We start from the raw sequence: 119,716 nt of genomic DNA, 5'->3' as shown, positions 1-119,716 counted from the left end.
GACTCAACCACTTCCCTGGAGAGCCTGTTCCAGTGCTTGACAACCCTTTTGGTGAAGAAACTTTTCCTAATATCCAGTCTAAACCTTCCCTGGCACAATCTGAGGCCATTTCCTCTTGTCCTATCACTTGTCATTTGGAAGTAGAGACCGACACCCACCTCACTACAGCCTCCTTTCAGGTAGCTGTAGAGAGCAATCAGGTCTCCCCTCAGCCTCCTTTTCTCCAGGTTGAACAACCCCAGTTCCTTCAGCTGCTCCTCCCAGGTTTTGTTCTCATATGGAGTCTGGGAGCTTAACATTTCTAAGTCTGTGGAAACGGTAAATCAGTCCCAGTCTTGTCAGTGGGCTGCATGTGAATAGGAGAGACTATCCAGCACTTACTTTTGTACACTTATTTTGGACCATCCGATGGCATTGCCTGGACAGTGGGATGGGCAAGAGTGCAAAATATACTATATCAGCTGGAAACTGGATGACAAAATCACAAACCTCTCGTGTTTGTTTTTTTGTGCTCTTCACGTTTCCACACTAACCCTACCCATCAGTGCCATTTCCCAGTGATGCTTTTCACTGCAGTCCTCCATCTGCTCTACCCACCCACCAACTCTGTCACAGTCTTTGCACCCATCTGTCCCTACACCACTGTGCTTTTTTTTTTTATTCCAAGGAGGAGGATACAAAAAGAAATAATGAGGTAAACAGGTTCTACTTAAAGTTAAAAAAGTATTTTTTTTTTTAAATGCTTCTTTTGAGAACTATCAGGCAGCATGGATATCATGAGGTTACTGTGGGAAAAAGAAATGAACCAACAAATCCCTCCAGATTGCCGGAAGCAAACAATGCTTAGCACTAGTGTCAGCACAGTTTCTCCCTTGTGACTTGAACAACGCTTGAAAATTATGATTAGATACAATCAAAACAGCCAGTGCACACAACAAAAAGTGGGAGAGAACATGTTGATAAGAAAAAGCCAGTTGATGAATTTTATAACAGTGAGGTAAAAGCTTTCAGAGCATATTTAAGAGTAACGTGACCTATCTTTTCCTCTAATATGCACACAAACTTCTGAGATACATTAGCTTAGTGACAGCTGTGGGAGCAGGATACGTGGAATTCTTTAACTTGTGCGGAGAGAAAAAAAATGTGTAAATTCTTTTCACTGAAGGGACCTCCTTGAATCTGGGGCCAAGGCATGGGCTGATTATAAACTTCAGACCCACTGTTTGACATTAGCCAAGGTGACTTTTGTTCCTGTTCATCCATGTGCAAGCCAGTTTAGTAGCTACTGTTGTTCCTTAGCAATGTCATCTAAGTCATGGCTTAAGCTTTTTACTATGTGGTTTCAAAATTAAATGCATGCTTATAGACATGTGGTTTGAAAGGGTAAAAAAGGAACTAGAATGTCTTCTTTCTCTTACCATATTAACCAAGAAACTATTTAGGGAAATTAATAATAAGCTAGTTAAAATGCAGACCACACATATTTTTAGTGACTGAGAAATAAATAATTGCAGTTAATGGTTTCCAAGGTATGTTTTGCTAAAAACATACAATTTTCAGTCTATGATATACTTCTTTTATTCCATATAGAACACCTACTCTTCTGCTAGTGATATGGAAAAATAGTTCCTGTTGTCAGCAGTTCTATTTATTGTCAGCTAAAATCAGGAATTAATACAGGAAATATTTCTGTTCCTTAGTGTGTGGGTTTTTTAAAAAATTACGCATACAAGAGTTTCAAACTGTATTTTCCTGAAACATGGATAATCACTGTATTAGTGATTAGTAAGATTTAATAGTTTTGCATATTCAGGTTAACAGTGTCTTAATATTATCACAGCCCTTGTGATAGTCTTTTCCATAAGGGGTTTTTGAGAACATCATCTGCCAAGAGAGACTGTATCTGAATGGCTAAGTATAAGATTTCACTCTGAATTACAACTGTGGAAATAAAACTACAAGCAAAGACAAAATACCATGGGAGGAAATCTTGATTTCTGATGGGCATCCTCTGGTTAGAGTTTTATGATTTCTGCTCCAAATTCCAAATGGAGGGAAGTCAGTCAAACAAGATTACGTTATATTTGTCCTTGCCCCTGAAGTTAGGGTATATTTTCAATAGGTTTGATTTATTTTAGATTAGTATGAACCACCAAGACTTGCAGAACAAGGTATTGTGCATTTCAGTGTAGCAGGCAGCATCTGTTCTGTCTCACAGAATGGCAGCTACCTCTGCAGACTGCCAAGTCCCATAAATTTAATGGTGCAGTCTACAGAAAACAGGATCCTAATGGTTATATATCTATAGACGGAGATTCATGATGCTAGAAAGGCCCATTCAATCATCTAGTTGGACTTTCTATATATTGAGGGGCTCTTAAATTTCACACTGTAGCCCACAATGCAGGAGTAAATACATAGCTGGTCATCTTTATCACCTGTGGCAATTTGTAATGAGCTTCAGAAACCATGCCGGCAGAGCCCACGGGGTGCACAGGGAGGGACTGCCACAGCTCTAGGACAGAAGAAGGGCATCCACCAGAACGGATGCTTCTCTCTAAACCTGTTTCTTCAAGCTCACTTTTTTTCATGTCTCTGCTGCTTTCACATAAAACTCTGGGTATCACGGGCCTGCAACCGTGGAAAGTTTCTGAAATACAGACTGGCTTCCTCTGTAGCCTAACAAGCCGTAGCGCTTGAGGCCAGAAGTATTGGGGGAAAAACAGAGTCAGGCACTGTAGGAAGAGTAAGATGGCAGGTCTGCATTTCTGAGGGTGGGTTCTTTGAGATTCTGATGGCCCTCATTAAGCCTAAACTTACCAGTGTCTGTAAAGGCCGAAATCATAGTAAATAGCGAGGTGAGTACTGTCAACACAGAAGACTTCAGGGAAAATGCCTGACTTGAAGGTGAAGAGCTTTACAGTGTAAATTGTGGTGTTATCACAGAAAGTACGCCAGGTTTAGAGTGTAACCAAGAAACCTTGAGTTTTTTGAAGCTGACTTCATGGTGGACCACAGATACATATTCCAAAAATTTGCGGTCGTGGTTTTATGTCTGTGGCTGAGGGCATAAGCAGATCTTTCCCAGAGATCTCATCATGCAGCAATTTATTAGAAATGCAGACCTGAAAACACTGAGTTGCCTTACCTTTCTACTAATCCGTGTTGCAGAAATGGGACTTATCGGAATGAAACATGGATATTTGCTTTAAAATGTTGTAGAAACACGCTTTGAAATGCCATAGCGGGATGTGTGACATCCCAGAACAAAGATTTGCTAAACTCAGCCTCCAGTGCTCAGTTTTTGATTGTCAGGCATAACTGACCCACTCTGAATTTTATGACCGTCCCTATCAGAGACAAGTATCTGTGTACTTGAACTCAGAGACGAGCTATTAATTCATAGAGGTCCCTATATTAAATACATACACTACATACAGTTTTCTGTCACTAAAATGCCTTTTTCTTCCTACGTTGCATTCATTTCCCTCTTTCATTAAGCTTGCTTTCCAGATAGTTGGTTAAGTTAATGTGTTTGCACTTGGCTCATGCATTAATCTCTGCAAACTATATGACATTTTGCATACTGCACACCTTGTCGTAAATTATTACTTACTTCATAGTATGTATCACTCTGTATTTCTAACCACTCTAAACAAGGTAAAGCAATGCATCAGCTACTGGCGACTCACAAAATAACGTTGACAGAAGGAAGCCATTCACAAATAGAGAAATAATGAAGATTTCCTTTCAATCTAATGGGCATTAGGGAAAATATTTCAAAGTTCAGCAGGTAGTTTGAATTTTAATATACAAGTTTACTAACACAACTCTTAGAGCTGGCGACGAATTCTAAGAAGGATAAGAAAATGTCACGAGATAGGGAGTCACTTAATCTTCTCTGCCTTATTCCTTCTTTTGCTCAATTTTCTTTTATTAACACAAGAACAACAGGTTTCTTTAGGTCTTGAAGTTTTCTTATTTATTTCCCTTTGCTGAAGTTCAGTTCTGTAGTGAAAAACACCAGCTGGGGGTTCACGCAGTGTCTGTCACTCCTTGCGATCGGTTACTGCGGTATGAAACAAAACGAGGAGCTCTGAATATATGCAGTGAGGAAGGTTGGACAGACTTCTCAGCTCTTCTTGGAGGAGGCACAGCGCACCAGACCCTGGATACCAATTACCCCAGCCTCACTGATCGTCCCTCCAGAGTTGTGGGATCTCACGGTTTGTCCTCACTGGGAAGATAAATTTTCTAGACTCACACTGTGGTCCCATGGGAAGAATAAATAAATCAACAGAAACCATTTTCCTGTCCGTCTGACTAATCTGACACCCTTTCATCATCAAGTAAATGGAAAATTATATTCATCCTGATAGTCTTTTACCCAGGCACACACTGGTAAAAGGCAAGAGTTGCAAGCAAAGATGTAAAGCCTTCGGGACACCAACAAAAGCCTTTTCTTCTCATCATAGTTGTAATGAGATCTGAAATATTCCTGATGTTCAAATGACTACTGTCCTGTCTGACTTCTGTTACGCTTACACCATTCTCTGAAGGTTGCTGTTTCCCGTTTTGTTGAATTCCCACAAAAACGTTGAATAATGAATAGAGAGCTCTTGCAGAAATCCGCAGTTGTGAGCCCAAATGTGCTCAGGTGGTTTCAAAGCAAATTATAAATGTTTGCTTAGGAGTGGTGCTCAATGCTTTTAATTGTGGATTTTTCCCAGTAACAGTAACAAAAACCCGCTCATGCATCAGGTAGCAAAAGAAGGTCATGTGAGACCCCCTGCTCTGCAAGTTCAGGTACAAGTTTGGTGATGTTCACATCCACTGTGTGATTTCAAGTCTTTTTTTTTTTTTTAACGTCACCAGGAATACATCCAGATGCAAGACGGGTGTATTTAGACAGATGTGGCCTGGAATGGTATCAGTAATACTACTTGAGCAGTGAAAGTTTAGTCCAGGAAAATAAGTGCGAGCCAGTCCTTCCTGAGGGCAGAAGACCTGCTGCAAAATTGGAGAATGCTACTTATCTGCTCTGCCTTCCTTGATGTCTGTTCTGTATTTTCCTGGATTCTTTCTGATACATTGATCTGATACACTGCCTAGGTGTGGGATAAATTTGGCGTGCCCTTGCTCCTCACCAGTATTGATGCAGTGGCTTTTCTTATGCTTGCTTTCCTGCAGGAGTGGCTGTCCTCAGGAAAGATCTATTTCCTCCTTAGTTCAACTTCAAAATAAAATCAAAACTTTGTTTTATTCTGTGGATTCTCCCACATAAATTTCTTTTTATCTCAGAAGTCAATTACATCAGTTAATCATAAAGAATCTGGCAACATTATGTGATGCATGTGTGGGGTAATATATAAATGTCAAATCTTGTTGCTGCAGGCTAGAAGGGAAATGCTGCTTATGAAATACGTTTTAGGAACTGAAAAGGCCAGAATATTTCTAGGCTGGAGCTTACCAGCAACTTAAGTGCCCCTATCCCTGAAAGTCAGGCAACACATAATCTGAAATCAGAGTTGTGACATTTGCAATTATTTTCAAGCAAATACATGCTCCTTCAGGGATAACATTTAAAGAAAACAAAAACTTAGATAATGGGTTTTTCTTTCCCTCTGTCTTTCAAATGTTTGGAACAGCAAAAAAATCTTCCATTGCAAAGACACCAGTGAGCCCTTAATAAACTAAATGAACAGATACATGCTTTTATCATATCATGGGGAAAAAAAATACATGAATTCCTTGTTATTGTCCAGGATGTTATTTGCTAAAGAAGCCTACATTGTAAAGGGCCAGGATAGAAGATCAGACTTGAAACTGGGCTGAAATTCATTGATAATATCAAAGTCCCCATCCCACTCTTCTTACTGGAAGTCTGTTGAGTTCCCAGGAGTGATGGTTATTGGCAAATCCCTCCCCACATTAATTTCCTTTCACTTTATATTACTGAATTTCATCTAATTCACATTGCTTCTACTCTCAAAGGAAACCATTGTTCCCCGAGTGGTGTTCTGGCCCTTGCCTATATTGAAAGCACTTCCCAGCATTGCCACGAGTAAATTTTATTAGCAGACACATCCTTTTTGTATCACATATTAATGAAAGAAGAAAGGGGATCGTCATGCAGTGGGCAAAGAGTATGGCAGGGAGATCAAAACCACTCTGTAGCCCATAAACTAAAACCAAAAGCCAATCTTTGTTTCCAGTAGCAACAGCGGTGTTGATCATGAGGGCAAAAGCATGATTTCTAATTGAGCTGAGGATCTCAAAACTAGAATAACAGCTCCTGGGGAAGAAGCAAACCCCCAGTGATCTCAATAAAGTGAACCAGATACACTTCATCCCAGAACTGCAACAAATCCAACAAATTGAGTCACAAGCTGAGTAGTAAGGATTTTTAATAAATTTTCAATAATACCTTTACGGAAGGGGTAAAAATTAATGCACCACTATTGCTGGTCCACTACTTTGACCTCAGTAAAGCACTAGAACAGATATTTGAAGGAAGGAAAATGGGCGAAAATTAGGTCTGCGCTTGCTTTAATAGGAACTAATTTTCAAGACAACAGATTAATATGACTGGACAAAACATCTGTCACAGAATAGCTTGGAAAATGTTGGAATATATTTTAAGCGCCTTGCAGGAGCCCTCCTCTCCTGCTGCAGATGCCCAGACCACCCAAAGCAGCACTGAGAAGTAATAAAGCATGAAGAGGAAGTGACCCAAAGACAATGCAGCCTCAAATGGTGTTTGCTACAAAACGGATTGCCCGGCGAGCGAAGAGTAGCAGAGAAGAATAAAGAGAAAGATAACCAGGACAGCAGAGCCGTTGTCTCCACCAGCCATTTTCCAGCCTGTGTCACTTTGGATGAGGACAAACTGGTTTTAGTTGCAAGGCAGGCTGGGCAATTGTGTTTCTATGGTCCTGTCTGAACTACTTATGTTTTATTCCATCCACACAGAAGTAAATGGGGAATCTCACCCTCTGCCTCTAAAAGAGCTTAAGTTACATCTGAAACCCACCCAGTAACTCCTTTCTATGTACTTCATGAAAACAGGATTGTTAATTCAGCCCCTGTACGTGACGTTCACACTTCTTCCAGGTGCCATTCCCACGGAAGAGAAAACTTATGATGTACTATGGATTTTTTTTGTTTGTTACCATCAACCCTTGGCCAAGTAAAATATTATCAGGGTAGGAGAGTAAAGGTACATCATCTGTGAACTAGTGATGAGAGTTAAATATCACAATCTCCGTAACTTCCTAGCCCTCAATCAGTGCTGTACAGAGTCTGCCTTTACTATCTAGAGCTACTGTATTTCTCTTCAGTATCTTTCCCTCGCTGAAATACTTCTAGCTGCTCAGGGGAAATAAATCTGCACACCAAGGAGGCCTTGCTGGGCATCCTGGGGACTTAATGCCTCAACTATAAAAATGACACTCGTACTGTCCTTCAGAAAAGATCGGCAGAAGATGCCGCAGAAGATCATCGTGCCTTTAATACAAAGTGCCAAAAGCATAATTTTTTATCCTAAGCAATAACGGAGCAACTGATAAATGTTTGGGGTTTTAGCACTTGTTTCCGACTAGAGAACTAATATTTTACTTATGTACGAGGGGAGAAAACAAGCAGAAGTCAGCAGGAATTTTTTTTTAAGATGTGTAAGTGTTTTGGAATGGATCTTAATGTCCTTCTTTCTAAATTACAAATGTTTAGCTTAGCTATTTCTCTGCACTTCACAAATGATCATCTTTTACAAAAGGGATTTATCATTTTCTTACTAGTAGTGTTTGAGTTTGTTTCTTGTCAGCTCAAGCTCAGGTTTAAAATACAACCAGAAAGATGCAGGTAAACCAAATCCCTTAGGCATACAGGGTGGTGCATTTCTTTGCCTTGTGACTGTAGGCAGCTGCGCCAAGGGCTCCTAATGAAATTAATCTGGACTCTTAATCTCCAGCAGTGTGGCCTGTAGAGCAAAGAGTGCGGAAAATCACACAAAGTAGTACAGTCCCGATGCACTGTTGACAGAGTGTTGGGCAAGTGGGGACTTGGCAGAGACTGAATAGGGAGAATTGGAAGGAAAAAAAGCACTGGCTGAAGGGGTATGGGAGCTCTCACAGCATTTCTGAGACAGGGAAGGTGTCAGGTTGGAAGGAGCTTCACCAGCCGCGCAGAGAGGCTGCTCCTGGGGTGGGTAATAGGATTGAAAGATTAGTAACTGTGTCAGCCTGCCCTGGGGAGACGGTGGCAGGTCTTCTGGCTCGTGTGCAGGGATTGAAGTGGGATCTCTACAGTTCCAGCTGCATCGCTCAAGGACGACACGTTTCGAGAAAATTCATTACCACGTCCACTTCTTCTTACTCGTTTCTCTTGTTAAAAATTACTGACAGTAGAAATAATGATCAAAAAATATGGGTTATGTTATGCACCTAAAAAGGAATTGTATGGCACTTATGTTTCCTCCCTCAATACATTTTTGAAGGCCTTGGTCTTGGTGTTTGGATGGAGGGAGGGATAGGAACTATCAAGATACCAAACTCCTGATTAGCAGTTGTGGGCAGATTTCCACTCCAGTTTTTTCCACTACCACTTAAGTTATGCCTCCTGTGAATCAGTAAAGGCGACATGAAATTGTAGGGCTCTTGACCTTCATCCCGGAAATGTACACCTAAAAAGGACTTTAGGCATTGAAAAAACCCACTTAATTTTCCTGCTCTTGTTGTATCAATTACTTCAACACATTTTGAGTGGTTTTAGCCGGCTTTTATTTACAGTAACCTTACCAGCAACATGATCCAAATACTTGTTTAATTCCTAATATTTATTTTTTGCTGGCCTGTGGGGGTATGTGTTGCTCACAAAAATCAGCTTATACCAACCAGTTTGAAAGTACTAATCTCCCAAGCATGATTCTAAGCAGTTGGTTGAGCGTGGCTTACTTGGAGTGCTTGCTCTCACACTTTGGGATTTGTTTTTTTTCATTTTAGTTTACATTTGTGTCTGGTAGAATGAGGAGAAGGGAACAAATTCAGCACGACATTGCTTGTTAGCTGAAAAAAACCTGCATTTTCCCTCTTGCACTGTAAGAAGGCATCTTGAGCCTTTGCAGCTTTGCTATTCCCCTAGGTCTCTCCCACTCAGAGAGGAAGGTACCGCTGTGGAGGGTAGTTTGGTGATACCTGCTGAGTGCATCGCTCCTGCCACCGAGATCTAGAGTTGAATCCAGACTCTTACAGCTAAAGACGATCAGAATAACCCCGCAGTGGCTGATAACATGTCTAGGCCTAAGAGGCTGAAAAACAGAAGGACAAAATCTCATTAATTTCATGTTGTGAAACGGAAATCAGCTGAGCCATGACAGAAGCATGGAGAAGGGTTTGTCTGCTGAGGCACAGAGCTCGACAAAGGCAGAGGAAAAACCAGGGAACACCATGGCTTGGGAACCAAGCTGGTGGAACTCCAACAGCACACAAAAAGCAGGACAAATATGAGAGACAACAGCCCCAGAGGCCTGAAATACTCAGCAGTCAGTGTTGTCTTTGTAATGGAAAACCTTTCCTACTTGGTCTGCCTCCAAAGGGGCCTCCTGTCAGGCTGAACAGAGAAGAAAGCCCCAGGTGGATGAACCCTTGGCTGCTCGGCTGCAGCCATCACCTGAAGGGATCAGCCAAACCTCACCGGTTACGAGGGGGTTTGTGCTGAGGGCTGTCCACAGCTGCTGAACCCCAAAACTCACCCTTACGTCTGCCTGGAACTTTTCCTGCTTTCTTCTGCAATGCCACCACTTCTTTGTAGACATTTTGGGAAGCTTATATATAGGCTAGAGATCTTTTTAACAGTGGGAGTTCAGGGCTAGCTTGTTTGAACAGTAAAGCTTTCTTTTGAGAGGGAGAAACCTTCACAGTCCCTGATTTCTCTGTGTGCGTGATGGGTAGAGGTTTTTATTACCCTAAGTGCTCCTCTAAGGCAGGTGTATTTGGTTTTATGGAATGAAACTAATTAGTCAATCTTTTCCCAATAGCAGCTACAATATGTCTGCAACCCTGAAACTGTATCAGTACCTAGGATGCATGCAAATAATACAAGAGCAGTAAGAAAGGAAAAAAAGTATTTTTCCCATACCTTACTCTCTATTTTAATAGAAACCACAATCAGTGCTACCATGTACAAGTATAATATTCCCTGGGTAAAGCAGCACTCTACTGCAACTATCTATTTATTGCTCAGTAAATGAGCACTGGCTGGGTAAGGGCCCCACGACAGTGGTTCAGGAGTGGTGCAACATTGCCACCGTGTGTCCTGCACAGAGAAGTGGCTTTACGGTGTCAATACTCTTCGTGTTACTTTAGAGAAATAAGAAAAAAATGTAAGGGTGACCAAGTAATTCTTCCCCAACAAAATATTTTCTTATTGTGGACTTAGGTACTAGGAAAAAGCATTTCAGAGCTCTTACGTGATGCTCATCAAGGCCGGCATTGATCTTCTAATCCCGTTTCCCCAAACTGAATCATGTATTTGCTTTCACCCCTTTAATCTTTCTTGTCCAAGGGAAAAAAAAAAAACTTTTCAGTCAGTGACCTTTCTTCTCTCCCTTTGTCAGCTTTCCCTTAAACCCTGCCCATCATCCATTAGTCTCTTAAGAGAGTCAGCCAGCCAGCATCACACTTGGGAGTCTCTTACTGGTCTGTTCTTCTCCTGGGGCACAACTTGAGTTAGGAATTAATGATCCCAGGCCTAAGTGGAAAGTTCAAGAACTGAAATAGATCAGGCTTTTTTTTTTTTTTTTTTTTTTCCCTAAAAATACTGTCTTTCTTTAATACTTTTGTTGAAACTGTCAAGCAGCATCTTTCCTAGGGTAACCCAATGGACACCACGATCCATTTACAGTGGGAATGATTAGCCAATTAGACATACATGATTGCCTTTATGCATCAGTGACATTTTCAATCATCTTTCACACACTCTTCCGTCTTTCAGAGGGATTAGGTCTTGGCTAACTGTGATGCTGATCCCAGCACTAATAAAGTTCCCAAACCATCTATATTTGCCTTTCAACAAGATGAAAATGTATTTTTTACCTCCTGATGACAAAGGATAAACATTAAAAATAAAACCTTAATGCAATCAAAATACAGTAGTGTGAATGCAGATTATATTTTTGTTATTTTTCACTTGGGAGAACTAAAAAAATTACATAAATGTACGGCATCTATGATGATAGGAAAGCCAAGTTTAAATAACGAAAAAAGAAAAAGGTTTTTTTGCATAATCCCTATTGATAGGAAGGTAGAGGGCTATATTGGACCATTCATGCACCAGATGCAAAAAGCAAACATGTGTTTGTACCAACAGTGTGGAAAACAAATACATTTGTTTTCTCAGACACATTTACTGACTGCACTCGGTCAATTAAGCCCGATCATCGCAGTCAAGGTCACTGAAGCTACAGTCCCAGTTAGTCCAAAAGACTGGCAACAACCAGCTGGGAGCAGGGAGGGGCAGGTGCTGAGTCAGCCCTTTCACCGTACTGGCTCCCTCAGTGAGCCACGAGCAGATTTGGAATCCATCCCTCAGAAAGTCAGTCTTTACTGAATTAAGTCACACCTCCCTGCCTAATGCCAGGCAATGTCACGCAGCCATTCTGGTTACTGACTTTGCCATTCTGGTCAATACTAAATATTTTTACTGGTACACAAGCCTAGAGAGCGCCTCTGACAGTGCTTCTTGCATACTGATGTTTTCCAGCCCAATTCTGTCACAATTCGAAATGCTAGTTATTAAATCTAAGATTTCTAATTAAATTAAATCTCTAAATAATGCAGGATGCACGAGCTCAGGACATACCAGTCCTGTGGTACAGCACTCACAGTCACAATTCTGCACCTCTGAAATTCATTTCTAGCAGAGTCGCCTTCACGCTGCTGCAGGAAAGCTTCCTCTCCCACCTCGAGTCTTTCCCTAAACATAGCTACCAGCTTTCTTTTATAAACAAATCCCTCACCAGCTGGCCCTTCTCTAAGAAATCAGGAAGACCAGAGAGAATGCAATGAGAGCATTGTTCCTCACAGATTTTTATTTTTCATTGTTTATGGCCTTGGGATATTAAAAAAAAAATAATGTGTGATAATATTTTATCTGAGTTTCGACAGCTTTGAGTGAATTCGTAAGAGAGATTCTCTGGTGGTAGACTCTTCCCTTTGTTATTCAGCTCTTGGACATGTGATTCTACAACTCACCAGCAAAGACCCAGCAGACCTCAGTGTGAAAAGCACAGCGCAGGAAAATACATTCCCAACAGGCAAGATCTATCAGGGAAAGCAAAGTGACCCAGTTGTTCTGGTTTAGCAAGACAAGAAAATGTACGTTATCAAGTCAAGAAGATTCTTAACATTATTTTCTTTCAACAATATAATGTAACATCATTAATGATACAAGAACACACATTATTTGAAAAAAAAAACCGAAATAGAGTATGTTGTTTCTTGTTATATTTAGAACGTTTGAATTAAAAGTGTCATTTAAAAACCCTATTCTCAGCAAACACAGCAAATGTAATTGTTTTTGGCTAAGAGATTGAGGCAAAAATTGGTTTAAGAAGCAGCTAGTGCAGCAGCTACTGTGGATGCTGCTACAAATTTGCTATCAATAGCTCATAGCTGCACAAAAGTTTGAGGATCTTCTGTCAGAACACGACAGAGAGTCACTTCCACTCCTCATTTCAGTCCAGGACCGAGAGAAAATAGATCTGGAGCCTGAATATTCCCAAAGTAAGGGCTGTCTTAGGGTTTGGGGGTCTGGTTCAGTACCCAGGGTGGGTACAGGCTCTGAAATTTAGCTCAGATTTCTCCAAATTTCTGATGAGACATTTCAGACTCTTCACTGAAATTGTCTTTTTGTTTACTCCATTTAGCCTCTCTTCTATACAAAAGGCCCTAACAGCTTTTATGTCACATGCTCTGCAATGAACGGGATAATTGCGTCAGCCCAGCAAGAGCGTGACTCACTAAGTGAGCAATATCCATTTTCAACAGGGCAAAAATATCGGTGTAGGCCCACTTAATTGTTCCATGATACAATTTAGCACTGCTATAGTATGTATTAAATTAATTAAAAGGCTTTCCTTCCCGTCAAAGGTATAATCAAGGCAATTTGCTTCCAAACATAATCAAGAAACTATGCAAGGAAAGCTTAGCAATATGAGCTATTTTTTCATGTGGAAAGTTAATTGATTTTCTATCATTTTTCCCCTCTGGGATTGAAATGAAGCTTTACAAAAGTTGTTGTTCTTTTATGTGTAATTGGTCCACTTGAACTTTTAGAGGTTACCTGAAACTAGGCCAGCAAACTACTTTTTTTTTCCCCTTCTTCTGAGAGATTGTATCGACCATCATTAAAAAAAAAATGACCTAGAGGTCACAGAAAACTCCAGAGTGCTTAAAACAATTAACATTTAAAACAGAGAAACTTTACTGTGAGGCAGCAATCAGTTTCCTCTCCTGTTGAATACATTAGCAAACATCTTTCTGAATGTTAATAAGACGAGGGTGGTTTGAAGAAACACACATTTTTGTTTCCTCAGTGCTTGGCACCAGAAGCAAAATTCCATCTGGAAAAGAAAGGTTAGGGAAGGTGAACTGAAAAGCAAAATTGAACACTCAGTTAAACCAACAAGTGGTAATCAGTCCAGGCGTTGGTATTCTCCCCAGGCATTCCTTTGGGGAGGACAGGCTGAGGCAGGGTTACACGGAGGCATGGTTTGGAACAGAAAATAAATAAAAATTACATTCTCCTCTGGGGAGCCTCTTGGTAAGCTGCAGCTTCCTGGAAGTGTCCCAGAGAATTGGCAGCATTACCCAAGAGCCCAACTACAACAGAGGGCAGTGAGAGGTCGTGTGCTTGCTGTGTTGATTCTGAGACCTACAGTGGGATGGGAGTGTCAAGACGAATTTATAGTGACCAAAAGACAGAATATTTTGAAGCTGATTGAACTGAGTTCTGCTCTGAATTATGTCAACCAGCAGAACCTCCCTGATTTGGATAATACACATGGTTTGTAAAAAATACGGGCTTAACTCAATACACATCTATTCAAATTGACAAGTGGCCAACCAAAGGGTTTCAATGATGTCTTCAACTCCCAGTATGGAGCAGGTTCCCCTTTCCTGTCGAAAAATGCAGCATTGCCACACCCTGTTGTCTGTATATCACATTATATGATATTGCTGGCTGTATAGCGTGGCACTTGAGACCAACAAAGGCAAGGAGAAAAAATACAGTAAAAGAAACACGCCCTGCAAATACAGATTTGACAGTGGGTTTGGATTCTGGAAGGAAATTAACTTCACATATTCCAAAGTGAGATTCAATGTGATGTCATTTACTTAGGCAGACATCAAGGTTGAGCCATGAGGTCATGAGCCACAGATCTACATACAGACACAGGTTTTCTCAAAGCCCTAATGTGGTTCTGAGCCAACATTCCACTTCAAAATTCTAAATCAAGCTGCTTTTTTAAGAGGAGGGGGGGAAAAAAGCCATCTCTCCTATCTCACTGTGCAATTGTTATGCAACTAGACCGTTGAGAAAAGCAGAATATTTAAATAATATATTATTTCTCATTTTTTCATGCTTCATAAACGGGTTGGCAGCCTGTGTACAAATCAAGTGTTTGTAGAGATGCTCTGGAACTAAAACAGTCGGACTGAACCTGCACCTCCAAACTGAACCTTTTTCCATTATCAGAATAGGAATCCCGAAACAGTAACAACCTTAACAAGTAAAATTCTTCAGACTTCAACCAGTCATTCTCACGTCCTTCTCTTAGCCCTTAGAGGGAAATATTAATCAAATCCAACTCCTGGCTGATGCAGTATTTTGTTCCTATAGCATATTCTCTATTTTTTCAGATTTCTTTTAACTGACCTTAGCAAATCATCTCCACCAACTTCCCTTTGTAGTACTTGCAGAGTCTAGTATATCTGAATTTCAGCAAGTTGTTTTTCCTGAATTTAACTACTTAATTCTGTTTCATTCTTAATTTCATCACTTCTGTTCGGAGCACTCCAAGTTACGCTTTTTTAGTATTGTCTCTGAGGGATGACTTTGATCTCCTGGTTCTGGGGCAGCGAGTGAAAAGTATCAAAAGAATATACATTTCAAAAATGAAATTTTGGGAAGTATAGGATCACCAGCAGTACCAGATAAATGCTCGTTTGAACATTTGTGATCAGAGCTTAATCCTGTCAATTAGTAAATACTCTCAGTTGCAAGAACCTTGTAAAAAACACCCCATAATGAATAATACTACCCTTGGAACAGTAGCCAACTGAATTTGGATAGCTCGTTTACCAGCACATTCATATCCATGGGTTGGGGGTGGGGAGGAGTGTTATTCAACCAGCTCTTTTGGCAACCAAGATTCTCGTACAAATATTGCAAAAGAATCAAAAGCAAGACATCAATCATCACATTCAGTGCACAGGCAACATTTGGCTGCTCACCCAACCTCTCTTCCCACTAGCTTGATTCTTCCTGCTCTCAGCAGAAAGATATCCACTGGGCCATTATTTTTTGTGCAGTTTACTTTATTAACGTTCATGAATAGCAAATAAATCTGTAGAATTCAGGAAGTGTTTCACAACCTGAAACCAAGAGCCTTAAATGGATCACAATTGTGCTGCAGGAAATGCTATTCAGCTAGTGCGAGCTGTCAGTATTTTTGACAGTCTGAATTTTGAAATATGTGAGCTAACAGAACCCTTGGTGGGCAGAGGAGCTGAAGTGTAAGCAACTGACTTAAACAAAGGCAGTTTGGAATTAAATCTTCATTCAGTAAGCAGGCTGACCATTATTTGTGTTTTCCTGATTGTTTGTTTTTGAAAGTTTTGCAAATGCTAAGCTCGTGCATGAAATTCTAATGGTGCTTTGATGTTTCCTGGCCCAGACTCCAGCCTTCCATCTTTTTTACTTTAAAATTTTATCCAGCAGGAAAGTAGCTCGTCGGATTAACGTAGTGTCTTGTCAAGTTTAGGAAAGCTAGTTGCAAATCTGACAAAAACAAAAATAAGGGAAAGAGGAGGAAAAAATGCATTTCAACATTTCTCTCTCAAAGAACAAATGTGCAATCTGCAGCAAATCTAAATGGCAGAATCAACACTTCCAAGTAATCGGTAGAATCTGTCCTCCAGCTAAATTATTGTGAGGAGCATAAGCAACACAATAAATGGCACTTGCCGCTTTCTAAGAATTATGCATATCGTACTCCATATTACAAAGTTTTATACACAGGGACAGAAAACCAGATGGATTCAAGCAAACTTATTAAACTTAAAGCTTACTTGCTACAAGTACACACCTGCGCTCCAGAAACAGTGTCACCAGAGTCCTCAACCACAACAGCCACAAAAGAACAAACTCTGTTGTAACACACGATAGAATGAGGCTAAAGCCTTAATTTATGGTGTTAGCGCTGCCACAAGAAGAACGCGACACAATTCTTAATCTCATTTTAATGGCTCAAGAGATAACTCTGCTGTAAATCCACATGAATCACAAAATGATTACACTAATCTTTGAGTTGGGTATTCAAAGGTTCTCAAGAATTGTATGAAGTCAACAGAATATTTTAATATGGCTCACTCGCTAGCAAAATATCATTTGCCATTTAATTCTACTGTCTTTAGAGCCCTTTTATCCATTATCTTCCTACAGAGTGCAGTTATTCCAATCGTTACATTCCATAGGTTCTTTTTATACGGGCAGGTCCTTGACTGCTTTTTGTAGTCCAGATGGATACTAAGTGGTTGCTTGAGAAATGTTTGGATAGAGATTTTCAGAGTATCTACTTCCCCAAACTATGGGAATATTCAGATCAAAGAGGGCTTTGAATATATAGAGAGAATTTCTACAACCTGACATTCAGTGTGAAGTTAGATTTAGGGATTTTGTTCAGATCTATCTTTGCTTATTATTTTGAAATGTTTATGCAGATAAATGTACTGAACAAGAGACCACAGAGCACATAAAATTATAGATCGTTAATCAGGGGAATTTTACTATCTGTCCTTTTTGGAAGTGCTGTAAATGAGAGAAATATTTCTGCATTTTCCTAAGGCATTAAAATTGATTTCCATTTTAACTGTGGGGCACTGCAATTGCAAATAAAGTAGCCTGTCTATAAAAACGACAGTACCTTCTAACACTTGCTTTTCTTCTGGCAAACTTGTCATAAACAAGCACTAAAACGATCTCCAGTCCAACTCTGTGGCATTTCACTGCTCATACACCTGCAACGTTGGCTTATGGTACCTTGCCAGCAAAACACAAGGTGTCACCTTCAACAGCCAGCAATCACCAATTTACCAAACTCATCACCTTCTGAGATGTTCTACAACTTAATACCATTTCAGAGAAAACTGTCTGTCTTGTTTTCCCAAGGGATGGGCAGACATTTAGCAGCTGGGAGAACTGCAGGTGCCCAAGGCCGGCACAGGCAGCCAGCGAGAGGTCACATCCCTGCGAAGAGCCTGGGACACGTGTGTCACCTCGCACCCACCTGTGCTAACTGACACCTCACCACAAGAAAGCAGGCCGAGGTGGGAATGCCCTTCGCTGCGGCAGCGCTCGGCTCTGCGGTGCGGGAAGCTTGCTCCTGAGCCCGGCGAGGACCCTGAGCACCAGTTTCCTCGCTTCGCTGGGTGGCTTGAACATGACGAGGCCACGGCCCCAGAAAGGACACGGGGTCTAATGAACCTCTGCCCCAACCCTTGTCAGTCATCACTTCTCCATTGCACGTCTTCGGGAGTATCACAGTCACGACGGTTGTCACGTAAATCCCTGCTGAATGGGGATGGCCACACTCAGCTAAATTATTCAGCAGGTCGGAGTGTGCGTGGAGCCCCGGTACAAGACGGCTGGTTCAGCTTCTTTGCTCAGAGTAACTGAATTGTCTTGCAGGGCTGCAAGAATTCGTACCCGGGTAGGACCAAGCCACCGCTTAGACTCCCGAGTAAAACTGAAGGTAGAGGACATCAGGATACAAATCAGCCTGCAGACACTTTGACACCGAGTGGCTGTTTAGCCACACCATGACATACATGAAGTTGCTGAATAACTAGGAATTTGGTCCTATTTTTATTTCTGCATTTAGTGTTGCATCCCTGAGAGAGTCCATCTTTACATGAAAGTTTTTTACAAGGAATGTCAGATCTTTTTAAAACAATTCCAAGATAAAGCAAAGTCCACTTCCAATCCTTGCCCAAGACAGAGTGAAAAAATACTTTAAAGGAGGTGGGAATCTTTAGTAGTTATGTATGCAATCAAGTTTCATGGCTTGAAAATGTATGCGATATTTTTGATTAAGCAAAAAGCAATGTTCTGAGCACACATCACTACAGAAGCTCCAAAATGACCTGTGTAAAATTAGTAACTGAACAGTTAAAGATATGTTTTTTACATTTCATTTGCATTGGCTCTGCATTTAAATATTTTCCCATAATGATAATGGGTCATATACATAGCTATCTATTCAGTAAAGTTAAATGAGGAATTGATTTGGCTCCGTATGCTTTCAGCTAAGACTGTAAATACCAGGGTCCTGTCTGCTCTGGATGAATACAAATGGCCTCAGCGGAGTTCTGCCAGTTCATAGCAGCAGAAAATCAAGGCCAGAGGATCAAAGGGTCTTCTCCGTAAGAGCAGGGATTTGTTTCCATGCCATCTTCTTCAAAAGGTTCGGAATTAACTGGTGAGTACTCTCCACACTAAAATTATTCTCTTTCAGTGGCACTGTGTGTACACAAGTGTATATAATGATACCTTTGTGCATTAATAGAAATGTATTTAGAACCATAACAATGTCTGAGTCAGATTTGTCTGCATCTCTTTTCATTTCTTCAATTTTTACCTTATTCTTTCACAACTATTATTATCTCAGCAAATAATTACTCTTCCTTTTACACCCACAAAGAGTAACTCTGAGCATTAATAATATCCAAGCCTGTCAGCCAAGGAAAAAACCCTTCAGATTCCTGCCCCGGTGGAAGGGCTACTACACTCCCCATAAAACTCATGGCCTTCCTCCCCATAACTCGGGATCCGTTAAGACTGTGGAAAGAAACAGTCAGTGTCCTTCTGGTAACACCCAAGTAGGCAACAAGTTTCATACAGACGAGCTCACCGACTGATACGGATGCGTATCTCTATTGCACTTTAGACATCAACGTGGTCACGACTAGAGGGGTTACAGAGACACATCCCACAGCCTTCCCTGCCAACGGGTTCACCCAACATCAGGGATTTTGCAGTTCAAAATCCTTGTAAGTGCGGTAGGGAGAAAATCATATTCCCTACTGCAGCAGCCCCTAAGTCGACTCCAAGTAGCACTTGAAGTCTCCTGTTCCAGGCATGAGTTTTGCCTTTAATTCTTTGGGAAAACAGGAAAAATGTTTAGAAAAGACCATAAACAGAAAAAGTGAAGGTCCCTCACCAACCCCTCCCAAAACTATTAAATATTAAAGAGAATACAAGCTACAGGAGGACAAGGTATATATTATTCAGACTCCAGATCACCTCGCAAACACTGAAACAATTCCAGGTAACTAACTCCATGCACATGTATAAAATTTAACATGCACATAAAGTATGTCCTTAAAAATGACAACCTGGTAATGGAGAAGAGGAAAATATGCTTCCTCTGTGAAGGGTAATCAAATGAAAGGTACAAGCCAAAAACAACCGCGGGGCAGGCCAATAAAATGTCGTGTCCAGAAAATGTAGCCTGTGTTGCCTAATCTCCACTGTGATATTCATCTCTGTTAACAAAGAGCAAAAATCTAACTCATGAGTGGTGTAAATGTAGGTGAATTATCCCCATTTCTCTGCATAAGATGGATGTCACTAAAGAGTTCCAATTTTGCTGGATACTCTGCAGCAAAGCGTTTCTTTATATCAAACCAAACCATATAATGACTATACTGAATGACACTTATGGAGCATAATAGATACTCTGAACATTTGGTAAGAGAATCATCTGCTTATGAGAGAAGGAACTGAATGGCTGGATGTATCCCTAATGGACAGGGGAAAATTGATAATGAAATGAATAGAAGATGCACTTAGAGATTCCAGAGCTGATTTGGCCTGAAGATCATTATGAACCCCTGGACAAGTTTTCTCATCGACTCTACTGGCAATAAGATTCTGGCAGGAATGATCTACAGTTTGTGTGTCTCATGCCTTTCTAAAAAAATACCCCAAAAGAAGTGCTGAATTCACAAACCCACAAAAAGTTCACCTTTATTTACGGTTGATTCTTTATCGGCAGAATAGCAAACTCTGTACACAGAGGTCTCTTAGACTAAAGGTTCCTTCCTTTATCTTTGCTATACATACATATGTTAATGCAGCTGCCTCCCTTACTCTTCTGTTGAGGCTTTCAAAGGCTGACCTTGCTATCTTTGTACAGCAGTTCTCAATTTCTTCCTCCCAGATTTGCTCATGGAGCTCTTCCAGAACTTACTTCTTATCCCTCCCATTTATATACATTATCTGTGTCTTCCAGAAGATGAATTAATAATTAGATCTGTTCAGGAATTTTTAGCTGAATGTTTCACTAGAAAATTCCAGTTGGATCTGAAGCAATTAATTCCAAATATCTCGGGTTCAACAAAACACTCCACTGAATTCAGATGAATTCACATTTAAAAAAAAAAAAATAAATGTTTTCCAAACAGCAGAACCTGCTATACAACCAATTGCATCAAAACCTGGTTTAAGTACAGCACAGGCATCCTTTTGAGTGTACTTGTTAAAAATAAATTTCTCATTACATTCTATCAGCAAGGTCCTATACAGACCACTTTTTCTATACAACACACTTGGAGTTTTATATCATTCTCCTTAAACATCTTGTCTGAGACCACTTTCTTCTCTGTTTTTTGTTAGTCTCACTGCCAAATTATATCCCCCTAATTGAGGTAAATACCATTCCTCAAAACAAATGTTATTCAGATTTCAGTGGTGTGTGATTATGGTCTACGAAATTACTGATCCAGAAAATGTCTTTTGGAGCATCAAAGCACCTTTCTTTGCTTTTATAAATTTCTGACAATGGAGCTGCCAACCAGCCACAGGGAATTCATCCAGAGCCTTTAAACAACTTGTGGTTTGGTCTCTAGTCTGTCTGCTCAGGCGCTCTTCCCATATTCATCATGTTAATCACCCACTTCAGAAATAATGGAGATAGGCCAAGGACAAAATGTTGGTCAATAAACTTTAGCTAATGCAGTTATACCAGAAAATGACCAATAATACGATTCAGTGTTATGATGTTAAACCAAGCCTCGAGAGCAAAGCTTCTACAGTAAGCTGAGAAAAAGGAATTCTAAACACCTCCTAGCAAGAGTACACCTTGTGTCAGAGATGCACACGCTTCTCTCCCCACCCATACTACGTGACTTTTACTCAACTCCAGAGTTTGCCATATTTCGGTGATGCTGAATGTAAGCCATAAGCTGGTATTTGGAATCATCTCCTGTAATAAAATGTAATATCTGACAGCCTTTCAATGCCAATTCCTTTAATGGATGAGATCACTATTTTTCCCTCTGTGTGGAAGACTTACCGTAGCAGTTCATGTTTTAATTGTTAGGAATTGCACCACGTGAAATTTGATCAACTCAAAAAGTTTACTGGAAACAGGAATATTTACTTCTTTGCAGAACTAAAGTAACTCAAGAGACAGAAAAAACCACAATATTCCCAGATTTATTCACTCATATAACTCTGCATATTTAAGTCTTGTAAATATAGGGGAAGAGTTTATAGACTCATTTGTCAGCTGTAAAAAGCTCTTATTTGCATTACTGCAAGAATCAGGTAAAAGGCAGCTTAGGACTAGCTTTGCACTAGTCAGAAACTGAGTCAATACCAAATACAAGCAAGAGTAGCCATAGCGCCGTTCTGAATTCCACCAGCATGTTTTGGTCCTAGGGAGCAATTACCCCAGCACACCTAGTCTGAGCCAATACAGGATTCACTCTGCTCCAGAATTTTTCTACAAAAGGGAATTTACGGCTGCCATTTGAGACAGCCTTCCAGCTGCCTTGTACCACCTGGAAAACACAAAGTAGCCAATGGCTGGGGTCTAAGAATATCAAAGGTCACTGATCTCATTGGGTTTAGGTTCAAATACAGACCTCCTCAGTCAACCTGAAGCCTAAGCAGACCGGTGTACAGACATATAAAAGGGATGGAAATACTTCCTCTCTGGCTAACGGGCTCCTATACAAGCAACTCTGGCCAAGCACTATCCTCCTATTCTGTGTTTTCAGGAGGACTAGGAGGAGGTACAGCAAAAGGCAACCTCAGGCTCCAAGGCACCTTGGTAGAACAAACAAAAAAATCTCAAGAATGTCATTTACTGGCCACACAGATGAAAACTCTAAATAAGGGTACAGTGAAGATTTACCCCTTAAAAATGCTATTTCAAGAGCACTGCACAGAATGCCTTTGACTCAGTCTTGTGCTGACTTGACATCTGTCCCCGTTTTCTTCTCTTCAGACAATTCTACAATGGCCTTCAGCTCAGCTTCAGAGAACTTAGGGGTCAGCGCCACATTGTCATAATCAAATTCTTCATCAAGCGAGAATGGTTGAACATCATCTCCTAGTAGCTGTAATGAGGAAAAACAGATACATAAATAATACGCCTGCAAGTGATGATAAGGGAGCTCAAAATACAAACTTCTAATTAATATTTAATTAAACTATTTTTTCTGACTCCAGCTCTCTCAGCTGATTAAGCTCTTTTTAAGTAAAAGAATAAATTCAATTATTCAATTTGACCTAATTTAAGCCATTTAATGTGCCACATTTGTACTGTACTGTATCTGAATGAATATCATTAGCTAATTTTGCTCAAGGCAAGGAATCTAAAAACCTCCCTTGCACACATCTGTTACACTCCTGCAACTTGTAGAGGCAGGGCTGTGGGGATACGGACAAGTTATATACAGCTATCTTAAATTTCAAAGACAGATTCCATATCCTGAAAATTTGGGCTAGTATCAAAAAAAGCTTCAGTGTACATGCATCTGATACTAATGTAACATGCTTCCCAGAAGACAGTTTCAGCAAAGGAAATGCTTGGAATGAGCAAAATGACACATAATCAATTTTCAGACTCTAAAAATTTCTTTTGACCATCTCAGAGATATGCAATTGGCTGGTCTGGATTTCCTGCATGATCAACACAGAGTCTTACTGCATTTGCCAATATTTGCTTTGCTGACGCAGCCTATAGCATTTCTGTATCGCTTCTCATTGCAATGTCTTCGAATAAATGCTGTGCCTATGAAATAAAATACTGAAAACAAATAACTATGGCAGGCTGCATGATGATAAGAAACTGCAGGGGGCCATGACACAAAAGGTTTATGGTAAGCAGTTACATAAAATTAATTCCAGAGCTACACAGGAGACACATCCTCACTGCCCAATCTGTACAGGAATGCTCCCTATCCTTTGAGAAGTTAATATAAAATGTCTAGAAATTTCAACATGACAAATAGCACATCTCCTCAAGGGCTCTGTGCTTCAAAGATTTAAGTACTTTAGTACTAAATCAGCAAAACATTTAAACACATGCTTATTTTTTCAAACTTCTGATGAATCCTCAGTGAAGCCAATGACTACTGGTGTATTTGAAGAATACACTTATTTGTTTTGCTGAAAGGGAGGAAGAACACTGAGCATCGACGGTCACTGCTCAGCTGAGAAGGCACAGTATCCCACACAGTTTCTGGTAACATTTTGTAAGAAGCTGCACTGACACAGTTAATGGCATCCAGTAAGTCAGAGAAGTGGTGGCTGGATTCCTCCCTAGTGGCACCTGACAGACGTGGCAGCAAGCATCTTGCAAGCATCTACATCCTTTATCAATAAACTGTAATACTGCCTGATTGATCAGGAAATTTTGTTTCTGGTTTTGTATAATTTTATTAATCATCCATATTGATGATTGTTCTAGGAACCTGGCTTACATTGCCTTCAACAGATGCTGAAGCATATAAATCATCCCAGATGCAGACCGGGCGTTTATAAATGAGAAAAAGAAACTTTGTAGATATAGTTGGTCTAGAAAACAATACTCATTCCACATGCAAAGACTATCTTGCTTACATACATAGACTATCCAGGTAAACCATCATTAACTTTCATAAATAGCACATTCAGGAAATGTTTACATGAGACGAAGCCTGCACACAAGCTCTCTTTCCCATTAAGGCTAAGGTCATTAAGGCTCCTTTCATCTCTTCCACAGACAAAGTCTTCTAAAATTCCATGCAAGTAAGGGTACCAGTAACTGGGTAACAACTGGTACCAGTCATCAGGGTTCATTACTACCTGTCTTTTGCAGACATCCAAAACACTCTTCTAAAATACAATGCAAGGTGCCAATATTTTTCAGTTCCTTTGGTTGTAACAATATTTGTTACCACATCTATAGGTAACCAAGCTAAGAAGAGTTTAAATTACAGTAAGTCTTCACAGGGATTCTACAAAAACGAATCTATTCTTCCTCTCCCAGCATAGTTATGGAAAGTATACACACATTCACTATGCCCTTCTGTTGACCTTCATGGCATTCCAAGAACATTTTATGCAGACGCAGAGAAATACTGGAAAAACTTTTGTTTAAAAAACTCAGCCCCAAAACGCTAAGTGAAAATAGATGACGAAGTGGAACATACCCAACTTCACTGTTAACAATTCTTCTGTTACCCACTCATTGCACATTTGAAAAGTTCATTCACATTGCATATTTATCAGCATGCTTCATCTCTGCAACGAGTACTCAAAGCACCAGGGATACTTTTTTTGCTTCTTCTCCCAAGAAGCCATTCACTTCAACCTTCCATGCAGACAAGGCATCTAAAATTTTTGTACTGCAAATTGCAATTTTGATCTATTTCAAAAGGAAGACATTTTGCAATATAACACCGAATCCTCTGAGCTGATCAAGTTATTATCTTGTTATTTTTGCCTAAGGAGCTGAGAGAAATACATGAATTTCAGGTGTCTAATTTAACATCTAATTGAAATCTTTTTGAGAGCTCTCTGGGAATAGAATTTTGCTCTATTAGAAAATGCCAGTTTGCTTAAGATTGCTCCTGTGATTTACTCTCTGAAGAAAAAATCATTTTCATTTACAGTTCCTGCATGTCCAAATTAAAGGGGAAAATAATGTAATACTCATATTAATAACTGAAGTATTTTGCTAGAGGCTGTTTTACAAAGTAATGTTGTAAATAAAATACCTTAAAGTTCAGACTTTCAAGAGTCTATTAATAATTGGCAACTCATTTTTTTTATTAATCTGTGTGGAGTTAAAGTTAACTGAACAGCTTGTCTCTGTCCTAAAACCTTCACTTCTGTGTAATTATGGCACTCTGTGATTCACTTGTTCAATTATGTAAAGGATGCACATACACTCACCAATTATTTCATTGTATACTCAAGGGAAAACTTACTAGCTCAATAACGATAAGTAAAAAAGGGGGGGGGGAGGCACATATGCTATTATCTCATATAAGCTTAATATATACTGAGGTATTTGGAAGAAAAAAAAAGTTTGTCTTGAGCTTGGGGCACTGGATTGGGAGTCAATAAATGACCAATTTTCCACTTCTGCTTCATCATTCTGGACAAGTCACTCAATCTCTGTCTCTACTGACCTCTAAGAAGATGTAACTCTTCCATCTTCTTTCACTTAGTCAATCCTGTCTTTAAGTTCTTCCTTGTTCTTGTTGGATTAATGCATAGCACTTAGCAGAATCAAACCTCAGTTGAGGCCTATCAGTAAAACCTTAAACCAAAAGAACTCAATGGAAGCTGTATTTTAAGTGTTTGATGCTGCCATTCCACAGATAAAGATAAAATGATAGGCATGGTAAATACTTTTTTGAGTGCTCAAACTAAAGATGAACAAAGGAGAATAGAAGGGCAGAATTCATGTTTCCTAATCACATCCATATAAAAATTAGGCTTCTAGATTAAGGTAGCTAACTAGCCAAAAAAGACCCAGCCTGAGAGTCAGTCTGTGGACAGAGATATATTACATTTTTGGACAAATGCCTACAGCAACTGGGATGAATCACTTTCTGGAGGTGCTTATCTTCCCCTCTTGGTGACAGAAGGACTAAATTAGACTAAATTTAAACTGAAGTTAGGTGAGATAAACCCCACTTTGAATGCATGTTTATAGTGAGTGGATGGAAAATATGCATTCAGTTGCACTCAGATGTATGCTGGGGGGGACATAACAAATAAAGACCCTTAGGAAGCAGACATAAGACATGTAGTTAATTAAAAAAAATTATGTCTTTTATGAACAAAAGTATTAAGTAGAAATAAAGGAGAGAATAAATATCTGGGTAGGGAAGGTAAATGTTCTATGATAATATACTCCAACCACAGAGTGAACGTTGTTTCAATTTGCAGTGGCCTGTGGGAGGTCATGTACGCTGCCCTGGCGATATTGAAATCCAGCAACACATTTATGTCTAAAACCAGGGAAGAAAGATGAAGCAACATCAGTGGACAACACAAATAGTTTGCTGTGTCATTCACCGAGCCTTTTCCAAACAGTTTTTGACAGAAAAACAGTTTCAGGGAGATAAGCTGTTCTTTAACAATTAGTCAAGTTATATACTCTTAGCAGAGCCTCTTTTTCTAAACTTTCCCTAGCAATATATTCAGAGATACACACGCTCCCCTGAAGTCCTTCACAAATATCTCCACATCACGTTTGACATCCTACATTGCACTATTAAGCTTCCTTATTTTTCACAGGCAATGGTTTTCCATTCCCTATGAAAACCAACTAGGCAGCCACATTCTGTTGCCCTTCCCAAAGAGATTTGTTTTGATGGACAGAGAACAGTCTCAGTTCAAAGAAGGGATGTCTCCAGGGAAAATCTTCTTCCTCTTTCTAAACTAGTCCTGCCATAAGCAGTGCAAGAATTAATTTTCAAGGCAATGACAATTTGAAGCACTGAGGGATTTTAAAATGGACCTGTTCAGTCTCGACAGTTCTAAAAATCAGGCCACAGTTCTATTATCTAAATGAAGGCACACATATGTGTATAATTTAGGGAAAGCCTGCCTTCATCTTGAGTAGCCTGGCACCAACCAAACGGTTGTGAAAACCGTCTTTCTTCTTGAAAAATGCAGCAACCCTTAACCAATGTAATAATACTCAGATTCTCTTTCATAACGCAACTTTTCCTCAAATGAAAATGAATTTTGCATGCAGTGGGATCTTCATCTATTTTTCATGAATTATAGTTTAAAGAGTCATATGCAATCCTTTATGAACACTGCAGGCTGCTACAACCCTCCTTCTTCTTTGGTTTTATACAGAAGTTATCAAATGAGAAACCATAAAACCTCATTCTACAGGGTTTTTTGTGCCAATAGGTATTTCTCAAGGCAAAAACCTTGAATTATGTCAATCCTTAGGGAAAAGAGTGAGTATTTTTATTCACAGAATGGTGGGTATTAAAGCTTGAAAGGTCATTTTAGAACATTCACTTTTTCCCAAAGCAGACTTGTTCCTTATAGTAAAAAGTTTATTGCAAAGAACTAAACACAATTGAGCTCAGGGAAGGAGGCACCATATGCACTGCTATAACATCAACCCTTCATCGGTCACGCGTCATTTATAAACTTGATTTAAGCCTCATGGGACATCAACAAGCATATGAAACTATCAAGACAGCCCGTTTTAGCCAGAAGCTAACTTCAGCTTCTATTGCAATGATCAGGCAGGGGAAAAGAGCGGTGAAGAATTCTCTGCAATAGAAACATCCCCAAAAGTTAATGCTCACACTGACTATTTTTATAGGAAGCTTAATGACTTAAAATAAGCCTGTGAGCGACCCACACCTTCTGTTCCGATTTGAAATTCTGAGGGAAAATGGCATTCTAAATTAAAGCTTCTATTGATTGTGGCTGATTAAAAGACTCAGACTCCACAATGCAAACCTCTCCACACCAGACCTAGACAATGCAGATCCTCAGCAGCATCTTGCCACTACTCGTTTCCAAAAGGACAAATCCCAATTCTGATCACAACATTTTCTAAAGTCTTTTTTCTTTTAAATGTCACATTCATGTCATTCACTACCTCCTTGTTGCAGAAGGTGGTTCCAATGTTCAGTCCAGTGAGAACTGCAGGGTGTTGTAAGATCATGAAATCACTGGAAAATTAAATGGCCCATCATTCTATGTAAGTAATGACTTGCTAAAAGGTCAGGAAGTGCAAGAGTTTACTTGAATATTCTGTTAGTCACAGCCATTAAATATTAAAAAGCCCACATACAGTTTGAAGTATTGCAGTACACATTTTGAAAATGTAGGATTACATAGTATCAGTGTGCAAGATAAAATAATACATTTCTATTAGAGCGTTTATCTCAATTCTTAATGTATTTAAGAATTCATTATTAACTTAAAAAATAATTTTAAAATTAATAATGTGGTTTGTTAACTCACAGCAGTTCCACACAGTCCATCTATATCCCTCTGTTCTTGTGGAAATAACATGAGAAGCCAATAAGTAAAAAACCCCACCCCAACCCCCCCAATAAATAAATCTGACCCCAACAAATAAATCTGACTTCATACCTCTTGGGCTTTGCTATCCGATGGCTGTGGAACTGCCAAGGGTCTGAACTTCAGTTGAGTAGGCTTCTCAAAACAGGGCGTACAATAAGTCACTGGCTGTTCCACCTCTCCTGGGAGAACCAATGACCCTGCTGAATAAAAAATAGTCAACTCTAACCTTCCATTCAACGTATAAATTAGCAAAATCCTGTGTAAAATCCTGTAGTGCTCAGATACAGGCAGAAGCTTGTTAGTCAAAGTGTGCTGTAGTTGTTGTTGCATAATATATAATATAGGCAGCTATCTTTAAAACAGATCCATGCAGTCCTGGGCTAAAATCTAGATAATAAAATATGCTATACTAAGGAAAAATCAACCTGGGTTGAAAATAGACAGATAGCTCTCCTTTCTTAAGGATACTGAATTAAAAACCTGGATGTAGACACTCCTAAATTCAGAGAACACCTGGGATTGGATTCTTCTCTTTCATAACAAAGGTCCTGAGCAGAGGTGTCTGCAGTAGGAGTTATAAAATACCAGACTGAATCCTGGTCTTGCCATTGATTAGCTGGGCAGTCCCATTCAATTCTCTTTTGCTAGAGTTTCACCACCTGTACAGTGGGCTTAAAGAATCTTTGCAAAGCATCTTAACCCGAAACATTAAGTAAAAATACCTGGTAGAAGTACTAATATTCCCCACTACAGTGCCAGATGACTCTCTTGTCCAAGGATATTTCATGGATGTTTGTTCCTCCCTGAGCTTTCCAGAAAGAGGTACCTGAGAGAACTTCCCTATGTCTGGGACACAGCAACATGCAGCCTTTCCACATGGGCAGGACTTGGTCCCCAGTTCACAAATGCACAGACTTTCTGAATCATTTTTCCTTTACATACTTAAACAAAATGTTCATACTGGGAACAGTGGGTTTGCTTTCTGTGACAGCTCAGAAGGATATGCCTTAGGTTTAGAAATATCTTTTAACATGAATCCATCTCAGCTCTGCTACAGCACAGATGTGTCCATCTTGCCTCAGTAATGTTTTTATGAAGGAACTTAAGGGGACCATATGTCTTGCAATTTAGTCAAAGGATTATGTAAATCTACCTACTATTTTTTTCTGGCTGATAGACAAGTTTCTTTACAGCTTTATACTGCATTTTAGTAGCTTGATTTCCTCTTGAAATCTAGGAATAAGTTTTCAAAGCATTGTTTAAATGTTAGTTAATGGAACCAATAAGAGGGTTCATAGATCCGGAGTGAAAAGGAAGAAGTGGCTATTTATCTCCACCTGAACACTTTTACCACAGCAGTGGAGTTACAGACCTCTCATTCTCCTGTAAATCTGTACTTGAAAATAATGATTTCCTAGCTAGGCCTTCGTAAAAAATCCATGATCAAGTTCTTCATTTAGTTTTCTTCTGGGAAGTGCGTACCATTTCAAAGTCAGCAGGGCTTTGGACTTGTAAAGTAGAATAAAAAGAGCTGAATTCATTCCCTTGGGTAACTCATTCCTGAATTTTCACCCTTTGGTTCATGATTCACATATAAGTGACTTCCAGTTTTTACCCCTATTCTCTCGGTTGCTTATATCTATCTCTAGTCATCTGTGTGCTTTCAGTACTCGTTCTCAGCATTAGCACCTGATCTTATTCTGCATCAGCTGTGCGAGAAAGAACAGTGCAGCCCACAGGTATATACACTATATCTTCACATGCTCTCAAACTGCTCTTTTTGATCTTTCATAACTTGGGTCAAAACTATTTGTAGGACAGAAAGAAATGTGAATCTAAAGGCAATGGCATCTTCTGCTATTGTTTCGAACTTGCGCCCTACGCGTATACCCTCACTGAAGGAAGGGAAGCCTGGACATCGGGAGGTTTGTATCACCTCACAATATAAACACTGATTATTTCTGTACTAAGAGCTTCCCCTCGCCCCCAACAGACCAATCTGCAGAGACAAGATGAGGAGGAAGCACTGTTATGCAACAGTCTGGCAATGGCTCAGAAAGACAACTCTTAAAAATTAGGACAACAGAAGGAAATTTATTTTTGCTTTTAGCAAGAAGTGCTTGTCATACTCAGAATGTCAATTCCACTATTTTAAAGCTCGTTAGTAATGCAAACAATGTTTCAAATTCCCTTCAATCACCCCATAAGAATGTGGTAATCAACCTTTGTTTGCCAGTAGACATGCCAGAAATGAGCTTTGTCTCTCTATCCTGGCTGCGTGACAGCATATGAAAGTCTAATCGGTAAATGCTGCTTTCCCTGATAATGTTTAATCAAGAAACTCCTTCAGAGAGAAAAATTAGGGAGTTTTGACAGTCCTCCTTCTCAGTAGGAGCTCCCAAAGGAACTGTAGGCTATTGTAAGTTCTAGCCAGTACCTCACAGCTGGTTTAGGCTGATGCTACAGCAGTAGTGGATGATGATCCTAATTAAGCTGCTAATTATGTTCTCTGTGGAGGTGATTAATTAGCAACAGGAAAGCCTTGGATACTGCCAGCAGCACCATATATAGAGATAACTGAGCAGGCAGCGATATCAAAAAATCTGAGAAAGGATTTTGAAATGCACCTCGGGTACCATGAAGAATCATCTTCCTGGATGATGTGGCAGAGAACTCCGATGATTTTACTCAAGTCCAGCACACTTTAAGGAGGGCGTATTTGGAAACTGAGCAATTCTCTTCTCTTTAGTCCCTTTCTCCCCTGACACGATAGACCCACAGAAAGTGATTACTAAATCTGTGGCCACTGCTGAGTTGGGAATTTCTGCTCATTGGGCACCACTGACGTTAATTGTATGTATAGAAAAAGAGAATCTATGGGCACAAACCTGCTTTGAACTTTCAGATCTGAAGAAGTTCAAAGTCTTGGCTATCTTTAGCTTCACTGTAGCCAAATGATGCCCAGCTACAGATACACTAACACAGGTTTTACCACTTTCAGACACTACATTTCACAAAAACGCTGTTGATGGGGAGCTGAGGAGGGAGGTAGTAACAACGAAAAAAGCTTAAAAGCTAAATTTTGCTGTCTCCTCTGATTCTCAGGCTTCAGGCTGTTAGCCCCAAAGAGCTGCCTAGTGTGAAATCAACTCAAGGCAGTGTTAAATGGATTGCAGAGACTGAAGGAGAAAAAAAGAAAGATTCACTAGCTGGGGGGTGTTTTTTAACTTGAAAAAAATCCACATAATTTAACTTCAAATCCTCTTCCTCAACCTGATTTTTCTGGATGTAAATATAGGTTTAAAATATAAATGGAAAAGCATAGATTATGGAAAATAACAGATATTCATATAATTTGCCTAAAGAATTATTTAAATAATCAAACAGTTATGCTTGGCCTCAGCTTCAAAGTATCTGAGTCACTTGGGTTCTCCTCAGCCCCTGTGGGGTTACACAGAACTGGGACCTTGAAAAGACAAGCTTACAGTACCTCAGGGCTCCAAGCTGGATTAGGATGAGACTCTGAAATCCTTGCCTATGCAGCCTCTCCCATACATTTAATTAGTCCTATTTTAATTTTCTCTTGTATTTAAAACATAGCACACTCAAGGTCTCTAGACATGCTTTTTAGATATTTTGTACTTTATACAAGTATTACCTACTATTACCTAACTATTCTTCGAGCCCTGCAGCAAGTGATTTGTCACCAGTACTGGAGAGAAATTCTCTTGCCAAAACATAGGTACTAGGCATTCTCCATCCCTCCCTGGAGAAAACCTGATCATCTCTATTGTTGCCTTAAACTACTTACAGTTACAGATTAGATTCAGTGAGACAGAGCGATTAAACAGTCCACCATACACACGCTGTCTCTCCACAATGCATTAAAGTTATGGTTTAGGGCAGTAATTTTACTTTGCCAATCATGGTTTACTGTGCCAAAGTCCCACAATGCAAAGCACTGCCCTGGTTTCAGGCTTTCAGCCCAGTGCTGTCTAATGAAAATAGCTACAATGAATTTGCATACTGGCCAAATCGATGAGCTGCTGTTTGGGGTTTTTTTTTTTTTTTTTTGTGTAAGAAGCAGCTGTATTCATTCACACCTCAAAAGACATTGGACTTAGGAAAATAAGATGAAAAAAAAAAAAAAAGAGAAAAAAACCCACCAGAATTATTCATCCAGGGCATGTCCCAAAAGCACGGGTTTAGATGGGATGTTTTACCAGCTATTTTCTATCTATGCTTTTCACACTGTCAACATTGAACCAGTTCCCCTTAAGTGTGAATACTTATTGTATTAATGTACAGTTGCTAACTCAGCTAACTGATCTGCCCTTTAAAGCTAAATGAAGTACAGAGATCCTGAACTGCTGCCAATAACCAGCAGAGATAAAAGCTTGTTGTAATTATACCAGCAAGGTATGATATTTTTTATTGGTGTCCTAGCTTGTTTTGCCAATCTGAAGTCTTTATCATTTGTTCTGACATACAGGTGGCAGTATTTTAAAAGGCCAGCAACAGGATGTCTTTCAAATTTGTGTCACACTATGCCTCACTAATAAACTAACTGGAATTCTTCAGAATTAATCCTTTATTAAGGCTGTCAACGGTGATATTATTTTCTATTACTTTATTATTACAAACAATTGAAGTGACACCATGTTATATTTTAATTTGCATTTTGTTGCTATGGTTTCTCCAGGAGTAAGATTTTACCCCTCTTATTACGAAGCCTGCCAAATGGATTTTGATATGTAAGACAACTGTCAAACTATAAATCCTATTTTCTGCACTTAGGAGTCAAGGGGAAATTTTTCATCTTGATTCAAAAACTATCTCCACTGAAAAAGCCCTGGGCAAAACCCAGGCTGTGGGTTTCCCAAATATAAATCTGGATCCTGTTCACTTTCCTTACAGAGTTTAGAAGGAGTAGTTAGCTTCTGGCTATGCAGAGTTTCGATGTTATAAAATACAATCTAAATGCTTAATGTTGTCAGTGAGCACTGCTGATTGCTTGGGAGTTGATACGGCTTCTTTCTGCACTGAGGCAGTCTGTGAGGGAGCTTGTGCAGGGAGTGCTGTCTCATGGGAAGAGCTGAGGAGAGCAGAGACTGAAAGCCAAGCCAAATATCACATAAAAAGCGAGTAGTTAGCACACTGATAATCTACAGTAGTGGTGGTATACAGTTATGTTTATTATTTTTATAATCACCAATAAAAGCACTAACTGAAAGGTTTTCCCAGCGTGGCTTGCATAAAGTGCTATTCAGACAGTACAAGCAGATTTTGTAATTCTCATCTTGTTCAAATGCAGTCTGCTTTACTAGGGGTTTCTAAACATTTGTGATTAACATTTGCTCTTGCACACACACAAGTACACAGAAATGACTGAAAAGCCTGGAGAGAGGCAAGGTCCAGAAAGCGGCGAGCTACCCCCAAGCTCTGGCAGAGCTCCTCCTTCCTCACTGCCCTGCTTGGTGTTTTAGTGTTGGGCTTATCTCTCACCATCCAATTTGTGGCCTGTTTTGAACTAGAGATATCTAACAATACTTCCATGAACTAGACAGAGACAATTCCCATTTCATTATGATACAAGTGAAATGCGAGTTTAGGATTGCACCAGTAAGCCCCAGGTTTTTTTAATAGATATTAACAGAATTTAAGACATAAACACAGAACAAGTCCTATGAAGGGGAAAATGGGCTCATATGAACACTGCACTCAAAAGAAATCTTTGATGTCTGTACCTGATACAGGACTATTATCTTACTCCCTCCTTCCTGAAATGCCCAGTTTGGAGAAAGAATATTTACCGTAAAGCTGACTTATGTTGGTTTCTTATTTTTATGAGTTACAGCCAAGCTCCAAATATTAATCAACTGGAAGTCTCTAAACCCTCTGACTTCATAGGAATTCTGCACATACAGAAAAGAAAGACTAATCAAATCTTTAACGGATTAGACAGACTAATCAAATGGCAATAACCAAGGAACTGAGGACCAGAGTCCTGCTCTGTAAAAGCTTCTTTCAGGGACCTTAAGCAAATCCCTTAATCTGTGTGGCTTGATTTCTTTGTGTAGTCACAGGTAAAGACGAGAAAAATTAATCACTAAAAGGTCATCAATTCTGGTGGTAATAAAGACCACACACACCTATGATAAACAAATAACTACAGACACTAGGCTTCTATTTACTTCTTAGAGGTGGGAGAGTTAAAATTATTATAGTTGTATGGAACAGTTCAACACAACTCAAAATGCTCATAATTGGAATTCTTAAATAAGTTCACTGTGAAATCAAAATTAGTTTCATCTATTTTAAACCCAGGATGAAATCCTTTTAATAGGTAAGGACATTTTCATTAAATATTTCCACTTTATAGAACTCCCTCCTAGCACCCACGTTACTTTGTGGAGAAACTTCTGTAATCAAAATAATTTCAATACAAAATAGAAGTGCAGAAAAATGTAGAAACATTGCTGACAAGAAGCGTTCTGCAATTCTGAAAAATCTTGAAAAAAATAACTGCTCACTAGGACACGGTATAACAAATATTCTTTATAATTTATTATCTCATTACCTCTTAAGTGAGGAAATGAGTACTTTAATTTAGGGAATGTGGGCAATTTGGGGAATTTTCTAGCAATGGAAAAACTTAGAAAGAACATCTTTTTTAGAGGAGAAACAGTTCTTTAAACAGTGTTCATACACTTGCATCCAAAGACAGACAACGATAGGGAATATGAAGGGGGGCAAAACCTACCACTGTATGTCTCTTCATCTGTGTCTGTATCCTCCAAATCTAAGTACTTGTCCACCTGCTGTAAAAAAAAAACAAATTGGAAAATAGATTAAAATGTATTAATTCCATTTCTTATAGTACAATCTAGAGCAAAGCAAAAAAGCATTAAATTGTCTGCTTCATCTTCTCCATTCTCTCCTGCATTTTTCCAAGAAAGCATATGAATTTTCTTTGAAATGTGTAACCCAAAGGAAATACTTTTATGTATAGGCAAAGAATTGCTGCCAAAATTGCTGCATATCAACAGTGATGGGAGAGAAGCTCAAGCTGTACAGCAAAACTTTTTCAGGAACTTAGTGGGAAGATGGAGAAGTGAAATATTTTCATAGGAAAAAGATAGATGGTAAGTTACTCCGCAGTTTTGCAAGCACACTGCATATGGCACTGAGATAATACATGCTGTAGGCAAAGCACAGCTTGATCCTTCTGTTTTGATACTAATGGTGAACTGAATGGGAAAGACAAAAGCTAAGTATTATTAAACTTTTAGTATTTCATCTGGGACATTGCACTACTGTTTTTTCAGGCTGATATCCCTTGAAAACAGTCTGAACTATCTAAGACATGGCACAAGAAAAGACGTTTCTTATTTCAGGGAGCACTCTGAAGAGATGCATAGGGTGAGAGTGAAAGGCCCTTCCCTGCCTACGTGTAAATAGTGTTACCGTGAAGGATTTACTATATGCACTGGGTAGTCTTCTGTGTTTCCACGAATTAACTAGAGATGCTCTTAGAGAATTTGTCCAACCTGATTTGACACCATTTTCATCAACACTTACATAACCTTTACACTTTAAAAGTACATACTCATTAACGTTTGAAAAAAATTTGGGATGGTGACGCTCTCATCCTCCTTTCCCACAGATGGAAAAGAAATACATCAACAAATTGCAAGTACTTTGTAAATGAATAAAGCAATTCATGTTCTGCTCATAATCTCCACTTTGAAGAAAATCAAAGAAAAACGTACCTTCACTCTTTCAGACAGACTGACATCATTTCCATCAGAGCAACCAGCTTTCCAGCTCTCGTTCGCCCCTGTCTGCAGGTAGATGGCAGAAATATTTATATGCAAGAAACAGAACCAAAAATCACAGTCAAAGCTCCTACTGATTTACACATATAGATCCTTTACAGTGTATTTACAATTTTTAAGAAAGTGAATGCAATGCTCTTGAAAATAAAATGTATACAGGTAATCCTTTGAAATCCTACACAGGACCAGACTGAATCAACTGGAACAACAGTGCAAGTCATCATAACATGCCTAAAAAGCAGCATTTAGAACACAAGCATTGTTTTCAATAGCAGTTTTTTCCCCCTTTCCTTTCCTCAGGGCAGGCTTAAACGTTACAGTGGCCAACTTACTGCATTACAGCCTCCTCCTGCTACACTACAATTTTTCTGATGCACTGTACTATTACTGTATTTGTTTCTTAAACTGCTAATGTGACAAAAATGTGCAGCCACGCCTGAAACTTTTTTTCTGTAGCAACAAAGAGAAGTATTAAGATGTTCCATTAAATAAAGGATAACAGAAGTTGCACATTGCTTTATGGGGCAGACAGCCAATTCAAAGAGACCCAAAGGCAGTCTATCCCAATGAGATAACCGTATTCTTCATGAGAAAAATGGCAAAAGGATTCTTGTCATTATTATTACACAATTAACTGATGGAACGTGATTGTTTTAAAAGCCTTGCTTGATTCCACCTCAAAGGCATGTGCTAGTAGGAAGGAAAATGACAGCTTGTGCTCTTTGACTGAGGCCTGGCAGGCCCATCATCTGAAGGCACTTAAGTGTGTGGCTCTGTATCGCACAAAATGACCTGCTACCTCTTTTTTAACAAAAAGTTTAATGACGGGAATTTTTGAGTACAGGCTAGGTCACAGCTTAGTTATTTGTTATTCAGGCAGGACAGCAGAAGTTCTTAACAAGTGGACTCAGATTTCCATCTCCCTCTATCCAGACGATGTCTGTTGTCTTCCTCTCCCTACACGTCAAATCCCTAATCTCAAACGTTTCAGAAGACTAAAAATGCATCTGGCCTGCCTACTGTTCAGGTATCTGAAGCAACCTAGGTCATAACACAGAACTCAGTACTTGCTAAATTCCCCAACAAACAAAATTAATCTGTGTATGCTGGCATCCACACTCAAGTTTTTTCTTTTTGCCAACCTCTACCATTAACCGCAGTCTTCAGCAAAAGCATTACAAAGGTCCTTGCAGGGCACCTTATTTATTAGATTATGGCAGCTCTTCAGTAGAGCAAATGCCACTGCCAAAGACGATCCCTGCAGGTGCCTCTGCAAGCATTACACACTTAGGTAGTATTTTAAATATTTGCCTCGGATGGGATAAATACCACTAGCCTCTAACATTTGGACAGTGCATCTCCCCGTAATTTCATCTGTTTGAATGTGGTGCTTGTCCACATGGACAAATGTTAACTCATTACCTCATTTTCATTTGGCATCTGTGGTGGACGAGACACCCAGATTTCTTCGCTTCTTCCAGGTGAGCCATCTTGTTTATTTCTGTTTGATAATTCAGAAGTAGAAAATGTTTTTCTTAAGGAGTCCACTTCACTACCTTGAATTGTCTTCCCCGCTTCCTCTGCAAGGAGAGTCACACATCAACATAATGCACTACCCAAGAAAAGAAAAACTTGCATTTCATTAGATCAAATTTTACACATTCACTGCTCCTCTCATGCTCAGAGCTTCAATGTGCATCATATACATCTATTTTGCAATCTTTATCATAAAACCAAATATGCAGTTTGAACTTCAAGTTCCTCAATACTGAAGAATTCATTGCCTCAAAAGCTTATGCAATATACAGAAAACTTGATAAAGTAACCCAAGAGCTGAAAATACCCAAAAAAGCAAGACAGGAAGTAGGGTTACACCTTAGTTTTTATTTAAAAACTTTGTTTCAATGCTCTCTGAATTCTGCAGAAAATGGTACATTTGTGCCCATGCCTTCACCTGGCACTGCAAACACCAGCACATATGAAGAGTCTCTTTGCAAACCACTATAAACCCCATCGCAGCTGCACACACTCAGTACAGCTATTTTAGATGTACATTTTTAGAACTAAAACCAGAAACCCACCCTCATTCCTCAACACCAACACACACTGCCAACACTTATATGTGTAGTTTCAAAAGTCCTGCAATTGTGCTTATGTGGGATCTGTGCTCACAAAATCACTTGGTATCTTAAGCAGTTCAAGTGCAGGTGCCTAACTGATGGTGTACCTTCTTATCAAGCACAAGGACTCTGATTTTGATCATAGTACAGCGATGATCTGGTCCAAACACGCAGTAGTTCTTGTACTTCCCACCTCAGTATTGTGGTATCACCCTGTTTATAGTGACTATCAGCCCAAACGTGTGAACCTCACAACCATCAGAGCAAACACCCATGTTGTCTGGTATCAAAGGGAGCCTTGGCAGCCCTTGTCAGAGCTGACACTGCTACTGGCTGTGAGACCACCAGGCCCAGCACTGCAGAGCTCTTGGGTGCCCACGGGCACCACTGCCAGAACCTCCAGCAGTCCAGGAGCACGTGCCGAGAGCCACTGACAGGACCTATAACCTAGCCCCTGTATCTTTAATTAGTAGAACACCTCATTTGACTTCTTTAGGAACTGCTGTTTTCAGTGCTTACCAACTACAGCATGCCTTTGACTTAGCTTATTACCAACTTGATTTCCTCCCTATATCAGCAATCTGACTGGGTGGGAAAATTTTGCGAGTAAATATTTTATTGGGATCAGACTAACAAACAGCAGTACACCAGTGATATTTAATTGCCAGAAGTTTAGGTCCTGAGATTCAAGATTAAATACAGATGTTCAAGCAGAGTTCGTTCCCGTAGGGGATTCCTTCGGTCTTGAAAACAGACTGGAAAAATGTTTTGCCAGTGCATCAACAGAAGACTGGAATAACTTCTCTCCTGTTTATTTTATACATCAATAGTGGCTAATTGGGCCTTCACTGAAAACAGGGAACTATTCTGAAACAGAACTGAGTCTTTCAGTGATAGCCTAGGACATCTTTCAGACATTTTAACAACCCCTTGGACAACAAGAGCAAAGTTAAGACAATTATTAGTGCTTCTCACTGTCCTATGAGCCAGGTCCATGGGGGACAGAGCAGCCAGCAGAATTAGGATACAGCTACGTGATCAGCAAATGAGTTCTCAACAGTACAGAGTGGATCTAGGAGCTGATTATTACAGATCAGGACAAGAATGTGTACGGAAGTATGGATCTCTGAACCCAAGCTAAATAGATTTTTTCCTACAACATGGCAAAAAATATACTAATCATGACCAAAATAAAAATGCAGGACTTTTTATTTTAAAAGTCCCATTATCAAATATGTAGCAGCTACAGAACAATCAATTCAAATTAACTTCACACCACACGTTCTTAATGAAAAAATAAACACTCATATAGCAGAGTTTCTTGGGTTTAGTTTGAAAAAAAATACTTTGCAACAATAAGAAACACTGCAGTGCATTCCTAAAGCGCAATTATATGTTACAGGCACTGGAGTAAATCTTGTGGAGAGTTTTAATGATGCCCTTGGGGTTGAGCCATCCACCCAAGAGTTATTAATCCCCAGGGACAGCTCTGTGCTGGAGTTACTATGACACATAGAAAGGGCTGGCTGGCTGCACATAACCTGAAGTCCACACTCGTCAGAGTCAAGGTTCATAGAAAGAAAATTCCACCAGACCAGAACAATCTAGCTCAAGGTTCATAGAAAGAAAATTCCACCAGACCAGAACAATCTAGCAAAAGATTTTAATGCTCAGACCACAGATGGATCCTCTGAATAATTCCTAAATCCCAGGTCTCTTTGATATGACATCTGGCTTCTCCCTGTTTTTTAGCAAGTACTTTCCCAAAACAATATTTGGAAACAGCAGTACATATGGGCAATCTCTTCTTCCTACACACTCTCTTTTTCAAGCCATGGAAATGAAGCAGTATTACACATGAAATCTCTTTTAAATTCTTGACAGGTAAAATGGTCACCCACTATTTGAAGATATTTTTACTGTCACCCTACTTTATAGGAAGAACTAGATGACTAGCTCAAAAAGCTTCACTCTGTTGTTACTGTAGTGGTAAAACAGGATGGACTTCCAGTTTTGTACAAAGAACAGACAAATTTTATATTGAAGACTGACAAGCCACAGAAGAATAGGAATGTATTTCAGGGTATGGGTGTATTAGCAAATTGTGTGGCCAAACATGTGCAGACCTATAGAGTAACAATAGGGACTGAGGAGCCAGTATCCTCGAGCCTTCATGTATGAGAAGTGAGAAGAAGCTTCTGGAAGCCATACACTTTTCTCAGCCAGATCAACAAAGGGCATCATCAACTGCAACATAATTCATACAGCTGCTAGGCTCTGAATGAACATGATATTCCTGCACAAGTCTATGTCTATCTTGGATAGCACTGTGGTCATTCTTCTGGGATATAAATCACATCGTCCTTCTCCAAAACATAGGTTCTGAATTCTCCAAATAAAACAGTATCATTTTAGCATCAAAAGATCTATGACACATAGCTGGGCAGTTATAATTAGACAGTGCATATGAGCTGACAAATTTATTTTATTAGGTTATATATTTTCTGGACAGCTGAGCTATTGTTACAGTTCAAAAGCTAGATAGATTAAATAAGCTAATAAGAAATCAAGTGCATTCATTGTATTTATGTGCCACTTCCCGACCCCAGACTACAGCTAGAAGCACTATTCCTTTTCTTAAGAGATCAGTCATAAACTGCTGTCAGAAACTTTTTTTCTGGTTAAGACCATTGCAGAGTTATTGGGTTATAGAATATTAAACATTACATTTGATGAAACATTCACAACTGCAATGTGATACTAGATTCATGACTGCGAGTGAAGAAAAATTCAGAAGGAAAAGAAAAAAGTCTAAGCAACCCCAAGCAGCTGTGAAATGCATGCTGCAGACAGAACCTCAGCTACGTAACCACGTGCATAATGAGCCACATAAATTGGAGGGGGGGAGGTGAATCACTCATGACGTTTCTAGCCTCAAGCACAGTCCCTCAGGGCCAGTAAGATCCACCTTCAGATGTCCAAAGTAACTACAGATACCTATAGTTTCTCAATGCATGCATCACATAGCTGGCTCTTTTGAAGCAGTAACAGTCGTGATCTTAAAAAATATTATTAAAAACCACACATAAATTGTTGTAAATTTAAAGAAACTACAATCTGCAGAGGAATATCACAGCTGCATTCCTTTGACAGTGTTCTGAGTTTCAACCATTTCTGTCCTTACTTTTGAAAGAGAAGGGGGAAGAGGAAGGATCACATTCAGCAAGAGGATCACTGTGCCTTCCGCCTGAGCGATAACTGACTCATTCACAGTCACAGTTCTCAACCTGCCAAGACCCAGATGTACAACACCGGCCTTTACAACATGTGACAAAAGTCCAAAATAAGGGATACAAACACAACAAAAAGCAGAAGAAGGTTGAAATGATGGAAAGATTCACATAGTCACTCTGCAGAAAGTTTTTCAGTCTTGCTTTTTAGAATTCCACTGTCAGTACCTTAACAATGAAATAATAAGCCAGCTTAGGTCTCTAGAAAAGTAAATCTGAGTCTCTCAAGAGTAGTATCCATCATAATTGTGTGTCACTGAAAAGTATGTTGCAGACTTCAGAAATGTATTTCTATCAGAAAGTATATCCAGCTTGATAAATTTTTTTCTCTCCTGCTATCTATCCTCTATATTGTTTAAAATTCTCTTTGTCTTCCAATTTGGAAGGGAATCTTTTGAAAGTTACCACTGATCACCCACATATTTCAAATAATGGAGTCACTTATCACAAAGCCAGAGAAGAGAGCTACCAGGATTATCAAGGAAAACTTCCTGTCATCTGTTAGATGAAATAGTAACCCCGGAAGAATGATGGGAGTCTCATGGTCTGAAACATTTCAAAGACAGATCAGATGCAGCAATCAATAACATACGGTAGAAAACCTAGCTTGGGATAATACAGTGGACAAAACAACACAAACTACCAGGTATTTCCCACCTGTTTTTCAACTGAATGGATTCATTCCAAAATCAAAAATTGGGTGAGAATGAGAAACAGGCCCCTTTAACTATAAAACAAAAAAAAATACAGCAAAGCTACTACTGTAAGTTCCAATTTACTTCTTTGTCCTCAAAATGATGGACTGAGGGCCAGCAGAAGGCCTGTGTATCCCTTCAATCCCTTCCAAGTCAAGCTTTGATAGAAAACCTGGGATTTAAATAATACAGTGACTTTGTGCAGGGCTCCTAAACAAAAAGTAATTTTACTCATAGTAGCATGACAACTGTCTTGCACAGAGGTCATGAAATTTCAAATTTCACGTCCATTCACTATGTCCATTCTTCAAACACACCATCAGCAAACAGTGACATTTTAAAACAAGGACAAAACCTGTCACTGAAACGTTTCCATAAAAATATCCCTTTGAGATGTTCACAAGATGGTAACATACCGTAGGAGAAGTACGTGTATTTACGCATTTGCAACTATGTGAATGGTTGTACGGTGCTGAGTTCATTTACCCTACATGCCAAGCTGTAAGAGGAAAAAACAAATTTCAAGGCCAAAAATCCAATTTGTTCGGAAGATAATTTTTAAAGCCTTCTATTTCTTTTTGGTAATTCAATCAAACCAGCTCCCAGATTTTCTGCAGCAACCCAATCAAAACTTGCAGCCTCCTTCTGCTTGCATATTGCCCAGCTGAGAATAGAACACAGTGTTTTAAAGTTACTTAGCCTAGAAAACCTGCTCTGATTTACATCCTCGAGCTATCTTCCTGTTTCCATGTATTCAAACACATAAATCTCTGTAAATCCATGCAGTTTGTCCAATTTTTCATGACAAAAAGCCCAAGTATCCCACACAGTAAGTACCTGCAGGATTTCAGTATCAGTGTCCTATGTGCCTGTCCATAAGTAAGAGCAATCCAGGCACCTAAACTTCATTATGTAGTGCTGGTTTAGGAGTCTTAGGGCATCCTGCCTAGCCTCCTGCTGCCACCCAAAAAGGCAGTGGATGTTCCACAGATACTATATCTGCCAACCCTGTCTATCCCCTAGGTATCGGAATTCCTAAAGTCCCATTCCAATCTCACTCAACCAAAACCCTCACTAATTTCGAGGACACTGATCTCACCGTAGCACTGAGCAAACAGAACTCTTCTGTCAAAGGAACTTGATCTATACAGCAGAGAAAATAACAACTTACCTGCCTAAGTGTGCAAATTGACATTTGTGACACATCAAACATTGTGGTCTTCCGGTTCTACACTTCACCTCTAATTAACAAGGGCATTTTTGCTGCTGGATCCCCTTTCCTTCACTGCAGTGTTTTCCCAGTGTAACTCGCTCACGCCTACAGGATCGTTTGCTCTTGACACCAGAGATTCAGCTGGTGCAGCCTTTTCCCCTAATGTCTTTAATCTCACCCCGATTCAATGAAAATAATCAGCAAAAAAGTATTGTTTACCTTTTTCTTTCCTTCAAAAAAAGTCAACTTTTACTATAATCAGAAATATGGACTTGATTCTTTCCTCAGTAATGCCAATTTCCTAAGGAAATGTCCCTACGCCATGTCCTCAGCTAGGATAAATATTCCATGGACTGGGACAAGTAACTTCAGTGGGGCTATTTCTGACTTAAAAGGGTAAACACTTAAATCCCCATTATTACCTTCTACTGCCATTTTTGGGTACTTTCCCTACTTAGTATGTTTAAAAAACAGACAGGAAGGGACTTTTTCTGTATGTGCTCCTTCAGGGGAAAGACGAATGACTTACTCTTAAGTATATTTCAGCCACTCTCACACATCTGCTTTAGCTTAACGTACAGCAATACGTCTTCCAAACTAACTCAGCTCTTAATTTCAGAAGTTTAACTGTTCTTTCACTGTATCTCTCCCTTTTTCCTTAATGGAACCTGTGTGTTCTGGTTTTATGTAGTGTTTATCTGTATCAGTATCTATGTCTCTGTCGTGCTTTAGATAGTGTCAGTGTTAGAAAATGGGCAGTATTTCCTGTTTATACCACGTTCACCCCAGCTGATCATTTAAAAATATGTATTACTTTTCCACGGTTCAACAGTGCTGTTTCTGGGTATCTTCTCCATCTGAATACTATAAAGCAGTCAGTTAAATAACAAGGCAAATGTGCACTTGACCATTTCAGCAGCCTTCATGAGCAAAATCCTGCTTCTTCCAACAGATGATGATGAAAAATAACCCTTAAAAAATTCAGAAAACCATGACAGAAATCTTAGAGCAGATCCTCACCTAATATTTAGCAGCCCAGTCCTATTAAGGGAGCTACACCTTTTAATATCTACCAGGGATCGAGCGGTATCTGTCACTACCAAGCAATGCCAACGTATTAGATCAGATTTCTAGTTCTAACAATAAAGAGTGTTTATGTGGTGGGGGAAAAAAACAGCTTTGTAAAGCATAGGCTGTACAACTGATAGTATTTTGCAATTATGATTTGAGAATGTATCAGGATATAAAAGCTGGAAGACCTTTTCCAGAAGTTGATTAAGGTGGGCCTGCTTCTGATGGCTTCAGAAAATCTGCACTGTCCTTTGCAGAATTCAAATAGCATTATATTTCAGAAATTGTGTTTGAGGGATAGTTTAGGAAGAGCTTTAAATTAAACAGTAACTAATGAGAGAATGCTAGTTCAGTGTACAGGAACTCCACAGGAACTCTTTCTGAGTCTTGGCTACACTAAGCCATACATTGAACCTTAGCAAAAAGTAACAGAATGTATTTAGTACTTAAGTAAGTACTGTGTTTGTTACACTTGCTTTTTTTTTTTCTTTTTTACAGTCAAAGCAACCACAAATGTGCTTAAATTCACAAATGTGCTTAAATTCATTCTCAGCACAAGGTGATTACACTAAATACATACTTTTTGGAGCACTTTAAAAGAGCAGGTGACATACTAATAAATCAGGACAGAATTGATCTTGAAAACCTTCTGTGTACTTCCATTCTAGAAGGATTCAGCACTAGCAGGTAAGTAGATAAGCACCGGAAGAAACAAGTGAACTGTATATAATTAAAAGCATCTGACATCTCCACACAAAGTATTCCTTTCCTAACAAATAATATCATAAAAAGACAGCAGGTGCAAACAAATTAATAAAATATCAGAGAGCCCAAGAGTTTCAAAAATGCTCCATTTTGAATAGTATAATTAAGACATTAAGGCATCTTCAAAAGGCCTGATTATTTGTTTTAAGGCAAATATCAACTTGCTTGAAACTAGGCATTTCTGTGCGATTTTATACTGGACACAGAAAAGCACCCAATTCTATAAAGAATTCAGCACTAAATTGGAAGTGAGGTTATTTGATTTCTGCTTCTGATTGTCCTGTTGAGCCACTACGTGGCTCTGATCCCTGACATTTGCTTTGTGTCCTTCCCACATCTTTAGAAAAGAAGGCTTCCTCACCTCACTACAATGACATGAAACTTAGTCAACAGCTGCATTTAGCACACTTCGATGCCTTTCAAGGCAAGGTGATGAGCTAGAGCAAGACTTCATTTTGTGTTACTGCTTTTTATAGTACTACAGAATTCGACCACAGCCAATACGCCACTATAGGATGGAATCTGTACCAAAGTACCAACAGTAAAATTACTAAATATTTCCCTTTTCTACATTCTAGAAAATCTAAGTTATTCAACAGAATGAAAATACTTTTTTTTTTCCATCTGAAACAATCTTTAGAAATTGTTTAGTAATAAAACCATCACAGAAAAGAGCAAAGAATTGCTATCAGGGAAGCACTATTGTTCCAGGGCTATCAAAGTTTCCAGGAGTCCGGTGCCTTTGTCCTTATCTGGTGCTGCCAGTGAGCTACTGTGCAAATAAACACGAGTCATTTCCCTTCTTTATGCCTAATTTTTTTCTGTCTATACAATGCAGATGAACTACTTTGCATAGCAAATACCACTGAGATCTAAGGACAACAAATATCCGTAAGAGAGATCAGCTGTTATTATTTAAAAAATAATCTATTATGCTTGCATCCTTATGCCTGGTTTTTTTCTACATTTAGGGGCTTTGTATGGTACTTGATTTTATACTATATTGAATGAAGGTTACATAGAGATAGCCACTGAATTTATGATCAATAGAAAATTGCAAATTTTTTCTCCCAACCAATTCTTTCCAATGATCCAGCACAACACATCAATAAAAAGCTCTGAATTGACGCTGTTTCCCCATTTCATGCCCTGTTTAAGTTCCCTGGGGATGACAGATTAATTTAATTAGTTTTATTGAACTGTCTAGTTGCTTTTATTGGCAAATCTACTCATAGGAAGAAGGCTGCAAATTTCTCTTGAGGTTAGAATTGTCCTACTGGTCCATTTTTAAAATTAAAGTGAATTTACTGTCATTTCTTATACAGTTTTCTGCTATGCTTTCTGCTGCTAAGACTCACATTTGTAAAGTGACACTTTATAGGAGTGACACTTATATAGGAAGTTTAAAGTTGTTGTTTTTCCTAAATGTGGTTAACGAAAAAAGGAAGCAGACAGCTACCATCAAATGGAACTGTGAACTAAATACATCGTTCAGCTTTCACTGGGGAATTAAATTAATCTGATCACAACACACAATATGGCTCTTGCATGCCACCTGTTAGCAGAGAAGTGGTCAGTCACTCTCCAACTTCCTCCGCTTGACAGCTTGCTTGGTACAGAAGCATCAAAACAACAGCACTGAGGCTACCAAGTATACATCCAAGGTTCCGTTTGCTCAGAGGTGGGTCTGACCAAAGTCCTCAGACTTCAACGCACTGGCAGTGTGAGGTATATGAAACAGAGCAGAATTAACAGCAGGAATGGACTGAATTTACCCCCAGTGGTCAAATGCCCAGGGCCATGGAAAAAAATATGAATCGAAACCTGGGTTTGGATAAGAATTTTATTTATGGCCACATTTTTCTATGCAGCTGACTGATCCAGGGATATTTTTGGAAGTGGGAGAGGAGTAATTTAAAATCTAGATTAAAAATTTAAAGCTTGGACCTTTTTTTTTTTGTTTTTTTTCTGTATTTTTTGTAGAAGGTCAAAGGAGATATTTTATGCTCCATTGAATTTCCCAATCCTTCTCTGAGTTGAGAAAAATTAGCAGATGCTGCCTTCTAATTTTGGATATCATAGTTCTCTCTACCAGATTTCAAACACTCTTCCTAAGATTCGAAAGAGCTTCTTGCCCTGTGTGGCAATTTTTTAAAAAGTGGGGATTGGGTCTATTTCCATGAGATTTTGTCCAAAGTTGCTCTAGGAAGTGTTTAGTTCTGAAGAGACCACTCATTGACCCCACCTACAGAAACCTGTGTCATAGATTCCTTTGTAAATCCAATTCTTCTGAGGCTTCTTCAGCTGCACAGTCAAGAAATCACGCTTAAGATTTTTCTCTGGACTTAAAAAAGATATAGTGGCGTTGTACAACCTCAAAGCAAATGCCACTTAGCTGTTTTATTATCAGATTGTCTTTACACTCAAAGCTAAAAGAACAAGCTAACAAGACTAAGCATGTAACTTGTCATAAGTGAGTTCAGTGATTCTAAGAGCAATACAAATGAATGTATTAAAATAAATTACTAATAAAATGATTCCTCTTACCAACATCTTTGCTTTGGGTTTGCACAAGAGGTGGTCATTTGTTTCCAGATGCTGAAAAGTTCTGCAAAGCTTTACAGTGAGCATGAAAACTTTCATCTTTCTAGACCTATGCTCTAATTAATAAATTATATTCCCATGAATTCACCAGCCCTTTCACCTATCTATTCATCTTGTTAGTATTATCCTTTTGACAAAAAACACACTTGGGATGCTGTAAGTAGGAAAGCTAAGAGACTTACTGGAATCTTACCCTAGCCCTCAAGTGTCCATCCATAAAGGGTTAAAAAAATTTTCAACTATGGAGGAAGTGCTCCCACACTTTATAAATATTATGCGTTTAAGATATATAGGTCATGTTCTGTTGGAGTAGATAAATTTTTAAATGCTGAGCTCAGAGTTTCAAAATGACATTTCAGTATGTTTATCCATGTCCCATCAGATCTGGTAGAAGTGAGGTAAAGGCCTTACTATAGGATTTACTTGTCAATTATTTCATGAACTCTCATTCTGTCACAGCACCAAGCACACCTTAGAAAACAGAATCATTGGGTTTTTTAGGAATACTAAAATCAGGAGGATTTAATACCTATATCAAAGATATAATTTTACAGTCCAACTGACTTTTAACGTATGTGTGTGCTAGTTAAACCATACACATATCACTAAATGAATGACACAGAATTTAGAAGAACCTTATTTTGACTCCGACTTTTGCTCTACTCGAGCTTAGAGAATATCTTTCCAAATAACACAAGGAAGAATAGGAGTAGCCAAAGGTAGTATCACACATTCGGCTATAAAAAGACATTCTAAAAATGTGATTTTCTTGATTAGGATGTTAGCAATCCTTAAAAAGCCAATGAAAGTCGGGAATGTAAAAATTCATTGTTTCATGTATTTACAAGAATGGAACTATTCTGTCAGCACAAGACCCTAATGTGCTCACAGTGAGTTACTCCAGGTTGACATTTATAGCCTCAAAGGCTTCTTTTTAGACAGGCCAGAACAGTCAAGGATGCTTGGGGCCTTGTACTCAAGGTATATTCTTTTCAGTTTCACTGTGTGTAATTTTAACTCAGAAGTTAAGAAAAATTAAAAGAAAAATTAAAAGAAAAATTAAACATTAGCTATGAAATCAGATTCTTATGAGATGCTTTCAAGAATAATGTAGAAATTCCTGGTGAAAATATCCTTGCAATCCCAACTAGAGAGCTAGTACAAATTCTTGCACAAGTTAAAATCACCTTACATAAATACGGTACGCAGTGAAATCAGTGGGATCCAAGTAGTTATATGTGTGTCTTCTGTTTCCAATGTTATGACAGTCAAAAATCTATCAGATGGTGATGTTTTTTCAAGGGATTTTTTTTGAAGAGCTCCTATATATTTACACACACAACTGAATGGGCTTGGTTATTTGTGTACACAAATAGCTATCTCCATATGTAATTCAGCAGGAGTGCAAATTCTGACATTAATGATCTCTGTACAAAGATTTAGCGTGTGGATCAACACCATTATCGGGCCAAATTCAGAAAGGTAATCTGAAAATAGTCAGATTTTGCTTGACAGGAACCACAAATATATCCCTACAGTAAATATCTGAACTCCTACATAAAGTGAAAATTTCTGGAGCCTATTAGCAGATAATCTTATTAAGCTATCACAGCTGCTCTTTAAAAAAAAAAAAAAACAACTAAATGACTATTTTTCAAATGCAAAATTAAGAAAGTAAGAATGTGATATTATGTATTTTGCACTATTCTGATGATAAAATGCCTTCTGCTTTAAGCAGCATTTCTGCAGGTCATTAGTCTATAATGCAAACCTGCACCTTTGGGTATTTTTAAAGAAAAATGAAGGTGAGAGGAAAACAAGCTGAGCCGTTTTGTTTATACCAGCATGTGAAACTGCATTTCTAAGCATTTGATTCAGCTAAACCTCCACCTTTTATACCGTTTTAGTGGCAGATGCTGTAGTGACAATGAAAGTGACTGAAATACATGCTGAGGCTTTTTGCAAGTAGCATCGTGATATGCAGCATGCTTCCAAGATAGAAGCTATCCCCAGTGTATCAATCATACATAAAGAAGACCAGAACCTAATTTTCAATCCTCTTATCTCATTCCCCAGTGTCTCCTTTTCTCGTCTATTTTTTATTGGGAGGAGAGACAGAAGGTTGCCACAAGATTATTTCTATGGCAGCTTCAACTCCCCCACTGGTTTTCTGCTCAGTGCCTGTGACTGACACTTAGTTCTGCCTGAAGGACAAGGACAGGACAGACTTCTGAGTGCCAATCAATGGAGCATGCCACATGCTGTAATTGAAAAATACAGTGCTTCTGCAATAATACGAGGACATCATTTTTAGTGCAAAGCTGTGGCAGAGAATTGTAAGTGAGCAATATGTAGCTTGCATTTATTTTTAGGGCACCTGACTTCACACGGCCAAAAGAAATGAACCTGAGCTCCAGAATTTGGATCCAGACCGGAACTGCCCGTAATTCAGCAATGAAGGTTATCAAGGTTAAGCCCCACCTTTTATTTCATCTGCAGACCATGTGACCTGTTCAGTCTGATCATCCTAATGTGATGTCCTGATGTGCCTTCATCCAAGTTATCTGTTAGCTTGGCACACACCGCAGCACAGCCCAGCTTTAGCGTTAGAAAACCTGTGAAAGTATCCAAACTGCACACCCCTGATCTCAGTCCACCTCCTATTATTACACACTTTCCTTAGGCTCTTCTTTTATGGAAACCTCTAGCAAAACAACACAGGGCGTAGTTAGGAAAGCCTATCCTTCCAAATAGTGCATGCTCCCCCACCTCCCTAAAGCGAGGAAAACCTGATTAACCACTTGTAGAGACCTACCTTAGCAGTCTATGAAACAAGCTAAGGAAAGGCTGTCCTCAGAGATCCAGCTGCTGACAGGAGAAACAAAAGCATTACAAGGATTTGCCTAAGGTCACAAAGCAAGCAAGTAGCAAAACAACACTAAATACTACTGCTTCTCTTTTTAATTTCCCTTCTGGCTGCTATTTCTAATGGGAGATTTGGGAAGTTACATACCTTTCAAAAGATAAGTGAATGTATTTAGAAACTCTTCATATGACTGCTCATGGCTATTAATAAATTGATCAAGGATGCTGTTGTTTAACAGTTGTTCTCCCATGATTCACACCTTGACAGTCGAACCAGTATATCTGCTTTAGTAGGCTGCTTCTGCAGTAGAAAGAAGAGAGCCGTATGTATCTGTAGGCAGAAAACAAATTAACTGAAGAGTCCCTAATTCACATAGATGAGCACCAGAATGTCAAATTTTTCTTCTCTCCTTGTGAAATTCTGATCTTGTCAGTGGGACTTTACACAACATTTCCCCCAGAATTCAAGTGGACATAGTAATTTTAAGTGCAAAGGGAGAGACTGTGATCATCTATGCCTGAAATTTATGTCCTCGGGGACACAGAAGTGTCAATCTTTCTCGGTGGTGTTCATTCCCTCTCTTGAAATTGTTCAGCCTTACAACCCCTGCCTTCTTTGCAGAAACAGTGGCACTACTCACTAGCACGTTGAATTTAGCTACTGGGACACCTGTACATTCAAAACTTGGACTGAATCCATCGTTCTGCAGGTGCACTGCTGACTGTATCATCAAAGCCACTAACCCCAGATTTTGGAGGACATGTCAAATCATGATGGCATGTGTGTGTGTGTGTGTGTGTGTGCTGAGACAGCACACAGGACGGGGAGGGTATGATGGAACTGGGCGAGGACGTAGGAGGGCGAGGACGACTCTCGAGAAGGGAACAAATGCTGAGAGCTGAAGGAACCCCGTAGAGGCTTTCCTGGACTTGAAATCTCCACTCTTCAGACACACAGCACCAGCTTTCCAGCCCATCTTCATCACTTTACCAGACTCTAATGGAAGTAATGGCCGTGAAACAGCTCTTGGTGAAGTGCACTGAAGTTAACCTTGCTCCTCACTTATCAAAGCTGTGTAAATGCATTTTAACAGCTGTGTGATGCTAAATAGTTCATAATATTACTAATTTTTACACACATAGGGCCAGAGCACTAGAAGGAGAAAAGCACAGGTGTGGACACACGTAACTCGCACATTGTCTCGCATGGGGGCAACTTAACTATAAATTGTAAACGCCCAGTTTGCATACATAAATGTGATAAAGATGTAAGAACGCATTATACACTGAGCGCTTGATCTTCATGTGTTCCCATGGTTCTTCCCTTGATTTACCACAGCATTAAGAAGTGGCTTTTGGGAATGAAAGCTTAATTCTTCAGCAAAACTTCAAATCAACTACACTGAGGAAAGGCTGCCAACCTGATTTTAAAGTTAAATAAGACCGAGCAAGAATTGTTCAGAGCCCAGCAGGAAAACAAAGCGTGATTTCTAATGTAAAACTCTAATTTTGTTGGATTGCCACCTCGCAAAGGAGACTAATCTTCTGAAGATATAAAAACACATGCACACACCCACATGTCGTAAAGGTTAAGTTTTCTAACGTTTTACAAAAAACAAAGCAGTATTAATCTCTCTGTGGACTGACCAAGCAGAATATAATTTATGAGACTCTCAGAGTGGTATATGTAAATTACAGTGATTTCGGAGGGAAGAAATGCCTTCTATTCCTCATTATTGTTCAGTTATTACAGTCATTATTTGAGGCAAATTTCATTATATGAAAGACTGCAGTGATTTGTAAGGCTAGTGTCAAAGAAAAAAATACATATATTTAATCAAGAAAATGCTTTTGTTTTTCTTTGGCATCTGGCATCTAGAATCTCCAAGTCCTTTATAAACACTAACGAAATAAACTTCACAATAGGAAGAGCAAATATTATCCCCAATAACAGATGAAAAAAATGAGTCACCAAGAGTTTAAATGACCTATAAACAAATCAGGGCTGGCAGTAAAGCTTAGATTCCTTTACTCTAAAATGCCCTAGGAAGCTAGAAAACTGCGAAGCAATTTGGGGGAATAGTTGTATCCTTAACCAAGCTGGACGGCAGCTTTCTCAAGTGAATGCCATGTTCTACTGCCGACGGGTCATCAGCCTGAGATTAAGCATCCAGACCAAGTGTTATATAGCTCAACTCCTGCTCTGCTGCAGAGCCTCTACTTCCCACAGAAGTTGGGAAACTTCAGATTTTAACATCCTCTGCTGGTTAAACTGTAGAGCAACAGCGCAACAAGGCTTTGGATAAACACCAGGCTTTGACTCATTACAGTTAGCTGGGAAACGCAGCGCTGAGTTCAACTTGACAAAGTTTCAGCTAAACTATGATTGCAAAACCTTGAACATCAACCTCACGAAAAAGCAAGTACTGCATGCTATTAGAATATAATCTAAGATTTAATACCTGAAATCTCCTGACATATGGAGATTAGGAAGTTATTCCTAAAGGTTGTAACCATGTATTTCACTGATCCTATATATTTTCATCTAGCATGCGCTTCAATATTTACGCATGGGAAGGAGCATCACGAAAAAAGTATTATTTAAAAAAAAAAAAAAAACATAGGAAATGCCTAGGATATTCCAAGCACAGGAAAAGATTACTTTCTCAAGACTAACAGCTTTTCTTTACCAGTAAATGGAACAAATTTTACCCAAGTCAAAGCAGTAAATCCAGAGTAGCTCTCCTACAGCCAGTATAGCTATTACAGGCACTAGTATATGAGATCTGCCATCAACTATGTTAAAGGTATTCATCTTGGGTTAAGAAAATAAAATAGCTTCTAATTCACAGGCCACATTTCCTGATTTTTTCTTCTGAAAAAAACCCCAACGAATATATTTTGGAACATGAGTTCACTAAATTATTAATATTTTAATAAATCCTAAATTGCAAAAGAGGGGAGGAAACCCAATTTGTCATTTTGGCATCCATCCTCCATTGCTTTTTAGAAGAACTTCACAGTTTTGCTTCAAAAATCTAAACAAGAAGTAAAATGGAAAATGGACTACTGAGGTGATAGTCCAACACAGACCTAATCTTCCTTTGCACAGCTGTTATTTACGTCTACAGAATCATCTCCTCATGGAGAGGAAAAACCAGCTAGGTCCTAATGAAAGCTTCAGTTCTGCCAGAAAAAAAGACATTCACTCAAACAAAAGAGAGGAGAGACTGGCAGCTAGGACTACCTGTCCCCTCCTGTTTTCAATTATTTTGAAGAACTGCAGGGTGCTCTTGCATCAGCCTAAATGAAAGCAAGCACAGAGGATGGTATTTGGAGAACATCTACTACACCTGAAACTGAACATGTGGATGGTTAGGATGGACGGTACAACAGAGGTGTTCACAAACTTACCTCAACCTATCAAGGTTTTTGTGTTTTTCATTTTCACTCCATTTTGGTTTTCACCTACTTTATTCCCACGTTTCTCTCAAAAGAACACCATACTGTGTTGGCTGCACAGTTTTGGGATGCAAACAGCTGAAACCAGGCTGACCAGAAGACTCACCTTTGCTCAGGAACTAACTGGTAGATTCTAGATAAATAAAAGGCTTCAGCAATCATCCAATTCACAGCCTCAAGGCAATGACTTCTTTGAACTGAACAAAATGTACAGTCATGGATTGGAATCACTCACGATTTATGAACTGGATACAATCACACCTCTACAAATGAAACAACTGCGTTGTTCTGCTAGAGAGTAACTACTACTGAAATCAAAAACTTATCTTCTTTTCCCCAAAAGGCATCAAACTAACTTGGAAGTTTCAAGGAAAGTAAGGCAAGGATAGCTGACCCTTTTCCCTTGCTGGCTGTTAATAGTTTTAGAGTCAAATATCAGGAAGTGATGCATTCAAGAACCAACTATACTTTCTTCTTTTTGCATGCCGCTCCTGCTCATCCATCCAAATTACTATAATGAGGTTTCTTGAGATCATTCATTAAGCCTCGCTGATCATCAGCAGATTGTGCAAAATCAATTTTATTTCTCAAAATGCAGTCTTCTTCCCAGCAGGTTAAGCCAAGCCAGAAATCTCTGCATTGAATCACAGAGGCAGGTCAAGTGATTTCAATTACACAGTTCTAATTAGTTCTAATAAACAATAAAAAATGTGGTGGAATACAGACTTCCTGCTTTAGGCTGCATTTTTGAGTGCTTTATTATGTTTCTTCTAAATATAATATAGGCAATGAAAGAAAGATCGAGATTCTGAATTTTTAAATGGAAAGAGCAATAAGCCAATCCTCTCTACAAGCTCACTAAAACCTTACATAATTTTATTTTTCCGGGCAAAAAAAATACTTCACTATGAATTTGCTCTCCCAAAAATCATTCTCAATAAAAAAAGGGATATTCAGAAATGTTTATTTATAGATCACTGAAAGGTTCATGGAAAACATCACTAGATACACCCGTTCTCAAGAATATATAACCTTTGTCTGCAAAAATCAGACTGAACACAAATACATTCTTTTTACATCTTATACTCTGTTAGCACTGGACAATGTCTGACCTTTTTTCCCTATAGAGCTAGCACAGTTAGCTACACCTGCAACAACTAACTTTTTTCAAAGGGGTCTTTAATACTTCAGATATAACTAACCTCTCACAAAAGCAATCCTACTCTCCTACAAGCTCCAATACAGACCTAAGCAACAAGCATTTCTGTAACACCTCTCATCTGATGCCTGCAAGCAGTTGGTGCCAACTGTTGTAAGGGGCCTCAGGCATGAATGTAAGGGGACTCAGACAGGAATGCACCCGAGGACATAATTTTTGCAACTGTGATAGGTACATCCCGGGGAGGGCAGATAAACCAGCAGACACCTGTGGAAACCAAAGATAAGGAATCTGAGAAACTTTATAGACAGAGCAATGAGCCAAGACAAGATCTTATATGGAAAAAAGACTCAAGAGTTCATGGAAAGGACTTCAGCAACCACTAGGAACCACCACAGACCACCAAAAACCCCCATGGAAACCCCTCAGAGACCCTTCCCCAGATTTTAGTATGCTTGTGCAATGTATTAACATATGCATTAGATTCTCTGGAAATAGGTATGTATCGGAAATTATATGAATATTTATTTCTTTTATTGTATATAATGAGTGTGCCTTTGTCTTTTGGCATGCACATTAGGTGGTGATCCCCTGTGCACCCAGAATGCCTGCCTTCTAAAACTTCCAACTGAGCCTTAGAAGGTTCTTTTGTGCCCGGTTTTACGGTAACACATTCATAAAGGTTTTACATGTCGGTCTTCACTGAAGACCTTCATCCTGAGGACTCTCTTGGCCTGGCTAGTTCAGCAACATGAAAGCTGTCACTAGTGATGGCGTGGGCTGGCAAAGGCCATGCGGCAATGAGCTCTGCAGGTTGGCCACTCGTGTAGGCAGGCAATACCGCAGGCGTACAGCCAAGTCCTAAGTGTGCAGTAAGTTGCCAAGGGACCAAGTACAGAACCAGAGCTGGTTACTGCCTCCTAAGGATGATGAGAAAGCACACTCTGATTCAGGGCATGAGAGTCTCCTCTCCAACCTGTTCCAAGAGCTACGTAACAGCACGCTGTCTCTTACAGAAAAAGTAACATCCCAATCTGCCCTCTAGGCAGCAGTATGGGAGAAGTCACCCCATATAATATATGAACTAACTCATATATTTGTGTAAAGCTTGCTCAAGGAAACTGGTTTAATTACACACAAAATGAGTGACCTAGGTTCTATACTGTTAGCAACGAAAGTAAACTCAATCTGAAGAGCAGGGATGAGTACTTTTGGAGGAAAAGTATCTGATTTCCACTCCTTGCTGTCTTACTACTGTTTACCAGATTAGTGAGTCAAGGAGACTCTAGAAGTATGGATTTGCTACAATATTATTACAGCAATAAAGAATGAGGTAGCATCTTTGCAAAAGGAATAAGCCTGTATCAACTGCAGTCAGAATCGGTTGAAGCCTATCTAAGTGCTGGCTGCTCCCAAAAAGGCCACCACCACCCTCCCTCCCCCTTCACCCCTTGGCTTTTCATTCCAGCCCATCTCTTGGCCAGATAAAATAAAGTACCAATATAAAACCTGAAACTAAGCTGAGCAAATACCCATGTTCTGTTTCGAATACATGTTTTCTGATCTGCCTTACAGCCATACGATCATGAGTGCCTGCACAAGACAGTGGCAACACGCAGCAGGAGCAAGGGAAGGATGAGAAAGACGTAAAATGTTCTCAGTAGGGCAGCACAGGAAGGTTACTCACTTCCCAGAAGGGAGTCAACTGTTTCCTTCTTGTCTAGACATCTGCAAAGCAATAGCTGTGAAAGCAAGCCCTCCCTGCTCTACTGTCCTGCCCTACTTTTCTCCCTCTTCCTCCTCCCCGCTCCCCACCACCTGCAGGAAGGCAGAGCTCCGGGAGTGAACCCACGGCAGCAAGCTCTGGCCACAAGCAGGTGTGGGTCAACTGAACTATGGGAACAAACGAAAAGAAAAAGTTTCAATTACAAAGGACGAAAACTTTCAGATGAGGTTCCTTGCAGCATCTCTCAATTCAATGTGATCTGTAACAGCTAACCCTGTTTAAATCAACGGGACGTTTGCCACTGCCTTCAGCAGGAGGCCTTAAGGGCACACTTGGTGCATCACAGAAGCTGCATCTGCTTGTGTAAGTGCACTACTGAGCCTCCGAGACCACTTTTGCAATGGTCAAAAACACGTGTCTCTCGTGCCCAGCTCACGTGAGCTTTTAACGGATATATCTAAGGGCTTTAATTATGATCAAGCACATTGATCCTGTCTGATTTCAGTGCTATTACGTGAGTCCTGTATATGATCAGAAGGTTTTTTTAATGACTTTCCAATGGCTTCTAGAGTGTTCCTCCCTTTAAAGATCAGCCGGAGGCCTACAACAAAGGTAAGATTTTCTGTGCACCAAGCATTTCTCCAAAACACGGTAGCCACTGTCCCCTGCAATGCGATCGTCCCGCATTTGACAGTCAAAGCACAGCTGGATTCAATCAGCTATTTTAGATGAGACCTCCAAATAAAGCCCTGTCCCTCACATGTTAAACACCGTTTACTGATGGGTTTAGATGAGACAGAAAATTGAGGACTGTAGGACTCCCTGTGCCATTTTTTCACAGGTTCCAGCCCATGGGTCCTGGCTAAATACCCAGGATATTTGCATTCTGGCTGGCTAAACCCAAACAAACGAGTAAGGCAGCCTTCCCTTTCCCTGCTGAGCTGGAGTGCATTACTGCAACCCACAGGGAGCCAGCTACCTTCCAGCTCAGAAATGACTCTGTTTTACTGGCAGAAAATATGCTGGAAAGCCTGGAAAGATCTCAATGCAATTTGGAATGATTTGGGATGAAGAAGATATAAACCACATATTATTTTAAGTAATTAGTTGTAGAAGAAGAAAATCAAGTGAAACAAAGCATTTCCATAACAGTGAGCAATCTGCTGAAAACAGACTACCTATCTCAATGGTATTAAAACAGAAATTGTGATAGAAAAGTCTATTTATTCATTTTCGCATGGCTTCTCTGCCAAATAAATTCAGGATTCAAATCCTTGATGTTCTTGCTATGACCTGGACAGTGCTGAACCTGATTTTCCTGCCTTGTAGATACACTATTCTGAAGCTATTTGCTGCAGCTCCTCCACAGCAGCTTGTCACTGACAGTTGCAGAAGACCAGCTTGGACAGACCATGTCCTCAGCCAAAACTGACATGCTGTTGCCAACAAACTTTAATTTTGCCACCTTCTCAGCCACTGTAATTGGAAAAAGGATTTCTAAAAATAAGCCATGTCAGCTGGCAGAAAGAGAATAAAATGAATGTAAAATATTAAATGAGACCCAATTGGGAGGTTGTATTTTTCACTTAAACATTTATATCTCTTTTGCCAGTAGATCTTTGATCACAGACCCAAACAAGGGTCAGACTATGTCAAGCACTTGGATAACAAGCTGTCAAACATCATCTAGGCACTATTGAAAATAGAAATAAATGTGACCTGAATGCCCTTAAATTTGGGGAAGTTAACTTCTTCAGCTTTCAACTCTGCAGTACAGTCTACTTTTATCTTTGTTTCAGTGGAGAAGTAATAGGTCCATATGGCTGCTATAGGGCACAGTGCCTTAGAGCTGCTGTATTTCACATGAGAAACGTCACCACATCCTATCTGCATTACAGTTATTCAACGTCTCATGACAATTTTTGCAAACATTTGGTATGTTTGCTTTGCTGTACTAATCAAATTCCATTTCAAGCTCCTTCTATTTCTACTCTCACAGCAGTTTCACATGGAAGATGAGATATTTCTAAAATACTGTGCAGCAGATGTTGTAACTCGGGAGTGGGTGAAGTAGGGCCAGGAAAATAAAAGCAGGGAGCTATGAAGAGTGAATTTTCCAGGTTTTTGTGTTTATTTGCTGTGCTGTATTATGTAAGTGGCTTATCCTCTGTGCCCCAGCACTGCTAGCTGTTGAAAGGATATGTTCCCAGAGGACTTCCCAGAGTCTAATTATTTTTTGTTGGAGAAAAGCGCTGTGAAACTGATGAAAAATGCCACGGGAAGGGTGCAAAGTTTTATTAGTCTTTCAAGGTCTGATCAGAAGGCCACTGAAGTAGAAAAAAAGACATTCCTAATAACTTTGGTGGACATTGAATTGGACTTTTAGTCAGCCCTCACTCACTGGGTTGCATGCATTTGTCATTTCCTTTGCTCTGTTTCAATGTCACTACTTGCAGCCGAGAATTCCTGGGCAAAGCAGTAGTAGGCCAGTCAGAAGGAATTGTTTTCTTTTACCAGCTACTGAAATTATTTTTTCTTTGAACTCAAAAATTACTTTAGATTACATTTTTATATTACAATAGCAGTGAAAAGTTCCGAAAAAGATCATGAGGTTCGCAGGTTTAGCAGCGTAAAACTATAAAGGAGCATGTGCTGCAGACATTTACAATCTGATTAACAGACATCTATGTTACTCTGGTCTGGTTCTACTGCAAAGAGTTAAAGCTTCTGGAGGCTGGTGGGTTTCTTGTTCTGCCATCTGAAGACAAGAGAGGAAAGGAAAGAAAAAAAAAAAACGGTCACAGCCAGTTAGCCACAGTAGACTGAGTTCTCAGGAGCACATCTGCAAATTAAGCAGATAGATTCCCCTCCATCAGGCTGTCTCTCCATGCCACAAGCCCCCCGTGCTGTCAGAGAAGATTCCTCAAAGTGCTCACATTTGAATCCCAATTACATAGAAAGATTTCGGAGGACACAAAAGACCCCTATCAGTCAGGTACGTCTAACTTATCGTTTTGCCCAAAGCAAACTTGGTTGATACACTTAGCGAATGTTTTGAGAAACACTATATAAAGATTTCTCTCCTTAAGCCTGTTTAGGGAGGACTTCAAAGCTCTGGGAGTGTCTGTGTATGATTTTGATTGTGAAGAATTTGGGAACAGCACTTGCTTCTCAGGGGTATGCTTTTTCATTTTGCAAAAGGAGACCCTGCAGATCAGTCAGAGAAAAAAAAAAAACAATATACAATATTGCAAAATAAATGTACTTCTACTGTAGATATCTGTGTTCATGCCAAGTTAAAAATAACTGCAAACTAATGACAGAATTTAATGGTCAGCACTGAGCATTTACCAACTAAGACTCCATGCTATCCTGCAATCCATTCTCTGTGTCTAACCAGTGCTGTTCAAATACTTTTGTGTAAATGAAAGGTGCTCTGGGTTTGCTACACTTCGTAAGATCTAACCATTCATTATTTGGTAGCATTCAAATTACTGTGAAAGTATTATGAGTAGGGTATGTTTTTAATGCTGATAAATATTAATATGAAATGTCACACTAAACAACAGTACTGACTATTCGTTGTTCTCCTGGTTAAAATGTTTTTGTTGCCTAATCAGGTAACAGGCACAGCACATAGGTGAACAAACAACTACTACATGGGGTCAAAGAGAACAGTAAGTAGTAAACACAGTCTGGGAGTGACTCGGTGCCTAAACATAGTCATCTAGTGACATTTTATAAACCCTAGATTTACTAGGACCTAAGACACAGGACCTATGGGAGGCTTGCTGCCTTCCAGAAGACAAGAAGAATATCCAAAGGTATATGAAATGTCACTTGGTATTTAGGCGCCTGAATCCTACCCTTTGTTTCTGAAACACGTTCATCCTATACTTCTCAGTGAATATAGTTCCTGAAATAATAACCCACATACAAAACTGCAACTCTGTCCATCTATTTCCATGCTAAGCACATTTCAAATCGCATTAGTTACTGCTTTTACAAAGCACCTTCTCTCTTCATGTGCTTCTTCTGTAAATAAATCTCCCAATGCACCTATCTAAATCTGAATTTCCTGTAATCTCTTCTTGCCATACAAACAACTATTAACTGAAAAAAACCCCAGTCCAAAATCATGTTTGATTTTAAAATAAAATAGGGGAGAAGATCCTTTTTTCTTGCTTAGCTTCTAGCTCAGACCTCTACAATTCGCTTCTCAAACACAGGGGTTATAAAAGTAATGCTGAGATTCTTATTTATATAATCCTTGAAGCTTCATCTTTTATAAAAATACCAAATATGATGAAGCATGACTGAAGTCACCGTAACTGGTAATTGTTTATGTAACTCCACCCTTCTCTATTTATCTGTCTTTACTTCTCATAGTGTCTTTTCCCCTCTATCTTGAGCTGCACCACAACAAAAGCATTTGTCTCCTTCCCTTTGCACTGGCACTGATGTTAATCCGACTCCACAGTGACAAGGTTTGGAGCATAAGACCACAAAAAAACTTTAAACTTTTTGGTTATAAGGTGAGATTTCTACCTTTTGGGCTCCCTGAAGCTGCTTAGGGTCAGATGAGCATTGGTCCAAAGGAATCCGTGGTGTTGGAAGGTTAGAGGTGGAGGTCAGCACAGCCAAAGCTCAACCACGCTGCAGTAACACACCATAATTAGCATGAAACAACCTGGAAAGCCAAAGCAGTTCCAGCAAGTGCCTAAGGAGCTACTTCCATCAGAGAATCTAGGATAAATATTCTCTCTGTCACTTACTGAACTGCTTGCTTATGTAAAGTTCAAGAAATATTAAGGGATGACAAGGTGGAAGTGCGTTTAAGTGTGTTTATTTAACCAGTAAATTGTGTCTATCAATCTCAGTTTTAATCATTTTCATTGGTCTTTTCCCCACTCTGTATCTACAACAGTCTCTTCAGATAGGATACTCAGAACTGATTATCACTCCGTATTTGGGAAATAGTCTGTGACATTGTGGACACTAATAATTGTCATACTTGGAGATTCTTGAGGTATATGTAAGAATATAAACGAATGCCAACATTTCAATTAAATTGTTCACCATTTTTAATACTCTTTTTAGACTTTAAATATAGACCAGCGGTCAAATGTAGAACACTAGTCTTACAAAATACAGAACACTAACTGCAGACGTGTTCGTGGCATCTTCAGACATACTGCTTTTCTAAAGATCCTGTAAAAACAAAGCAGCTTAGTAACCACATAATAGGAAAGAAGAGATGAAGGAAATCTAACACAGTAAACCCAACTTAGTGCAAGCTCCTCTAAAACCACCATTTTTGAATGGCTGTAAGAAACAAGCAGCAGAGATTCCTGTTTAGCATTATCACCTGAAGGTAAATAACTTGGCAAATCTTTCTTCATGCAAATAATAAAACCTGCTGTGTATACTGACATGCTCAGAACAGGGTTCACTAATTTAATTAACTCGTAACTGAACCTGACCTGCAGTGCAGTACTTCTGAAAAGGAATCTAAATGTAGAAAAAACTACCACCTTCAGGGCAGAGGAATCTAAATGTAGAAAAAACTACCACCTTCGGGGCAGAGGCACTGGGATTGGTTACACAGTGAGCTGAACTTGACCATGATCTCTGGATGATTCCACACCATGCAAAAAGATAACACAGCTATTCCATGGATTCTTTTTTAAATAGACTCTGCATGGCTGGGCCTGCGCTGTGTGCTCTGGCCTAAGCACACCTGACCAGGCTCACCTACCTTTGGAAGCATTTAATGGCAGATCCCTATTTTAGCACAGCAGTTTGCACACCAGTTTGTGGGCAGGCAGCACAGGAATGTGGGACAGCAGTTCCTACTGCGCAGGAGGACATGCACAGGCAGCACTTTGATGCAGTCAGTGTCACAGCTCCCAGATTTTAGTGACTCTACACTATGTTGTTCTGGAGTCCCCAGGTTTTAATGTCACATAACTAGAAGATACTGACCATTCCTTAAAAAAGAAACTCTATGTGTCGTGGTTTTGTTTTTACAGTAAAATGAAAAGCAGAAGCAAGGAAAATACGAATCCTAAAGATTTTGAAATGAGGAATTATATTTTAAAACGTAGAGGTTTTATTTTACTTCAAATATTGTATTTGAAAGCTACTTCACACTTTTAAATTGTGGGGATCTGGCAAAAGCTGACAGAGAACTTGGATGTTTGCTAAAACACAGAACTCTGCTGTCACGGAAGGGCAGTGCCAGTGACCCTGGCAGTTGTGTCCCTGCCTGGTGTCTGTGCTCTCCAAAGCTCCTTCAGCGTTGTCATCCAGGCTAACTACATAAACTCTTTTAGATTTTTGAACAAACAGGTAAAAAAAGACACCCCTTGAAACCTACTCACAAAAGCACGAGCAAACAGCAAAGATAAAAAATTTGATCACGCTGTGGAAAGACCTGGCAGCAAGAGTGTGTGTGTGTGTGTGTCCCCCCCAGTCACCCTGCCAAGGCTGTTCAGCACAAGGGTGCAAGATCCCGCCCGGCGCCTCAGCGATACCTACGTGGTTCGAAACGCAGCCGGCATCGGCTGAGCCCAAATGTCTTCCACAAATCTCGACGTTTTCCTGGTAAACCTGCAAAATGTTCAACTGAAGGTCGCGCTCGGCTCTGTAGCGGCTTCCTCCAGCTCCCTGACTGCTCCCAGGCAGAGGCCGGCCCGAGGGAGTTCCCCACCCTTCCCACACGCGGGGTGCCGCTCCCGGGGAGCCGCCGAGCCCCTCGGGGGGGGGCCCAGGGGCCGCGGGGCCCGCGCCCCTTCTCGGCAGATGCCGCGCGGCCTGCGGCGGCCTGCGGCCCCCGGGCGGCTCCAGCCGGCACCCCCGGCAGGCTCGGGGCGAGAGGCGGGCAGGAGAGGGCCCGCCTTGTGTCACCCGGCCCCGCCGCCCCACTCGCCGCCGCCTGCCCCTCACCCCGCCGGTGCCGCTTCCTCAGGCCGAGGCGCCAAGCGCGAACTACCGGCCCCAGCAGGCCGCGGGGCCGCCGTCGCCATGGGAGCCGCCGGGCCTGGAGCGGCGGGGGGCGGCCCGGGGCCGGGGGGGGGGGGGGGTGGTGTCCGTGCTGCCAGGTCCGGAATCCCGCGGAACTTCAACCCACCGCTTGCGTGATTCACTCCTTGAGATGCAGAAAAAGGTCTCTTTTCGGGTCTCAAAGCGGCAACTGAAATGCAACTTTAATACGATTTATTCAAGTAAACAACTCTCACAGAGTCAGAAGCATGTTTCATCTGGTTTTGTGGGTTTTTTTTCTCAGGTATTGACCACAGTATGGCCCAGTCAGCAGAGGAAATGTCCCTGCGGGTGGTATCGACCGTCAATAATTCGTCCTTGCTTCAGCCGGGCTTCTCCCTCCTGAATTTTGATGGGCATGTTTTCTTTTTTGGGCAGAAAGGATGGCCAAAGAGATCCTGTCCCACTGGTGTTTTCCTCCTCGATATAAAGCAGAACGAGCTCAAAATGAAACCTGCCTTCTTCTCTAAAGACTCTTGTTACCTCCCCCCTCTCCGCTACCCTGCTCTTTGCACGCTCAGAGGCAACGCGGGGTCTGAGGAGTACCAGTATATCATCCATGGTGGGAAAACACCTAACAATGACCTTTCTGATAAGATTTACATTATGAGTCTGGTAAGCAAAAGTAGCAAGAAAACCACATTTCAATGCGTTGAGAAAGATCTAGGTGGAGATGTCCCCGAAGCTAGATATGGGCATACAATTAACGTAGTTCATAGCCGGGGAAAAAGCATGAGCGTTATATTTGGAGGGAGATCATATACTCCTCTTGCACAAAGAACCACTGAAAAATGGAACAGCGTAGTTGATTGTTTCCCATCTGTGTTTCTCGTTGATTTTGAGTTTGGATGCTGTACGTCATACATACTTCCAGAGCTTCAAGATGGACTTGCTTTCCACGTTTCAGTTGCCAGAAATGATACAATTTACATTTTGGGAGGCCATTCGCTTCAAAATAATACCAGGTCCCCCAGCTTGTACAAGCTAAAAGTTGATCTCCCGCTAGGCAGCCCAGCCGTGACCTGCACCGTCTTGCCAGGGGGGATATCTGTGTCAAGTGCTATAGTGACTCAAACCGGTGACAGCGAATTTGTCCTTGTCGGGGGCTACCAGTCTGACAACCAGAAACGGTTGCTGTGTAACACCATAGTTCTGGAAGACAGTAAGATAGAGATTGTTGAAAGGGCAAGCCCGGACTGGACACCTGATATTAAGCACTGCAGGATGTGGTTTGGCTGCGATATGGGCAAAGGGTCTGTATTGCTGGGCATTCCAGGTGCCAACAAACAGTTCATCTCAGATGCAAACTACTTCTACATTTTGAGATGCAAAGGAGCAGAAGAGGACAAGGAGGAAGAACTGGCAGCACAAATTTGCAGTCAGACATCGACCGAAGACGCCGGAGACTCCACTCCATTTGAAGATTCGGAAGAGTTTTGTTTTGGTGCTGAAGCCAATAGCTTTGATGTTGATGATACTGACACTTACAATGAAGATGATGAAGAAGATGAATCAGAAACAGGCTACTGGATCACCTGCTCTGCCAGTTGCAATATTGACATTAACACCTGGGTCCCTTTCTATTCAACAGAGCTCAACAAGCCTGCCATGATCCTGTGTTCCAATGGGGCAGGCCACTGGGTCCACGCGCAGTGTATGGATCTCTCAGAGACCATGCTCCTACGTCTCTCAGAAGCAAACGTCAAGTACTTCTGCAACAAGCACATTGACCTTAATAAGGGGCTACAAACTCCCAAAAAGGTGGGGCACCTGAAAAAGCAACCCATGAAGCCATTGCGCAAAAAGAAGACCATGAATTTAACAACGCCAGCGAAAAAGTCCTTTCTTCGGAGATTGTTTGAATAGATTTACACCGCGGGTTTGTATTCACCTGGGAGGAAATGAAATCCCAGTCAAAGACAGCTAGTAATGGTTGAAGCAGAATGGGTTATTGGAGCTCGAAGAGATCTTTTTAGTTAATTGATTTCAATTATTTCAGTATTTCAGCTACATTTCAAAGCTCATGAATTGTTTTTGTCTCTTAACGTGTGTTTTTGTAATATCCCCATAGGAACCCCATCACAGAGGGCACTCGGCGAAGGCACAGCCAGATGCTGGTAACTGTGTGCTGTATTTTATGCTCTAACTTACTCCCCAGTTATCCCCAGTGAATTTAATGGAACTGCTGGTAGGATAAAACATTATCCCGTGTAGGCAGTGCTGTCAGCAGCTGTCCATGAAGAACATTATATTACCCATTTTAATATTTTATCTTGGTGAGTAGTTCTAGAAATATTTGGCCTAATTTATAGCTGCATTACTCCAATTTTATGTTGGTGTAATGAAATAAAATTAGACTAATTACTCTGGTTTTAAACTAAAGTCCCTTGTGTCAGAAATAATGAAATATTCAGACACTGAGGGTCAGTTTTCTTCAGGGACTTCCATTATGGAAAGCTTACATATGGAACATTTAATTCTGGATAATTCATTTTGATTTTGAGAGGTATCGAATGATTATATGTCAGTTTTGGCTACAGTTGTGGCATCTCATCTCATAGTAAAAATCAAATTGCTTTTTTAAACCACTGTGCTCAACAACTGCTTTGTGTTTGTATTTTTAAAAGTCTAGTAAGCTAATAAAGTTTATAAGAAAAGTGGCTGAATTTTTTTCACTTACTCATGGGCTAAATCAAACACTGTAAATCCCAAAGTCTACGAAAGGATGGCATGTGTGCTTGGGAGGTCCATCTGAAGTCAGATAAGGGGTCTAGCTCCACAGCCACCCCATGCTGTGAGCTCCCATCGACTTCAGAAGAAGTACCTTCTGATGAACAGGACTTTCATCATTTACTCCAGGTCCTCCGCTATGCATTTCTTTCTCCGCTCTCCCAGGGTGACTGTGTAGAGTGTGAAAGCTTAAAAGTGCAAGCTGTAGTTCAGAGTGACTCATTGAGCCAGTGGAGCATTGTGAGGGTGGAAACAAATGCAGCTGGCTGCTGAAAGCACAAGTTGAAGATTGGATTCAGATTGAAAAGGACATTGTCAAGGTTGAATAGCCCAAGAGTTTACTGAGGTTTTTTGCGGATTCCTTTATTGGCTATTTGTAAAACCTCATCATTCTTGACTTTATTTTTTATTTTTATTACTGCTCCAAACATCTTTTCAAAAAATCAATACCATCAGCTCAACATTAGTGAACCAACAATAATAGCTCAGTATTCACAGTCCAGCTCTCATGCTGGACCCCTGAATAAAAGAAAAACAGGAGCAGCTCTCAGCCATTTGATCACTACGTGCAGATCCTGAGTGGCCCCTCCTTTACAAAGCAGCATGTGTGGCACAGTATTCCTATCAACACAGATGTGTATGCACCATACTCCCCGTAAAACCTTCACAACTCAACAGCAGAGGAAGGTAAAGGGCAACAATACAGAGTTTCCATCTCCAACATTTTCATGTGCTGAGGGAGGTTCTAGTCTGGGTAGAACTTGTAAATGGGAAGTAGATCACCCTGACTCCCCTCACCGGTTTGATACTGGTATAAATTCATAGATTACAATGCCAGCTTCCCGATTCCTCTGTCATGCTACTTTACGTAAGCTTAGAGTATATAGTGCTATATGTTTTTCCAAGGAATAAATGAGTATCGTACCCATTTAAGTCCCTTCAAACTAGTGAAATTCAATAGTCAACATCCCCTTTTGTAGGTTAGTCATAGGTCTTACTCAGTTGACTTATTAAAATATACATTCACCATGCACTCTTCATAGACTTCATTTACATTAGCCAAAAAAAATTCCGCACCAATATTAAAGCCACATCATCACAACACCAACAAAGAGGGACACTATATTCCCAGAACAAAACTCCACTCCTCATCCCTTCACCATCTGATAACAACAAAAGACTCCCCACAGTTACTGAACTCCCTGGCAACGTCCAGTCTGTGTTTTTGCCTGTTACCTCTCCCAGTTACTGTCATTATCTCAAACTCCTTAGACCCCACATTGTGTAACAAATTTGTCTGCTTGTGCAGAGAAATAAAAGGATGGAAACATTTTCCAAAGGGAAAGCTCGACACTGGCCTAGCAGAAGTGACGTTCAGCCCGAGATAAAGCCTGGTGGCTCAGGCACTGGAGGTGCGGTTGCAGTGTGTTGGGAGCATCTCTGAATTTCCAGAACTGACTCCTGCAGCCGCAGTGACTCCCTGAGCCCAGGGGGGCCAACAGCAGGTACGCTCGGCATGCGGCAAGCACCAGCACACATTGTGGCCCCTTCCAATTCTTACCTGAGTTGGTGTTCTTTACTTTAAGACTGTGGCTATGAAAAAAGCAATTCCCAGTCAGACTTTAAGATATTCCTGATCGGGCCCATACCATTAGTTTATTGTATGCGTGAGCTGTGGGGGTTTTTTAACGTATGGTTTATTTGAGTAGGAGGGAGAAATTGCTCGGTCAAACCATGTCCCAGCCTCACAGTGAAGGGCAGCACAAGCAGCGTTAAATCACAGCTCAGAGACTGTAGTCACTGCAGGAAGAGGGAGTCATAAGTAAAGGAAAATATAATATACCAAAGGACTCAAACAGAAAGAGATACATGAACATCAGCCTGTAAAGAAGACACTTGACATAGCATTCAAGACTTCAGAAAGTACTTAATTCCCTGATAATTCTGATGACACTTTTGAGTCATGTACTTGTTAGACCATTGATTGTCTTCAAAACCAGATAATCAATACAAGATGTTTCTTCCTCAGGCAGGTTAGAATTAGAAGATAAAATGAAGTAGATTTGAGTGCAGAAGTAAATCACTATTGTATCTCCATCCAACTGACCTATGTGTTTTGTAACCACAACAAGCAGCATCATGGTTCCCAGCCACATTTTAGTAACACTATGTTGTTATTATCAGCTTTTATGAGAATAATATATGGATTTTACTGCTATTGAAAGGTGCTTGGACCATGAAGTACATGATTAATCTGCAGGAAAGGCACAGATTAATCTTAGTGGTAGCACTAAAGCATGTGTCATAGTTTACAGTGACCCACTGCACCAATAGACCATCGAAAGGAGTGGAAATAATGCAACTGGGAGCTCAAAGCAAAAGAAAAAGATTGAATTCAGAATGAAAAGGAATCTGTAAAGTTTTTTACTGCTAGACTCAACGTATTAAAGACAGAAGGACTGGCTTGCTTCTTTTTTTCCATGGTTGGTGGCTATAGCTCCTTCTGTATTTGATTTCCTACCCTATCCCACTTCAAACAAAACAAACTTCTGGGAAGGGATAGAGCAACAGCCTCTGAAAATCAAATTCCAGTTTGGTGTCTCTACTTAGCCTTTCCAAATTGTGACACTGAAGCCCATTTTTTCTTTTAAAAAAGCAAGACAGTAACCTTATAAACCTTCCAGTTTCTCAATACATACACATATACAGGAAGAAGAGGACACCAGCCACTACCAGAGGTGTGCAGGACCTCCTTCAGGTGGTAGTTACTGTGCATCTCCCTGTCCACTGGCTCAGAATGCCCATCTTCAGAGGAACAGCTGGGCATTGAAAATACACCTCTTGACCTCTCTCCCAGCACTGCTTTGAAAAGGTGCCAATTAAATTCTTCTTAATGTGTCTTTTTGTATTTTGGACAACATTAAGCTTCATGCAGAAGGTAGAACAGCTCCCACACTTAGGACTTACAGCTGGTCAGCTGCTTGAAAATTATGCCGTATTCGGTCACCTAAACCAGTACTCTGAAGTAGAACAGTGACAGGCCTCATTATTCTTCATCTGATCCCGATTCTGATAGGAATACATGGAAAGTAAAATTCAGCCAGTTATTACAGATTTAGGAATAAAGGAGTTAAATCATCCTAATTTACCATAACTCTCTGAGGCTTGGTTTTTTTTGTTTTATATGGGTTCTGTTTTTCCCATCCAACATTTTTCTTTCAAGATCAGATGAAAGAACTAAGTTGGTGATATAAAGTCCAGAAATTAGCTGTCTAATTACCTGATTGCACAAGGAAATCAAGTAGCTTAATTTGCTCATCATTAATTCCATCCAAACCAGTTGGTTTACGTAAGTATTTAGACCCTGGGATATCATCGCAGGGAAGAAAGAAAGATTTTCTGAGGTGGAATAAAGGGAAGCTACAAATCATGAACTGAAAGGTAGACTGGAACTAGTCCTTGCAGTTCCGTCTGTGATGAGGAACCAAAATTTGATGCAAAGGATGCACAGAAACCAGTCAAGAGGCTTAACTTATTAGCATGGGCGTAACAGTGCAAGGCTGATTTTAAACAAACACTGGGATGGTATTTGTAGATGAAGCAAAAGCCATTTACAGACTAAATAAAACTGGTTTAAAATTAGTTTAGTTTTCTGTCAAAACAGTTGACTGTGAGGAAAGGTACTGAAAGGACTGCTGAGACTCCCAGAGTGAATTCCATAACAGGGCCGGAACCACGGCTGTCTCTGGGTGTTAGAACAGCCTAAATATGAAAAGCATCCACAATTTGAAAGAAAAGTAAGACTGTCACCATGAAATTATGTGCATAGTTGAAAAACTGGTAAGAAATACAAAGCTGGAAATTTTATTTATAAGACCTTTATTTTAAACAGGTTTCATGAATTAAGAAACTGTAATACAGTAGGAAAAAGTAAAATTATGAAGCCATGCTGTGAGACAAAGCACAGAACTCAGTGTAGTCAGAAATTAGGATGCTGTAAACATCTAGAATTTGTTTCTGAACTACCTGACTAAAAGTCAGAGCTGATTTGCTTAAAGTCAATAAAATTATTCCTGTGAGGAAAAAAAAAAAAATGTGATACCAGAATCATGGCTTCTAACATCATTTCATAACATGGCAATTCACAATACAAAGCCCTTGAATAAAACCAAACAAAACAAGATACATAATGTGATTGTATAAAACCTACAGGCAATACAATTTCAGAACAAGAAAATTACTTACTGTGAATTACTGAACGATTTCTACCGAGTATTAACGTAAAAAAGGAAATGTGAAGGTTTGAAAGAGTACCATGAATAAAAGTGTCTCCATTTTTCTAAAGCCTCTTCAAAATCAAAAAGCTTAACAATAGAATGCGTAACCAAATGCAGTCAGAATTTGTTTACCTTCCAGTGCATGGCTGTGTGCAGCTTTGTTATTTTATCCCTGTTTACAACAGCTTAACTGGCAGGTACCTCCCCTGTCAGTGCCATGTGTTCTAATGAGTTCAAAACTCTCCAAGAGAGTCTCTTCATTTACAGAAGCTGTCAACAATGGGGAAGAAGTTAAGCTAGATTCAAGTCTAAAGAAATGAAAAGTAAAGAAAAAAAAATACTAGCAGTTCTCTGTGTCAACTATCCCGCCCAGAGCTGGTAGAATGTGAAATGTGTCTTAATAATATTTCACGAAATACTTTCACGTGTCACTGTATTTCTCTGTCCTCATCTAGGTTCCGTTCAGTCTGACGAGTTACCCCAGGATATAAACCTCACCTTGAGAAATCATACATCCATGGATAAAACCTACTCAACCCTTTTGAAGGCAGTGAGACGAATCACTTGCTGTTACATCAGCAGCTTGTTAAAGTGAATTTGGAATTTGAAAATGTGAGTGGAGCCACTGAAATTACATGTGCAAAATGAGCAAGGTCTGGCCTGTGACTCCAGTGGCACATATGCGTTGCAATGCATGGGTCCAGATGACTTGAGGGTGAAATTAAGGCAGCAAAAACTGTGTATACCACTTAAATGGAGTGACAACCACCATGAGGTGAGTCAAGACTGTTCAGCTAGGCCCTAGGTTATTCAAGCAGAGTCACGAACAAAGCGTAAGGTAATACAGTTGTCCCAAATATACATACAGAGAAAAAGGAAAGTGTGCAACTATTTGCATAATGAAATATATGTTGACCAAAAATGCAAATTATAGCTGCATTTACTGCTAAAGGATGCTCTTTATACCTGATATTTGTACTCCCTGGGAAACAGCTGCACTTTTTCTGCATTTATTGGTAAAGAATGACACTTAGTAAACCTGGTATTTATGCTTTATGGGAAATACTTGTTCTGTTCAAATAATTGAAAAAATAAATTAATCTAGAAATGAGCACTTGTTAAGTGCAGATGTACGTGGTACACCACGCAAAAGTCGCCGTAGTCCTTATGACTGCTTAGACAAGCAAATGTTTTAAGTAAAAGGCATTATTTCCAACGGCAAATTTTGATGTAATGTTAAGCTATGTTTAAAGAATTTTAAAACAAAATCCTAAATTGCAGAATACTTTAAAAAATAATATTGTAATTAATACAATCAAAAGAAAGGCATAATCAGAATAACACTAATATTTGTACTAACACTTAACTATTTTCTCATTGTCCATAAATGGTAAATACCAGACCCCCAAAGGTACAGTAAATAACATGAACAAGATACCATGAAACAAACCTTAGACACTTGATTCTTTAAGTTGTTGTTCACTTACACTCACAAACCAACTTCTGCCACATCAAAACATAAACCAAAAAGAGGAGTCTTTTAGCTGCGTGCTTTGATTGTTTCTGCATTTAATCTTGTTTCAGAAATATTCCTCCAAACACAGTAATGCCCTAGCTACAGGTGCAAATCTGAAAGGCTGGATGATTTGGGGGCATCTCAGGTACTTTTGAGTATATTTAATGAATATGTCATTGAATTAAATTCATATAATTTTAGTATTTGAATATGCTAAGTACCACTTCAGAAAGGCAAATACCACTAACAAAACAGTTCATCTAATATAATATGGAGGAATGCCAACTAAACACTGGTGTAAGAATGTAAAATACAGTATGCACCAATTTCAAGACAGCTCCTTGCTTTTTAACTGATCTTGTATGCCACCTATCCTTGAGGTTAATAAATATCATTCCTCTTTTACAGATTTGGAAAATGAGACTGTGAGCGTGGTGTCTCCCAGGTGTGAAAAAGCTCGGTCTCACATACAGCTGGGGCACACCAGCAGCGGTCAGTGAAATAGCCTAAGAGAGAAGAAGAGAACACTGGCAGGTATCTGATCAAGGTAATACCCAGCTCCTGAGAAATGGGTCTGCTGTGACTAAAGTGGCGAAACTGTGGGCCTGCTGGTATTAATGATGACTTACTGATGACTTCAGTGAGGGCAGGAACTCACCCAATAAAACTCTACTAATACAAATTATACTGTAACCTGAAGTTACCATAGAAATCTGAAATGCTCCTGAAGCAACAAGCTACACAGCAGAGCTGGAATGTACTTTATATAGTGAGATAACCACAAGGCACTGTAAATCCTGATTTAGGAGCACAAGTCCAAGTTTGCCTTTTAGAGTAAGCAGACTACGATAAAAATATCTTTAAAAAATTCCAGTTACTTTTCCTATCTCTTCATATAGTAAATTAGCATGGTGACAGCACCATCTGCTCCTAAGCAGTACTACAATATAAATGTTAAACAGTAATATTTTTTAAAGTTTGTGAGATCAAAGTTTGCATCTTTAATCAGTATTTTATACAAAAATAACTGAACTTTATCCCAAAACAATTACCCAAGTGTCTCACTGACGAATCTTTACTTATAAAAGCCAAAGGACCGTCAATAAAATAATCAAACCCTCTTTAAATAGCAAAATAGTTTTAAAAATGCAAACAGAACAAATAGCCACGCTCCCTTTTTCAGCAACTGTCATAACTCTCCAGAATCATATTCATTCCAAAATACTACTTTATATAAAGCCTCGTCTACTTTGGCTTTCTCACTTATAAACAACACTCTAAGACCAAAATAAACTGAAGACCCTTCTTTGCAATTTGTTTCTGCTTTCACCTCGCCTAACAACTGGTAAATGCACCACTGCGTTGCCTCTTGGAAACTCCCAACAGACACGGTGTTTTTATTTAACTCCACTCAGCACCTTTAACAGGGAGCCTAAAAATGATCGTTTCAGACTTCCCTGTACCTCTAGAGGCCTGAAAAAGAAGCTGCCACACCATCACAAACTCAACACCAAATGCACCATTTAGAGTTCCGCTGAATCATTGCTTTCCAAGACCTCCAGTGGCAGGGAGTCACCTAAACTATCCTCTGGATCAATGGTGAAGCCCTGGCTTTTTAATGTTTTATGAGCATTCATGAACTTCTGGAGGTACTTAGAGGTATATAGCCAGTGATGCTTCAAGACATCCTCCATCTCATAGCATTTGGACTGCCTGGCATTCATTTTTCGAAACCTCCTGAACAGTTTATTTCCAGACTCATTTCCTTCACTTGCCCAGGCCCCAATGGATCCGTCTCTTTCAATGATTTCAGGAACATGAGCAAGGGTTTTGTGGAAATAATTTGTAATCTTGCCTTCATACCTATACTTGAACTTTGTAGATAGGAGCTCAGCAAAACGCTGTGAATTGTAGCTATATTGGCACAGCAACTCTGGACACTCCTTGGCAGGGCATGAGGATCGCCACACTGGCTTCATCTTCAGATAAAGGTCCATTAGTTCTTTCAGGGCTTCATGCCTTTCCTCACACTTTATTAATTCACATACTGCCTCTACTGTCTCTTTGGACATGAGCTTTCTAGCAAAATTTCCACTCATCCTCATCATAGGCTTCAAGTTCATCTTCTTTCTGAGGTGTTTGTCAAGAGTCAACTGCCACCTCTTCCTCTCCTCTTTAGACACATCAGGATTCTTGTAAACTTCACCAATCTCCATCTGGAAAATCCTGTAGAATTCTGTTGCGTTGCCAATGTCGCAGTGCAATGCATCTATGGAGGGAACGGTCTCAATAAAAGGTTTGGCTGAAACACCCTTCACTCTGTCACGGAGCTCATCAACAGATTCGTGATATGGGTTGGACCTCCATATTTCATATCGCTCCAGATTTTCCGCATGGCTCCTGGTTATGGAGTGGAAGACCAAATTCTGGGACGCCTCCAGGCGGGTTGCGTCACACAGGGTACAAATGTAAGTGGAACCTGAGGCCTCCAGCCCTTCCACTTCCCGCACAAGTTTCTCATCATATCCTGTACCCCTAAAGATGAATTTGAATGTTCTCAGGATGCCTCCCATTTCAAGTAGCAGTTCACTGTTTTTCATAGCCTCTCTTTCTGCTATGAGGGGGCTCAGGATTGCTGTCAGAGTTTCATGATCCGATTCATCAGCCAGCATAAGGCACAAGGGCTTGCAACACAACTCTGAATTGGGCTTTACTTCTTCAAAGATCCGCTTGCTTTCCTTCCCAAGTGCTATAGCAATGTTCATGACTGTGAAAGAAAAGCGAACAGCCTTCTCTGGGACAGCAGGCCCACTTCCATGCTTCTCGCTGACATCTCCCATTCCATCACAGGACTCTTTTACTACCACAGTGAAGGGACCGTTCAAATAGTCATCAAGGTTTTTTGCTTTCATGCCTTCCAAGATCTCCTCCTCCATATCCTTTAAGGCACAAACCAAGGCCGCATCATATCGAAATCTCTTTGCAATTGTGTCTACCGGGTAGTCATCAATTGAGAGTGGCAATCCTGATAGTCCATCTATAATTCCCACTTCTGTGTTAGTGGAAACATTTTTCAAGGGAGGTTTCCACTCAAATGGATGATAACCTGGTAGGAGGGCTTTCTCAGCAGTGCGAAGAGCATGCAAAGGCTGGAAGATCTGCCTCCCAGTGACAGCTTTTACCGTTCTATACATTTTATGATATTGGCTACAGCTGAGAAATGTGTTGACTCGGATTGCGAGGCAGACAGCAGGGTGAAGTCCTGACCCCCTCCCTTGCATTATAGCCTCCAATTCATCTGCTTGTCTGTGTTCATTTTTTGCTCTTAAAGCTAGCAGGAACAAAGTCATGCATACAGCCTTTATATCGCCACCCTCTTCTTTCTCAGCAAAAGCCTTGACTTGACGTTTCAGTTCTCTCAGACGATGTTTCTGAGCTCTCCTGGTCAAAGACAGGAGATGCTGCCTCGGTCGGCCACCTTTATTTATGTGGCAGTAGAGCTCCCTGTCTTTCATCTCCTTGTGGCTGGAGAGGTGTTGGCCATATTTTCCATGCAGGATCTCTTCATCACATTCTTTTACAGGGCATCTTATGCCCAGGCTATCAAGGACGTTCAGGAAGGATTTCACTGGGGTTACCAGATCAGTAGGGAAGCAGGGATACCAGCAGGAGGGGCAATAGCTGCCCATAACCTTGATACATTTAAGGATGCAAGTTCTGCAAAACAAGTGTCTACATGTTGTTTCCACTGGATCTGCTAAAATATGCTCACAGATCTGGCAAGAGATGGATTTAATGAAATCTTCTGGGTAATCAACTGCAAGCAGCTTGGTGCTGAGATGTATATTCTTGCAATTGACAAGCTCTTTCATTAAATTTTTGTTGTTTATCTGGGCTTGGTTCTTTACACCTCTGTTTATCCGAGCACGTTCTGCCATGGTCTTCACACGTTTGCCGTGTTGTACACTGGGTGGCTGCCTTTTTCTCTTGACTCCCCGACTGGTAGTGCGGCACACATCACAGTTTGGGGAGTGGGGTTGCCACTCCATTGTGCTGTTCCTAGGAAAATATACTTCACATGGAGTATTACTGAATTTTCGATGGATAATACTCCAGCAGTTGTGACAAAATTGAGTGGGATGGATAGTATCAACATCCCCTCGCACATCAATCTTAAAAACCTTAGCAATAAGGTCTGGCCAAGAGGTTGCTTTTTTCTCTTTCTTTCTCAGGAGCCACAGAGTTTCATCATCCACCGGCCCATGCACTGGATGAGTTCTCTTGTAATGATCAGTTTTAAATGAAACTCCACAGATGCGGCAAAGTTGCTTCAGATTGTTCTGATGAGCTTTACTGTCTTGTGTTTTCATGTCATTGGCATCTTTCTCAAGTGCCTGCCTGTCGCCCATTAAGTCCATCTTTTCTCCTCTTGGCACTGCCTCATCTTTATGCAGTATGATTTCCTTGTTTGAAGAAGTGACCTCTTCTGCCTGATCTTTGTTTATGTGCTGGCTGTCATCAGAAGGTGTTTTTTCAAATGATCTCACTTTAAACAGCTTGAATTTCCATTCAGAAAATTTTGTATATGGATGCTGAATTTCTTCAGGCAGGTCCATTTGTGATGCTACGGACATCTAGAGTCTGGCAGAAACCAGATCACCTGAAAAAGAGAAAGAAGCTCTAAGTTAGCTTATCTTCCAAAATTAATAATAATGCCATGCCTTTTAATAGAACAGAACTGAGAAATGCTTTGAAAGTGAGTTATTCGTCCAAGTCACCTCCTGAATTGAGAGGCCCACACACGGCTGTCCACTCAGTATCTCAGACAAGTACCCAAATGTGTTTTGACTTTGATCTTGAGGCATCCACATGTCTATTAGATCACTGGTGCACCTTACATAAAGCCATCAGTCATCTGGTAGGAATATCCAGATCTGCCCCTTCCTTCTTATACCTGACTGAGCTTACTGTAAGTAAAGCTACTAGACAACAGAATTACATCCTGAAAGTTTGGTGACATTTTTATATGAAACTGAACTCGATTGGTGTCTGAAAGATAGAATTTTGTCTGCCTCAAGCTATATTATCTAAACCAGAAAGACCACTGCTCTCACACCACTTGTTAGTCCTTGACCCGATCTGAAGTGTCTAATAGGTGCCATTCTCCATGGGCAGAGCAGCACATACTACTCGATCCCAGTGTCGACTCAGTTTTGTGAGGTACTTTAGCATGTGCTTAATGTATGTGAGTACCTCCATTAAAGCAGAACTGTATCCTCTGTTGATGCAAAGTGCTATAGTTCCCCGGACAGGAGATATGGCAATTTATACTGGCTGCAGATTTGCTCAACAGAAAATCTGTTTAAGTACCCTGCTGAGAACTCTCTCTGTAAGGATTACTGGTACCGGAAAGCTGAAAATGTCTGTTCAAATTTGACCCCAATTCTAGCTTTCATAGAGATGCAGCCAAAAGTAATATCAATGTGGTTGCCATGGAAATATGGTATTGCATAAAAATAAATAACAAGACTTTCACCTCAAACACTGAAACTTTTTGCCACTGCATCAGACTTAGAAAACAAAATTGTGTGGAAACAACCGAAGTGACTAACAACCTATTTTTCATTACCTGGCTATGAGAAGTGCACAAAGTAAACAAACAGCATAGAGAAGATTAAATTATGTTTTCTGATTTATTTTGTTTCTACTGATCTGGTTGGTGTGAGTAATAAAAAAGAGGAAGACTATACATTAAGACTATATACTAGAACTAGAAATGACGTGGGTATGGCTGTGGTTTCTTTAACTGATTGTGTCGCCACTTAGCAATTCACACAACTTGCTAAAAATCTCAGCTCAGTGCGTACTCGGAAGGTGTCCTTCAGAAGAAATACATCCGAGCCATGGTCTAAAGGGATGATGCCCAGGGTGTTTCTGAGATTATTTCATTTATAACCTTTCAATACAGCATCATCTCAGTACAGTTTTTCAGAGTCTGTTGGGAAAAGACTACATGCTTTGATTAAGTTCCAGACCCAGAGTGACGTATCAGTCTGCTCTGCTCTTTCCTTAAGAGCTGTGTTTAACTTCAAAATCGTTCATTAGGCCTTGGCAACTAAAATTTAGGTTTGTTTTCTTCCCAGCCTCTCTTCATTTCATCCCACTGAGAACAAGCTGCCCATACTGCTGTCTCCATCTGCCTGCATTGCTCCATCCAGCTGCCGATACTGCTAAATCTCTCTCTCTGCACTGTGGTCCCCGATGCACTGCGGTGTCCGTCACCGATCCAGCCTGGCAACGTGCTTGCTTGTGTTCTGCTGTTCAAAGATCTGTGATGTGCAGCTGTGCCCAGATGTACTCAGAGCATTACTACTGGTTTGCTTTCTTGGCTGCATCCTGTGGCAAACTTGGTAAAATCTCTCCACTGAGCAGTAACCCGTTTGCCCCTGAATAGTCCTGTGGTCCTATTACCCGCAGAGTGAGTGAACAGCTAGTTGTCCTATACTGTCCGAGGATCCTTTTCTTCTACGTAACACCCTATGCAATTTTGTGTAATTTCACCATCTCCAGCAGCACCTTCAGAATCTCCGAAACCATGAGCAATGCCTCCTCAGGGCAGTATCTAAGTCATTGTAAAGAAACAGCCAGCACCAAGTACATTTAGGGCAAAATATTTAATACTTTCTCTGCTCTTCTAACCCTTTGACCAAGTGCCACCGTAGTGCCATACTCATCTCCAAACCCATGACCTAACTCTTGCTATTAATCACCAACTCCAATGAATCAGACAGGGTTTACACCTGCTAAAGAAAAGTTCAAGCATTCTTTTCCTTTTTTCTTTTTTATTGAATGTGCCCTGAAAGAAATGAATGGCAAAGAAACCCTCTCAGGTCACCCAACCTTCACCTTCTACAGTAGATAACAGGCTACTCATCAAACACTTTTTTTGTGGGGTTTTTTGCCTAGCTCCCAGGCAGTGGAGATTTCAGCAGCTCTCTTGGGAGAGCTAGAAATATTCCCAGTGCCAGGAATATTTCCTGCTACTCAGGCTAACTTTGCCTGTGTCCCGTTATTCTAGTTGGGGGTCACGCCGAACAATCTTTCCTCTCCCTGCCTGCCCCACTCAGATTCTTATGGAGCAAAGCCCTGGCATGAACCCCCAGCTGTAGATATTTGACTCCAACAGCTCTGTTCAGTATCACCTCTTTTTATCTTGAAAAGGGAAAAGAAACTCATTTTCTTCCCAGATCACAATATTTCATACATTTCTGAAGATGAGCAAGATTGCAATACATTTACTGACATCAAGGAAGACCTTCCTTTCTAGGTAGTCTCACCGACATGAACAGAACGACCTCTGAGATGAGGAAGCACATATAAAATAAAATCATTGACTTGCACATTAAACCAGAAAAGCAACCAACACTCAGATGTCCTACAAGCATCTGGGATGCTGTCATTAAAACTGCCTACCTGTAGCTCACTGTCAGTTTGTAGAGCTGCTGCTATGTCTGCCCAGTTTGCTCCAAATGTCAAGCTCGCTTGCTCTCTCCTGCGTACTCTCGCTCTTTCTGTGTTGCCTCTGCTTTTTAAAGACACTGCAGTGCTGTTTATCTCACTTTATCCCTGTCCCTCCAAGCTCCTACTACCACCCTGGTGCTAACCACAGGTTACTTCAACTAAACACAATACAGAACTCTCAAATCCAGGTGGCACCTGGCAATTTATGAGGCTTAACCACAAAATTCATATAAACAAGGTCTTCTGAGAGACTCTTGGGCTCTGAGGTAACTATGCAGACTCTGAGGAGCACCTGCACTGTTTTTTAACACAAAGTTTTGCATTTGTGTTTCTTCTTTATCATTTCAGAGCTGGTTTCTTCACTGTTAATTCTCAGAGAGGAGAACCTGTGTCTGTTGACACCACTGTCCCACATCACTGAAGGCCAATGGCCCAATTCCTCGGGTCAACAGCAGCCAGGCTTCTGGGGTTTGGGTGAATTGACAACGGGGATCACAAAACATCCTTTCTTCTGATACCAGTGTTTAATTTTCAAGAATATTACCTCTTTGGTGATGTACATCCAGGGATCTGAAGGCCCTGGGCAGGGAGGACAAATCATCAGTATAAAAGTTAGCTATATACATATTGAGTAACTGGTAGATACTACACCAGGTACACACCACAGGTGGCACAAACAGTCGGCAGCAGAGTCTCTTTTCTGGAGAAGCCCAGTTGAACACCCATGCTTAGTTTCCACAGAGCAACTGCCTCAAAAACTGACTCAAAGTGGAAAGAAACCAAATTCTGTCACACCACAGCACCCTGAAAGATTTCAGTCTCCACACATAACATTGTGCAAAAATTCTAGCGAGCCATCAAGTCCTTCCAAATGTGAGCATAAGTTAACACTCCATAAGTAGGCATCTGCAGTAGCAGCGTGACTACATAAACACCTACCCAAGCTTTTCCCTTTCTCAGGAGCCTTTGTGATCCTGCAGGACTCAAATTCATGTGCAGCTGTGCCCAGATGTTCTCAGAGCATTACTACTGTTTTGCTTTCTTGGCTGCATCCTGTGGCAAACTTGGTAAAACTTTGCACACTCTTCCCTGACAAGGTGGCTATGAGGGAGGCCACTGTGCTTTCAGTGCAGCTCAGGATCTCCCAGTCAATGCAGCTCCTACCTGACAGCATCTTACACGACACTGATGGCAGCCAGAGGAAAAATCAGCAAAAGCTGTAATATTTGCCATTTTCTATAGCTAAAAGAGGTGAGAGGATTCCCTCTGATTTCACAATGCTTTCAATTCTTAGAATCACAGAAACATTTAGGTTGGAAAAGACCCTTAAGATCATCGAGTCCAACCATAAACCTAACCCCTCCAAGTCCACCACTAAGCCATGTCCCTAAGCACCATGTCCACACGTCTTTTAAATACCTCCAGGGATGGGGACTCAACCCCTTCCCTGGGCAGCCTGTTCCAGTGCTTGACAACCCCTTCTGTGAAGAATGTTCCCTAATATCCAATCTAAACCTCCCCTGGCACAACTTGAGGCCATTTCCTCTTGTCCTATCGCTTGTTACTTGGGAACAGAGACCAACACCCACCTCGCTACAACCTCTTTTCAGGTAGCTGTAGAGAGAGATCAGGTCTCCCCTCAGCCTTCTTGAGGCTAAACACCCCCAGTTCCCTCAGCCTCCAGACCCTTCACCAGCTTCGTTGCTGTTCTTTGGACCCACTCCAGCACCTCAATGTCTTTGTTGGAGTGAGGGACCCAAAAACTGAACCCAGTAATCGAGGGGCGGCCTCACCAGTGCCGAGCACAGGGGTCAGATCCCTTCCCTGTCCCTGCTGGCCACGCTATTGCTGATACAAGCCAGGATGCCATTGGCCTTCTTGGCCACCTGGGCACACTGCTGGCTCATATGCAGCCAGCTGGCAACCAACATCCCCAGGTCCTTTCCCACCAGGCAGCTTTCCAGCCACTCTTCCCCAAGCCATTCTTGTAAGATGCTGTCTTCAAGACGTGGTTACTCCTGAGTCTGTGTGCCACACGAGATGCCAACAGTTCTTCAGCAACCAGGTGTAATGATTCATGTCAAAACAGGTAATGTATGGAGCAAGTAAACAAAGTATGTGTGGAGTATGTAATGCATGGAGAAAGTAAATAGAGTTTGGTGCCAAACCCTGATATCCTTGCTCAGATTCTGACTTACGCAAAACCCTAAATGTGAAATAAATTCCAATCAGAAACAACTGAATGGGAGTGTCAGGGTAGGGTGGAACAGAAATTATAGAGGTTATTCCAAGCCAAGGCAGTGTGGGACAAGGATGCCATGGCTGAGGCATTTGCAGACCTCTGAGAACATTAGATGGCTAGGTCCTGGGCCCAGCTCTTCCGCTGTCCCTGTTTTGTCTGGGCATCCTGACAACCTGCCTATTTTTACTATTCACTCCCTATCATTTGGAGAGACCTTTTCAAAAACATCAGATCAGGCTGCAATACCAGATATCAATCAGAATCACTCTCTGCAGTCACATGCTAGTTTCCTCCCTTATCTTGAAATGGCAGACACGGCTCCCTGACAATATGCATTGTTATTATCGAAGGATTTGGGGCTCTTTGAGAAGTCGTTTAGCAAATCTCCCCCTTTGGGGTGCTTATTCAAAACTTCACCCAGGTAGCTGGCTACCTGCCCCGTTCCCCTGGGAGCCCAAGTTCCCGTGCAAACGGTTGGTTACCAAAGGAGCCACGTGAGCATATGTAAGCCTAGTCAAGTGCTTTCATTCCAAAGTACCCAGGAAATCACCTTGAAAAAATACTGTCTTGTAGGGATCCTGCAGGCACGTGAAGGTTTTAATAGATCTCGAATTGCTCCGGCTTTGGCTGTGGTTTATGTCCGTATGAGCGTAATTGCTCAACAGTTTGAGCTGCGCAGATCCAATGCTGGAAAATGTTTTCCTTGTGCAACTGGCACCACCGAGTGGGGAAAAGCATTTTTGCACTGGTTTCTGTTACAGCAGGGGCGTTTATACGTGACTACGGGCCTAAGCTTCCCATAAACCATACAGATTTGGAAACTGCTCTAACTAAAGGCATTTCATTTACACTTGGAATAAAAACTCCAGATACGTTCCTTGAATCCTCCGTTAAACTAGGCTGGACATCAGTCCTCTGGGTACCTTACAGATTGCTAAAAATAGTATTTTTCAGTGATAAAAAACTCTCCATCTAAGGATATCAGTTTTGTAACGATAAATTTCCTCATTTTGCAGCTAATGAAAGTAACATACAGCTGGTTCACTTGACAGGAGAGAAAGGACAGCTCTGAAATTCAGCCAATTGTCCAGGAAAGAGTGCACAGCATTTTGATTTTTTAAGTTATTCTTAGTACGACTATTTCTTTATTGTGGTGCTTTGGAGCCCTATCTGATGACCCAGCTATCTCTCTTCTCTTAACTCTTAGCTTCCTGGCAGGTGCTAACAAAAAATGGAAGTATGTTTTGGACCGAGGCAGTGCTCGGAGTGGGGCGTTAGGGTCTGGCATGTCCCTTTGCTCCCGAAGCAGCACGCTGCCTGCGCCGGGGAGCTCAGCCCTCGCAGGGGACAAGCAGTTTAGCGATGGCCCCAACCCCTGGTTTGCAGCTCCCAGCGAGAGGGACGCACGGCCCGAGACACCGCAGATCCCTGCGAAGCCGTGGCCCCACCATCCCCCCCCAAGCGCAGGGAACAGAAGGGTTTGTTGGATTTAAGTAAGTCTTAGTCAGAGATTCTTGCCAAGAAAACTCACTGATGCAAACAACCAAATTCGCCTTGTTCATTTTTGAGGAAATGAAGTTGTCTTTGTGTTCACACTGTCCTGGTTTTTCACTTCCTTAAAACTGCGGGTTGGCGCAGGGCGAGCCCTGGCGCTTGCCCTGGCCGAGGTAGGCCGCCACGCTTTAGTTCCCGCAGGAGTCCCCTTGGGCCAGCTGAGGTTGAGACAGAAAATTACTTCTATTAAGAATTTTACATTGAGAAATTGGTTTTTTGTTTGTTTTGGGTTTTTTTTTCCTGAATCCAAAGCCATTCGCAAACCCACCCCTCAGCTTCGAACACCCGATCGAACACCCATCAGGCAGCTTCGAACACCGGATTTTTCAGAGCGCTCCCGAGGGAGCCGAGCGAATCCTGGTGGTTTTTCACAAAAAAAAAAAAAAAAAAAAAAAATTAAAAAAAAAAAAAAAAAAAAAGGAAAACAGCTTCCCCTGACGGGGACACCCCCCCGCCCCGCCGGAGCCTCCCGGGCCTGAGGGCGCGGCCCGGCCCGCCGCCGTGTGTCCTCCGCGCCGGCAGGGGGCGCTGCAGCGGCGGCGGCGCGCTCGGTGCGTCCCGCTTGTTCCGGGCCGCCGCCGCCCCGCTGCCTCCCCGAGGAGAAGGCGGAAGCGGCGGCCGGCGGGGCCGCGGGGCGGCGGTGAGTAAGGGCCGGGCGGGCCGCGGCGGGGGCCGGGGGTGCCGGGCTCTGGCAAGGGAGGGGCCCCGGCGGCGCGGGCCTGCTGCAGCGTTTTCCCAGGCGGGCCGGGGCTGCTGGCTCGGGAGCGGGGCCGCTCTCGCGCCGGCGGAGGGCGGCGCGCAGCCGTGCGGTCGCTTCCCCGGGAGCGGGGCTCGGCGGGTGCCCGCGGCGGGGCCTTGGCGGGCCGGAGGGCGGTGAGGCGGGCCGGGGGGGCGGTGAGGCGGGCCGGGGGGGCGGTGAGGCGGGCCGGGGGGCGGCAGCCCGCGCTGCGCCGAAACTGAAACTGCGCGGCCAGCCGAGGCGCGGTGGGCCCGGTGAACCGGCCGCGGCCCGGCGGCACGGCGCTGCCCCGGGGGGCGGGAGCGGGGCCCCGGCGGCCTCCCTCTGCCTCTCAGCTGTCCCGGTGTGCCACCGCGGGGAGCCTCTGGGCTTGCAGCCCCGGCTGCTGCCTCCTTGGCAGCCGCGGGGCCTCGCCGAAAAAGCGGGCGCTGTTTGTCCCGCGGCGAAATGGAGACGCTCGATAAATTCTTCGGGAACGTGCTCAAGGTCTGTAAGGGGAACGTGCAAGAGAGGCCGCTGTTCTAAACCGATAGCTCTATTTTCTAGCAGAGACTGGCGGTACTTTATGGTAAAGTTATTAACACGAGTAATAAGTTGTGACTTCAATAGTACTTTCCATCCATTTCATCTGTTTCAGATAGGTCATACTGAGTCTTTTCACACTTAAACGGAAATCTCAGCTGTAGGTGGGAGGAAATTGTTCTAATTATATCCCTTATACCCAGTAGTTAAAGCGAGCCAGAAGTATTTCTCTGTGTTTGCCTCTGACAGGCTCTGCGTGGTGCAGAGCTACCTGTGAGCTACCTGGATTTTGTTGTGGCTTAGATACCGTTGACAGAATGATTAAAAAAGTATTGGTTTGAAGCTTTCGGTGAGGAAGAGGCAGGAAAAGGAACCAGGGGAGGTGAGGTTACCAGCTGCACAAACAGCTTGTTTAACATCTCCAGCGCATTTTACCGTGTTCACCAACTGTGTGAACACTTGCGAGCAAACTGCTTTGTCTTTCCATAATATGAAGGGGCCATAAAACTAGTCCCGCTAGCATCAGAAGGAAGAAAGGTCACGGAAGTATGCTGATAAAAGCACTTTGATTATTTTCATGGCAGATATCACTTTGGGGAAAATTCTTCTGCGTGTTCCACATCACCTACAGCTTTTCCCAGCAGCTAAAAATTTGTGGCACTCAGTCAGGCTCCGTTGAATGAGAAGTTGTTGAGATATAAATGGCTTTTTAAGTTTTGTAGTACTGCATCACTTCAATACTGCTTTCTATTTAAAAAATATGCCACTATATTTAAAAAGACAATGCACCCAATAGATACTTATGCTACTAAGATAGAACTTCAGAATGAAAAAAATGTCTGAGGTGAACATGCTTTTTCTTCACTTGAACTTGCATGGGTTTCATATGTCAAGAACAGTAACTTTTATATCTCAGTAGCACAAATTAGCTAAACAAATATAAAAAAGCTTTAGATCTAGACTGTGAAAGATTCTGGGTATAAAGCATGTCAGAAAGAAAATAAAACACAAGGTAGGGTGAAAAGGGGAAACGTTTTAGTTGTTTCGGAATGTGTGTTTAATTCACTGTTTCTTTTCCCAGGGTCTCAAATCATTTTACTAAGGCCAGATACAAGCTTAATGCTTGTTGAGGTAGATCGTAAGTAAATCTATCCTGGAGACTGCCTTGCGGAAATGACATTTGTTCATAGCCGTACTTCTCCATGCTTCTTTTTGAAGTGCTTTCTGTCCTGATGGTTACTGTGTCCCCATTATGGCAGCATCTTAAATTCTCTGCAGATCTACTGAGGGATATAGAAAGGCACAATGCGTATCTCAGAGTGTTCTCAGTGTGCAGGGGGAGAGCAGAGGCCAAAGAGAGCAGAGTCTCTGCCAAAATAAAGAATTAAATAGTATTGTTCTTCTCACTAACAACTCTTTACTTGTATTTGTTAATCTGAACAATTCTCAGTGAAATGTCTCTAGAAGTTAATAAATTGAAGAAAGTTTTGGGGGATTTTGGTTTGGGGTTTTTTTTTTTGAATATGGAAAAACCCATGGAATATTTTGGTGTTAAATACAGTATAGTGCACTCCACTGCTCACTAAAATTAAATGTGTTTTGACGTACTGAAGTAGGATAAAATATGAATGTAACTGGGAGCATGGCACCATCTAGTCTCCTAAGTAACACTTAAGCATAAAAATACATATGTGATTAAAGCCTGACAGCATTCTCTTCAAGCAAAGAGAATCAGCTGGAAATCTTCAGAAGCCCCCAAAGGCTGCTCTGCTCCAGTGGCAGGAGCTCTTGATAGTGTCTAATGAGCTTTTAATGTTGTTGTTCAATTGTATTTTCCTCAAACAAAAACTCTTAAGTCTTTAGGTTCACATGTTAAAATGGTGAGTATAGTGGTTATCCAAAAGATAACTGCTCTTAGAAAAAAAAGTTGGTATCTCAACAAAACGTTTGCAGGCTTTTACAAGAAACCAGAATTTGTTTTTTGCAGTTCCGAGTTCTACCTGAATCTCCTATTGCTTTGGCTTGTCTGGCCATTTGATAGCTTTGAAATGAAAGTGCTTTATAGGTATTAATTAAAAGGAACTTGCATCATTTGACATGTTCTGCCTGGATGAGGCCACAGTAATGATAGTTACAGACCTCATAATGCAAACACAGTGCTTATCAGTTGTCAGTAGACCATTGATTAATATGCCTGGGAATAAGTGTTGCAAGTATTGCTTCACAAACAAATTATCCAGAGTCACTCCACTGGTCTGTCAGTCTCATGACCCAGAAATCTATATGTACAAGACTGTTCTCAGTGAAGAAGAAAAGAGAAAAGTTTGGCCGGTTTCTCTCTCTGTGCGGCAGCGGAGGCGTTTCTCTTGCTGGCTGTGCGCTGGCCAGGCTGCAAGGAGATAAATTATGTTGGTGAACTTCGAGAAAGAAGAGAGATTTGGAATAGCCTTCTTTATTGATTTCCTTATTTATATGGCTGCTCGGTGCGAATTTTCTAGGAAAGGGCATGTGGAAATGACTTGCATTCAATACTTACTGATTAACATTCAAAAATTTCTTTTTCGTGGTACCTGCTACGTGAAGGTACGGTGTTCCTTCACCTTTGCCAAGTGCTCATAGATATCGTTTGATATTTCTGTGTAAATAGGATACAATGCCTACTTTTATTTCTTCCTGATTACTCATAGTGTAATTTTCCAGGCGATCTGAAGATATCTTCTAGTACCAGTAATATATTTTGATTTAGAGAAGTTTTTGAACTAATTCTGTGGCTCTTTGGAGCATGAAAATCTAAAAGTCCTACCTGAATTCCATTATACTATGGGGCTTTGCAAATCAAAGTGCTGAGCTTTGTTGCGTGCATTAATTTAAAATATGGGTGGTTTATAATTCTGTTTTGAAATTGGTTTTGTCAGTCATAAGGTACGTTATTCTTGCAGGAGTTTGCTCTTCTGGTCTGACTGTGCTATCTCAGATGAACCTAATCACTTTGTAATGCAACGTGTAAATAGAACATAGCACAGGTGACTTGCTGAAGAAAGTTTTCACTATCGTTTAAAGTTGGAAGAGTAGTGTGGGGACTCCCTGTGGTCTTAATTGTGTCTTTTCTGGGGCATGAAGGTTTGATGCTTAGGGCATTCCAGATTTCTGTAGCACAAATAATGATCAAACAAATTTTGTCCATTACCGTTTGGCCTGGAAAGCACCTTTCTTTCTGTCATCAAACAATAGGCTGTTGCCTCGAAGAGAGAAATCAACCTTTGCTGGCCCAGGGACTTCAGGTACCTCATGTGTGCAAGCTAAAACCCATTATCTTACCTATCAAGTCTGATAGGACTTCCTGGCATTTCAGGTAAACATAGTCTTAAACTAACATAGTCTATAAACTAAACATAGTCTTAAAGCTTCCTCTGCCTCAGAAACTTCACACTAGCAAAACCAAGAATTACCCTGTAATGATCCCCTTTAATTTCAGTTGTTCCTCTGTCTGAAGGCTGGATGTTGTCCAAACAAGAAAGGTCATGGAGCAGGCTACCAAAATGTTTAATGTATTAAATGTCCCAAAAAAATGGATAAATTGTAAACACTGTGGTGTAGACAAGGTATTATAAATTAATATTTGCATATTGTCGTACTTGTATTTGACTCAGTTTTGTTCAGCACAGAGGAAGAATAACAACTATTACCAATAAGAAGAAAAACTGATCTAGTTTTGGTGGAATGTTTGTTAGGTTTTATTTCACTGGTAATTATTTTGTAATAAAAAGAAAAGGTAGCAATTTGATGTGAATTTTGGGATATACACTGCTTTGGGTTTTAAAATCCATCCTCTTCTAGTCTGAAAATTTTTTTAAATTCCCCAGGGGAGGAACATGCAAAGCTGCTACAGTAGGCTCACGAATCACTCCGCTTTCATCAGGGGAAAGATCTGTCATCAACATTCAAAGTATACTCTTCTCTAATTGGTTTTGCTCTAGCACTGCTCTGTTGGAGCAGATTGAATCTGTGTTCCTACTCCTGAAGAGTGAAATAAATGCCACAAGAAACAGAACTAATTCCTGCTACAGTAGTTACAGCTTGTAGAGGAACTGTTTTAAACTGTGGTGGAGTAATCTGGCCTCAGTTTATGGTCTGAGTAACAGCAGTGTGGATTTTTTTTTTTTTTTTTAATTGTGCTTTGCCCCAGACCTATAAATACGTGTGGAGGAAGGAGGATTTTCCTCAGAGAAAGTGAAATGGATAAGAATAGTAGGAGAAATCCTATCTTACATAAAACATGAACAAAATTAAAAATCTGGCTCTTAATCACCTTAACTGCCTCTTTGTGCCTGAATTTCCCTATTTAAAAAGAGGAGTCAATGATACTTGCACTTTTTTTATTAACTCCTTGGTCATATGCAGACAAAAAGCTCCATGTGGGAGTGGAATCACTGAATAAGGGGATTTTTGTGTGAGACTGGGATGTTGACTGGTTGCAGTGACTCACTCATTAAAATGACTCTGGTATAGGATTTTTGTTTCTGTAAACTGAATGTACATACCTGATATGTCTGTAGGAAAAATTTAAATGGGCAAAGAGAACACCGCTTGCACAGCACTTAAATCTACAGTGTTCAACTATCAAGATTATACTGAGTCAGATCGTGTTTTCTTCCTTAAAGAACAATATTTCAAATAGTATGTTTTTTTCCCTAGGAACAGCCCAAGGGAAGAGTCGCGCACTTCTTTGCGATTAATGTGACAGCTGAATTTGGGTAAAGCTAATATATTTTCCTCCTTGTGACTTCCTGAATCCCTTTGTGACATTGCTAAAGGGATATATGTTCCTCCTCCCTTTCTTAGTCTCACTAAATATATGCTTGTGGCTTAGAATAATGTGAATTTTTCGGTCTTAGGCTGGCCTGTGGATTCTAATATCCTGCATAGCAGCATTCCCAATCCATTGACCCAACTTAGTTCCTGTGATTTTTTTTTTTTATATTTTTTTTTTTTGTGAAACATGGTCTGTGGACTAATCATCCTCTGCAGCAGCTGTTCAATAAAAGTTATGTTAGCTTGACAGTGGAAACAAGTTGGGTTTTTTCTCCAGAGAAAAGAGACCTAACATTCTAAAAAAATCTAAAAAAAAAAAAAAGAGATGGTGGTGTTTCTGTCACAGAGCGTCTTTCTAAGCATTGATTCTTCTGCTTCCATTCTAAGTCACTGGGGGAGCTGCTCTGTTCCATGGAATTAAATTTATCATTGTTGGACTCAGTAACTGCTGAGAATTTACTTGGTGTTTAGTTTGCATTGCTGTTGTGTTTAGGAGCCTTGATTATAAAGCTTGTTATGGTAGATAATGTACAGGGATAATACAGGGGGACAGAGAACAGGAACAGAAGTAAACATCACTCCTCGGATGCAGGTCCAGGCAGCTCTGCTACAGAGTTGTTTCTGCATAAAGTGAGCATTGCTGACCGGTTCAGTACTAAACTTCAGCTCTAAACTGTCAGACTGTGCTTTGAGACTCTGGACCTCACCGGTATTTTGGAAGTGTCAGGAGCACTACTCTTCAGATACTTCTCGTACCTCTGCGTACCTCAACAAAACGGGAAGTCACATATTTACACAACGGAATAAAAGTTTTGTTTTCATTCTAACTGTGACTGACCTAGATATGGTAACTTTGCCTGTTTGGTTTTGGTTGGTAGATCTGTCGATCTTGGGGTTTTATTGGTCTGGATAACAGGAAAAAAAATAGCTCGCACGCTGTTAGCATGGGCAGTATTGCTAACTGTTTATCATGAAGGTAGCCTAAAACACAGTTCTGTAATGCTGCATGTGTTCAAAATCTATTTCCAGTACATGCTAGTTGAGGCTTTGTGTGATTAGTATTTCTGTTGTAATCTTCAGGTGTCATGTAATAAGTACCCAACTAATACCATACTACCTGTACATCCTCCTGTCCATGAGCGTTTTGTTAAAATGATCTGTGATGTTCAAATTCAGATAAAGGCAGGTAAAAGTTCAATAGTGATGCAGCTCAACAATCCTTACAGTGCAGCTCTTGATTAATCCTTAGATTTCCATCCCTAATATGCTTTAAATAATGGAATGGTATTACAGTGAATGCAGTAGGTGAACGCTGCAAGAGGCCTTTGCCTGTGTTGCTGTGCAAAACAAGATCAGATCTGGGTTTAGCGGGCTTGTTTTGCATGCCTGGCTCTGTAACCCTCGGCCTACTCATACTGCCTTGCACCTGGTGATAACCTCTGTGTTTCAAAGAAATGTCATTTATAGAAAACTTAACCACAATAGGATTCTAAGAAAATGGTTGTAACCATTAAAAAAAAAATGGAGGGAGAGGAAAACTTTGGAGTTTTAGAATTTATATTTGTTGTTTAGACCTTTCTTGAAAGTTCCCTTATTCAGTGTAGAAACATGGGCAATCCGGAGATACCAGCATTTTTTAATGAGTTCAGCCTGCTTTGTGAGCAGTGTTTTAGAAGCAGACTTTACAATGCCATTCACCGCTCTGCAGGGAAATGTGACTTTTATCTTCGCTGCTTACAGTCACGTCCCTTGTCCTCCCTGCCAGCTATACGGGAGGAAGGAAAGGAGAGCAAGAACTCTGAGTACTACTAGTTTGTAGATAGCTTTTGAGCTGTGCAAGTATTAGTTTTATCTCATGTGTAGCTTCTTACTCAATTTAAAGTCCTGTTGGCAGTTTTAAAATGTTATCAGCAGTGCTGTATGTTTGAATTTCATTTGCAGCACAGCATCTGCTTGGTTAATAAAATGTTAACATTTATTCACTGCAAGGAAAATATGGAATTGAGCTATTGTCATCCAATAACACTTGGTACAGCATTTTTCATGCAAATTATATTTGAATGCTTTAGAAGTAAATAATACTGAAAGGGTAAAGAGGCATTTTCAGTAAACATAGCAAGGAGAAAGAGTATTCCTCTTTTTACAGAAATGAGGTAGATGAAAGAGATTACAGAAAGTGTGTGTGTTTGTGTTTGAACTAGACCGACAGGATGCAGTGTGCTTTCCTATATATCACAAGATAAGTAAAAAAGATAGATAACAGAACCTGGGACAAAACAAAACCAGTGATTTTGAGTAGAACCAAATCTTCACCGCTGTTCCAGTGTTTCAGGTCAGAAATAAAATTTGTTCTTGACTGAAAAGGAAGGTCTTGGCATATTTTAAATTAACACATCTTTTTGTCGTCTTGCAGAGTGTTTCTGTGTAGCACTTGATTAGCTACTATGAGCTTGCTATATAGTGATAACATTTGCGGAGGCCGGGACGTGGAGAGCGGCTGCTGTGCAGCCATGGCCAGTGCCTGCAGCGCTGGAACGAAGGAGGACAGCGTAAGTGTCAGCAGTGGGACTGGAAACCCTTCAAGCTCTTTCACAGAGGAAACACAAGGATATGATGTGGAGTTTGATCCGCCCTTGGAAAGTAAATACGAATGTCCAATCTGTTTGATGGCTCTTCGGGAAGCAGTGCAGACACCGTGTGGACACCGATTCTGTAAAGGCTGCATTGTCAAATCAATAAGGTAAAGGAAAATTTATGGAAGTTGCTTTTAAGAAGAAATTCACTTGTCAGTGCAGAGCAGTTTAAGGCCGATATAAACCGAATAGAACTGCTTAAGGTGCATTACCAGTGAGTGCTAATAGAACTCTTGGAATTTACAATTCATTAAAGATGCTTTCTAATAAATACCATGTATGGCCAAAATGTCGTGAGTTTGGAGGTTGCATGAGCTTTAGCTATTTTGACATTTATGCAAATTTACCCAGGTTATGGATCTAAAACTTTGAATGAGTAAACATTAAATAATAATTTTTAAAAAGTAGCCAAATCCTCCAAATAAATTCCATGTTCAGCCCAGGATTATAAAAGCTGTCTTTTCCCTGTGATTTTTTCCATTGATAACTACAGGCGACTACAGGCAATGCGGTTTCTTGGTGCAGATACAGCAATTCCTGCTTTCAGTTCTTCACTTGAAATCAGCTGCTTCCTTGTTGAGCTGAAAGAGAGAATGTGATGAGGGAACAGCATCAAAAAAAATGTTGAGAAAGAAAACTAGGTGGCATATGGGGAAGTGGGAATGAGATATGAAGGCAAGAACAGGCTGGGCTCATAAAAATGAATGATTGAAAGAGCAAGGAAGGGCAGAAAGTACACTGGTAGAGTGTACTTCCCTCAAACCTGGAATACAGTCATCAGTGTCCCACACGTGTCAGTGAGTATTGGAACACGTTGATAGAGGCTAGATATTATGCTGTAAGGTTTTGTTCTTCTCGGCGTAAGCCTGATTTTTTTCTTATCGGTTGCTTGTGTAGCTCAAATATCACAGTAGTTTGGTAGAAATCTAAATATTTAATTCTGTGTGACCCACACATAGAATTGGTTAACTTCCAACCTTACTTTGAGTACCTTTGTGTAAAGATCATCAAACTGTCTTCAATGTTACCATACAACGTTGTTTTTCCCAAGCATTTATTTTTAGCATGCAAAATGGACGGTGCTTTCTTGATTGGTTTTCCATACCATTTATCCATAGTTCTATTTCATTTCTTTCTCTCCACGGTCCGTCATTTGTAGCTCACTAAATGAATAGTATGCTGGCAGCAATGTTTGCTAAATACAGTAATTCTGTGGGTTTTGTGGGCTTCTCTCTAGCTTCTGTCGCATCTGATGCTACTGTATTTCTTCATGGCATCCCTTTTAGATTTAGGAGGGCAACCTTGGAGCTAAGTATGAAGACAAACTTAATTTTGCATTCCCTACTTACAATAGCAAAAGAGCAGGCTATTTTCCTTTCTAGCAAGCCCAGAAATTTATTGTGTGTCTTCACAGCACAGTTCTCATTAACATTGATTTCATCAGTATTTCTGAGAAATGGGTGCAAACTCTCATCCAGAAAATGGAGAATACCACCAGTGTTCACCCATGAAAAGTGACTCACCTGTGGATTCTGCAGAGGAAGCTGAGAGATACTCAGTTCTCCACAAAGCATACCATGAGATCACCCTGCTCCCTTAGTCCCTTACCTTGTTCACTATGTTCCTACTTCTGCAAGAAAAGTACATCAGGCCTTACCCAGCTGCACCACTCGAAGGTATTCGCATCAGCCGGGAGCATGGAAGAAGGCAAAAAAACCCCAACCTGAACCTGGCAGCTTTGGCTGAAATCCAGTTCCCTAGGCACAAGCAGTTGGCTTCACTTTCTGCCCTTTGCTTTGCACATTCTGACCTAAATTCCTTCAAGTGGTTAGTGTACATGATTTCATGCGTGCTTGTAAGCATTGAATTAGACGTTTGTACTAATAAAGGCCGTTAAATTTTGGAATTCCTTACTTGCTCTCTCTGAGCTTCCTCTATTTGTTGGCAGTAGCAGTTTTTATACTCTTCTCTAACTTGGGTATTTCTGGAAGAAAGAAATCTTTAAACCTTCTCGTGGGAGTACAATGTCCATAAATCCTGAAGGTAAATTAGTCAGTACATAAGTATACTGAGCTTTAGACATGTCCACTCACCAATCACTTCAAAGACACAGAATTCCTAGGTTGAAAACTGAGGGGAAAATGACTAAACTTAGAATTATCAAAAATAGGTGTCTCATTTGCAGTCTTTCAGATCCTTAATAGCTAAGGTGATGTGTTTTCTAATCCTTCTGCTGGGGGTCATTGGTTAGAATTTACCACAGGACTACATGAGGAACTGCAGTGAACCCATGCTCAGAAAACATCTCATAGCAGGTAGAGAAACTTCCTTCTTAAACCTCAGGCATGGGAAATGGTTTCTCTTCCTTTTTAAATTAACAGAGCATTTGCTCTGCTCAGAGTTTTAGGTCTGCAAACAGTTTCAATGACCAGAAGCTTTTGCTGCATTGACACCCTTTCCCTATTTTACTTCGTTTCTATAGTGTTGACTGTTTCAGTGAATACTAAACACAGGTGGAAAGAATTTTTCATCTTGGAGACTACAGATCATCACTGTGATATTTCAGATGTTTCGTTGATCGTAAACGTTTACCCTCCTTCCCCACTGCAGTCTGTATTTGGAGTGCAGTTTGAGAGAATGCTTGTGAAAGCAGAGCAGACACTTACAGTGCCAGACCTCTCTGAATCCCTGAAGGACTGGTTGCATGCTTAACTGGGACCCATGGATCGAGCTTTTGTTTTGGACTATGTAGTATCTACAGTACAGTATTGATTTGGAGTATGTAATGTCTGCAGTACCATATTGACTGATGTTATTGAGAAGCTTCTACAGAATTAAAATGAAAATGGAAAGTGATTTTTACATTCTCCAAGTACTGTTTTTTTCATTAAGTGATTGTCACGGCCTTTATTTGATCAGGAAAAAATTGCTCCTGTTGTTTCCTCATTTCCCCGCTGTGTAGCTCAAAAGTGAACACAGAGATTAAGGGTTTTAAATGATAGAGGATGGACAAGCAGATTTTGAGTAATTGCTCCTTGTGACTTGCACGAACAATTGTAGTTGTCCGTGTTGAAGAAGCTGTGGCTGCGACTAGAAAGATTTTTTTTAAAAGCTTTTAAAGACTGGAGTCTTAAATCTTACAATGTGAGGGACGTGATGGATTTGATCACAGTAAATGTTTGCCTCTCAAAGTCTTGGCATCTTTTTAAGTAAAGCTGGCTGAAGTGCTTTGAATCATGGTAGTGAAGAAGCTTATCTACCTAAGTAACTACAAATAATAGTTTACAAACGTTACTGTCTGCGAAGAACTTGATTAGAAATTTTAGAAGTAAGTTCAGATGCAGTAGCTAATTAAATTTCATTCTAGTCTTTCTTCTCCTATATCTTGGGTCAAAGCTGACTTGTAGTAGAGCTCGCCAAATATCAGAACCTCTGTTTATTGAAAAAGCAGACTTATGAGCTGACGAGGGGCAGCAGAGAGAGCTTTGGCTGCCAGCAGTTCATCAGCCGGCCGGCGCGGCCGCCGCTAGCGTGCACACCAACTGCTTCAGCTCCTAGGCTGAACGGCTCAGTTGTGGAAATCACAGAGCAGGCCTTCTCTTCAAACAAAATTGTTCTGGCTTGACTTTTCATACCTATATTTTAATTTCAAGGGCAATTATAGGAATACTCATTGTACTTTGTAGCAGATGATTATTGTTTCGCAGGTACTGTTGTGGGTGGCATAGTCCAACGTGATCAATAATTCCAGCGTAGGAAAGCCTCCACTGTAATGTGAATTAGAACTGAGGTGCATAAACTCAATTCTGTGATAGGAGATGTAGAGCAACATCTTTGTCTGTAGATGGACCTAAGCAGCCTGTTCAGTATACTACAGTAAGTTGTTGCCCTTTCCATTGGAAAACTGCCCTTCGTTCTTATTTTACCCTTTGTCTGCTGGTTATTTAAACTGGGGAATCTGGTAATCATTATTTAAAATTAATCTGTTGTTTGCTGTTGTTACACATGGTTAGTTTTTCTGTGTAGAAATAAGGCTGCTGGCTTATCAGCAGGCCTACTGAACTATCATTCTACTTCACTGAACGAGGTATTTGTAACCAAGTTATACCTGTGAAAACTGATTTCCTTTAGGTTGCCTGCAAGTGAGGGAATGTTTCTGGGTTGTGACAAAGATTAGCACACTGATCGTCGCTCAGGGAACTATGAAACCAAATGGCACGCTAGGTATTTTCTTTTTTCCACTTGTTTAGGAGTATGACTATCAGACTTGCGGCAAGCTAGCTCTTGCAAGCAAAACCTAGGAAAGGAAGTTCCTTGTCTCTTTGTGAAGTCTCAACTTTACCCCCGCTTCCTCTAGCAGTGTGGCTGATGAAGGAGTTGCTGAGCAATTATTTCCTTTTCCAACAAAGAACACAAATTCCCTCCTGGTCTCCACAGCCCACTAGGTTCTACTTCCCCTTGTGCTTGCAAGCAGTGACAATGATCTGGCCTTTGATCTTTGCACCACAAGGGCTCTCTGACATTTTTCCACCCCATGTATTTTTCCATTTTATTACTGTTTCCATTAGCGCTTCAGCTCAGAAGCTTTGATCCCTCATGCCTCTTTAACTGTATTACTTAATTATGAATAGGTATATTGACCTGCTGCTTCCAGAAGTGAGCTGATACTGGGTATTTTTTTAAAGGAAAATTTGGTGGAGGTGATCCCTTTTTTAACTCCATTTCTAATGATTCTTGTGTCTAAATGCAGGTAGACAGAACCTGACAAAGTGGAACAGGGCGTCAGTTCTCTTGTGCAAGTTGCACGCACCGGTGTTCCACCATCAGACTCCAAACTGGCACCAGTTAGCGCTGACTTCTGGTCTGTTTGCTGTTAAAATAGCTTCAGATACAACACCTAGTTCCAAATCCAGTGTTTGTGGAGTTTTTTCACCCTTCTTTGCTGTATAAATAAATTGAAGGATGACCAACTGATCAAATGATTGGTTGTACAACAAAAGCAGGGAAATGAGCTATATGAAAAGTAATGCCAAGTAGGTTAAGTGAAACTGGAAAAAAAAAAGATGGTTTTGCTTTTTCTCTCAGCTATGATCACCTTGACTGTTTATAAAGTGAGAAAGAAAGGAGATGGGGTCCAAGAATCTTTAGAGGATTGTTTTGAAATAGCGTGTGAAATATTCTTTGATGTCTGAGCTGTGTGAGGTACTTACAAAAACGGGACCGTAAGTTCTTAGTTTCTTTACATCCTCCTCAAGTTTATTTCCAGAGTATCTATCATAGCATTTGTCCAGAGAAAAACTATTGAGTTAGAAAAATGCTGTGATCCCAGTCATGCCCCTTCTAGTGAAACCTGCGTATTTCAGTTCCTCTGATGTGCAGTGCATACTTCCTGGTAATTGCCACAGAAATGCCATTGTTTACAAAGGCTTTCTTAATGTGTTATAATTTGGCCACTAATGTCTTGCTGGTGTAAAAATATTTTAAATGAAGGGCAAAGGAAATTTGGAATCTCTTTTTCCTTTCTTTTCTGCCTTGTAGAGATGCAGGTCACAAATGTCCAGTAGATAACGAAATTCTGCTTGAAAATCAACTTTTTCCTGACAACTTCGCTAAACGAGAAATCCTCTCATTAATGGTTAAGTGTCCCAACAAGGGCTGCAGTATGAAGATGGAGCTGAGGCATTTAGAGGTGAGAATTAATTTTGAAAATATGGAAAATACTGTTTTCATGGACAAATAAAAACTTAAAAAAAAAAAAAAATTAACATCGATGGTCATACCTGCTACCTGTTTATGCTGATTCAGTGCATTGTTCACTCAAGACTAGAGCTACGCGTGTTCTTTTTTGATGAGTCTTTAACTGTAATTAGGTGATTCTCAAGTGAACATCGTAGTGCGTGAAAATTGTACTAATGCAGCTTTCTCTTTAGGATTTTTCACGTTTGTTTTTTGACCAGCTATATCTGTACTTCACACAAGTTCCCTAAAGTCAGTTTAATATTCCCTCAAAGCAGTTAGATATAGATTATTAGTTGAAATCATTATTTTTGAAAATATACAAAGTTAAAAGGATAAAGAGCTGAATTTTTATGTGAGAGCACTCTGAAAGCTCTGAATACATTAAGTCCTGATCTTAGTAATGGGACAATAACAGGCCGTTGGTAAAGGCAGCATAAGTGTATAAGGATTTCCTTGCGTGAAGGAAAGATTGCAAGTTGTTCCTCTTGTACTGTGCTTTATTTTGAAAACGGATGAGACAATAGTACCTGTTTGTAGTGTCAAATGCCTCTTTTGTCCTTGTTCAGGACCACCAGTTGCAGTGTGATTTTTCCACTGTGGACTGCCCGCAGTGCCAAGGAGCCATCCAGAAGAACCATCTGAAGGAACACATGACACAGGAGTGTCCGAGGCGTCAAGTCTGTTGTCCAAACTGTGCCACGTCTATGGCCTATGAAGATAAAGAGGTAATTAAGTTTTTCAATCTTCATTCACACGGGTTTGCTTGTAAATGGAACATCAGTTTTTTAAAAAAAAAAAACAAAACGGGTTTTGGTCTAGAAGAGCTCTTTGTGCTGCGCAGGTGAGAAGCTACAAACTCAGGACATTAGAACAGGCAAAAGCTGTGGAGAGGATTGTGCTCAAACACAAACTTCTTGGGAACCCTGTGGTGTGAAAAGACCGTTGATTATCTGGCCTTATCATCAGAGAGGCCGGTATTTACTGCCAGAGTAACACACAAAGCAATATTTACATTTACAGTTCTTACGCCTGGCAGAAAGGATGTGTCTTTTGGGGACATCTGCTAACACACAAGGCCAAGATCATTTCTGAATTCTTTTCCTGGCTCCACATTTTTTACTTGGGTGATGCTGAAGATAGTCCTTTCCTTTTTGAGCTTCCATTTCTTTATCTGTATATGGCTGTGTTTTATCTCAAGGGCTGTTAATTTTATGATGTATTGTATTGTCATATTGTCAAACAATTGATATATTGTCAAACAAAAATACCTCATCTAGTCCAAAAATAGAAAAAAAAACTTTAATATAGTTTCACTACAATTGCATGTGAATTTTAGAAACTTTTGGATAAAATCAGACTCTTGGAGCATAAGAGCTTTAGCAAATAATATACCTGCAACTTTATGAATCTCTTGTATTAGCCCAGGATAAAACAGTAATCATAAAAAACATACTATTCAGGGTAAGGGGGATTGTCTTTGGTTCACAGTTGCGTGAAGCTAAATGGAAAACTTGAAATGTAAATAAAAAATGAATGTCTTATCTGAGGTGACTAGCACTGTTTTAATTTGTGTAACTCTAGTGATTCTTTCTTTCTTCTCTTCTGTTTGATAACTAAGCTTCATGACCAGACTTGCCCACTCGCCAATGTATTTTGTGAATATTGCAACACAGTGCTCATCAGAGAGCAGGTAAGAGACTGCCTTTTGCTGTGTTTAATGTGGGTCAGACGTTTTGTATTGACATTGCTTCTTTCATCTGAAATCAAACTTAAAGGAAACAGCTTGTCTACTAGATAAAAAACCTCCTCGTGTCTCTCTCTGAAAATGTGGTGTCCAGTGAAGGGGTGCTACTCTTTTAAATGCTGCTCTAGCTTGCAGTTGCAGGCTGGTAAACCTCTAGGATTTTTGGCTGCAAATCACATTGGTTTTGATCTTGAAGGGAGGTTAAAAAATACCAAGCAGCTGCCAGTGGTTATGGCTGACATGAGAAGACAAGGCTTTGATTTGGGCGGAGAGGGAGAGTATTTATAACTGAAAAGCCACGGTTGGAAAGTAGCTATAAATAATTCACTCTCAAACTGTAGATGCTGGCTGAAATTCTGCTTGTCCATTACTATTGTCATAGCCATTATTGTTTCTTCTATTCAATATAACTTAATTGACAGGAAAATTATAAATGTTATTTAATTTGCAGCCTATCCCTGTTTGAGTGGATGGCAACTGGGTTAAAATAAAGAATGATCTTGTCAAATTGGAGAAACACTCTGCAAAACAGGATTGAGTTCAGTAACGACAAAGGCAAAAATCTGTGTGAGGTAGAATAATGAACTGCAACAATAGGGAACAGAGAATGCTAAACTAGGTAGTGGTTTAGAATTAATGGCTGGCCTACATTAAGCTTGTGTTCTACTTCATCGTGATATTTAAACAAGGCAAACATACTGCGTTACATAAGCAGGTATTTTGCCTGTGAAACCCAGAGTTCTCTTTGCTCTGTTCAGGGCTCATAAGGCCTCAGCTGAAGCTGTCCAGGTTTTGAGGTGGGGATGGATAGGGAGGAGCCAGAGCAGTGAGGTAATTGGGTCAGGAAACCATGGACCGTAAGGAGAATTGAATCAACTTGAGCTTTTTGAGGAAGAACATAATGAATGGTTAATGGTTGGACTAGATGATCTTCAAGGTCCTTTCCAACCTAGTTGATTCTGTGAAGAGAGATAGAACAATGCAGTACAATGCTGATTTAGAACACAGAAAAAATACTAAATGTATGTTTATCACTAACACTTTTTCACCATGTCACTATTTTGAGTTGAAAAATATGCAAGCAGTGCTTCAGAAGAGGAGCTGGACTGTGATCTACCTTGAGGATAGGCTAGAAACAAAAGGCATTTGGTCGGGCAGGAAAACCCGAATGTTTTCTGATGCATAATGTAAGAACAAAGGCAATGAATTATTAAAGTACGTACAAGGAGGATGTCGAATTTTTATCATGAGCTAACATTTTTGTTCAAAGCTTCCATATTTCTTTGAGAAATTATATAGGTATAAACTGAACTGACTTCAGGTACCTATTCAGAGTTTTAGAACATTTAGGATGTTATAAAAGAATACTCTTGATGGAAAAATTAATTTCAAATCTGCTTTGTTTTAGATGCCTAACCATTATGACAATGATTGTCCTACTGCCCCAGTGCCATGTTTTTACAGTGCCTTTGGGTGTCCTGAAAAGGTAAATCAGAATCATGAATTGCAGACCTGCGTGTTTTTGTTGGGGTTTTTTTTTAATGTGTTTTCCTATTCTTGTCTCATTCACGAGCCCAAATCCTCAGTGATGTGTGGGGTTTTTTGTTTTAAGGTCTCTTCATTCTAAAATGGTACGTGTTGATACATTGCCTTTCAAAGGCCCTTTTCAAATTTAAAAAATTCTGTGCATGATTTGCTTGATGAACTTGCTTTTCTTAATCCATGAGTGTTTCTCAGCTTTCAGGTTAGCAAAGTAGCTTCTAGCATTTCTTCCAAAGTTGTGGCCAAATACAGTTATGGCTCTTAGAGTTCAATGAAGAAAACCCGACTTTAGATTTGATTAAATTCTAAAATTATTTAATCTGGATACTCTTTATTTCTAGTTGCTTAACGCCTCTTTGTAAAAATGGATCCTTTCCCTTCTTCATTTCCATATCAATTTTCATGCACCTTTGTATTTGGTACTGTGAAGTATTTTAGCAAATCAATGAAGAGAATACAATGCTGATTTAGAACACAGAAAAAATATTAAATGTATGTTTAACACTTTTTCACCGTGTCACTATTTTGGGTTGAACAATATTTTCCCACTGGCGTTTTTTCATTTGTCGTACCAGTGATCTTAAATTTGGAGCCCTCCATTGGTAACGTGCTACTTTGTCACATCACCCCTCCTTGATTCACAGTTTGTCTCACATAACAGAAGCAAGTAGTTGTTTGATTTTTCTTCAGAGCCGCATTTAAGATGTGATTGCAGGTAATGTTTGATATGGTACTAACTCCACATCTCTTAAACTGTAGATGCAGAGGAATGAACTGGCACGACATATGCAGGAGTTCACGCAGGTTCACATGAGAATGATGGCTCAGAGTTTTCAAAATATCAGTGTTACTGCTACCAATCCTGTACCCTTCATCAATGGCCTACCCTTTGAGCCTGCCCTCTTCTCACCCGTGTCACATGCCACGTATGATTGTAATCCAGAAGTTCAGAACTTCAAAGAAACTATTCAGCAGTTGGAAGGTCGTCTGGTAAGACAAGATCACCAAATCAGAGAACTCATTGCTAAAATGGAGACTCAGAACAGCCACATGGCAGAACTCAAACGTACTATCCGAAACCTGGAGGGCAAGATTATTGAAATGGAGGCACAGCAGTGTAATGGTATTTATATCTGGAAGATTGAGAACTTCAGTGGACTTCAGAAAGCCCAGGAGGAAGAGAGACCTGTTGTGATGCACAGTCCTGGCTTCTACACTGGGAAGCCTGGCTACAAGCTGTGCTTGCGCCTGCATATCCAATTACCAAACGCTCAGCGTTGTGCTAATTTTATCTCTCTGTTTGTCCACACTATGCAAGGAGAATATGACAGCCATCTGCCGTGGCCTTTCCAAGGCACTATACGACTTTCTATTTTGGATCAATCAGAAGGCCCTGAGAGGCAAAATCATGAGGAAGTAATGGAAGCCAAGCCAGAGTTACTAGCCTTCCAGAGACCCACAATTCACCGCAATCCAAAAGGGTTTGGTTACGTGACTTTCATGCACCTGCAGACCTTGAAACAAAGAACCTTCGTAAAGGATGATACCCTTCTGGTGCGCTGTGAAGTTCTAACGCGTCTAGATTTAAACAGTCTCCGCAGGGAGGGATTTCAGGCTCGCAGTACTGATGGAGCTATGTAGCCTGTAAGTCTTAACAAGAGGAATGGAGCCACTAGTCATGTTCCTCCACCACAGACTACGAGCACGTTTCATCGTCCGTATAGGCTGCGTTTGTGAAAGGTCATAGTTGCCAACACAGCTGATCTTCACCTGTATAGAACTTTGTTGTTGCTGGTATAGTTTTTTTTTTTTCTTGTACGAGGTCACGTGTTTGAACACATGTGTTTGAAACCATGTGTTTGGTATGGTTCTCTATTAAAGTAATAAGCTACTCCTGTAGCAAGCTAAATAAATGAAGTGTTGTTGATCAAAACTTAACTGCCTACAGGAAAATCCTATCAAAGTACCTGTACATCTCAGTTTGGGAAAACTTAAGTCATATCAGAAGTAAATCTTTTTGCCTCAGTGCCTTGGAATAGATACTGTAGCAGGGAAGTAGCTAAATTAATAAAGATGAGCGTTTGTTTATTTGTTTGTTTTTCACAGAGCTTGGGAAAGCTGAGACAGTTTCTGTATTGACTTACCTACAATTTTGAATTTGCTATGCTTCGTTTGAAATCTGAAGTCAGGTAAAGACTTTGCTCACATCCCCTAGGGTTGAGGTATGCGTTGACCCTTCTCTCGTGCAGAGTTAGCTTCAGGAAGTTGCATGTCGATGTAGAGTTGATACTAGTGCTTCTGAAAGACATGTGGTAGGGTTGTGGAGAAGGCTAAATGACTCAGCTGAGTTCACTGAAGAAATATTTCTAATGTGGTCTGGAAGTGCCCCCCCTAATTATTTTGATAAATCTTTTGGCGTGTGCATGCTCCGAGCCCAGAATGTCAGTCACCATCACCAGAGAGATAAAAATGTAGCGTTTGGACGAGCTACCTTTGTGTTGGTGGGATCTCCTGCCTAGTGCTGGACAGTTTTCAGGTTGTGAGTGGATACATGAGCAAAGGTATGTACTAACTAGATAGGGTGACGCAGAGTTTGTGTTACTGTTGTTGGAACCTGAATTTGTACCAAAGCTGAACTTGTGACCTGCATTTGTTGGAGTGATCTCTTGGTGTTACGGGTGATGTGTGACCTCTGTCATCTCCTGTGAGTTGTCAGTGGACAGCTTGGCCATGTCAGCATCCAGCTCTCGTGGGTATTTCCTGTCTCATTAGACAACAGGAGCTGGGCCACCCTCAACACTTCAGAGGGAAAGAAAAGCCTATTAATTAGTGTGAGGAAAAATTGCAATCCTGTTTGCTCTTAGGAAAAACATCTGGTTTCCATAGTTACTCAGTTAAACACTAGATTCACTATGTCAAGAATTCATGAGCTTCCTAATGATGCGTGTATTATTGTTTTCTGTTTGTATGCCATATAAATGTTAGTTTTGACCAGTCAAAGCTGAGTAGTTCACTGGTGCTACAAATTTTGACGTATCATGGTGCTGATGAGGTTCTGAATCTTGCCTTTAAACGGAAGAAAAAAGTTTTATTCACCCCATAACTTAAGTACACAGTCTGATACCGAAGGAAGAACTAACCCATACATACGCATATGTAGATTGTTTCACTGGCTTGGAGAAATAATATAAAGACTTGAGACACTGCAATTTAAAAGATACTGAAGAATATTCCAAATCTTTGGCCTCGTCAAAGAAATCTGGAGGTCATCAGTGGGGAAAGTGCATGTGCTTAATATGTGCAAGGCTAATGGGAGACTACTGTCGTGTATTGATTTGGGAGGATACTCTGCCTGCCTGCATGAGATTAAAAGTTCTAGGACCCAACCTACCACCTTGTTCATCATATCCAGACGAATAAAATTTATTTTGGAGATAAAGCCTGTGAGTTGAAGAGGGATTGTGTTCAATGGAGTATTGTCACTACTGAAACATGAACTTCCTGGCTAATGGTAAATGCAGGCAGTCATTGACTTCAGTGTATTATTCTGTGTGTTTGGAGGACAGGTTTTTCCAAGATGCTCAAAGACTAACATTCTTTTTTGGGGGGGAGGGCAGAAGAAACACTTGTAATTTGAGAGCTTCTTCCTGCCACAGTTTCGTTCTCAACCTTAGCAATATTAACAAAAATGTACTACTAGTCCTGTGTTCACATAGACAAAAACGTCCTGTGTTCTAATAGTTCATACCCAAGACCCACTAAGCGCATTAATACTTTTCTTTCCTTTTGAAGCTTTGCATTATGAACTGAATTTTTGCTTTGAGCCTTATCTGCTAGATCTGATGTACTTCTGCCTTGGGAGGAAACTCCAGGTTCAGGAGTTTAAATGATTCAGGTTGATATTGTACAATAGCACAAACCAGTAGGGAATAGAAAGCTACTGCATGTATAATACTGTATTGGCCACAGTAATATGAATGCTTTATTCACTGCTGCTCCTCTACTGGGTTTGTATTTTAATATTACCAAGTAGAACTCTGAGTGATGCCAAAGTACTGTAATGCCAGAGTTTTACATGAGAGACTTTCAGAGCTAATTTGCTAAGTATCAGTTAAATCTTACTGTCATGAAAAATTGCAGATGTTAACGAAATGTTTATTCTTCTCCTTGTTCCGTTTTCCTCTTTCTTCCCCCGCCTTCCAAGCTACTCTTCACTTTAACTGCAGTTCCAGAGCTTTCTCATACAAACAAGATCAGCTAATGGAAGACCTTATGAGCACAAGTTATTGTTACCATCTCAATGTAGAGTCTTCATGACTATTGTCTTTTCTTCAAACTTTTCTAAGGTTACCACAAAGAGATTCAGTTTCTAGGTGAAAATACATTTTCACTGAAAACAACCTCTTTTCTTTTCCCCTTCCTCCAAATCTGATCTTTTCTTTTGAGAAATCGTTTCACCGTGGTGGATTGAGGTATAATTGCTAGAACTACTTAAATGGAAGCAGAAAGGATGCAGTGTTGGGAGTTATCTCTAAAATACGAAGAAATATGGGGATTTAACCAGTTTCCTGTCGTAATTTCTTCACGGATGGGGTTCTTCAGTTCTGTAACTCTTGATGCTTTGCAGCATTACTGGACCTCAAGGTGGTTTAGAAAGTGACTTAGCTTCTCTTATCTTCCAAATTTCTGTTGTTTTGAACATGTTTTAAGTCAGCCACTCATAGTATATGTATTTGCAAAGCTGCTATGGCACAGATTTTCCAATTATAATATATTGCAAATGTGTTTTCTTTTTGCCTCTGAATGTCTTCCCCTGCAGGGCAGGGAAAACTATTTTACTAAAGATGTTGGTATGTAATGTATATGTGGGAGCTCAGATAATGTGAGATGTACAGACTTGCTTGTTTAAGCGGTCTCATGATGTGCCTGGTCATGTTTGCTATCAAGGGATTAAACTTGCTAATAAAATAAAGTCAGGGTGGACTTTCTGTTCTTATTTAGAGACACTTTCACATCAGATATATTGATGGTGGATGCAAAAGATTGTTCTGGGGTTGGTGTTAAAGGTTTGTCTTGGTTTGCATTTGAACAGAATGAAAGTACTTTTCCCTTGAAAGTATCGAGAGATTGTTTAATATATTTTGTAATTAATGCACAGCTATATTTCTGACAGGATTTTAAAAAAATAAAGTAATTAAACTGTGCACGGTATGTTGCATCTTTATTCATGTGGAGGGCTGTTCAAGAAGATGAACTGATACAGGACCTCTGTCGCAGTTTCTCTGTCTTGCAGGTTTCAGAGCTGGCTGCTTTTTAATGAGGGGAAATAACGTATCATAGAGCACCAAGGAGGCAAAGAAGATATTTCAGGATAAAAAACTTCTGTCATTTATAAAGGGTATTGATAGTTTTATTCATTACTAGAAGACATAGCTGGTGTAAATAATAAACTAAGGGTTCTCATGATCATCCTGTAATTTAAGATGCAGCTCGGAAAAACACTGCACTCTATCACCTCTCTGGCCACATCCTGCTTTCCTGCTGGCTTGTTAGATTTGTCGCAAAAACAACTGTGGGTTGAAGCTTTGTTGCAAGATATTCAGATCAGAAACCAAAGGGAGTTCCTCTGTCAATAAGAGAAATAAGTATTTGCTCCATGGCAATCTGCTAATTTATCTCAACCACAGAGGCATCCTGGATCTGTTAACAGCATCTGCAGCGAGGGAAAGCTTGATCTTGGACTCCATGCCCTGTAGAGTGTTTGTGTTCAAGATGTTCAAGTTCTTCTGAGGAAACTTGGTGGTATTTACTAGACGTAATATCTAATGCAGTGCAGTTAATGTCAGGTTAATTGTCTTTATCTTTCATCCCTGTTGGCCCTCATAGCTTCCATGAGTAATGGATAGGAAAGCATGCTCAGATACCGCTATCTTTAACCAAGTGTCTCCACTTTAACCAAGTGACAAGTAACAGGACAAGAGGGAATGGCCTCAAGCTGCACCAGGGAAGGTTTAGACTGGATATTAGGAAGGATTTCTTTCCAGAAGGGGTTGTTGGGCGTTGGAATGGGCTGCCCAGGGAGGTGGTGGAGTCCCCATCCCTGGAGGGGTTTAAGAGTAAAGTTGACTTAGCGCTGAGGGATCTGGTGTAGTTGGGATCTGTCAATGGTTGGACTGGATGATCTTCAAGGTCTTTTCCAACCGAGACGATTCTGTGTGATTCTGTGATCTGTTGTGTCAATCCATTTTTAATGCTCCATATTTTCAAGTGCACTAAAATACTTTGATGAGATGAAGTACTAAGGGCCTTTTTTTTAAACAGGAAAAATAGGCACACACAGCTGCACCGATGAATGGAAAGTCAACGTGCAGAAATAGAAGATGCCAGCAATATAAAAGTGTTCACATCCACATAAATACAACTGTCTCATGTACCTGTATGTTTCTGAAAAAACGTGGCTTTGTGCTGCTGAATAGATGTGGACCAGGATATTCTAAGTATTTTCTTGGACAAATTACTGGTTCATTGCAGCGACTTCACAGGGAGAATGTGGTTGTTTTAACTAAAATCCTTACTAGTGCAAAAACCAGTTGCTCTGCTGCCTTACTCATCCCCCAAAAGCACTGCCCCAGCACTGAGGCTGCTCTGTGAGGAAAGAAAACTCCTGGGGCCGTTCCTTACCGCACTGTCCTGGTGAGTACACACAGCTCCAGAGTTCAGCTCTTCTGCCTGTGTCTGTCGTTTAGATGCTGTGACAGCCCCTCCCAGAAGTCCACAAAACTTTACTAAATTAGCCCCGATGAGGATTGAGGATGTTATTAACGTACAATAAATACAAGGCAACAGAATGGGAGGTTAATGGCCCAAAAATGGCAAGTAGGGAAACTAGGCCTGTCTGGATGAAATGAGTAAGATGGGTGATGAATTCTGCCTTTTGCGCATTTTGGCTCAAAAAAACCCCAAAAACCCAACCTCAAACCCGCGCTCATGCCACTCAAAGAGGAAATTGTTGTGCTGGCAGGAAAAATGACCATAGGAAACACACTTCACTGTCACCACTCTCTCACCCGCCACCATCCTTTGTCTGCTCCATCTGGAAGGGGTGGCTTGGCCAGGCTGGACTGAGTGGGCCCTGCTGTTACTGATTGTTACCAATTTCAGCTGATTTTAATGATTTTTAGTGATTTTGATAAGGAATGATTAGGCCTAATCAATTAAATGGAATTTAACAGGAGAATGGGTTTTATAAAAAGATAGTAGTGTAATGTTTTAAGTAGTCATGGCAATACTGTATTTAGTTTAGAGCAACCATACAACCAGTTACGCTGCTACAAAGTCCTTTGCAAAGTCCCAGGCTAAGGCTGTGTAGGCTGGTAATAATCATTAACCAGATTTCTATTCAAAGAATAAGACTCATGACCAGGTACCACCGTTAGGCTGTTCGGTGAGGATGGTTTATTGCCCTGTAGACCAGGTGTTCTAAAAGATACATTGTGAAAGGGCCTCGAAGCATGTTAAAATTGCAATGTGAGCCAAAATCCTTGGGTCAAGGGCATTGGAGGGTCTTTCTTTTGAGTCAGTGGTCCGTGGTGGTCACAAAAGCAGCCCCCCGACTCAATTCAGGACTCAAGGGCGCATGATCGGAAAGAGGTGGGAATAAGAAAATGAGTTACAGGAATTATCATGTTTATGCATGAGAACTTGATTAATCTGATATAATCAGCATGTTACACCAGTTAGGTGTGTGGGGTTGGTGAGACGACTCCCCTACGCACCCGGCCATTAATAAAGGAGTGTCTGCTTATCTACATCACACTGGTGTCGATAAGTTCTTTTATCTCGTTTTGGTGCCAGTGGTGCCACCACCACTTCATAGCATCTGAGAGTCTTAGTGACCTGGAACCTGAAATTTCAGGATCTGTGGCCTTCATGTCTTTTTCTTTACTGGTTTTGATTTTTTTTTTTTCAGTTAAACCTAACCTCCTTGATAAAGATACATGTCTCAGCACAGAGGGAGCCATTTAACAGTTTACACTTGTTGGGGCTCAGAAAGTGTGAAGAGTTTGTGCTACTTCTGCACAGTCTTTTCCAGTTTGCAAACAACAGTTAAAAAAACCAGCGCACAGCGAGAACTGTCCTTGTTTCTCCTATTCTCCCTTCTTTTGTTTCCCCTCGTCTGCGAGGAGGCAGAAATAGATTCTGCAGTAGTAGTCATAGCTTGGGTCCACCCTCACTCATATTTTATTCCAAGCAGAACTGTATTATCACTGCTTTTCATCCCCTCTAAAAGACTGCAATTTTCTCTATTTCCAAAAAAAAATAGGTGATACTGTAAAAATGAATTTACCTTGCTATTTTACGGGGGAGGAGGAGCAGATAAAGACTGAGATACGGCATCATGAAGATAATCTTTCTGCTCAAAACCCAGGGCCCTGCTCCACTGCCCAGTCTTGTCAGCGGTCACGTTTGTTCCACGGAAGCAAGTGCCTGGGTTTCACAGCTCTGAAAGGCTGGGTTTGCTTGGGCTTTTTTTCCTCTCAGATGGAATAGGAAAATTTCTGAAACTGTGTGAGGAGGCTGTAAAACAGGAAAATAATTTCCCTATTAGCTGGAGCCCCAGCCTCGACTGATGAGCCTCCTTTTCCTTTCGGTTTGTGCTCTGATGGATCCCTGAGGGGACACAGCCTGCGAAGGTTCCTGAGTTTAGTGATTTCATCCTGCTCCTTTGCCCCAGTTGCTTTCTGGCGCTGGCTGCTCACCCATGCAAGCGTGGATGGTGATTCCACCCGGCGCACAGCCCCTGTGGAGCCTGTCACCTGGTGCTGAGGTGGGGGGAAAGCCCTGGGCTGCTCCTCGTCCTGGAGAGCCCAGCTGATAGCTCCTCACAGAGGTACCGCCGGGTTTGGCTTGGCTCAGCCAGACCTGGCAGGTGCAAAATGAGTTCATAGGCCGTAGGTATGTTTGCTGGTGGCTTTTGTCCAGGAGACTTCCCCACTCAACAGTGAAGGGGCCAAGGCGTAAACAGAGCCGTGTTTTAGCGGTTGGGTACTGACAATTTTGGAAAAAAAACCCAACCTCCTGCATTCCCTCAGCTTATGAAAAGCAGAAGCGATAGATCGCTAAAAACCCTGTGATGAGCTATCAAAAAAGTGAGGTTTTTCAGTTTCTTACCCCTCCCAGACAGAACCTGATTTCCATGACACTCAGCTGATAATTGCCATGCTGAGGCGGGGTGGGGGGTGGGAAGCAACAAGACAAACCTCACCTGATCTGCGGAGAAGATCATTCTCTGCAGAGTTCCGACTCCGCTGCTACAGAGCAGCGTTGGTTACTGGTTTTCCCTTCTGTCTTCAGCAGCAGGTACTCCCCTCATCGAGCACTCACACAGCAGCAGGGCATCAGGCAAAGGAGTCGTGTGAAGGCCATGAGTTTGGCTTGTCAAGTCCTACAACAGCACGCTGGAGCTTAGCACTTTTATTTCCATTTTGGTGTTCATTCATGCGTGCACAGGCTTGTTTCTGTCCAAGATTTAACTTTGCTTCTGTTGCTGCCTTTAATAAAGTGGTAGTTTCAGCCAGGTATGAACTTGGGCTTTGCTAAGGTACTGCCAAGGAAAAGCCACGTGTACATGTTTGCCTAGTTTTGGTATCACACCCAGGTGTGATAAACTTCACTCAGTGTGGAGTTTAGACTTACCTAAGTGTCTGCAGTGTGATTCACCTCCTAGAAACAGCTCCTTGGGCTAACACTTGGGTTTCTTCACACCAAAGTCCTTTACATAGGCATGTGCCTGTCCTCATCCTTCTAGTTAAAATTCAGAAAGTGAATCAGTATTTAAAATTCAACTCACTAATCTGCTTTTTTTTTGTTGTTTTGCTTCAGCTATGGCATCTGGGCTTAAAAAAAAAAAAGTAGAGAGTGTGATTTTTGGATTCCCTGGAAATGGAAGGGGTTTAGACTTTGTAAGGGTAGAAAACACAAGGACTTTGACAGGCAAGTCAGTACTGTTGGGAAAGGGAAGGTCCGACCTCTGAACACCAACCACCTCTGAACCAAACAATTAAATAGCAGGACAGAGATGAATGCCCACGGCGGGTCGCTTGGTTCCCTGCACGTTGCTTTCAGAGCGATGAAGCCAGGGTGTGAATGCAGAGGAGCCATATTTTAACCTCTGCCTATTTCTGACTCTTATATATTCTCAGTCCAGCTGTAATACTCTCAGATAAAGATAATAAAGTAATAACAAGGAAAATAAACTCAATACAAAACTAAAAATAAAACTACGTATTAAATATTTTAATTATTAAAATTACGCAATAGAGTGTATTAAGTATATGCAAATATAATGTAAATATAAATTTCTCATATACAACATATATAAGAGCAGATCTGCAACACTGAGGTAAACATGGCTTTATCCACTTCAGCCAGAAAAAGGACACCCAGTAGTATCTCAGGAAGGTGGAGGACAGGAGACAGGCTGAAGGGATATACTGAGTGTGGCCACAGCTGTTGCCAACCCAAAAGCTCCATCTTCTGCACACACACCTTTGCTTTCACCCCCAGCCCTGCCAGAGGCAGTTTGTGATGCCCTGGAGCCCTTTCAGGCTCATCACATAGGTTCTGCCCCTTCTCCTCCTCCCAAAAACACATTTTCTGCAGTAATACCCTGTACAGCCGTGCTGGGTTTGCGTGGTGAGGGTTTTGGCAGCAGGGGAGGGGGGTACAGCAGTGGCTCCTGTGAGAAGCTTCTCAAAGCTCCCCTGGCTCCAAGTTAAGTCACACCTGCCTCTGGCCAAGCCAATTAGTGATGGTGGCTGTGCCCCTGTGATAACGTATTTAAGAAAGGGAATCTGAGTGAGGGGGACTTTGAGGAGGAGTTACGAGAAGGACACCTCTGTGAACACCAAGGTCAGCGGAAGGAAGGAGGAAAAGGGAGGGGTGTGCTGGAGCAGGGACCCCCCCGGTATCCTGTGGTGACACAGCAGGGCCACCTCCCCCCATGGAGGTCACCAGAGGAGCAGAGATTTGGCTGTGGAGGACCCCCCGGGACTCTGTGGGAAGAAGCAGCAGCCCCTGCTGTTGTAGTTCAGCACTGGGAGGACCAACACGTGGAGGTGACCCACGCTGGAGCATCTTCAGAAAAGCTGCATCCTGTGGGGAGGACTCACGGCAGAGAAAGTTCATGGAGGACTGTCTCCTGCGAGAGGGATGCCACAAGGGAGCAAGGGAAGAATGCAGAAGAGTGTTTTTCCCTCCCTGGCAGGAAGAAGCAGTGGACTGACTGCACCCCCCCATCCCCTGCACCACTGGGGGAGGAGGTGGAGATATCAGGAACAAAACTGAGCCCGGGAAGAAGGGAGGGGTGGGGGGAGGTGTTTTTAAGGTAAGGTAATGCTGTCCCATTCTGTCTGTTAAGTCTTGTTTTCGTTAGTGTTTTGAATTAAAGTGACATCCTTTGTCTTCCCCTAACGAGCCTGCTTTTTGCCTGTGACATTAAATGGGTGAGCGACCCCTCCCTGTCCTTACCTCCATTCCTGAGCCTTTGGATTCATTTCTCTCCTTCCCAGCGCTGGGGGGGGGGACGGGGTGAGTGAATGGCTGCGTGGTGCTCAGTTGCCCTCTGGGCTCAAACCATGACAACCCCCTCTCCAGCGTTAACAAAATTAACTTACCTGCCTCCAGAGACACTCGGCATCTCGGTGCAGAGCCCAGCCTGGGCGCAGCTCCGGGACTAGAAGCACGGCAGCACACCAACGGACACACGGGGGGACAGGAGGGGGGGTGCTGGCTGCCCAGGGCACAGCCAAGAGGAAGGAGGGGGCTGGTTTGCAAACAGGGTAGGAGACAGGGCAAGTGACAATGGACAAATTTGCTTTCGCTAAGAAAAAGCCCATTTGAGGCTCCTCGACTAAGGGCAACCCCAAACAAGCAAACGTAGGAACAACACATCTGCAAATCACAGAATCGTCTAGGTTGAAAGGGACCTTGAAGCTCCTCCAGTCCAACGATGAACCTCACACTGACAGTTCTCAACTCCACCAGATCCCTCAGCGCTGGGTCAACCTGCCTCTTGAACCCCTCCAGGGATGGGGACTCCACCACTTCCCTGGGCAGCCCATTCCAACGCCCAACAACCCCTTCTGTAAAGAAATACTTCCTAATATCCAGTCTAAACCTTCCCTGGCACAACTTGAGGCCATTCCCTCTTGTCCTATCACTTGTTACTTGGTTCAAGAGACTCATCCCCTCTCTCTGCACCCTCCTTTCAGGGAGCTGTAGAGGGCCATGAGTTCTCCCCTCAGCCTCCTCTTCTCCACACTAAACCCCCCCAGTTCCCTCAGCCGCTCCCCATCAGACCTGTGCTCCAGACCCTGCACCAGCTCCGTTGCCCTTCTCTGGACACGCTCGAGTCATTCAATGGCCTTTTTGGAGTGAGGGGCCCAAAACTGAACCCACTCATCGAGGGGCGGCCTCACCAGTGCCGAGTCCAGGGGCAAGATCCCTTCCCTGTCCCTGCTGGCCACGCTAGTGCTGATACAAGCCAGGATGCCATTGGCCTTCTAGGCTACCTGGGCACACTGCTGGCTCATTATCAATCACCCCCCCCAGGTCCCTCTCTGACTGGCAGCTCTCCAGCCACTCCTCCCCAAGCCTGTAGCGCTGCTGGGGGTTGTTGTGGCCCAAGGGCAGCACCCGGCATTTGGCCTTATTGAAACTCCCCCAGTTGGGCTCAGCCCATCACTCCAGCCTGTCCAGGTCTCTCTGCAGAGCCTCCCCACCCTCAAGCAGACATACCCACACCCTCAAAGGGCTAATTCTGCTCTACTCGCCTCTCCACAGCCCTTACAGGCAGGAGTGCCTGCTGCTGGGGGCACCCTTGCTTGTTATTTTATAGAGACCTGAGTCTTCATAACCACTGCCAAGCCAGAGGAGGTGTGGAGTCTCGGCCTGCTGCTGCCCTCTGAAGGCATCACCGGCTCAGCACGCGAATTAGCTGATCATAATTGTGAGGGGGTTAAAAAAAAAAAAAAGATGTGAGGGGTGCAGATCTTAACAAAATTATCACTCCATATTGTAAACCCCGACCAAAGGAGGATGGCAATAACAATGCAGACAGCCAGTGGATTAGATGAAGCACTGGGGAAAGTCAAAGAAACAAGCTTTTGAAGATGGGTGGTTTTGTTTGCTTGGCTGACAAGCGTGGGCGTCTTGTTCACACCAGTTTATACATTTTAATAAGCTAGGAGGGAGCTCGTGGCAAATGCTGTCAAGCCTCATTTACTTTGGCATTTATTTTCATTTCAAAGATCTGGACTTTTTTTAAAGATTAGAGGACACTCTCTCTGATGGGGGAAGGACTAGATGGTGGCAGCTGCTTTTTGCTGCAGTGCTGTTAAGGATGAGCCACCGTTTTTAACCGGGACTACGGGTGCAGCGGGCAGCACGCCTCCAGCCTGCCACGGGGCTTTCGGGGAAGAAAGATGCCTAATATTTAAGAGCCAGAAGAGAGACTGATGATATCCAGCACCAGGTTGAACAGAGGACCTTACAGCAGCTCCACCTGCACTACCAAACGCAGCGGTGCTCAGCACGTCATAGCTGCCCACCACTGCCTTCTGAGAAAAAAAAACTGTGGATGGGGGAAAATCACAAGAAATCCCCACCTCTCTCCCCTCCCGAGCACTCACTCAGACTTGTAAAGGAGAATCATTCTGAATCCCTGAGATTCAAAGTCCCAAATGCGCAGCGGAGCTCCCCTCCCCTCCCCACCAAAGGAGAAAAAAAAAAAGAAAAGGGATTAGAGCAGGGTGTTTCTTGTAAATATAGTGCATATACCACCTAGGGGGGCTTTTCACATGTACCGTCAGTCCCCTCCTTCAGAAGAGCCTCTCCCACCCTCTCATCTTTTATATCCAACCACGCAGCAAATAAATGATAATTCATGGCCTAAAAGGAGCCCGAAGACAGCAGGTTTAGTGCTTGTAATAGCGAAGCTGCCCCTCAGATATCGATAGGCAGGAGACAAGGGAGCGCTTCCTCCTTCTGCTCCAGGAACCATTAATACCCGTTAGTCAATAAGCGTTTAGTGCGAAGTGGATTAGAAACCCACAGGGGAAAAGAGGGTGTAAATCAGTCCAAGAGGCCTACAGGCTATGGCACGGATTCTGTGCTTTCTCACTGACATTATACATCAATTCTGTGACTTTTCAGGTATTCCTGGTGCACTGACTCGAACCCTGAGCATCTCGTAACCGGCCTGTTTGCTCTTTGAGGAGCCCAAGCAATTCTCACAGAACTCATGCTTTTGGGTTTTTAAAAAAAAAAATAAAATTAAATGATAATAGCAACCACAGAAATGGTATGAGCCAATGCATTTGTCCTCATAAATTTTGCCATCAGAAGGGATGACTGTGACTCCAGTCTATTTTCCAGTGTAACGGAGGTCGTTATTCCACAGTCTATAATAATTATGCCACAAAAATTACGAACTAGCTCTTGGCATAAGTGGGAGTTAGCTCTGAAGCCTAATGACAGACACCTCAAACACTGCCTCCCCGAGTACTGCTGCAATTTACAGTTACTGCAAAGCTGCTCTGTGCTATGGTAGGAGTTTAAGGTAGGTGAGACCCTTCAAGTCATTGTATTTTTGGTCTTTTTTTTTAAGGAGTTTGCTTTCCTTTTGCTCACTGAAAACTCTGATGACCAAACTATAAATAAGCCTTTACTCCACCTTCTGTTACATCGATTATCTGGAAGAAGATTAATTTAGTCAGCTATTTCCCTTACATGCATATATTTCTTCCTCATTGCCCTCTCCCACGCTTCCTTCCATACTTGTAGCCCATAGAGCACGTTGGCCATACACAGCCAGCAACTGCTGATCAATAATGACAATTTTCAGTTCACTTATTTCCCCACTGGAATTGCTATTTCTTTTTTATCATTTGGACTGGAGAGATGTAGCCCAAACTACTAATACCCCCCCCACACCCGAGCTGCTACTTCTTGTAGCTCCTTAGGACAGCTTTCACTAGACGTGGAGAAGTGCTTGGGGCAGGATTCGTCCCGGGAGATGTAAACGGGCACAACAAGCCCAACAGCACCAGCTCTCCCAGGTGGGAATAACGGTTGGATATAACGAACAGGGGTACTCAAGGTACCTTTAAGTGCAAGTAAGGAATGAAGGGCAGCCAAGTCTCAGGTGGAAAGCAGCAGCAGCAGCTATTTCACCGCATGCAATTTTGAGCACCGAATGAATGAGAACGTGCTGTTCCTTTGCTGCTCAGCTGCTTTAAAAGCTGGCGTTTCTGTTTTGAAGCTTTTGTTTAGTTAAGTGCTTGGTGCCCTCACCAGGAGCTGCCGGGATAGCAAGGGGGACAGTCAGCACTCTCCAAATGGGTGGATAAGTAACCAAATCCCATCTAAGCTGTTGCGCTGCCAGATCCGCCTTCCACATTTGAGAAATGAATAGGACGACTAATTTTGTTCTCTTTAATCAGGGAGATCCCAAATACCAGCCATGCTCTTCCCACTTGGAATTACGAAGAAAATTTGCAGTGACTTTCCTACGGAGCTGGAGTGTTTGTGAGCCAGAAACAAGCTGACTGGGGGCTGAATTTCCAGCTGACGTCCCCCTGGGCACCGTGGGACATCTGTGCCAGGGTAACTCTTGCTTCCTCACCCGCTTTCCTGACCCGCTGCCAGGCTGCGCCAGACGGGAGGCAGCGCTGGCCCCGCGGAGACCTGTCCTGCGTGGGGACGGGGGCAGCCAGAGAGCGCAGCCAGCCTGGCCCCCCCCCACCTCTTTCCTAGAATCAGTCATTCAGGTTGGAAGAGACCCTTGGGATCATCGAGTCCAACCCTCAGCCCGACTCTACAAAGTTCTCCCCTACACCACATCCCCCAACATCTCATCTAAAGGACCCTTAAACACACCCAGGGATGGGGACTCCACCCCCTCCCTGGGCAGCCTGTTCCACTCTCTGACCACTTTTTCTGTGAAAAATTTTTTCCTCATGTCCAGTCTGAACCTCCCCTGTTGCAGTTTAAAGCCGTTCCCTCTTGTTCTGTCACTAATCCCCTGTGAGAAGAGACCAGCACCAACCTCTCCACAACGTCCTTTCAGGGAGCTGTAGAGAGTGATGAGGTCTTCCCTCCCCTTCTCCTCCTCACACTGAACAGTCCCAGCTCCTTCAATCTCTCCTCACAGGATTTATTCTCCAGGCCCTTCCCCAGCTCGTTGCCCTCCTCTGCCCTCGCTCCAGCCCCTCGAGATCTCTCTCGTACTGAGGTGCCCAAAACTGGACACAACCCTCCAGGTGTGGCCTCACCAGTGCAGAGCACAGGGGGACTGTCACCTCCCTACTTCTGCTGGCCACGCTATTGCTGATACAAGCCAGGATGCCGTTGGCTTTCTTGGCCACCTGGGCACACTGCTGGCTCATGTTCAGCTGCTTTCGGGAGTTCAGACATGGGATTCCTGGCTCGATACAACACGCACGTTTCTTTGAGGAGCGGGTGGTTTACACGAAGGGCAGGCTGACAGGAGGATGCGCTCTCCTCTGCAGCCTGCTGAAGACATGGCACTGACCAAACCACTCGGAGACTGGTGGGGCTGTGGAAAATGCCTGAGGGGGGGCCCCAGCCTCATGGCACAGACAGGCGCCTGCTGCACTAAAATCACTGGGTAAAACGCACTCACTGGCTTCTGCTGGCTGCGATTTCCACAGCTGAATAGATCTTTATCTGCCTCTAAATTTCAGTTGTGCATGAGCAGAGGAGCTCACTTCCACTTGTAGAGCACCAATACTTCAAAATTACTCTTCTTAAGCCTTTCCCAAGTATGAGAAAGACCCACAGAGAGCGTGAGTGTCACGGCAGGGCCCTGCCTGCAGCCCTCTGCTCTAGCAGCATCTTTTGCTCTCAGCACAGAACTTGCAATTCTGGCTCTGACAACTCAGTGTCATCAACTTTGCCTGAGTTTTCTTCACCGCTCAACTCCCCTTTCTCTTGCTGGACCACTCCCCCCACTGTATGAGGTGCGTGCCTGGCCCAGGAGCCCTGCTGCTGGCACGGGGAAGGATCCAGGTCGGGAAGGAACAGGGAATCCAGTTAGGGGAACTGTCTACTCTGAGTCTACAGCAGAATTAAGAAGCTCACATCAGAAATACACCACAATTTGTCCCTCACCAGATACTCAGATTCTGCTCTCTGGGACATGCAGGCTGCCTGTAAGAGCCAAGCATTTTCAGTCTGTCAACTCAGGGTTGTAAGCGTCAAAAGACCACTCCAAGAGAAGTGTCACTTCCAGGGGAACCCACTGCCATTCGGACCTAAAAAGAAAGGGCAATACCCTACCTCAGCATCAATCCAAACCATGCAGCACTCCCCCTGCTGCCACCAGTGCCAGCACCAAGATCTACTACGTTTCTTCAGGTAGAAAAAACAAAAAATAAACGAGGTTGCTGCCCACCCAGCTGGGGACTGAAGAAGCTTTGCTTGCTGGCAATAAAAACATGCTGCTAGCCTATAGGGGATGTCAGGAAAAAGGCCAGTTGTACTAAGAATAACTTCCTGCCGAGGCTCCCTCAGTAAGTTTATGACAGAATTGTATGGACATGGAGAATAAATCACTTACCCTAAAGAAGAGGCGACAGA

General features: G+C 41.3%; 4 protein-coding genes across 14 annotated transcripts; 2 read left to right on the top strand and 2 right to left on the bottom strand.

Annotated features, from left to right (window-relative positions):
- Positions 1 to 20,277: 20,277 nt before the first annotated feature.
- IFTAP (intraflagellar transport associated protein) lies at positions 20,278 to 64,478 on the bottom strand. 6 transcript variants are annotated; one of them, XM_074809795.1, is made up of 9 exons: positions 64,389 to 64,478; positions 63,981 to 64,052; positions 61,989 to 62,096; positions 51,242 to 51,424; positions 37,893 to 38,050; positions 36,405 to 36,476; positions 35,396 to 35,453; positions 28,702 to 28,832; positions 21,758 to 22,685 (listed from the first exon to the last, which is right to left on the bottom strand). In XM_074809795.1, exons 4-9 carry the CDS (start codon positions 51,342 to 51,344, stop codon positions 22,527 to 22,529), a joined length of 681 nt encoding a protein of 226 aa, XP_074665896.1. In that variant the 5' UTR covers positions 51,345 to 51,424; positions 61,989 to 62,096; positions 63,981 to 64,052; positions 64,389 to 64,478; the 3' UTR covers positions 21,758 to 22,526. The 6 variants fall into 6 exon arrangements, with proteins under 6 accessions (XP_074665898.1, XP_074665896.1, XP_074665895.1 ...); XM_074809794.1 differs by lacking the exon at positions 61,989 to 62,096 and having other exon boundaries at positions 51,242 to 51,394; XM_074809793.1 differs by lacking the exon at positions 64,389 to 64,478 and having other exon boundaries at positions 63,981 to 64,102.
- A 264-nt stretch (positions 64,479 to 64,742) lies between these two features.
- On the top strand, positions 64,743 to 67,143 carry RAG2 (recombination activating 2). The gene has a single exon (XM_074809790.1). It carries the CDS (start codon positions 64,743 to 64,745, stop codon positions 66,348 to 66,350), a length of 1,608 nt encoding a protein of 535 aa, XP_074665891.1. The 3' UTR covers positions 66,351 to 67,143.
- A 7,387-nt stretch (positions 67,144 to 74,530) lies between these two features.
- Positions 74,531 to 77,726, bottom strand: RAG1 (recombination activating 1). Its single transcript, XM_074809786.1, has one exon. The coding sequence runs from the start codon at positions 77,639 to 77,641 to the stop codon at positions 74,531 to 74,533; it is 3,111 nt and encodes a 1,036-aa protein (XP_074665887.1). The 5' UTR covers positions 77,642 to 77,726.
- A 7,140-nt stretch (positions 77,727 to 84,866) lies between these two features.
- TRAF6 (TNF receptor associated factor 6) lies at positions 84,867 to 107,259 on the top strand. 6 transcript variants are annotated; one of them, XM_074809830.1, is made up of 8 exons: positions 84,894 to 84,964; positions 90,281 to 90,339; positions 92,811 to 93,137; positions 98,569 to 98,719; positions 99,336 to 99,494; positions 100,388 to 100,459; positions 101,922 to 101,999; positions 102,815 to 107,259. In XM_074809830.1, exons 3-8 carry the CDS (start codon positions 92,842 to 92,844, stop codon positions 103,694 to 103,696), a joined length of 1,638 nt encoding a protein of 545 aa, XP_074665931.1. In that variant the 5' UTR covers positions 84,894 to 84,964; positions 90,281 to 90,339; positions 92,811 to 92,841; the 3' UTR covers positions 103,697 to 107,259. The 6 variants fall into 6 exon arrangements, with proteins under 6 accessions (XP_074665932.1, XP_074665931.1, XP_074665930.1 ...); XM_074809829.1 differs by lacking the exon at positions 84,894 to 84,964 and adding an exon at positions 85,339 to 88,866; XM_074809828.1 differs by lacking the exon at positions 84,894 to 84,964 and adding an exon at positions 85,339 to 88,937.
- Positions 107,260 to 119,716: the final 12,457 nt, after the last annotated feature.

This window comes from Strix aluco, chromosome 31 (assembly GCF_031877795.1).
Source record: "Strix aluco isolate bStrAlu1 chromosome 31, bStrAlu1.hap1, whole genome shotgun sequence".
In the NCBI taxonomy this organism is placed as follows: domain Eukaryota; kingdom Metazoa; phylum Chordata; class Aves; order Strigiformes; family Strigidae; genus Strix; species Strix aluco.
The sequence above is the reverse complement of the archived record's forward strand: the minus strand, read 5'-3'. Positions and strand labels throughout refer to the sequence as shown.

Excerpts from the sequence above, each read along its gene's own strand:
- RAG2 (XM_074809790.1), top strand. The coding sequence starts at position 64,743 with ATGGCCCAGTCAGCAGAGGAAATGTCCCTGCGGGTGGTATCGACCGTC.
- TRAF6 (XM_074809831.1), top strand. The coding sequence starts at position 92,842 with ATGAGCTTGCTATATAGTGATAACATTTGCGGAGGCCGGGACGTGGAG. Across the intron at positions 93,138-98,568 it reads TGCATTGTCAAATCAATAAG|AGATGCAGGTCACAAATGTC; the intron begins GTAAAGGAAAAT and ends TCTGCCTTGTAG. Across the intron at positions 99,495-100,387 it reads TGGCCTATGAAGATAAAGAG|CTTCATGACCAGACTTGCCC; the intron begins GTAATTAAGTTT and ends TTGATAACTAAG.
- RAG1 (XM_074809786.1), bottom strand. The coding sequence starts at position 77,641 with ATGTCCGTAGCATCACAAATGGACCTGCCTGAAGAAATTCAGCATCCA.
- IFTAP (XM_074809795.1), bottom strand. The coding sequence starts at position 51,344 with ATGGGAGAACAACTGTTAAACAACAGCATCCTTGATCAATTTATTAAT. Across the intron at positions 36,477-37,892 it reads AGATGCCAAATGAAAATGAG|ACAGGGGCGAACGAGAGCTG; the intron begins GTAATGAGTTAA and ends ATCTACCTGCAG. Across the intron at positions 22,686-28,701 it reads CGGATAGCAAAGCCCAAGAG|CTACTAGGAGATGATGTTCA; the intron begins GTATGAAGTCAG and ends TCCTCATTACAG.